The sequence below is a fragment of the Hakea prostrata genome, chromosome 9 (genome assembly GCF_041222555.1).
Source record: "Hakea prostrata isolate BN-2017 chromosome 9, UWA_Hpros_2, whole genome shotgun sequence".
Lineage (NCBI taxonomy): Eukaryota > Viridiplantae > Streptophyta > Magnoliopsida > Proteales > Proteaceae > Hakea > Hakea prostrata.
In genome coordinates, this window is record NC_142608.1 from 1,147,556 (window position 1) to 1,278,287 (window position 130,732).

Genomic DNA, 130,732 nt, shown 5'->3' on the forward strand with positions numbered 1-130,732 from the left:
GAGAGTTCTTAACAAGCTTAAGAACCCAGGAGCGCTCTTCAAATCAACGAAGAACCCAAGAGAGTTCAATGGCGTTACACTCGGGACCTCGCTCGGGTAGCCACACGGGAGTTTTCCCCACCTCTCATGAAAGTCCAAGTGAGACTCTCATGAGATGGAATTATTCAATGGCGTTACACTCGGGACCTTGCTCGGGTAGCCACTCGGGAGTTTTCCCCACCTCTTATGAAAGTCCAAGTGAGACTCTCATGAGATGGAATTATTCAATGGCGTTACACTCGGGACCTCGCTCGGGTAGCCACACGGGAGTTTTCCCCACCTCTCATGAAAGTCCAAGTGAGACTCATGAGATGGAATTATTCAATGGCGTTACACTCGGGACCTTGCTCGGGTAGCCACTCGGGAGTTTTCCCCACCTCTCATGAAATTCCAAGTGAGACTCTCATGAGATGGAATTATTCAATGGCGTTACACTCGGAACCTCGCTCGGGTAGCCACTCGGGAGTTTTCCCCACCTCTTATGAAAGTCCAAGTGAGACTCTCATGAGATGGAATTATTCAATGGCGTTACACTCGGGACCTCGCTCGGGTAGCCACTCGGGAGTTTTCCCCACCTCTTATGAAAGTCCAAGTGAGACTCTCATGAGATGGAATTATTCAATGGCGTTACACTCGGGACCTCGCTCGGGTAGCCACTCGGGAGTTTTCCCCATCTCTTATGAAAGTCCAAGTGAGACTCTCATGAGATGGAATTATTCAATGGCGTTACACTCGGGACCTCGCTCGGGTAGCCACTCGAGAGTTTTCCCCACCTCTTATGAAAGTCCAAGTGAGACTCTCATGAGATGGAATTATTCAATGGCGTTACACTCAGGACCTCGCTCGGGTAGCCACTCGGGAGTTTTCCCCACCTCTTATGAAAATCCAAGTGAGACTCTCATGAGATGGAATTTCTAAGGCGTCACACTTGGGACCTCACTCGGGTAGTCACCCTTAATAAAGGCAATGGCATCTCTCGGAGAACCAGGCTGGGGGCTTCTCGACTCGACAAGACTTTAGAGAAATGATGGCTATCATTCAAGACGACGCATTGGAATTTCTTCAAAAGAAAAAACCTTCAAAGAGGTATGAGAAAAGCATTCCATACACTCGAGAAACCGATCGCACGGAATGGGGGGCTCTGTTGTGGGGAGCTAGAGTCCCGAGTCCCCATCTCGGGAGAGAAAGGCACCCCCATGGGCGGGTGCATCTCATCCTTGAAGAAGGTCCCGAGGGCCTCATTCGGGAGAGATACCTCCCTCTTGGGCAGGCTCGTTTCTTCGTTGGAGAAGTGCCACACTTGGGAAAAATATCCAACTCTAGCATTTCTCAGAAGACTCTCTTGACTAAGTCAAGAAGAGTTAGTTACTCATAAACACTCAGCATATCTATTCCGAGAATTGGGGAGGTGAGTCATCATAACGGCGATATCAGGTGCGACAAAGAAGGAGCCGTTATTCCACTACTCCACTCACTCCTCAACTATCGATCCGGAATCTAAGGAATCGCCGCCTCCAGGTAACTTCTATATAAACCTACCTCCAACATGGAGAAAGGTAACGAGAACTTTCATCTGAGTACTTACTCATTACGTTCTTGAGAACTCTCTCACTCTCAAGAACCATTATTGTTACCTAGGCTGATTTGAGCGTCGGAGGCGGTTCCCCGGCCAAAACTAGGCCGGACCGTTCTTGCTTTCTTTGTGTGTGCAGGCATCTCAGTTATTCCAACTTGGTTGGAGAGCTCTTAAGGTGGTCATCTCAATATCCGACTCTCGAAGAAGTTCTAGACGCAACACTTATCAACCCTTTTTTTTGTTGATTAAGCGAGTCACCGCCGGCCATGTTCTCTTCATGTAAAAACATTTATTTAGGGCCTGTTTGGTTACATGAATCCAGAGATTTCAAATCTTTGGATTCATGAATCTGAGAATTATACCCGTTTGGTTGTAAAAATCTCTAGATTCATGAAATCTAGAGATTCACCTTTTTAAACTAAAAACGTGAATCTATAGATTTTTGGGTAAGCGGTGAAATCCAGAGATTTCAAAAAAGCTATACATTTGCACATTCACAAAAATCACGTCGATCAAATAATTTTTTAGGATGAATCCATAGATCTCATTCTACAACCAAACATCTAATTTTATGAATTATAACTTCATAAATTTGAAATCTATAGATTTGAAATCTCCAGACTCATGTAACCATACAGGCCCTTAGGCGATTAGCGAGAGATTTCTTTGTAAAATTTGTAAATTATTAAATACTTAAATGTTAAAAAAATAGTTATATTACATACGTATCCTCTAGTTTATTTAACACCGTTGGATCACTTACTTTGCACGTAGCGTAATCACGTGCGCTGGAGGCAGCCAGCCGCTGCAAATAAAAACCCCTCAACAACGCCTTTTAGGGTTAACATACGTTCAGTGTTGTTTGCGTGAGACTCCATCCAATTTGAGATCATTGAGATGGCTTCTGGTAAAGGTGGCCAGTGAAGGATTTGCGAGTGTCTTCACCCCTGAAGATAGAGCAAATCAATAAGCTTCAGGGGTGAAGACACTAGCAAATCCTTCGCTGTGCCCTGAAGATAGGTGTCTTTATAGATTACCACAAGCTGTGGGAAGGAGAAGATATTGAAACAAAACTTCTCAACGCAATCCAACATTCCAAGATCTCTATCCCTATCTTCTCCAAAGGGTATGCCGATAGCAAGTGATGCCTGATGGAAATTGTCAAGGTCCAACAGCTTCTTCTCCCAATATTCTTCGATGTTGATCCTTATGATGTTCGACATCAGATCGGAAGCTTCACTAAAGCGATTCGCATGCATGTGGGGAAATATGGGCTACCTGTAGTGCAAGCTTGGAGGGATTCTTTGACAGAGATAGGGAAATTGAAGGGATCAGGGATGGGTTCTCGGTGAAGTCCAAAATGGGTAAGTCTCAGTTTCGTATCCTTTTTTTAAAACCTTTATTAAGGCGATCTGTATTTATTTTCTAACGTTCTGCTCTCTGAGTGTCTATTTTGTATTTTTAGGGCTAATATTCCTTCTGATTTTAAGGCCCTAGGATAATTTATATGTGGGGTTCTAGCTGTTGACGTAGCAGTGTAAGTCTCTCTTTGATATGATTCAGAGTATGGAAGTGGAACTGAGTCTGATCTGCTCTGCTCTCATCCAGCAAGCTCTTTAGAACTATTTGTTTTAGCGGTTGCTGTCTATCGTGATGAGCGGAGTTTTTGTTTTTTTTGTATTTTTCCCTCATTTTCAATTTTCAATTTTCAATTTCCTTATTGGCCTTTTGAAGTTCTAGCTTTATGTTAAATACAACCTAAGGCAGCACATTAAAGAGAGGGTCTATGTTTTCCCTGTTGATTGTGATTGAAGAGTCCTAATGAAACAATGAAATGTAGTGAATCTTGGAACTTGAATGGAGTGGAAGATTTATATTTAGATAATATACTCTACGAAAAGAATCACTGAACTTATTTGTAATTGTACAAATAGTAAGCAAATGGATTTAGTTTGTATAACATAATTTATTGTCACAAATGACTTTTAAAAAATAAGGTATATGCACAAATACAAATCATACCAAAGACAGCCTGCCTAACCCTATTTGTATTTTGTTTTATTTTTGAACCTATATATAAGAAAAACAAAACCTGACCTGCCAATGTACAACAACATACTGATAAAATCCTATTAAGCCTACCTCATAAAAGTCCCAATAGAATTTGGTGCAAGTTCAGAAGATGAAAACTACCTTATTGATTGCTTGTCACCCAATTCCCTCCCCCCCCCCCCCCCTCCCCACCCTTTTCTGTTTAAAAAAAATTCTTTTGGAGGTGGAGAGAATAGAGATGAGCTAAGAGGGAAGCGTGGGGGATTGATCCAGTCGAACATGGAATAGGAACCATCCATATGCTGTGGAACCCATATCCCATGGACAGCTAGAATTGATTCCCTCAATATCGCAAGTGGAGAGTAGAGTTAAACTCTATTTTTTCCTTGGGGGGGGGGGTGGAATTGTTCGGTCAGTGAAACTACAACTTATAGAAACAGTCACAGGTTGTACCTGCAGAAGGCAATTCTACTATACAAAAAGTAAAGAAGTATGATGAGGGGCATATGATTTCAATGAATAAATAGTATAAAGAACACTTTTTAATTTCTTCTGAGTAGTGTTCTTGTAATCGGATCTTTTTTAGCTACCACTTGCACGCTACTCACATCATGTATGAGTTTTACATGTATACCAAATATATTTTTCCAAAAAGGAAATGAGTGATTTCTCATTTCAATTAATTTTACATGTATGAGTTTGCCACTTAGAATAGTTTTGTTGAGCGATGCATGTCCCAAATTTCTGTTCATATTAACTTATCTGTTTTATTCATAATTAATAACTGTTTTCCATCCAATTGAGAACCAATTCTCTGTATACTGAATGATTGCAGTGATGAGAGCTTGTTGTTGAGAGAATTTGAAGAGAAACAAGCAGCAGTCTCTTGAGTAATGTTAAATACACCATTGGAGTAGAATCTCAAGTAAAAGATATAATTTTTTTACTAAATATCGGTTCCAAAGATGTTCAATTTATTGGGATTATTGTCTTAGATTTCTTTCACTGGTACATTAATGTGAATGATGTCAGTGGTAATGGAGTGCTGGATTATCTTTTCTCAGGGTCATGATGTTGGTCACGACTTAGTTCTGTTCCTTGACAATTAGAAGATGCAGAGGTAATGTTTGAGGATACTATTAACTGCAAGGGAGCCTGTGTTGATTCCGAGAATAACGAGAGTAGTGGAATCACTCTCTAAGTCCTCTTCTGTCATGGTTCAGTGCAGCATGGTTCCCAAAAGAGTGGTGGAATGAAGTGAAAGTGAAATCACTCTTCCTTCATGTGTGCAGGTTGGAGAAATGCAATGATGTTCCTCAAAGGGTGGCGGAAAAAGATGAGGTGGCCGACGCAACAGTAAGCATTTATTTGTAACATAAAAATTTTCATACTTCGTTTTGGGTTCATTTAGGATGAGTCTGATGGAAATGTTCTCACTATTGTAGGTAACAGACAAAGGAGCAACATCCATGGCCATGGCTTCTTTGTTGGCCGAGGCCTAAAGTCGAAGATTTTTCACTTGAAGCACCGGATATCTTTGATCGGTCCTTTGCGGCTTCCTAATTGTTTACGTCCGTTTGGTAGTTCAAAAGGTTCTTCCTCTGAAAATTACGAGTATGCAAAACACTTACAAGTTACAACCACCAGAATGATATTCACATTCTGTGAAAAGCATGCATCAATCTTGTTCTATTTTAAGAGAGGTTATCACACTACTCATGTAGAAGTTGGATACTATTTGTATGTGTTTTTAAGGATGCACATTGAATCTGGTTTGTCTACCAGATGGAACATCTTGTTTCTATGATGCCATTTGAAATAATTAAAGTTGAAAATTGAAAGATAATGCACTAAGATGGTTCAGACTTCAGATGGAATACCCGTTTTTGGGATTATCTACCAAGCAATTTTCGTCATATGAGACTGATTGATCTAAATCTATCATTTAGCATGATTAAACAAACTTGGATTTCCAATCCTGAGGAGAACATTGGGTTTATAGCATTTGGCCTTTTCGTTTTTCATCGGTCGATTGTGAAGCTCTGTGTATTGTACTGATATTTTTCTATTTTTTGACAATAGTTCCAGAATTTGAGCTTTGAGGGTTACAAATCTTAGTATTTGTGATATCCATAACTATTCCCTTTTTAAAAATTAGACCTTGGATATTGCAGAGACTTGTAGATGTTAGGTAAATTCATGGGAGAATTGATTCAGCTCAAAGCCTCCTGCAACTCATTAATGGAGATGCTTGCTACCATTGGCAATCTAAAGTTTTGGTCGAGCTCAAATTGAGAAATGTTCCAAAAATTATTAAATTGCCTGATGGTGTTGTGTTAGTAGAAAACTTGAGGAATTAAATGCTTTCCGTTGCAGAGCTCTAAGTGAGGCTTCTAGTTATGTCAAGGCTGAAAATTTTGAGGAGATTATATATTAACAAATGCAATAGTCTTCAACAAAGTCCAGGTATTGAGAGACCAAAATTCATTGAAATTTTGGATCCAATAGATTGCTATCGATTAACACAATAGTTTAAGTATCCCATGATACCATTGAATATTAGCTGATACATCCATATTTGACCCAAACAATATGATACATCTAGATATGTTTCTTTATTGAACTATGCTAAATTAGCCAGAGTAATATAATACTCGACATGGGATAATATGTCTTTTAAAATTACCTAATCGATACGATAATGATACTCGATAATGATACTGTAAACCTTACTTAACACTTCATGCAAGGAAGATATTTGGGCTATGTTGGTTTTCATTTTCTTGTTTGGATTTCACTCCAACAATTATATTGCAACTATTTATTCAGAAATTACTTGAGTACTAACTTTGACGATGATAATGTTTATGATAGTGGCTTCTTTTGATTGATCTCTTCTGATTTGCAGGTTCACTTTTAATGGGGAGGCTTGATGAATTTAGTTATTCCTTGACAGCTAATGCTGGGATGAGTCATAAGGAATTGATTCTGTACATTGTTTTTGACTTCAAACCTAACTTGTTCAATGGTCAAAAATTACAACAGAGTCCAGGAGTCATTTGTTTTGAAATTCCTTTGCATGAAAAAGATGCTATTGTATTCGTGGATCCGATCCTTACCAGCCCAGTTTGAGATTAAAATTTTGGAAGCTCTTATATATTCAGAAACCTGGGCAGCAAAAACCCAATGTAGCAGAATTCTTCAGTTGGTTAGATGGGGAACCAGATCTACTGAATTGGCCAGAGAATTGGAGTCAGAATTGGAATCAGATGAAGACATGTATGGAGAAGTATGTACAAGAATAGAAGATGAAGAGGTTTACCCAAAAAAAAATAAAAAAATACAAGATGAAGAGATACCAAGGCCTCCTAAGTTACAACGCCAAACATACGATGATGATGGGGAATTTTTTTATTGCGGCGCTTGCGCCTGCGCCGCGGTATTTGGCCGTATTCAAAATTAATTGGTTGTTGGCTTGTCGGGGACTGTAAATATGAAATTTTATTTTTACATCTAAAAATAAAAAATTTTGAAATTTACAAAATGAAGTACCTAAGTTTTTATGTCCTCCTCCGGCCATCATTCTCCACCATGGCCACCTGCAAATGGACATGTGATTCGAATCCCTTGTAAATCTCCTAGATTCTCGACTTCCCGTTCTCTTGGTTTGATCAATCTTCTTAAAACCGCTTACCCAAGGAAAAAAAAACGAAAAAAAGAAAAACCTTCTCTAAACTTATGGTTGGAACTCTTATAAATTTGTTGCAGTTGTTTGAAACAATTTTCTCCTTTTTCTCTCGTTTGGATGAATTTTCTACTTATATATTTGTGCGTTTCATGAGGCCTTGGCATTGATGCTCTTAAGCCATTCGTCGATCCTGTCTGTGATCTCCGCCTCAGGGTGTTTGATCTTAAAACACTAAACCTTGACTCTAATTCCTTGTACCCAATCGACTAAGCACCAAATTAAAGATATTGAAAGAGAAAAAGAACGCAATGGACCGTTTACAGTTGCTCATCTTCCGGACGAGTGCCTAACCAAAATATTTGGGTTGTTCCATTCTATCGATCGGAACAACACGAGGGCTCCAACTCTGGTATCAGAGTCAAATAGAGTGAGAAACTCTGGTATGAGTTATAGAGTGAGAGACTCATTTTGTAAATTTGTAAACTTTTGAAACCCTTAAATATAAAAATAGAAAATCATATTTACAATTAAACTCCAGTCTTTTTATCGCATCGGATTGTTTTTTAAACACGTGGCAAAATCTCTACCGTCTATAGGTGGCAGCAGCCGCAGCCGCAAATATAAATCCAGAGGGGAAGACTCCATCCAAGCATTAGCATTAGGGTTAAAAGATTCAGTATTTCTGGCGGAAGACTCCATCCAAGCAAGAGCCGATTTGAGATCATTGAGATGGCTTCTGGTAAACGTGGCCAGTGAAGGATTTGCGAGTGTCTTCACCCCTGAAGATAAAGATAGAGCAAATCAATAAGCTTCAGGGGTGAAGACGCTAGCAAATCCTTCACTGTTCCCTGAAGAGAGATGTCTTTATGAATAGCTACAAGCTGTGGGAAGGAGAAGAGATTGGAACAACAGTTCTCAACGCAATCCAACATTCCAAAATCTCTATTCCTCTCTTCTCCAAAGGGTATGCTGATACCAAGTGGTGCCTGATGGAACTTGTCAAGATCCAACAGTCAGCTTGTTCGCCCAATATTCTTCGATGTTGATCCTTATGATGTTCGACATCAGATCGGAAGCTTCCGTAAAGCGATTCGTATGCATGCGGGGAAATATGGGCTCCCTGTAGTGCAAGGTTGGGGGATTCTTTGACAGAGGTGGGGAAATTGAAATGATGGGTTCTCAGTGAGGTCCAAAAGAGGTAAATCTCAGTTCGCACAGTTTTTTAAATCCTTTATTAAGGCGATCTGTATTTAACTTTCTAACGTTCTGCTCTGTGTGTGTGTAGTTTCGTTTTTTTGGGGGGTAATTTTCCTTCTGATTTTAATGCCCAACCATAATTTATATGTTGGGTTCTAGCTGAATGATTTATTTGTTTAAATATGTTGATCTAGTAGTGTAAGTCTCTCTTGGATATGATTCAGAGTATGGAAGTGAAACTGAGTCTAATCTGCTCTGCTTTCATCCAGCAAGCTCTCTAAAACTATTTGCTGTCTTTCATGATCAGGGCTTTGAGGTTTTGTTGTTAGCACACTTCTCACATCATGTCATCAGGTCTGAGAAAAGGATATACAAATATATCTTTCCAAAAATGGAAATGAGTGATTTCTCATTTCGAATAATTTTACATGTATGAGTTTGCCACTTTGAATAGTTTTGTTGAGGGATGCATGTCCCAAATATCTGTTCATAATAACTTATCTGTTTTATTCATAATTAATAACTGTTTTTCATCCACTTGAGAACTACTCTTCATGTATACTGGATGGTTGCAGTGATGAGTCAAAGTTATTGAGCTTGTTGTTGAGAGAACTTGTAGCAGTCTCTTGAGTAATGTTAAATACCCCATTGGAGTAAAATCACTTGTAAAAGATATAATATCTTTACTAAATGTCGATTCCAAAGACGTTCATTTATTGGGATATGTGCATAGGTGGTATTGGTAAAACTACTATTGCTAAGGCTGGTCATACTTACATCATTGAAAGCTTTCATCAGAATTGCTTTCTCGCAAGCATTAGAAAAGCATCTAAACCTAATGGGTTTAGTTGCTTTACAAGAGAAGCTTATCCATTGTATTTCCAAAAAAATGTTCACGGTGATATACCGAGTATTGACAGGGGAAAAGAAGCAAATGTTATTCTTATTCTTGATGACATGGATCATCATTCCCAATATATGGGTTCCACATTTACTCTGCTTTTTTTTTTTCCTTCAAATTTTGGTTTGTTTGGTATCTATGCTCAATTCACTTTGGTTTCTTTTGTAGGGAACTAACCTTCTGAACTATCTAGTGATCGAGATGGTAAACACTTGAAAGCAATGTCCAATCTAAGATTTCTTGACATTAGTTCCACAAACTTCAAAGGAAAGCTTTTGTGCCTACCATTTGTTTTATGATGGCTCAGATGGAAGAATTGCCTTGGGGATATTTTACCAACCAATTTTTGTCACGAGATATTAGTTTATCTTGATCTTTCAGGCAGCAACATTAAACAAGCTTGGAATGCTGAGCTTCGTGATAAAAATAATGTATTTGTAATATTTGAGATTTTCCTTTCTGATTTTATTGTTAATTCTTATAGACAGTATCATAATGTATATTGTATTTTCTTTGCATGTTTGAAGCAGTTCCAAAACTTGAAAACTCTCAACTTGAATAGTTAACAAATCTTTCAAAGTCACCAGACTTTTCATGGTTTCCTTACTTTAAGCAATTAACATTGGAAGGCTGCAGATCCTTGAAAAATATAGATGACTCCTTCGGAATGTTGAGTTGGCTCAAAAGTCTATATAGTTACCGGTGTTCATCAATCATTGGTGATTTAAATCTTTGGCTGAGCTGAATTAAATCATTTAAACAATGTGACCTTGCCTGATGGTGTTGGAGTATTGGATAAGCTTGAGGTATTAGATGTTGAGAATTGCAATCAACTAGTGAGGCTACCTAAGTCAATGCAAAGAATGCAGTGTGTGCATACGATTAACCTAAGAACACTTGTGTTTTAAACTTCCTGAACTTTTCAATGCTTCAGAATTTATTGGCGTTAAACATTTCACTAGAGAGCCTGTGAAGTCGGTATTAAGACCTGGATAATTTTTTTTTTCAATCAACGTGAGAGGCCTGACAATATTCTCTTTATCAAGAAACGAAGGAAATAAGTTCAAGATCGAGTATTTGGCACGTTAATATTCTGGTGATGTTGTGCTATTTGAATCCATTTCGTTAGTTGAATTATTTTTTCTTTTTGGATGAACAAAATTCACAAACAGAAGAGAAAAGTGACCATTATTGTTATCCAATATTTTGTGAGACTCTTAGTTCAGTTTAAAGATCTGTATTTCTATTATTATCACAATAGAGATATTTCAGGGCTAGAGCCTCATGGTTTTTCCCCTCATGTATACCTCTCCCAAAGACTAGTGGAGATGGATGAATCTGAGCTCTATAGTCCCTGGCATTTTCGTTGAATCCTCACCCTAGTGTCCCACTCGAAGGTCGGTTTTCACAGGGTGTCATGATTTCATTTTTGTGGTTTTAAAAACTATAATACCCTCTGATCAGTGCCGGTGCCGGTGCCCTAGCATCCATGGGCATTCATCCAGTTCTGTCAAGGGATCTCATCGTCACCTGAGTGAGACGTGATGGTGTTGCCTCCATGTTTACTCAAAGTGACAAGGATGCATCGTTTCTAAATGTGAACATTGATTAACCTTGGTTGCACTTTTGTCTACTGCAACAGCAGCTTATGTAGGTCAAGTGGAAGTGGGATACAATTACAAGGTATACCATGACTAGTGGAGCTTGCATTAGTTGATAATAGAATGACTTCCTATATTGTGGGCATTGGCTTCTTGGCTCTTTGCTCTGAACCGATTCTCTCATCCAACCTGCAGACAGTGGAGAGGCACACTACGTTAAAGATTCATTGAGACATCCTGGGTATCATTTGAAGGAGGAACAGAGTCACAAAATGTTTTCGCCAAGCCATGATTTATGTGAATAAATAACCATGCATCAGGGAAGCAATTTTGTGAATCTGGGAATATGCTTTCGTTGCAGTATTTTGTTTCAACGCATAAATATACTCACAATTTGCTGGGTGATCACACTCTGGACCAATGTCAACTGATGGTCATGGCATATAAACAGAATCTGGAGACATTGAGATCATCTGCAGAAGACTGGAATTGGAGAATGTTTCCTCCAGTCTAGGTCCTCTGTGATTGTTGTTATCATCTAAATTCTCTTTTGTAATGTGTACCAACTCACTAGCAACATCCATCATAACCAACTTACCATCCCCACCAAACAACAAGCACCGTGTCGCTAAATCTGCAACTCTCTCGATCTGTTCTCGACAAAATGATGGTTGCTCATGATAATAGAGTTGTGGGTCGATGATTTCCTCTAGCTTTCCATTCCTTATCTTTGTGAGAGCCATTGTTGGAAGGTCTACATGCTTTGATCCTGTAATTATTTCCAGCAGAACCACTCCCAGGTCATGCACATCACCTCTATAGAAATGCAAACCTTCTAAATTGTGGCCTAAGCAGGACCCATCTCTTATGCTGGAGTTCTGCAGCCCAAACCCAGCCACTTTGACCGTATAGTCCCGGTCGAAAAATATACAACTGGATTTGAGACAACAGTGGTCAATGGGAGGAGATATCTCACACTGCATGTATGCAAGGGCACTAGCGACTTCTGCAGCAATTTTCAAACGCCTGTACCAGCCTAAAGAAAAATTTTGCCCTCCATTTTGATGCAGGTGTTCCTCCAGGTTACCATTTGCGGAGATCTCGTAGACAACCAGTGCTGTGTAGGAGTCGATACAGCATCCTAGGAGACGAGCCACATTTCTGTGTGTAACTGTAGACAAGATCTCTACCCGAGACAAAACTAACATGAGGTCCTGCTCGTTTTCACACTGCATCTTCTGGACAGCCACATGTGATCCATCACCAAGAACCCCAGCATGAATTGTTCCATTCATGCCATCTACAAGTTGCTGGCTGTCTTCAAATCCTTTTGTGGCTTCCTCTAATTCCCTGTTTGTGAACAACCTCATATTCCTACAGACCTTACTGAATGAGATTGTGCCCAGAGTACCAGCCGAATCAGGATCCAATGCACTGGACCTGATTCTCCGCTTGACTAAAGCATAAAGTGAAACTGATGAGGCAATAATGAATGCCAAAGCTAGGCAACCTGCTCATGAGAGATGGAAAAAGCAGTCAAAAAAAGCAACAGCTACAACCAAAGAAAACCTAAGAGGCACTGGACAATTGTAGTTTTGCAGAAACTAATGGAAAACAGGTTGGTTTTCTTCATGGTTACCAGATAGGATTATTGCTTTCTTTTTGCTATGTCTTTTGGCGTAACAGTCCTCCCCATATACTTGTTGATCACCCTTCATGCAGGCTGTTGAAAACAAACAATATGAGCCAACTTTCTTTATCTGGTAAGAGAACCAGTTTTACAAGTGTGGAACGAAAAAGAAAAAAGAAACTGTGAGGCCAGAACAAATACAGACAGGTAGGAGGCAATAAGGATTTGCTAGCATGTGATAGAATCATGTTAACACTTTAGATTCTTCCTTCTCATCCTTTGGGTAGGGGGTTAGACCCCAATAATATATGATGCAATTTTAGAGTTCCTTGGCAATGTGAAAAGGAATTGTTTACATATGTGTTGGTGTGAATTTTGTCTGGTTCTGTAAACCATAATCTTGCATCGAACTATCAGATCTGGATTGATCTGGCTTGATCTTACCTTCTTCCTGTAAAATGAATAGATTGTTAGAAACGGTGCCGATCGGTGGGATCGGCGTTCCGTCTCCGACAGTCTAGTCAGTGATAGGTTTGAGATGATCTTTTGAGCTCAATGAGAGCTTCTGCAGAACTTTAATGGAAAAAGCGGGAAGAAAGTGAGAGATTTTGAGAATTTGAATATCCTACTTACCTGCACATGCCTCACTTCTATTTATAGCTATCTCACTTGACTCTTCCGTTTCTAACCACCATCGGATTCTCGATTCAGATTGAATGGATATGATCTGCTCTTTATGCTGTTTTCGGGTGAACCTATAGTTGATCTTTATGATTTCGGTTTAACCTGGTTGGACCAGTATAAACCGGAAGGGGATGTTTTATTTACAACACGAGCCCCCAAGACTGCTGATTAGGTTGAAATCAAATTGAAACTCTGATCATGAGGTTTCAGCTTTTCTTCTGATCAACCAACTTGATTGTTTTTTGTTATCTTCGATTCATTTCTTGGCTTGACATAGGTTGTGAGAATTCTTCAGTGCTTGAGCTCATCTCCAGTTATGAAGGATTATTTGGGCGCTAAGTTCATCCTTCAGTTGAAAGAGTTCATCAGAAATTCTGAGATCAATCTAAGGCTTCGTAGAGCTCATCAGAATTCTGAGCTCATCTGTCAACCTTGGAGCTCATCAGTAACTTCCGAGCTCATCCTTCGATCAAACGAGTTCATTAGAGATCCTGAGATCAATCTATAGCTTCGTAGAGCTCATCATTTGATCTTGGGAGACTGGGAGTTCATCGGGAATCATCCAATTCAACTCAGCTGGAGAGATCAATCAATGGATACTGGATTCAATCAGAACCGCTCTTTTTTCTTTGGAATTAAGCTTAAGTTCATCTTTGAATTTTTCACCAAGTACACGGCTGAATTTGGGCCCTTTGACACTTGACATGTGTAGAAAATTGCCTTTTTATCTAATCTTGATCTTCTCTTACGTTTGGAAAATATTCAGCCCCCAAATCATTTTAGAAAGAAAAAATGTGCGAAGGAAAAGAATCTTGGGGGTGAAAGGAATACAGAGGGGGCAGCAATCTCTGACCTACTACACATCTGACCACATACCACACCTCTGACCACTTGTTGTATCTCTCATCAGTTGCTGTATCTTTGATCAGCTGCTTCTTTTTTCCCCTAAGATACAACTTTTGATCCAATCATCTTCCGTTCACATGCTTGCTGTTGATATTGACCTTGAAGAAATTGTATAATTGCATAACCTTTTCTTTGCTAAGCAGCTGATTAGAAATTTTATGCAAAAGTTGTTGATGAAGTATTCTTAGGAAAGAGTGGCTGATGAAGCCTTTTGAGAAAACAGCTAACGAAAGCCTTAATAGCTAATCAAATGCCTTTAGAGAAAACGGTTGACGAAAGCCTTAATAGCTGATCAGAAGCCTTTTGAGAAAACATATGACCATAATTTTAATGACTGATCAAACTTCCTTTTTAGGAAGTAGCTGACCAGAGCCTTAGTGGTTGATCAGAAACCTTTATGCCGCTTGACTTGAAAGAAATCCTTGATCAGCTTTGAAAAGTATGATCAGCCTCGGAAGGCTTGGCTTACTGAAAGCCTGACTTACGGAAAGTCTGGATCATCCTCGGAAGGCATGATCCTTTGATCAGCTTCGGAAAGCATGATCAAGCCTCGAAAGGCTGGGCTTACTGAAAGCTTGACTTATGAAAAGTCTGATCATCCTTGGAAGGTACGACCCTTTGATCAGCTTCGGAAAGCATGATCAGGCCTCGGAAGGCTGGGCTTACTGAAAGCCTGACTTACAGAAAGTTTGATCATCCTCGGAAGGTATGACCCTTTGACCAGCTTCGGAAAGCATGATCAGGCCTCGGAAGGCTGGTTTACCGAAAGCCCGACTTACGGAAAGTCAAGATCGTCCTCGGAAGGCATGATCCTTGATTAGCTTCGGAAAGCGTGACCAGGCCTCAGAAGGCTAGCTTACTAAAAGTCTGACTTACGGAAAGTCGGGATCGTCCTCGGAAGGCATGATCCTTGATCAGCTTCGGAAAGCATGATCAGGCCTCGGAAGGCTTAATCTTTGATCAGCTTCTAAAAGCGTGATTAGGCCTCGGAAGGCTTAATCTTTGATCAGCTTCGGAAAGCGTGATCAGGCCTCGTAAGGCTGGATTGATGAAGAACCCCTTTTGCGCGGTTGAAGAAGAATCTTTAAGTGATAACAGTTGATAGAAATAAGTCTTCAAGAATAATAGGAACCTCTGCTTTTGCTATTGAAAATATCTTTTGAGATGGATTACATTCCATGGTCGCCTTAAACAGCTTCCATGTAAATCTTTGGTGGTCCTCCGCTATATAGAAAATGGCTGATCAGAAGCCTTCATAGATGAGAAAAACCTTTTTTGTGGCTGAGAGAAGCCTTTAGAGAACGGCTGACGAGAAAAAAGGTGTGCAGAGGAAGAGAATCTTGGGGGTGAAAGGAATACAGAGGGGGCAGCTGAGTCAGTCTAGCCCTCTGGACAAAATGTCTCACCTTTGCCTTCCCTAGTTCATCTTCCACCTGCTGCACATTTGATCACCTCAGACTGACTCAAGCAGTCAACGTGGAGAATCCATCTACCGGGATTTCCTCCATCCACGGGTGGCGATACATTCTCAGGTTAGTCATCTCTTTAATTCTTTACAAGATATTTGGTATTCTGTCCATCTGAATTCATTCTAAGCATTCAAGTTCTTCAATGCTTTAAAGAAAGTTGCACAATGATCAATGCTTTAATGTTCAATCTGTTAAAATTGAGCAGAGTGAAAGATTAAATGATAATATGAAGTTTGCAATAAAGTGCAAGATCAAATAATAAAATGATAATATGACGTTTGTAACAAAGTACAAGATCAAATAATAAAATGATAATATGAAGTTTGCAACTCCTCAAGAAAAATTTAATTTATGTAGTTCTGGACTGATGAATTCCCTTGTCCAAGAATTTTCTAACTTTTTTTTTTTTTTTAAACCAGTGCATTCTATGCCATAACCATGGTAGTAGAAAACCAGGACCCTTGGTGACGCTAAAGTAAGTAACCATCTGCAAGTAAAGAGCTGCACTCATCTGGAATTTTTCATATATTCCTTTTGATATTCCACATTCATCTCTAGGTTGTATGTGGCAAACACTCCTGATCAATTATCAAATGTAGAAAGAATCTTTGTAAATCGAAGATTTCAAATATTGTTAGAAAAACAAATGATGACCAGGAATCTCTAATATACTTATCTTTTTTATTGCAATGGATTTCTTGCCCCATGATCTCTTTCTGTACTCAAATTCTTCAAGAATCTTTGAAATGCTTCATTGAGGAGTTGATGTTTGAGTACAAGAGCTATTGGAAAGTAAGATTCCCATAGAGTTTGCATTTTCTTCACATTCCTAGAGGAGAGTGATTCCCTGCTCTCCATTTTGAAAGTAAGAATATTGGGGATGTAGCATTGATTGCTTCTGCTACTGCTTCTCAAGCTCCCATCATCCGTGGTTGTTACGCTTGATGCTTTCGTTTTAGAGATCTAAGAAATTAACCTCAAATTGAGATACTAGCTGGCAATCTCCTTTGATTGCTTTTATCAGAATTAAATTAAATTCTGAAAGCTTTGGTGAAGTCATGCATTCTCATTTCTCAATCATCCAAACGATGGCCTTCCTCTCTAACCCCAACAGCTGTTGCTGCTGCTACTTCTGCTTCTTCTTCTCATTAACATTTAATTCATTTCTCGCCTGCTCATAGTTTGCAGCTTCCTTGCTCACCTCATAGCCCAAGCTGAAACTTCTTCATTCCCTCTTTTGTTCTTCTGAGACAGCAATTGCTTCTTGATGCCTTTACTCTCAAGAGTTGTGGACTTCAAATTGGTTTGTGTGTTTAACGAGCATCAGCTTTTGATCTCACCAGTAGACATCCTGAGCCATTTTGATGCATCCACAACAGCATAATAGTGGTGCAAGAAACAAACTCAAATTTCGTTTCAAAGTAGATCTTCCAATTACATTCTCCTCTAGATGCCAAGCTTTCTTGAATGACATCAGAGATAGCCTAATGCATTTGATGAAATGTCAGGGACTTTCTCAGGCTCAGAAGATCAGTGTGCCTTTGGAAGAACGTATGTGAAGAGAAGCTTCCTTTGCTGCGTCCAGAGTTGCGTCCTCTGGTGGAAGCAACTTACACAAAGCCAGAGCCTCCTCAAAATCACCAGACGCTGTTAATTGCACTATATGCAGTAAGGTTTCTTGAGTTTTCTTCCCTGTCAACTGTAAAGCACCTGCCCCTTTAAGAATTTCTTCCTTTGGATCAAACCAACAGCATTGCCTCTGGATTCAAATCCTCGCTGCTGCTGCTGACTTCAGCTATTTTCTATGTTGAGATTTGCCAATTAAACAGATGTTGACCCAATTCAAGAAGAATAACAGGTTCAAAAATAATTTGATGAATACAACTTGTAGAAAACAGTGAAAAGTGATACTTAGATCTGAGAAAATAGTAATGGAGATCTGAGAGAACAGCCATAGAGATCTAAGATTTGAGAGAATAAAGACACTTAGATCCGGGAGAACGGAGATCAGCACGTGGAAAAACAAGAAAGATTGATGACGAGCTAAAGGTCTGAAGAATCAAATCAACAGATTGAATAGATCAAAGGCTAGGAGAATAACATATCATCAGATAAGTATTTCCTCATTCATATCGATCCACGATTCTTCTCTTCGAAGTGGAGGAGAATCTCATCTCACGATCTCTAAATTCAGAATTTGTCTTTTACCAGTTGATAGAGAAGGAAGAGCTTGAGTCATTGCCAACACTTGTCCCATTTTCTAACTTGGTCACAAATATCAGGCTCACAATTTGCTCTCACTTGAATTCTCATTTTTCAGTTGCTTAGAATTGACTCCAATGGAAAGAAACGATAAAATCACAAATCAGATAAATGGGGAAATGGTTGAACTAAATTGAAACATGACTGAACCTAGAAATCTCGTAAATTTGTTGCAGATGAAGAAGCTCGCTGAAAATTCTATAATAAACTGTTAATGCACTCTGATCTGTAAATGGAGAGTTGCAATTCGATCTTCAAGAAGAGGTACTGGTGAGGGAAGATTTTAAGAAATTTACAGAGAACAACTAGTATTCAAGGTATTGAGGATTACATATGGCTTCGCCTCTAATCTTAAATCCATAAACTAATCCTAAGAGATCTAGAGAATCGAAAAAGAAGTGAAAGAAAAAACAAGCGAATCTGATCCAGAGCTGCAATCAAACCAGATGAGATGGAGATCTGTAACCAAACAACATAATTACTCTTCCACCTCGATCAAGATACCGATCAGAATAATAGGGATTTACTGCTGGCAGGAGAAGCACAAAGCTACTGATCAAAGATCTAGAGATCTCAAGATAGATCGAAGCAATAACTAATATAAAGAAGAACGCTCCTTGTTCGACTGAAAAATCAGATCTAGCTTGGAGTACACGAAACTTCGTCGAAAAAAGCGCGTAAAGCATCTGGATGCTTCTCCAAAACCTGACAAAACTAAAAGATTTTTATTAGAAAACAACAAATTCAAAGATCTAACGAAGACTTAGAGACTTCGGGAAACCACTTCCGACGAGGAACGATGTCTCTTCTCTTCTTTTTCTTAAACGAATCACCGCAAGAAATTGTAGATTTCAACAAAACTTCACAGTAACCGTTCAAGAATCCAGAAAACGAAACAGATCTTAGAAGAAAAACTTGATCGCTGAGCAAAAGATCTCCGAAAAAAGATTGCATAAGAGTGATCGGTGAATCATCATGCTCTTCCAGTAACTGAGCTATAGCTTCTTGCTCAGGTTCCCATAGACAGCGCCAAATGTTGGTGCGAATTTCGTTGGGTTCTGTAAACCATAATCTTGCACTGAACTATCAGATCTGGATTGATCTGGCTTGATCTTACCTTCTTCCGGTAAAATGAATAGATTGTTAGAAACGGTGCCGATCGGTGGGATCGGCGTTCTGTCCGATGGTCTAGTCAGTGATAGGTTTGAGATGATCTTTTGAGCTCAATGAGAGCTTCTGCAGAATTTTAACGGAAAAACGAGAGATTTTGAGAATTTGAATATCCTACTTACCTGAGCACGCCTGACTTCTATTTATAGCTATCTCACTTGACTCTTCCGTTGCTAACCACCGTCGGATTCTCGATTCAGATTGAATGGATATGATTTTCTCTTTATGCTGTTTTCGGGTGAACCTATAGTTGATCTTTATGATTTCGGTTTTACCTAGTTGGACCAGTATAAACCGAAAGGGGATATTTTATTCACAACACGAGGGGGCTCGTGTTGTGAATAAATTACCCTGACTTTGGTTCATACCGGTTCAACCAGATTCAACTGATGAGACGAATGAATTTACAGGTCCGCCCAAAGGTTAAACAAAGGCTTAATCATAGCCATCCAATCTATACTTTCCATACGACGGTTGTCAGTGATAAAGGACAATGTAAAAAGCCAATAAATAGGGCCAAGATGCTCATGAGAGGTAAGTCATTCGAATATTCACAAAAGTTCACTCTTCTCGCATGTTTTCCATTAAAGCTCCTCAGAAGCTCTCAGAGAGCTCTGAAAACCCTACTTCTTGCCAACTACTGACTTGATCGTCGGAGACGGAACGCCAATCCAGCTGATCGGCTCCGTTTCTTACGGTTCTCTTCAAATTGTTTGCAGGCAGGAAGGATTCAACTAGTTCAAATCAAGCTTGGTGCGATTGGGGCAAAATTTGCACCAACATTTGGCGCCGTCTGTGGGAACCTTAGCAAGAAGCTATAGCTCAGTTACCGGAAGAGCATGATGATTCACCGATCACTTTTATGCAATCTTTTTTCGGAGATCTTTTGCTCAGCGATCAAGTTTTTCTAAGATCTGTTTCGTTTTTTTGGATTCTTGAACGATTACTGTGAAGTTTTGTTGAAATCTACAATTTCTTACAGTGATTTGCTAAAGAAAAAGAAGAGAAGAGACATTGTTCCTCGTTGGAAGTAGCTTCCCAAAGTCTCTAAGTCTTCGTTAGATCTTTGAATTTGTTGTTTTCTAATAAAAATCTTTTAGTTTTGTCAGGTTTTGGAGAAGCATCCAGATGCTTTACGCGCTTTTCTTGACGAAGTTTCGTGTACTCCAAGCTAGATCTGATTTTTCAGTCGAACAAGGAGCGTTCTTCTTTATCTTAGTTATTGCTTCGATCTATCTCGAGATCTCTAGATCTTTGATCAACATCTTTGTGCGTCTCCTGCCAGCAGTAAATCCCTGTTATTTTGATCTGTATCTTGATCGAGGTGGAAGAGTAATTATGTTGTTTGGTTACAGATCTCCATCTCATCTGGTTTGATTGCAGCTCTGGATCAGATTCGCTTGTTTTTTCTTTCACTTCTTTTTCGATTCTCTAGATCTCTTAGGATTAGTTTATGGATTTAAGATTAGAGGCGAAGCCATATGTAATCCTCAATACCTTGAATACTAGTTGTTCTCTGTAAATTTCTTAAATCTTCCCTCACCAGTACCTCTTCTTGAAGATCGAATTGCAACTCTCCATTTACAGATCAGAGTGCATTAACAGTTTATTATAGAATTTTCAGCGAGCTTCTTCATCTGCAACAAATTTACGAGATTTCTAGGTTCAGTCATGTTTCAATTTAGTTCAACCATTTCCCCATTTATCTGATTTGTGATTTTATCGTTTCTTTCCATTGGAGTCAATTCTAAGCAACTGAAAAATGAGACAAGCAAGTGAGAGCAAATTGTGAGCCTGACATTTGTGACCAAGTTAGACAAAAAAGGGACAAGTGTTGGCAATGACTCAAGCTCTTCCTTCTTTATCAACTGGTAAAAGACAAATTCTGAATTTAGAGATTGTGAGATGAGATTCTCCTCCACTTCGAAGAGAGGAATTGTGGATCGATATGAACGAGGAAACACTCATCTGATGATATGTTATTCTCCCGGCCTTTGATCTATTCAATATGTTGATTTGATTCTTCAGACCTTTAGCTCGTCATCAATCTTTTTTGTTTTTCCATGTGCTGATCTCCGTTCTCCCAGATCTAAGTGTCTTTATTCTCTCAGATCTTAGATCTCTATGGCTATTCTCTCAGATCTCCATCACTATTTTCTCAGATCTAAGTATCACTTTTCACGGTTTTCTACAAGTTGTATTCATCGAATTATTTTTGAACCTGTATTTCTTCTCGAACTGGGTCAACATCTGTTTAATTGGCAAATCTCAGTCGAGTACCTTTTTTTCTTTGCATTTGTAAGCTTCTCACTGAAAAATGCGACTGGTCGTCCTTCTTGACCCAATTTTGAAACTTCGAGGTCGAACTTTCACTTTCTTGTCATAAGCTCATAAGCCTGTACATAGAAAAATAGCTGAAGTCAGCAGCAGCAGCGAGGATTTGAATCCAAAGGTAATGTTATTGGTTTGATCCAAAGGAAGAAATTCTAAAAGGGGTAGGTGCTTTACAGTTGACAGGGAAGAAAACTCAAGAAACCTTACTGCATATAGTGCAATTAACAGCGTCTGGTGATTTTGAGGAGGCTCTGCCTTTGTGTAAGTTGCTTCCACTAGAGGACGCAACTCTGTGAGCAGCAAAGGAAGCTTCTCTTCACATACGTTCTTCCAAAGGCACACTCATCTTCTGAGCCTGAGAAAGTCCCTGACATTTCATTAAATGCAATAGGCTGTCTCAGATGTCATTCAAGAAAGCTTGGCATCTAGAGGAGAATGTAATTGGAAGATCTACTTTGAAACGAAATTTGAGTTCGTTTCTTGCACCACTATTATGCTGTTGTGGATGCATCAAAATGGCTCAGGATGTCTACTGGTGAGATCAAAAGCTGATGCCCGTTAAACACACAAACCAATTTGAAGTCCACAACTCTTGAGAGTCAAGGCATCAAGAAGCAATTGCTGTCTCAGAAGAACAAAAGAGGGAATGAAGAAGTTTCAGCTTGGGCTATGAGGTGAGCAAGGAAGCTGCAGACTATGAGCAGGCGAGGAATGAAATAAATGTTAATGAGAAGAAGAAGCAGAAGTAGCAGCAACAGCAACAGCTGCTGAGGTTAGAGAGGAAGGCCATCCCTTGGATGATTGAGAAATGAGAATGCATGACTTCACCAAAGCTTTCGAATATAATTTAATTCCAGATAAAAGCAATCAAAGGAGATTGCCAGCTAGTATCTCGATCTGAGGTTAATTTCTTAGATCTCTGAAATTGCAAACGAAAGCATCAAGCGTAACAGCCACGGATGATGGGAGCTTGAGACGCAGCAGCAACAATCGATGCTACATCCCCAATATTCTTACTTTCAAAATGGAGAGCAGGGAATCACTCTCCTCTAAGAATGTGAAGAAAATGCAAACTCCATGGGAATCTTACTTTCCGATAGCTCTTGTACTCAAACAACTACTCCTCAAAGAAGCATTTCAAAGATTCTTGAAGAATTCGAGTACAGAAAGAGATCATGGAGCAAGAAATCTATTGCAATAAAAAAGATAAGTATATTAGAGATTCCTGGCCATCATTTATTTTTCAAACAATATTTGATTTACAAATTCCTGGTCATCATTTTTTTTTCTAACAATATTTGAAATCTTCGATTTACAAAGATTCTTTCTACATTTGATAGTTGATCAAGAGTGTTCGCCACATACAACCTAAAGATGAATGTGGAATATCAAAAGGAATATATCAAAAATTCCAGATGAGTGCAGCTCTTTACTTGCAGATGGTTACTTACTTCAGCTTCACCAAGGGCCCTGGTTTTCTACTACCATGGTTATGGCATAGAATGCAGTGGTTTCAAAAAAAAAAAAGTTAGAAAATTCTTGGACAAGGGAATTCATCAATCCAGAACTACATAAATTAAATTTTTCTTGAGGAGTTGCAATTATTGCAAACTTCATATTATCATTTTATTATTTGATATTGTACTTTGTTACAAACGTCATATTATCATTTTATTATTTGATCTTGCACTTTATTGCAAACTTCATATTATCATTTGGATCTTTCACTCTGCTCAATTTTAACAGGTTGAACATTAAAGCATTGATCATTGTGCAACTTTCTTTAAAGCATTGAAGAACTTGAATGCTTAGAATGAATTCAGATGGACAGAGGAATACCAAATATCTTGTAAAGAATTAAAGAGATGACTAAGCTGAGAATGTATCGCCACCCGTGGATGGAGGAAATCCCGGTTTGATTTCCGGTAGATGGATTCTCCACGTTGACGGCTTGAGTCAGTCTGAGGTGATCAAATGTGCAGCAAGTGGAAGATGATCTGGGGAAGGCAAAGGTGACACATTATGTCCAGAGGGCTGGACTGACTTAGCTGCCCCCTTTGTATTCCTTTCACCCCCAAGATTCTCTTCCTCTGCACACATTTTTTCTCGTCAGCCGTTCTCTAAAGGCTTCTCTTAGCCACATAAAAGGTTTTTCTCAGCTATGAAGGCTTCTGATCAACCATTTTTTATATAGCGGAGGACCACCAAAGATTTGCATGGAAGCTATTTAAGGCGACCATGGAATGTAATTCATCTCAAAAGATATGATCAATAGCAAGAGCAGAGGATCCTATTATTCTTGAAGACTTATTTCTATCAACTGTTATCACTTAAAGATTCTTCTTCAGCCGCGCAAAAGGGGTTCTTCATCAATCCAGCATCCGAGGCCTGATCACGCTTTCCGAAGCTGATCAAAGATTAAGCCTTCTAAGGCTTGATCATGCTTTCCGAAACTGATCAATGATCATGGCTTCCGAGGACGATCCCAACTTTCCGTAAGTCAGGCTTTTAGTAAGCCAACCTTCTGAGGCCTGATCACGCTTTCCGAAGCTGATCAAGGATCATGCCTTCCGAGGATGATCCCGACTTTCCGAGGATGAACTTAGCGTCCAAATAATCCCTCAAAACTGGAGATGAGCTCAAGTACTGAAGAATTCTCACAACCAATACAAAATACAGAGTGATTCAAAGCCATTTCGGAGAAAGATTCAAACCTCCTGACCAGAGTTTCATACAAGTTCAACTTGATCAGCAGGCTTGGGGGCTCGTGTTGTGAATAAATTACCCTGACTCCGTTCATACTGGTTCAACCAGATTCAACTGATGAGACGAATAAATTTACGGGTTCACTTGAAGGCTAAACAAAAGCTTAATCATAGCCATCCGATCTATACTTTCCATCCGACGGTCGTCAGTGATAAAGGACAATGTAAAAAGCCTATAAATAGGGCCAAGATGCTCATGAAAGGTAAGTCATTCAAATATTCACAAAAGTTCACTCTTCTCGCCTGTTTTCCATTAAAGCTCCTCAGAAGCTTTGAAAACCCTACTTCTTGCCAACTACTGACTTGATTGTCGGAGACGGAACGCCGATCCAGCTGATTAGCTCCGTTTCTAACGGTCCTCTTCAAATTGTTTGCATGCAGGAAGGATTCAACTAGTTCAAATCAAGCTTGGTGCGATCAGGGCAAAATTTGCACCAACAATATGTAACTTCACCCAAATGAGTGGATTATGTGATTAATCTAAGGACTAACATCATTCGGTCCCTTCACCGAATTGTGACTATTTTCACCTATCTTCCATCTTCAAGAAATAAGGACACCGAACACCATAAGCTGCTGGAAAAGATACCTACAATGCCTACTCCATGAAACATCTTAATTATTTGGATGAGAAACTCCAGTGAATCTATCACCAACATCTCTGAGATGCCTATTTTTGCCATTCAATTTTCAGCTTGTGAAAGGAACATATATGATAGAATGTAGATGGTAAATGATTGCATTCAATAATAATAAACGGATAACTGTACTATTCATAGACCATGATAAACAAAACGGGAAGCTTCTATGAACAACCTAACTAGCATGTACCCGGATTCACATCCTCTATAATCCACTTTCTTACAATTCCCTGTAATACACTGCTAGGATTGTGAAACCTGGCATTTTATTGTCCAGAGATAGCTTTTGATAGGGTTTTAATTGTGATCGTTGGATAATAAAATGTCAGGTGTTACAATCTTAGCAGTGTATTACAGTGAATTGTAGTGAATTACAAAGACCATTTACAGGTTTGGTCAGTTGGTAATGAGTAATGAACGACACCTCTTCGTGAATGGTATATGTAATATCCCTCCCCTATATATAAAAAAAACTTCCTTGTACCAAAAAAAAAAAAAAAAAAAAAAAAAAAATTTACATTATACCCAGGGTTCACGGAAAGGCTGTTTCTAGAGTCTTAAAACAATGACCTTCTTGGTCATGGTGGAGCAACTTTTACGCTGCATCAGATACAACCAGAATTCATATTCTGGAATGAATTTTATAAATTCAAACTCTAGGTATAATGTTGCTGGTGCTAGCTGGTTCAGCTTGAGTTCTTAGAACAGATAGATGCTCCATGATATTGGTTTTTCGTTATCTTTTGAATTCATTATGGAATCAAAGAAGACACAACATTATACTGGGGGCGACCATAGTAACTTACAGTTTAGGCATCCAACTCCCGCTGCAAATCCATCTCCGGCGAACCCGTTTTGGCACATACATCTAATTCCACCTCCAACCGTCGTAGCATTGACAGGGAATGCGTTGCTTGAGCAGAGTTGCTCAGAAGAATTCATAGGGATAGCCCATTCCAATTTGATCCCACGCTTCCCCAAATTCACCCCACGAGAAACAGCCCAACTGGAAAAACCCCTGCAACCAAACTCTGAAAACACAGAGAATCCATCCCCGATTTCCCAGACGCTGTGATCAGAGAGTGGGTAGCAGCAAGACGAAGGACTACTGGTGGTGCTGTTAACTTTGCCGTCCTGGTCACACCCTGGCAACGAAATTTTTTCACAATCAGCTCTGCACACCGAGGAATCGTCACAATCGTATAAACCAATCACATTATCAACCGATAAGCCGTAGAACGCATTTCCCTGGAAATCAAAGGAGTTCAAATCGGAGTAGCGACGACAAGAGGAATCGGTGGGAAGATCTATGAGAAGACCGTCAGAGAAAAAATCGAGGACCAGGTAGGTCTTAGAAGCTATAGTGAGGAACAGGGAAGTGGAATTGAAGCAGGAGAGACGGAAGGGGTCGAAGTTTGTGCCCAGAGAGATGTTCAAGTGGAAGGGGAATGGAAGTTGCTGAAACTGGCCGCAACTATCGTTAAATCTGGCTCTGCTACTCGGGATGGAAATGGGTTGGAGTTGTGGAAGAGAATCGGAGATGGGTAGGGTTGCAACTCCAAGGAGGAGGAGAATGGAGTGGAATCGGAAAGAGGAAAGGAAGACGGACATGGTTGGGCTTTGTTGGTCGTAAAACAGAGAGAGGCGAGGAAAGAAAGAGGAAGCGTTGGAGGAAAGGACTTTGCTGAATTATCATCATCTGCCATTGTTAATTCTTCAAAGCACACAGAGAGAGAGAGTGAGAGGAAGATTGGTCTGTGGAATGCCCTACAAGGGTACATAGAAGGGCGAGCTATGGCGACTGGGGAGGAGGGAAATGGGAGATGGAAGGCGATGGAAACGCATCGGCATTGGAGTTGCTGCTGATGGTTGAGAATTTCGGAATGTCACGAGGCATGAACCATGAGGTTATTGGCGCGAACCACAAAGTCATTTGGAACTTGGACAAATACATCTGATTCATCCTTGAATTTCTCCCCATTTGCAAGCTTTTTTTCTGTGTGTGTGTGTGGAAGAACGCGAGAACGTTTCCTATTTTATTTTATATATGGGTAATACACTCTTAAGACCGGAAAATTGATTTAAGGTGATCAAGGACTAATAAAGCTTTTTAATATATCAATTCGGCACTTAACCATTTAATAGAAGAAAAAATAATAATGTGAACCCCAAGGGGTGGCTCAGTTGACAAAGCCCAATGCTTCCACATAGGAGGTCAGAATTTGAATCCCCTCGAGGCCCTTCTATATTAATTATATAAAAAGAGCCTTGGGACAAGCTGGCCCGAACCTACCATTCATTCGCCATGAACTTCTACGCCGACAATGACGGAAGATTTTGTCTTATTTTATTCGGCGACGTGAGGAGGAGAAGGAGAGACAGAGAGGGAGAGGGGAGTGCAGGAAGAAGGTAAAGCACAAGGCGTCATAAACAGAGTACTCTCTTTCGTCTGTAGATTCTCCACATCGATTGTGACTAAGACCATCTCCACCGACGGCTAATCTCAAAACACTCCCCAAGAGAAACCCTCTTCTTGTTGATGGTGTTGGGTTCCTCTCTGCCGAAGAAGATTTCTTTGACTCCAAATCCTCTTTGTCCTCTTCTTTGATGGTGAATAGAAGCCTTGATTGCTTGTACAGAACATGCCATTACTAGGGTATTCTCGAGTCTCGTTCTCTGGTTCTCTGAATTTGAATTCAAGTGAGGGGACAACAAGGTTTCAGATTTTCTAGGGTTAGGAAATTTCCAGAAAATTGTTGCACGGAAGGGAGAAGAAAGGGAAAGCGACTGGGGAGGCTCTAGGGTTTGGGCATTGTTACTTGACGGAGAGCAAACAAACAATGCTACTGCAACTTTACAATCACACAGGGGCTGCCACAGGGTTTCCTCCTCTGGAAGCCTTACCTCAACCCCTTTGAACCTCCTTGGTATATCGTTGGCTATACCTCTCAGCAAATTTTATTAATGGATTATCATTTTCTTCCTGCTCGGCCATGGAAGTTGTTGGAGTTGTCGTGGGCTCAATATGGAACTGTTTTTTCCAGCAGAAGAAGTATACTTGCTCCTTATAAGAGCAGCTACTATTGGCGGCGGCTGTGGCAACGGCGGTGGTGGTCGTCGTTGTATGAGGTCCCCCTGAATCGTCAGACTCTACGGTGGGATTCTGCCGTCGAGATCTTCTCCTGCACCAGAGAACATGGAAGATGCAAATACCCCACTCTTTTGATTTTCACCGTTGGATTTAACTATAAAGCCATGATGCAAATCTTACGGGTAGAATAGACATGAGGGTATTATCGTCACAAAAATTACAATTTGTCCTTAATTGATCTTATTGGATAGCTCAGGTAAGGCAGATGCAAAATATCCATTTATTTGGACTAAAAATGACATGGACCAAACCTCATGGGGTCCAGATGAAAATTACCTTTTTATATATGTATTTAGGATGAGGTTGTTACATGTACAACCAGGGAGAATTCAATCATGAACTCTTCATTAAGAAGTGTTGGTCATTGTTAATGGATCAATTCTTTGGTTGTATAATTCCAAAATTTTCCAAACACAATTAATTTGATAACAATAGTATGGTATATAGCTCTAAACTTTTGAATCAATGCCATAGTCCATTTTCACCTTAAAAAGGAAGCTTGGCCAGGAACTAAATCTGTTTTTGTAAAAATTAAGATTGAAATACCATAAAGAGTTGCTTAGGCTCTTTTTGGCATGATTTTTTTTGAGTTGTTTTCATATTGTTCACTTAAGTTTGGCTTAAACTCTTATTTGTTCACTTAAGCGAGCAATATTTCATTTTGTCAAATTTGGTGAACTTTGAATATTACAAGTGAGTACCCACTGTTATTTTTCTTGTTAACTTTGAATTTGAAATTACCATTTTATGCATGGAGTTAAGGAAAATATTTTGCAAAACTTCATTTCATTTTTTTCAAATTTACAAAAGAACCACCTGCCCCCACTTGATTGCTCGATTGTTAGGTTTAGCCGTTCAGGTCACAGGCTTGACCATGGTTCGTCTCACCCGAGTTAGGTAATAGAAAATGATGGTGTGGTCCTCACCTTAATAACTCTTCCTCTTAGAACCCAAGATCCAATATGGGATTTCGATTTTAGGATTTTCAACTTTCGATTAGATTTCTGCAACAATTTTCTTCCATTCATAACTTAATTCTGTAATTTATTTATGCGATTGATTTCCAACATATCCTGCGAATTGAGGTTTGGTGGAGAATCAATGGATCCCAGAGCTTCTTCGTTTGAACATGAGTAAACGCTCTAGGAAACGATCCAAGTTAACATGGGATGTGCCCCCTTCAATTCCAGCTCCCAAGGTACGATCCCCTCTGGAATATCGATCAATACTGATATTTGATCATTTGTTAGAGTGGGATTTTCGTTCTGATTTCTTAAAATCTGTTAAAGGTCCACTCGAAAGTTAAACAAAGGCATAATCATAGCCATCTGATCTATACTTTCCATCCGACGGTCGTCAGTGATAAAGGGCAATGTAAAAAGCCTATAAATAGGGCCAAGATGCTCATGAGAGGTAACCCCCCACGCCCCCCCTCCCCCCCCCCCCCCCCCCCCCCTCCCGCCCCCCACCCCCCCCTCCCCAGCGCGCCGATCGCTTAGAGAGCTCTGAAAACCGCCGATCAGTTAGAGAGCTCTGAAAACCCTACTTCTTGCCTCGTCGGAGACGGAACACCGATCCAACTGATCGCTTCTTGCCTCGTCGGAGACGGAACACCGATCCAACTGATCGGCTCCATTTCCAACGGTCCTCTTCAAATTGTTTGCAAGCAGAAAGGATTCAACTAGTTCAAATCAAGTTTGTACGATCAGGGCAAAATTTGCACCAACAATATGTAACTTTACCCAAATGACTGGATTGTGTGATTAATCTAAGGACTAACATCATTCGGTCCTCCCTTCACCGAATTGTGACTATTTTCACCTATCTTCCATCTTCAAGAAATAAGGACACCGAACACCATAAGTTGCTGGAAAACATACCTACAATGCCTACTCCATGAAACATCTTAATTATTTGGATGAGAAACTCCAGTGAATCTATCACCAACATCTTTGAGATGCCTACTTTTGCCATTCAATTGTCAGCTTGTGAAAGCAACATATATGATAGAATGTAGATGGTAAATGATTGCATTCAATAATAATAAACGGATAACTGTACTATTCATAGACCATGATAAACAAAACGGGAAGCTTCTATAAACAACCTAACTAGCATGTACCCGGATTCACATCCTATATAATCCACTTTCTTACAATTCCCTGTAATACACTGCTAGGATTGTGAAACCTGGCATTTTATTGTCCAGAGATAGCTTTTGATAGGGTTTTAATTGTGATCGTTGGATAATAAAATGTCAGGTGTTACAATCTTAGCAGTGTATTACAGTGAATTGTAGTGAATTACAAAGACCATTTACAGGTTTGGTCAGTTGGTAATGAGTAATGAACGACACCTCTTCGTGAATGGTATATGTAATATCCCTCCCCTATATATAAAAAAAACTTCCTTGTACCAAAAAAAAAAAAAAAAAAAAAAAAAAAATTTACATTATACCCAGGGTTCACGGAAAGGCTGTTTCTAGAGTCTTAAACCAATGACCTTCTTGGTCATGGTGGAGCAACTTTTACGCTGCATCAGATACAACCAGAATTCATATTCTGGAATGAATTTTATAAATTCAAACTCTAGGTATAATGTTGCTGGTGCTAGCTGGTTCAGCTTGAGTTCTTAGAACAGAATAGGTGCTCCATAATATTGGTTTTTCGTTATCTTTTGAATTCATTATGGAATCAAAGAAGACACAACATTATACTGGGGGAGACCATAGTAACTTACAATTTAGGCATCCAACTCCCGCTGCAAATCCATCTCCGGCGAACCCGTTTTGGCACATACATCTAATTCCACCTCCAACCGTCGTAGCATTGACAGGGAATGCGTTGCTTGAGCAGAGTTGCTCAGAAGAATTCATAGGGATAGCCCATTCCAATTTGATCCCACGCTTCCCCAAATTCACCCCACGAGAAACAGCCCAACTGGAAAAACCCCTGCAACCAAACTCTGAAAACACAGAGAATCCATCCCCGATTTCCCAGACGCTGTGATCAGAAAGTGGGTAGCAGCAAGACGAAGGACTACTAGTGGTGCTGTTAACTTTGGCGTCCTGGTCACACCCTGGCAACGAAATTTTTTCACAATCAGCTCTGCACACCGAGGAATCGTCACAATCGTATAAACCAATCACATTATCAACCGATAAGCCGTAGAACGCATTCCCCTGGAAATCAAAGGAGTTCAAATCGGAGTAGCGACGACAAGAGGAATCAGTGGGAAGATCTATGAGAAGACCGTCAGAGAAAAAATCGAGGACCAGGTAGGTCTTAGAAGCTATAGTGAGGAACAGGGAAGTGGAATTGAAGCAGGAGAGACGGAAGGGGTCGAAGTTTGTGCCCAGAGAGATGTTCAAGTGGAAGGGGAATGGAAGTTGCTGAAACTGGCCGCAACTATCGTTAAATCTGGCTCTGCTACTCGGGATGGAAATGGGTTGGAGTTGTGGAAGAGAATCGGAGATGGGTAGGGTTGCAACTCCAAGGAGAAGGAGAATGGAGTGGAAAAGGAAAGAAGAAAGGAAAACGGACATGGTTGGGCTTTGTTGGTCGTAAAACAGAGAGAGGCGAGGAAAGAAAGCGGAAGCGTTGGGGGAAAGGACTTAGCTGAATTATCATCATCTGCCATTGTTAATTCTTCAAAGCACAGAGAGAGAGAGAGTGAGAGGAAGATTGGTCTGTGGAATGCCCTACAAGGGTACATAGAAGGGCGAGCTATGGCGACTGGGGAGGAGGGAAATGGGAGATGGAAGGCGATGGAAATGCATCGGCATTGGAGTTGCTGCTGATGGTTGAGAATTTCGGAATGTCACGAGGCATGAACCATGAGGTTATTGGCGCCAACCACAAAGTCATTTGGAACTTGGACAAATACATCTGATTCATCCTTGAATTTCTCCCCATTTGCAAGCTTTTTTCTGTGTGTGTGTGTGGAAGAACGCGAGATCGTTTCCTATTTTATTTTATATATGGGTAATACACTCTTTTGATCGGAAAATTGATTTAAGTTGATCAATGACTCGATATAAATTGCACCGAACCCGTCGGACCGGGATTATCTTATCAGGCTCGGTCGAACCATGACTAGGGCCTATCAAGACTTAATGAATTAATCATAAAGGCGCCATCTTCTAGTTAACTATCCGTTATGGTTTCCCCAAACTTTGCGGTATGAGAACTTGATCTTAAAGCTCTCTACTAGCAAAGCGGTGAAAGGATTACGGCCCCGAATATCTAAGGTAAAATCTTAAAATCGAACGGCCACCAAAAGAGATCAAAAATTCATTCAACAGTCGAAGTTAAAGGTAAAATCTATATAAACCAATAATGTACAACCTCCCAAGTATCTGAATCGTTTTCCAACTACACATTCATTATTATTTTGCTCTGCAAGTAGCCAGAGCCTTTTGTGACAGTCCAGTTACTGACTTAAGCTTTGGAGGTAGCCTTCCGACTCCACAGTCTGACCATGTCTAACTCTTTTTTGCAGGATTACATCAATCAGTCCGGCGGCTTAACAGAATTTGAACGCAATGACTAATAAAGCTTTTTAATATATCAATCAGGCACTGAACCGTTTAATAGAAGAAAAAAAACAATAATGTGGATCCAATGTCTAAAATAAATAATTCTTAAGTTTTCTTTTGTAACTAGTAATTTTATATATGTATATAGGATGAGGTTGTTACATGTACAATCAAGGAGAATTCAATCCTGAACTCTTCATTAAGAAGTGTTGGTCATTGTTAATGGATCAACTCTTTAATTGTATAATTTCAAAATTTTCCAAACACAATTAATCTGATAACAATAGTATGGCATATAGCTCTAAACTTTTGATTCATTGCCAGACCATTTTCACCTTAAAAAGGAAGCTTGGCTAGGACCTAACTTTGTTTTTATAAAAATTAAGATTGAAATACCATAAAGAGTTGTTTAGTCTCTTTTTGGCATTGATTTTTTTTTGAGTTTTTTTCATTTTGTCCACTTAAGTTGAGCTTAAACTCTTATTTGTTCACTTAAGTGATCAATATTTCATTTTGTCCAATCTGGTGAACTTCGAATATTACAAGTGAGTACCCACTGTTATTTTTCTTGTTAACTTTGAATTTGAAATTACCATTTTATGCATTGAGTGAAGGAAAATATTTTGCAAAACTTCATTTCATTTGGGCAGGCAATGATGGATCTTGAGAACCTTGATCCTAAGATTAGGCTGAGTATCCCCATCAATTAAAGAAGGATCTATTTGCGCCATTGATTAGAAAGACTGAAATGGAATCAATCCCTTTAGAAATGACTAAAACGACATTGTTGGTTTACAAAAATATGTGATTTGTCTCTATATAACGGTTGCAATTAAACCAATTCACACATCACCCGTCCGACGGTTGAATGGATAGGATGGAGGGTAGGGTATTGTCGGACAGAGAGGATCTGAATCTTTAGGAATATCCTATGGTCTCTTCACCCTCTTCTTGAGAAAGTAAAGCCTTAGACTCTAAGGCTGCGTTTGTTTGCAAAGGTGGGGTGGGAAAAAAGTGGTGGGGAAAAAAATATGTGGGTCCTATGTGTAGTGGGGTAAGGGAGAAAGAAATGAAAGGAAAAGAAAGGGTTTTGTGGAAAAGTGATAATGATGGGTCTTACTTTTTACTTTTTTCAACTTTTCCACAAAGTTCTTCCAAATATGTGAGGTTTTAAAATGGGTTGGGGTGAGAAAGTTGGGCTGCCACATCACTAGACAAGCTTCCTTGATTCAACCAAACAATCTATCATTTTGGGATTTAAGGGAAAAATGAAAAATTTACATTTTTTTCAAGAATTTTTCCACCCCTTTTTTCCCACCCCACCTTTATTCCAGCAAACAAACGCAGCCTAAGAGTAAAGTCAATAGAAATCAATCCAAATGTGAAAAAGAAATCTTTATTGATGGTGAATTGGTTGGAACACATTTCTCACCATTAAATCATTAAAGAAATAATTTAGATGATTCATTTATTACATATCATACTTGAATTTAATTATCTATATGTCATTTAATTGGTGATATTAAATACATAATTTTCATATATTTTCAGAGTAAAGGTAAGAAGATGCCTAACATGTTTCTTTCATATTAATGGAACAAAGTGAATCTCATCCTCCATTTTAATGAAGATAATCCCACTTTTGTTTTGAAGTCTCAACCTCTAACCAATTGTTTGGATTTATTTTATTTCACATAACGTGTAACCGTGTATGTACCACGAGTAGTGGAAGGCATTTCTTGGAAGTTGACTTGGTGACCAAGACTTTCCATATACTCCAGCGTGCAGAGAGGCCTCTGTACATCTTCTCTGCTACTGTGACTGCAACTTCAACTTCATGGCAGGAATGGCCAAGGATTCCTCCTCCCCCACCTTATACGACGTGTTTCTCAACTTCACGGGTGAAGACACTCGTAAAACCTTCACTGGCCACCTTCACCGTACTCTGACAAGAGAACGGATCCGTGTCTTTATTGATAGCTACAAACTGTGGGAAGGTGAAGAGATTGGGTCAACACTTCTCAGTGCAATACAAAAGTCCACAATCTCTATTCCTATTTTTTCTAAAAGCTATGCTGATAGCAAATGGTGCTTGATGGAACTGGTTAAGATATTGGAATGCCACAAATCCAACAATCAGGTTGTTCTGCCAGTGTTCTTGGATGTTGATCCTAATGATGTTCGACATCAGACCGGAAGCTTCCAAGAAGCATTTGATAATCATGCGAGGACATATGGGCGGTCTGTGGTACAAGCTTGGAGGGACGCTTTGACAGAGATAGGGAAATTGAAGGGATGGGTACTCAGTGAAGTCGAAAATGGGTAAGTCTCATTTCATTTTTTTTTTTTCCTTTTCAAAGAGAAGTCAAATAGATTTCATAATTCACATACCATATATATATTGCTGTTTCTGTGTTTTTAAGATAAAAGTCTTGCATATTTCTCTTCGATCCAAAAGAGGTGCTTTTCTATTACATAGTTGCTGGAATAGTAAATAGGAATTAAATCGATAAAATGAAAAAAAAACGTTAAATTTGGTGCTTTAATCTGCCCTCCATCTCAATTTCCATGTGGGCTACAAGCAAGCTTGTTAAGATCTAGTAGAATATCAAAGAAGTTCCTAAGAACCAGGGTATTGAGCCTGAAGACTCCAACAACTAGGTAATCAGCAAGCATGTTTTGGGATCTATGTACATAACGCAAAATGTATAGAAAATTCAAGTGTCTTGCAAAGATTCAGTATAGCTCAGCTTTCTTCACAGCAGCTCGATCACTAGAGTTGGGGAGCTTTTTTAGGATCTTGATAGCTTCTAGGCATTCAGAGAGTGGACGCACTAGGGCTTCAGTTGCAGTTTGGATGCGACAAAAATATGCTATCCCTAAAGGCCTCGAGTTCCATTGCTTTGGCTGATCAGATGTTGTTCCCTGTGTGATAAAGCATTTTACTATGACGAAATGCTCTCCCAAATCGCAGTTAATGTAGCCCTTAGTTACCAAAACATGTGGGTCTGGGTTACGTGGTGCTTCTTTGGGCTGCCAGTGTATTAGCATGCTACGGCCATGTTAAATCTATTTGCTGCAAGAGTAGCATCAAGAAAGTGATGGTTACCATTGTAGTGTACATCATTTCTTGATTTCTTTGTTTGTGATAACATATTGCCCAAGATGGTATCAATCTCCTTCCTTGGTGCAACATCTTTGTACTTTTGAATAGATAAAAACTAGCCATGTTGTATGTCTATTACTTGGATATCATCCACGTCAACCCTCATGGGAGAGTTTCCAACATAGTCTTGCATGTTCATAAAGAATTCAGAGCATGTCCTTGCCCTATCTTTCATTGTGCATAAAGCATAGAGGAGACATAGGAGAGGGAGTCACAGTTCTAGAGTGTAGGCCTTTGTTGAGGACCAGTGCCTCATGTCCAATTCTCCATAAGAAAACCTTTCAGTTTTGGTTGGATGGGCATTTGCCAAATTTCTCTCCAATATGGGTTTGGTGCTGATGATGATGGAGTAGCTACACTTAAATGATGAACCCATGGAGGATTGTGTATTAAGTACATTTTACAGTAAATTTCCCATTCTTTGAGTTGCTATAGCTACTACCTTAATGAATGTTCTCTGTCTGCAGCGGATTGAAGTTTGTCTTGCCAACCTGAGATCTTTGCCTATAATCTTTCTCTAATATAATCAAAGACCTCTCTTCTTGATCTACCAAAATTTAAGAAGACCCCTAGTAGATGCAGTGGGATTATACTTCTTTAATATTCAACAATGGGGAAATTACAACCCTGAGTGACGATGATGTGCCCTTAATGAAGAGGATTGCTGATTTTGCTATATTCATATGCATCCTAAAATTGCCTCATAAGCTTCCTATAGTTGATATATTGTGTAGTAATTTGCTTGATTTGCAGCACAAAAGACCATAACATCATCCATAAACATAAGATTGTTTATCGAGATGGGCCTGATTGCAAAGTGAGGTGCCTTTTAGAAGTCCAATTAATGCTGCAATATACGACTTTCTTGATAATGCAAGGGAAGGAATGCTCACATGGGAAGAGGAGATTGTCGAGACATAGAGTTGTAGGCTTGTATGTTACCCCCCCCCCCCCCCCAAAAAAAAAAAAAAAAAAGAAGAAAAGAAAACAAAAAGAATAAAGTCTTGTAGCAAGCATAGTTGAAAATTTCATTTCATCTCGAAGTTTTGACCACCTTAAGATGACTAAAACCTCAAAAACCTGGTGCAAGTTTGTGCTAGGGATCAATAGGTTTTTTTATATTTTTCACATGATTTTTGTTATACAACCTATTTTAAGGCAAATTAACACTTTGCCAGGGTTAGTTTACTCAAATACAACGCAAATTGGAACGTCAATGGTATAAGCAAATATTGCTTACGATCAACTAACTTACATACAATCTGAAAAATGATGAAGAAATAAGAGGACAAAAATCCTTTGGTATTTGCATGGTGTGAGGAATGAATCCCTCCACCCTTCTACCTCCAGTAGATCCTACCTTGCCAACCACCGTTGTTTGTCCCCACCCTTCCATGGACTTCCCTCTTCCCTTCTACTACTCAATCCCCCTCAAATGGATTATCCCTGAGATTGATTCCCCCCGCAATTGATTCCCCCCATCTTGGTTGATGGCAAGCCTCAACCTTCTGTCCTACAGGAACCCTTGATGATGAAGCTCATCACTAAAGCAAGTGCCTTGTGGGGCATTTCCTTAGATCCTGTCCTCCACTCCACATTGTCAGCTCCTCTCTATCCAAGCAATGGAAACCCAATGGATCAATGGAGTCTTTCTCGCTCCACCATGGATTTTCTCAAGTTCTCAAAAGATGGTGATCTACGCAGGGCTCTCAAGGATATGCCTTGGAGGGTTGGGCGTCAACCACTGTTCCTCCGACAGTGGGACCAAGAGTTTACTCTCACCATAGAAGACCACCCCTCTATCCATCTTTAAGTCTCCTTCCTAGGACTGTGTCCCCATTACTAGTGTGAAGAGGGGCTTAGCAAGGTCGGCTCCACTGTGGGAACACGTCTCTTTTCTAATGTCTGAACAATGCAAAATGATCGCTTGTCCTTTGTGAGACCATGTATGGAGGACTCTATTGAAATGCATCTTCCTTTCTCAATCCTCATCAAGGAGGAAGAATCCAGCTTCCGTTCCACACAAAGAAATCTTGTATGAATGGGAAGCCTCCCCATGGCCCCACCTACAAATTGTTTGTCCATCACTCTTTTGTGAGAAGAACATCACCCTAGCACCCTTCAAGCATATCCATGCTCCCCCTATCGATCCTCTCCAGTGTGACTCATCCCCTGTCGAAGAATCCACCTCTTACAGGCGATCGCAAAAATTCTCCCGTATCCACTCATTGGTCTCACTAGTAAACCCCTCTAATCCAACCTCCCCAAAAATCACTTTGCTCCCCTAGCCTCCTATTATGACCCTATCGGCCTTTCGGTTGATTCTGACCACAATTCATCTATACCTCCCTTGCTAACCCAATCTCTTGCACCCCTTCCTTTTCCAGCTCCTATTACTACGATTGTAGTCCCCCCTACCTCTGCAACTTGCCCAATTCATGATCCCAACTCCCCTAACACTCGAGGTTTTTCAGTACCTCAACATGAGCCCCCTACCCCTCTTCCCTCTCTATCATTGCAATCACCCCAAACGAATACTACTTCTCCTCTTATTTACTCCTCTTCCATTTTTCCCATCTTGCCCTTATGTGGGCCCCCCTCACTTCCACATGTTTAGTGTCGTATCCTCTCTCGTTTCCTTCTCTTCTCTCCCTTTTACCCCCTATCTCTTGTGGCCCACCCATTAGCCATCTCACCAACCCAAGCCCACATATCCCATTGAACTCTTTAAACCACCTAAACCCCCAACCCATCCCTCATCTTATTTCCTCTAGCCCACTTCTTGGTCTGCCCTACCTCTCTCCCTTCTATTGGTCTTAGGCCTAGCCCATCTCAGTTTTCCTCTCGTCCAAATGAGACTTTGGGGCTTTCTTCTCCTTCAATGATCATGAGAGACCTTGATTATGGGCAAGTAGGGTGATACTTTCGAATTTGAAACCCCTTCACCTCCACTTCGGGGTAGGACGAGAAGCTCCCGCTTTGATATAGCATGCAACCTTCTAAATGAAGATTTCATTGTTGAGCTCAAATCTTCGTGGAAAAAGAAGAAAATAGGAGAAATTAGATTTTTCTCTTGAGTTGAGTTGTTTTAGCGCTTTCTTCACAACCTTAATGCCTAGGAGAAATTAGATTCATTCCATTCTATTGAAAATGTGAGACGCACGACCTGCTATTGTGACCTTGATTGATTTGTGTATATATATATCTTTGACTAGCTTTTAATTAGGGATTTTTTTTTTTATTTTTTTTATCACCGTTCCTTGAGTTATCATCTAAAATTAATGCCATCCTCTGAAGTGGACCCCCTATAAGGTAAAAAAAATTTAAAAACATCCCTTGTTGTTAGGAAATTCACAGTTGAATATTGATGTAAGCAAGTTAAATATTTCAAAAGGACGGGAATAACCTCGATTTTTTTTGGGTCTCCCTCTACCGTCTGTGAATACTTATTCCCCTAATTGTAAATCCTCACAAAGTTTGGGAGATATGCATCATGAATAGTACTTTTAACTTAGGATGTGGGGGTTAATATTGAAAATAGGTAAGTATAAAACTAACTAAGACCAAGGGTGTTAGTAATAGGGGGTTTATATGATAAAGTGAATAACTCAGGGGGAGGCATTAATACTAAGGGGTAACTCAGGGGGTGACGCTGAAAATTTCCCTTTTAATTATGTAGGGATGAATGTTGCAATGTTTCTACTCATAATCTTCATTTTCTCAATAATTGCAAGAATGAATCAAAGCTAGTTGAGCTTGTTGTTGAGAGGGCTTTGAGTGAGAAAACCAACATTCCCTTCATTGATACACAATACCGTATTGGATTAGGTTCCCGAGTAAATGATCTACTATCTTTATTAAATGCTAGGAACAAAGATGTTCAATATATTGGCATATGTGGCATAGGTGGCATTGGGAAAACAACTATTGCAAAGGCATTCTATAATTGCATCTCTAAAAACTTTCATCAGAGCATCTTTCTTGCAAACGTCAGAGAAGAAGCATCGAGTGTTTGTGGATTAGTTTCCTTGCAAAAGAAACTTATTCGTAGATTTTCAAAAAAAGTTAATGATGACATATTGAGTGTTGATCATGGAAAACAAATAATAAAAAGAAGGCTCAATGGAGAGAATGTTCTTCTTATTCTTGATGATGTGGATCATGATTCCCAACTCAATGCTTTTGCTCTAGATTTGAATTGGCTTGGTCAAGGAAGTACAGTCATAATAACAACAAGAGATGAGAAGATTCTAAATGTGGCTAAAATAGATAAAGATAACATTTATTGGCCTATGGAATTGGATGATGGTCAATCACTTCAACTCTTTAGTTTGCATGCATTTCAGCATAACAAACCTTTGGAAGAGTATATGGAGTTTTCTCATATTGTGGCAAGGTATTTAGGAGGGTTGCCCCTAACTCTAGAGGTGTTGGGTTCCTGTCTATCTAATGTAAGAGACAAAAAAGATTGGGAATGTACCATAAAACAATTAAGAGAATGTGCTCTTAAAGAGATCCACGAAAAGCTGAGGATAAGCTATGATAATCTAGAAAATGAATGTCAAAAAACCATATTTCTTGATTCTGCATGCTTCTTCGTTGGTTGGGAGAAAGAAATTGTAACTTCGATTTGGGAAGCTTGTGGTTTTCATCATAAATCAGCACTAGCAAGACTAATTCAGAGGTCTCTTTTGAGGTTCGAATATGATGAGTCTGGCAAGTGCTGCTTAAGGATGCATGATCAGGTTCAATGCATGGGAAAGGAAATTGTCTCAAAAGAATATTTGAGAGAGCCAAGCAAGCGTAGCAGGTTGTGGTCTCATGATGAGATCTTGGAAGTACTAGAAGAAAAGAAGGTAAGGCCTAAGAAGTTGTGTATCTCTACCTTTCTTTTCTCTTATCATTTTTTCTTCAGCAGAGGTTTTTTTTTTTTAGTGTCCACCATTAACGTCAATTTATTTGGATTACTTCGTATTGCAGAAAACTGATGAAATTGAAGGAATCGTCCTTCCCAGTGGCTTGCCGATTACATTAACAAGTGAACATTTTGAAATGATGCACAAGCTAAGACTCCTCAACGTCAATGGTTTACCAGAAACCAGAAAAAGGGCCGATCAAGAAAGTTCCTTCGCAGACTTTTGGCGGCTTCCTAATGCACTAAGATGGTTCAAATGGACTAAATGTTCTTGGGATTTTCTGCCAACCAACTTTTTCCATAAGAGACTGATTCATCTCGACCTCTCATTTAGCATGATTAAACAAACTTGGATTACCAGTCCTAGAGGAGAAGGAAATAAGGTACATGGCATTTGGCTACTTCTTTTCTGATTCGTTGAATGTTTTAGGTTTGATTGCATGTTACTTACATTTTTCTTTGTTTGACAACAGTTCCATAATTTGAGGGTTTTAAATCTTAGCAATTGTGAAGATCTATCGCACTTCCCATCCTTTCAATGGTTTCCTTGCTTGGAGAAATTAGACCTTGGATACTGCCGGAAATTGTGTAGGTTAGATGAATCCATCGGAGAACTGAGTCGACTCAAAAGCCTTAATCTTGAATATTGTGACTCACTAGAGGAGTTACCTATCACCATTGGCAATCTAAAGGCTTTGGTCAAGCTCAAATTGAGAGATGTCACAAAAATTGAGGAATTGCCCAGCGGCCTTGGACTGCTAGGAATACTTGAAGAATTAGATGCTAGCAATTGCTATTCATTAGTAAGTTTGCCAGATTTGTCTGGGATGAAAATTTTGAGGAGACTAAATCTTAGCCACTGCTTTGAGCTTGGACCAATTCAAGGAATTGAGGGATCAAAATCCTTCGAAATTTTGGATGCAACATCATGCAACCGCTTGACACATCCTTCATGGAGGGTATTTGGCCAGGTTGGTCCTTTTCCCTATCTAATTTTCTGGATTTCCCAACTACAAGTTTGAGTATTAATTTGATGATGATAATGATGTGATGAAGAATTATGTGAGGCTCCTTTCTTCTGGTTTGCAGGGATCACTTATCGTTGAGAGGACAGAAGAATTTAGTTATTCCTTGACTGCTGATGGTGGGAGATGTTATAACGGATTAGTTCTGTGCATTGTTTTTGAGGGATTACAACCGAATTATTATTATTCATTAAACACACGTTGTGAGATTTCTGTTTCTATAAAGCAAAATGACAAAATAGCTCGGTTTCATCATTCGCTGCTCATTTGTGACTGCTTTGAGTCTCCTAAGAAAGGAGAAGTAATCTACCTTCACTATTTCGAAGGCTTTGATTGGTTTGGGTTTTCTTTGAAAGGAAAAGATGCTATTGAGAATTTGGTTATTCGACAAACTGATTTTTACAGCCACAGATGGAGATTGAAATTCTGGAAGCTCTTGTTCAGAAAACCTGGGCAGCCAAAGCCAAATGTAGCAGATTTCTTCAGTTGGTCAGATGGGGAACCGGATGGCTTAAACTGGCCAAAATTGGAGAGACATGGACATGGATGGAGAAACATGTTGGGTCCATGGCCCTTGTGCTGTGAGGTTGATGTCAAAAGTCAAAACAGCAAGGAAGAGAATACAAAATGAGTTTTGAAAACTCAATATTTGTGACACTTAAGCACTTTACATTCAACAGTCAGAATTTTATTCTATTACAGTTCACGGAAGATTTAGTTTTCTTAAATTTCCATTCTGATGTAGTATATGTGTTCCTCTAGTATAATCTAGGGACGAGATATTGATTGTATATCTTTTACTTTTTTTGGTAGTCGGCGAGTTTATATTAGGGAGGAATATTACTAATATAGGTGCCACCTGATGGGTGCGAACCTAGGACCTCTCCATGAGAGATTGGGCTTTTAACTGCTAAACTATCTCACCGTTGGCAATTGTATATCTATTATTGAATATTAGTGTAAGTTTGAGTAGACTCCGATAACACAGTATTGTGTTCAAGGGTGTGCTAAGATACAATGCGAAGCATATGCTGATACTGAGGCAACTTCTTGAGAAAAGTGTAAGATTTCTCTTCTGTAATTGAATATTTGATATGTTGCCTATGGACTTTGCTGTTGGGAATCCATCAGCTGTGGTGACTGATCTTCTTTCTAATGATTCTGGAATATTGATTCTATGGGTAGAATGTTGCCTCCTCATTCTGTTGATTCCATTTCTAAGATACAGATTTCTGATTCGCCGGATTGTTGGAGGAGTTTGCTGCTCTCCAGGAAGAGGGTTGTTTTTCTAATTTCTACCAAGAAAGCTGCCTTTTTTTTTTTTTTTTTTTTTCTTTTCAATCCATCAGGTCGCTTTGGGCCTCTTAAGTCTTAAGTAATGCTGGAAAATTTTCACGAGGCTGAATAGTCTTCCTTAATTCAAGAGTTTCCTTTGGAGACCTTTTTATGATGGTTTGCTAGTTTTGGAAACCATTGCTCAACTGAGAGGTTTTGCTTATACTGAGGTTGAATCATCTTTGGCATTTGTTTTTCTCATTCTTAGTCCTAAAGGATTTGGGTTGGCGAACTGATTCTTTATAGCCTTCACCTGGTTCCCAGTTGCTTACTGGTTTATTTTGTTCTCTCAAGGTCTCAAGGATAATCATGATGCTTCTTGGTCTGTTTGGTGTTGGCTAGCTTTCAGGGATGGCTGCTAAACACTCTCAATGATCTATTTCTCCAAACTTCAATTAATACTAATTTGATTTGAGTAGAATGTGAATTATTGTGATATGCTTACAGGTGTTTTGCATACTCAAAATTTTTTGGAGGTAGAATTTTAGAACTGTTAAATAGCCGCAAACAAATATATAAGTTACAAAGATATAAATAAAATTGAAGGGATAATTACTATTGTCCTCTTATATTATAGCTTAATAACTATATTATCATTTATACTTTTAAAATCACTATTCCAATCTTGAACTTTGCTTGTGATTACTTATGCTCCCTTTACTGTTAGGTTCCATTAGTTAAATGATGACGTGGCATTTGCCAAAAACTCCAAAACTAGCCCTTAGATTTTATGTTACTTATTCATAATTTATATTTAATTATATTACTATTCTTAGTAATTTGGAAGAAAAAAATAACCCCAATTAAAAAATTTTCTTGTCTAATCAAGATAAAGAGAGAAAAAAAAATTCATTGTATTCTCATAAAAATAAAAAAATAAAATAAAATAAGTAGAAGAGAGAAAAAGACGAAAGGGAACATCTTTCTTCATCTTCCTCTGAACGTACCTAAACCCAACACCTTCACTTCATAAAACCCAAAAATGAGAATCAAAATATAAGATAATAAAAACCGATAATTCAATAATTTTAGTTATTATTTTTTTACTTTTATTTTTTATTTTTTATTTTTTATTTTTTATTTTTTGCTATTTACTTTGTAATTTAACATTATCAATTTTAGGAAGTTGCTACTTCCTACGTCGAATAGGGATTTATTTTTTTACTTTTTAATTTCAAGTTATCAATTTTAGGAGTCTTATATGGATCTTTTTTTCTCTCTCTCTTTTTTTTTTTAATCCAAAATAATAAGAATACAAGTGTAAATTTTTTATATCATGTTATTTTTAGACAGGATAATATTGTTTTTTATTTTCTTAACTAGAAGGGCAAAATATATATTAAACATCCAAATATAACGGTTTCTTAACAATGTTAGGACTGAGAGGGGGCAACAGTAATTTCATAAAGAGTATGTTCCCTTTAATAATTAAGCTATAGTACAAGAGAAAAATAGTAATTATCCAAAAAAATTACTATCTTACTTGTCAATTCTTCTTCTCTTGAAGCTTCTTCTTTCAAAAAATTTTAGGGAAAATTCTTAGCACAACCCCTTGAGTTACCCCCTGATATTAAAGTCATCCCTTAAATTATGTAATTTATCAGACAAATCCTCTATTAGCTAACAGCCCTACTTCTACTCGTGATTGACGTCTGGATAAAAGACATGCCAAATCCGTTGCTAGCACTGCTTCTACCGAGAAGCCATATGATAATAGTTGTGTCTCACTATGATGTACGATTCTTGGGTTCTCAGCTGATATTTCCTCCGAGAAGCCCCATGACTGAGAAGCGTCAACTGAACTATATTGGACCAAACTTGAACCCTGGGTTTGGTTCAAGTGGTTTACTCTAGTCCGAGGATTCAGACCATAATGACCATAACATGACAATCAAGAATATATGATGCTTCAAGTCAAAAAACATTGACTTTATGCCTTGGACAAAGAAGGAACCATTGCCATTGCCATTGTTGCTCTCCTCCTTGTCTTTTACCTACAACATTGAAAACATTTCCATGAGTCTCATCCAAAATCAATTCACCTTGAAATATGAAATTTTTATCTCCTCTATTGTGCTACATGTTGTACTAAACTTTATTGTATAACAAAAATTTTAGATACTATTTTAACTTAATGTTTGATTTGTCATAAAAAAACAAAGTCCATCACTTGCATGATTGCATTGCTATCCTATGTAACCCATGTATATGTTCAATTAAAAATTAAAAATTAAAAACCATACGGATTAAATTATTTAGAGCTATAAAATCATATTAAAGACAACCATAAAAGGTTAATCTTTCACCTTATTGGCTACGAGTGCGAGCAGCCAGCATGCTTTTTTATTTATTTATTTTTTGAGTCAGACAACTCAGAAAAAGAACTAAAGAGAGATTAGCGTGAGGATTTCTAAAATTTTGAGACTTTTGTCCCTCTTTTCATGACATAAGATTGCTGACACACATTGGACCAAATCTTCCCCATAATATTTGAAATCATAAAGATAGGATCATAGTACATTTGGATCCTCAGCATTGAGCTATTTAACCAAGTTTCTTTTGTTATATGGAGCATTTGGTTGGCACGAAATGGGAAAACATTCAAGAATGAACATAGATCACCTATCGATGTGGCTCGAAGAGCTGCTGCAGCTTTTCAAGAGTGAGTTTTGGGTGGTGCATGGTAGGAGGAATGTGCATGGAACAGAAATGCCTATAATCAAATCTCGAGGGTAGAGGTTCGAGTTGAGGCAATTTCGGAGGTGATCGTGTTTTGTGATGCTGCTTTCAGTGAGGAAAACGGAGCAACTCGGCTGGGTTTCGCTACTTTTAAAGGGGGACATTGATCTTGGGTTGTTCGGATTGGGCGCAATCTATCTCGGTGCTGGAAGGGGAAGCTCTGTCAGTTCAGGCTACTGTGCATGGTTTGGGCTCGTGAGAATGGGATTGACGAGGTTGAGGTATGCTCCGACAACTTGGGCTTGGAGAATCTCCTTGTGGGTCATGATCTTCCCCCCTTATCAACTTGAACCAATTGTGAAGATATTAAAGTTTTAGCATCCCATTTTTCTTCTTATAAGTTTTTGTTTTGTTCTAGAGATGAAAACTTGTTTGCCCAATCTCTAGCCCAAGAGGCCGGATCTGTACCTTGCAAGACTAGTTGGCCGCTTTCCACTTCCTGAATTCAGGGTCATTGTACTCTGGATCTAGCGCGTTTTGCTTGGTCTTTTGAATGAAATTCTGCTTGAAAAAATTAATAAAAGAAAATTCTAATTATATATGGGGGCATGGATCATTCCCCCCAAGGATGACTAGATATTTTAGAATTAATAAAAGAAAATTCTACAGATTGTGAGATAGTAACTCAGCTTGGAGATACTATTTGGGAGTTCACTTATTTTGGTGCAACACAAATTAAGATTGACTAGATATTTTAGATCACCGATGGAATCATCCAACTTATCCAAGGATGTGCATTCTTGAAGATCTAATCGTTCCAAATGGTTCTCTCTTTTATGATTGACAGTTCCTCTCCTCTGATTCGCAGGGAAAACTTCTATGGTGCAGATCACCGAAATCTCATACTTATTTCTTGACTGCTGAAGATGGGATATATACTAAGCAGTTGGTCTTGTGCCTTGTTTTGGAATTCTCCTCAGAGTTGGTGGACACTGCAAAGTTAAAAGAGGGCTACCCAGTATCCATTGATTTAGATGTAGAATCTTACATAAATTCCACCCAAATTTCTAAAACAACAAAGTGTCATCATACGCTGAGAATTGAGGATGTTGAGTATGCCAATGAACGAGATATGATCTACATTCACCAATTCAAAGGCTTTGACTGGTTTGGGATTCCGTTGCAAGGGAAAGATGATATTTTCATTTCATCTATCTCACAATCTGTAGAATTTTATGATCCTGAAGGGGTTAGGTGTCTGCTAAAATGTCGAGTAAAACTCAGGAAGCTTTTCTTCAAGAATGAGAAACCTCACCACTCGGAGTCCGATCAACATTCGAGTGTCACAATGGTGGCAGATTTCTTCAAATGGTCTCATTCCAATGATGATGATGATGATGACAAAGACGACAACCACATCGATGGTGATGGTGGTGGTGGGTTACTTTCCCTTAGACTGGGGTCAACTTGTTGGTCACAAGATGGGGCTGAAGGATCAAATTCTACCCCCATGGAAAAGCAGGGGAAGAGAACATTGGTGATGGCCAATAAATACAAGGAAACTTCTCTAGATAATGACAACAATGAGGCATCTCGGCCCTTCCCCCTTGGCCTGGCTTTAACAGTGCCATGTTTGGAGCTGACATCAGATGATGGTTCCAACCAGCAGAAGCTAGACCAATCATCATATCTTCAGGAAAATGGAAACAATTCTCCTTCAGATGCTACTGAAGCAGATTTGTTGAGTTGCTTTGGATCTGACTCTGTTTCTGATGTAATGGAGCATGATAGACCCAGCAAGAAAGCTCGTCTTCAAGACAATAATGACGAGGCAGCAAGAACTTCTCTTAACCTGACTCTTAACTCCCTTTGAATTGGAATCAAATGCAACTAGGCTAATCAACCTGCAACAATTGCTGATGATGTGGGGGGAGAGGGAAGAAGCTGTGGACTAATAGAGCAACTGACTTCTTCATATGATGGGGTTAAAGGATGCAGAAATTTTCATAAAGAGGTATGTAGGAGGAAAAAGATGAAGCAGCTTATTCATGGGTTTGCAACTGCTCTTGGTCCCATTTCAACTTTAATTTGTTACTGTCACCCCCAGAAGAAAAATTGTAACTTTTTATATGTTGTTGTGATCAGCTTGGTCAGTGTGTGATGAATGCAGAAATGCTACTTAATGAACACCAGGCCATCCAATTAGAGAGAGGTTGCAGAATTGAGTCTTTGCTGCACATGCCACTTCCTTTTTTAGTCTGAAATACTGTTTGCCACACAGGTATGATTCAATTCTAATTTGCTTTTAAGCTAATCAACTCAGATATGCAAGTTAATTTCCTTTATGTTCCCCTAATGTAGATCGGATAGTCATGCCATATATAGGTTGTTTGCACTAAAATCTAGTTTATTGGTTTCACATGGTATGTATATGTTGACTTAGTTGCAATATGCAAAGGAAGAGGCTAGATCAGTATACTCAACTGCCAGAAGAATTACAAGGAGAAAAATCACTTTATTAAGGCTTCTTCACCAAGGTAATTTGTAATGATACCCATTACCTCATCAGAAAATATGGCTTATATTTCTGGTTGCGTTAATATATTTTTGATGAATGTTGCTAACTCAAGAGTACAATTATGTGTAGAGAAAGATGGACGATGGGTTGACTCATCTGTCAGAAGAAATGATGAGATGAAGGACTCCATGAAGGCATCTTCACTGAGGTATTAGGCAATCTCAATATCCATGGCTGAGTGTGCCTTCTCAGACTTGGGAAAGCCAAAGGTTCCTGGATTGACAAAAATAAATGCCCAAATTCTGCAAAAGAACAAGAAGTTGTTGAAAAAGTAAAGGAGACAAAAGAATTAACAAGAAGCTGGAAGAAATGGATCAAAAATTAAAGAAAATGCTGGAAAAGATGGACAAGAAAACCAAGAAGATGAATGAAAAGATTGAAGAAATAGCAAAGAAGGTGAAGGAGATGTGGAAGCATGGCAGTTAGCAATCTCAAATGGATAAATAAAAATCTGGATGAACAAAAGCTTGCTGGATTTGGCTCATTTAGGTAAGGATGCTACTATAATGCTGATGTTAGTTGAGGAAGTGTTGTTGTTTTTCCCCCTTTTGGTGATTTATTTTTCTCATTCTGTTTACAGAACCGGGAATTAATGGATAGAGTGTTGTCATGCCTTTGTTTCAAATCTATGTGACCTCATAAGAGGTTACACTAATGCATCCATATCTTTGGATACCGTATAACAGTTTTTTTTGTATTCTATAACCAGAGAGCTACTGGTTTGGATTCATGATCTATCAGTCTGCACCCACTTGGGTTTTTTATTATCAGGACCACCTTGCCACTATAACTGAATCACTACTGGAAATGTTGACATGAACTCGTTAACTCTAGTAGCTTCTCCAATTCAAGATGAAGCATCTCCTTGGAAAAACAAGATCTTCTCCCAAATGTGTATTAATTTTTATGTGATTATTTGAAGAAAGAGGGAGAAATGGTCAAGGTTACCAACAGTTTGTTTTTTTTTTTTTAATCAAAATTGTTTTGATTAATATGATTTTTAATATTATTTTGAGTAAATTGCACCAGCACCTCAAAATAGAGGTCTCTCATTTTATATTTGAAAAATATAGACACCCCAAAATTGAATTTTTTGTTGGACACATTAGTACAATTTGTCGTTAAAACTATCCTTAAATCACTGTTGGTAACCATTAATTTGTCCTTCCACATCTCCATTCCCTATTCCTTGTCCGAGATTCCCTATAAGGTTTCCTTGAGAGCGTTCGGGACGTCGCCACAAAAATCTGTGGCGCCCACGGTGCAAGATGCTTTGAAAAAAAAGGTAATTCACCCGTTTTTGTGGTCAAGAAGCCATGGAGACGTCCTTGGGGGAGATAATCCGGATTCTATATATCCATCCACCACAACCACTACCTCCATGCAATGCAATCGTCCCAGGTGCTACAACTCATTTGCCTTCACCCACTTAGGTTGGGTAGAGTATGAGAAAGAAAGACATTTTAATAATTTAATATAAGATAATATTTTAATCATTTCAAAGTAGGAATTAATTGAAAATTAAAGGATACTGTCCGGGCCTATTTAGTTACATGAATACAAGGATTTGAAATGAATTGAAATTTCAAATTTCATGAATTCATGAGTATGTACAACCAAAGAGAGATAAAATTATAATTCATGAATAGAGGGATTTGAAATCCTTAGATTCTGATAACCAAACAGGCCCTTAAAAGTTGTGAGTTAAAACGGATTTTAGGCCAGCTGAGACGAGTTTGGCCCAACTTGAACCAAAATGCAGGGATTGACTTCGTTGTCTCGACCTCTTGCGCGGAGGTTCTGCACATCATCAAATACTGATAAGATCGTCGCTGCTGTCTTGTTCGAGAGGTTGCCGGTGGTCATTCCTAAGATCGACCCTGTCGTCTACGCATTTCAGGAGTTCTCGTGAGTCTATTTTGGTTCTTTCATGTTTCTCTTTCGAGAGTTGATGGCGTTTCTCTACTTCAGATTATTCTACTCTTCTACTTTCATCAAATTAAAGGGCCATTAAATTAGTTTCTCTTAATCTTAAATGCTGTTGTATATAGGTTCAGGTGGGGGCAACAATATCGACGGCAATATTCGGATGACGTCCTAACAAAGTCTGATTCTAGGTTAGTAATGTCGTTGATTAATCTCTTTGTTTAATCACACTTGGTGTCTATCAGTTTTGTTCAATTTGTCACTTTTCCTTTTTTGTGGGTGGGGTTCTGGTATGTTTATTTGAGTTGAGCAAAAGCATCCAATTCTTATTTTGTGATTAACCCAATCAAGAAATAAGAAACCAATCACTGATTCATTGGGCAAGATTTCTTGGAGTGGTAATTATGCTTTGGAAGAATGAGGGAATTGAAGAACTGAGTTCATCGTGGTTGGGTAACGTGGTGAAGAGTTGGTGCATTATGGGAAGTCCATTCTCTATTGTATTTCCACCATCCATTGTTTTTCTTACTCTTTTTCTTTTCCCCTTTTTCAAGATTCAATCTTTAGATACCATTGCTTCTGGATGGATTGCAAGGTTGCAACTTTCAGATAACAATGAAGATTGTTTTGGGGGCAAACTGGGTATTTTTACCCTTCCTAGGAAATCAATCCTGCTTTGTAGTGTTTTTTCCCCCTGAAATTGAATGCATATGAACTTGGGAATTTGGTCTGACCATGACATAGCGGTTAAGATGCTCTATGTTTGTAGACTGAGCGGTGTTCAACTTCTAACCAAGAAATGTAAAGCATCCATTAAGATGTTGTAGCCTTGTAGGTGTGATGTTTGGTATGGTGACCTGGTCTCCTGGATCCCTTAAACTTCTGAGTTGCTTTATCTTTCCAAATTCTATTATGTAGCTGATATGCATGTTTCAGGTAAAACTAGATACTTATTTGTTCTGTTTACCAAAATTTAGTTATAATTTCTGATGGCACTGACCTTCAGCATTTCAGTAAACTCTCTTTCTAATGTGCTTCCACAAATTGGAAATATTTTTAAATCAGGGGGAAAGGTGACTACCAGATTGATTATGTTCCAGCTCCACGGGTCACTGATGATGACAAGACAAACAACAGAAAGTAAGGAATGGATTTATATATTACATTATATTATTGTTCAGTTCAGATAGGAATTGATACTTTTTTTTTGGGGGGGGGGGGTTTGGTGTAACACTATCACAATGTTCATTGAAGCAATCACTACATTGGTTTTCTGTGAATGTTGCAACTTGTATAAAGAGGTTTTTAGGTTTCATCAACACTTGTCTGAGTGCTTTCCTCTCTGGTATTTCTCATATGGTTGTTAATTATGACATTCATTGGAGATCTCTTCTAATACTTTCTGATTCATATGCTGAATTATTTTGTTGGTTCCAAAGTAACATAAATGTCAATTTAGCTAAGAAACATGCTAGAGTAGGACTGATGATAGCTAATACTGTAAGTTCCATTAATTGATGCATACCTTTAAGCTATCATTTCCTAATGGTTCAAGCTTTTAATTGAAATGTTATGGAATTTTCCCCAATTATTTTCCCTTAGTGTGATGTGTGGGCAGCCATATGTGTCACAGGCAAGGACTAAGAAGGATTGCATGTTTTGCCTAGAGGGGGTGGGGTTTGGAGGAAGAGTGTCGATGTGTGTATCTTTGAACTGCCTTTCCCTAATAGTACAAAACTTTTAGGTGAAACAGTGATGTAACTAGCCAAGGACTGCCCAAGAAGGACCGAAAGAGGGCCCAAGCCCACTTGAGTTCTGAAAGCAGGCCCCCCGGGGGAGGGGACAGACCAACACAAGGGCAATTTGGCCATCTTCCACCCTTGGATCGAGTTCTAATAAGCTGGAATAAACCCAGTTAAATTTTTTGAGTCCTTTTGTATTTTTCTTTTGCTATTTAGAGTCCCAATTTGAAAGTTACGTGAGAGTTTTAGTTTGAGTAGGAGGAGTTAGTTTTGTTTGGCTTGGTCAAGCTAGTTGGTTGAGTCCTTATTTACTTTAATTAGCAAGCCCTTTATTACTTAAGAGTCCAAGTCTTAAGTAGTTGGATCCTTATTAGTTAAGGAATCCCAGCTCAAGTCTAGTTCTGTTTGAAGGCTATAAAAAGCATTAAAGTCGATGTTGTTTGGCAGTTTTTGATGAATGAAAATTATCAGTTGAGAAAATAGACTTGAGAGAAGTTGTGGGATCCCAAGGGGTGACCTACGGCTGGATTTGTGCCTGTGTTTCTGCAATTTGAACAATCTTCTTCTCCTTCAAGAAGCAGCAGCAACATTAATTCAAGTCTTCCAAGTAAGTAGAGCCCCTTCCCCTGTAGTTCAGCCAGACCCTCCCCCATAACCACCATAGACTTCCCCCTTCCCTTTCCTCCTCTCCTTGTGATAGCAGGACCTCCCTGCCCTCTGTTAGGCCCGCCTCCCCAGCCCCCTTGAACCTGTTCCACCTCCCCTAGGATCGCCCAAAGCTTTAAAACATTCCTGCTGCAATTACTTTCCCCAGACAGCCCTATTTCCCTAACCCAGAAAATTTCTACACTTCTTCTTCTTCCTTGGAAAAATTCTGCAGAATTTTTAGAACCTCTGAAACCCGTTTTAGTTGAACCAGACCTCCTTAAACTCTCGAAAAACCTTGAACCCAGTTCTGAACTTGCAGAACCAGCAGTACAGACCCACATCCACCTTGGAAACCTACCCCAACCCTACTTTGAGTTCCAATTTAAATTTCAAATCTGGAAATTCAAATTACAGCAACTTTCAGACATAATTCTCTGGTACAGGTGGGTTATCTAAGCCCTAGGAGACCCTACAATCTCTGAAACATCCTTCCCCTTTTGCTGAAAATCCTGGGCAACCCTGAGAATCCAGGGAAATTACCAAACTACCCTAGCCCTAGATTTGGGGTTACATCAAATAGGAACTAGCATAACTATTTTTACTCATTCTAGTGCTGAAGCAAAGTATTGAACCATAGCTCACATCGCTGCTGAACATTTTAGCTTTGATTGTTTTGCTCAGAAACTTGGTTATTCTATAATAGTCAGACAGCTATTTACATTGCTAGTAATCCTGTACTTGTTTCTTTCATGAGCAGACTAAGCATATTGATATTGATTGTTATTTTATTTGAGCAGCAATGATGAAGAAGTCTGTCTCTACTCTGTGTGTCAACTCTCATTGTCAGCCTGGAGAATTGTTTACCAGGCTGCTGTTTCCAAATGTTTTTCACAACTCAGCACAGTGACCATGGTCTAGCTCGAGTGTGAATGGTAAGAATTAAATCTTAGGGTTAGTCTTAATTGGAGGTTATATTGGGTTACTCAGATTTAGGGAGGGGTATTTTGGGGATCAGAATCTATAAACTTAAGTTGGTGATAATTTTTCTTGTCACTAATATAATTATCCTCCTACGCCTGCAGTTAGTGTATTCAATTCACAACACCACCATGGACAGTGGTCTTAGCTCCTCTTGCTTTCTCTTCTTTCTACTGCCTCTCCTCCTTATTTACTGCTGGCCTTGGTGCTCCTGTATTTGTTATATGGCCAATACAAATTTACGGATACTTACCTGAGTGACGAAATCCTGTACCAAAATTTATAATATTAGAAGTGAGCATTTGCCCTTCCAGACACTGCTGCACTGAGATGCTATTTTTAGCTGTAAGTGATCTGCTCAGGTGAGAGATCATGGCCCCACTTTTAAGATTCATACTCAATACCCATTATCAAAAGTACCCACTGATGGACATGATGGACATAAGTGCTGGAGAAATTTATTCATTCATGGGGCTCATGGATCATGATTTCTATGTCCTGTACATCTAAAATTTGAATTAGTGATCCTTTTAATAACTATAAATGTTATTTTTGCCATTTTCCCATTGTTTTTCCTAGTTCTTAATTCTGATACCCTTCTTTCAGTTTTTGGGTTCAGATGAGTGTTTCATTCCATGGTGCCTTACCTTCTGTGGTGAAACTGTTAACTGGAAAATAAAAATAAAATATAACCTGTTCTGGTTAGTTTCAAATTTGAGTTCCACCAATAATTATCTCTAGGTCAATACTATAATTTTAAGCTAACTGTTGTATGGAAAATTAGACTTCATGTAGACTGGTAGAAGGTTTTCCAGGGTAAGGACTTGGTAGAACCCTGCTTGTGCACAAAGTTTTAGATTCAGCATATGCTCATCATATGCGAAGGAGCTTTATTATGTGGCATATTAAAGTCACTTATATTAAGAAAGTCAAATACAAGTTCAGAGGAGTTATTCTCATGCAAAACCAGACATATACTAGTGAAAACTTGTCTGATTTGTGCTCAGAAAAAATGTCTTTGGATACTACATGCTTATCCTGTAAATATCTAATTTTCTTCAATGTTGTATGTTTAAGGTCATTACAGAGGGCACTGGACAGACGACTTTATCTTCTCCTCTGTGGTAGTACTATATGCGGCTCCTGGAGGAAAACCTGTCTGGCATTTTCCTGAAAAGGTTTATGAGTCCGAAGAGACATTGCGCACGGTAGTACTACAGTGCCCTTTTTATTGCTTTATTTATTTTTTTTTAAATTATCTGGGTAAGGAGTTGTGCAGTGTTGACTTGGTTATTTACACCTTACAATTTGCAGTGTGCCGAATCAGCATTAAAATCTGTTATTGGAGATCTTTCCCACACTTATTTTGTTGGGAATGCTCCTTTTGCACATATGGCTGTGCAGCCAACAGAAGACATGCCAGACCTTCCGTCATTCAAGGTAACTGTTTTGGAGTTATCTATGCCTACATATTTCTTGGCTACAGAAGTGATTATTATTATTTTTCCTTTATTTTAGACCTTGGTCTCAACGAGCAATGCTCTCATCTGTATACATTTTTATATTCCGTCTATCCTAAGAAGTTTTTCTTCTTTGGGGGGGGGGGGAATGGTTTGGGAGTGGGTCCAACATGATAAGCTACGAGAAAGTTGTTTCAGGTGCTGTGCCGAGGTCAACAGAGACCTTTGGATTCTACAGTATTGATGAGGGATTTAATTCACAGAGAGTGCACAAAAAGAGCTGGGGCCATATCTAAAATGATTTCAGGAGAAAAGGCATGTATAACTTATGCCTTTTGTCTAGTATGACCTTAAATAGAGCTGATTGGAGGTGCGGACCCTTGTAGCCGACACCATTTAGTGGGATGAGGCTGAGTAGTTGTTGGTCGTCATTGTATTAAAAGTCATGCTTGAAGTCTGGTGTGTTGGTTTGGTTCCATGGCTTGTATTTTTTTTTTTTCCTTAAGAGTAATGCTAAATTGGCACTGTCTTTGCCGTCTGAAGAACTGGAGTGCAGTTTGTTCTGCTACACCATGGCCAATCTTCAGGGGGGGGATCATAACTACTATCAAATCCTCAAGTAAGGTGAAGTAATAAACAGAGGACTGTGAGAGTCCTGAGAAATAACTGTGACTAGTAGATGGTATGAGGCTTGATGGATGGGAGCCTGCCTGAAATATTTCTGGATCAGTTCCCTAATTTTGCCATGTGGAAGGCTGAGGTTATTGTGAGAAAGGTCTGGATTGGCCACATGCCAAATTTCAGACTGGCTCTCTCATTCATGGACCTTCTTGTTTGCTTTAGCATTATCTTACCTACAAGATGGCAAGGGATTAGGTCTCTGCACAGTAGTCTGTCTCCTGTTTTGGAAATGGCTGTGGTGATTCTTTTTTGAAAATTCAGCTTCAACCAACATGGCTAATAAACCTCATACAATTAGGTGTGCAAGATGTTAAGCAGTGAGTTGTACATGCTTTTCAAATACCAAGTACGAAGCTGAGAAGCGAAGGGGCATGCGGCCATGCAATTTATGAGGAAAATAAACTTTCCTGTTTGAGGAGTCACTTAGAATCTAGTTAAGGATGGATTTTGGGTCGCATTTTTTGCCCTTTGAACTGTGGTACTGTTATCTGTTAATGGGCTCTTATTAGTAGCTGATTTGACACCTGATAATTGCTAATGAGTCATTTGATCTATGTCCATCTAGTATTGTTTCTCTTCTGTTCTTGGGTTTTAAAGTCTGGGTTCTTGTGATCCTGTTGGCCTATTGTCAGTGCTCTTTAGGTGCATGTGGTCCTTGTTAATTTCCTCTTTTAAGTGGGTTTCATTCCATTACAGCCAACTTTGAGTCACTGAATAGGTTTCTCTTTCTTGCCATATAATTCCCTTCTTGTTGTATGAGCTTAATTTTATCTGGTGCAGCGTTTCTTTTTCAAATCACAAGTAATTGCTACCAACAAGTTCCAGATTGGGAAGTGTGAGGATCACGTATGGGTTACCAAGGATGAACTGATGGAGTATTTTCCAGAGCAAGCTGCCTTCCTTAACCAAATGATCATCAGTTGAGGGGGCCCTGTTTCCAACTTCAAGCTCTTATCAGAATTCCCTGAATCCATTCTCAAGTGTTTGTGAACATCTGGAAAGCTTTAATCATATGTTGAAACTATCAACATGGATTTCTTGTGCTGGACAAGTATTGGATTTTTGGATCATGAGGATGGAACAGTATGTTCAGCATGTTCAAGTTATTTCTCTGACTATCCAATTCATTGTTGTCATTAAATGTACACTCGTTCCCTAATCAAGTAAAAAGAAATTTTGCTAAATAAGAAGGGTTTAAGGTGACATTCATCTGCAAGATTGTTTGCTATGCACTACTGAAGCTTGCAAATTATTTTTCAGGTTTCATATTTCGGGTGAAATTTAACTATGAATCTGCTGTCACTATGTTGGATGTGTATTTTTGGCCTTTGGCAACCTCTTCTCTGTTGGAATGAGCCCTGCCCATTGGATATCCACCTTGCCAAGTTTTAGCCTTCTGGCTGGCCTCAAGGGTATGACCCTTGTGTCAATTTTGGTTGAACTTATGGTTGGTGAGACCTGGAATTGGGTACGTTGCTCGAGCAATAACATGTCCATCCATTGTTCATTTCTCTGAACCTCAGAAGCATGGAAGTAGATCTCGATTTTTCCTAGGTTAATGGTAAGAAAATAAAAAGATTTGAATAACTATGGCACCCCTTGAGTTGCACCTAAATATTAATGCTACTCCCTGAATTACCCAATTTATCAATTCGACTCTCTATTATTAATACTATTAGTGTGAGTTAGTTTTCATTTACCCATTCTAACATCATTTCACATCTTAAATTTAAAATACTATAGATCATATCTTTCAAACTTTTTTTTTTTGCTACCCACTCCAAAGCGGTGAGGATCTTTCAAACTTTATGAATTTATGTTTGGGACCATAAGTCTAACATATATATTATTAAAATGAACTAAGGTTTTTTTTCTATTCAAAGTATTTATATTTTTTTAAATAATAATTGATTTCCTTACATCAACAGTTACCTGTGATTTCTTAATGGCAAGAGGTGTCTTTGATATATTTACAAGGGATCTATCTAATTGATAATATGGATAACTATAGATATGACATTAATTTTTCTAAAAAAAACATTAATTTTTAGGATTAACTCAGGGGTGGAGCTTAAAATAGTCTGGTGGAATCTCAATTAATATTTTAGATATTTATCTAGTACTGACATCATTTCTTAACTTCGACTGAATTTTGAAAAAGAAAAGAAAAGAAAGCAGTAAGAAAGCATTTGTTATTGAATTAAGTTTTTATATTTTCTTATTTTAAAAATAAAAATAGAATAAAACTAGAATTAGAATGCAGTGTGAATTATAATTCTGTTTGAAATTACAATCCAAACACCACCATAAGTCCGTATTAACTTCGCGGAGGAGAGAGGTGGCTATATCTTCATTCTCAGGGACTCGTCGAAGAAAAAAGGCCTATTACACATTTATACGTTCAGCCACCCCCAACGTTTAACACTTTCTCCACTCGTTTGAGATTCGCGAGAGAGAGAGAGGGAGAGAGATGACGGCGGAGACGGTGAACGGAACTACGGAAGCCCTTGGGCATTCCAATGGCTTAGCCGAGTTTCATAACCAAAACGCTGCCGGAGGAATTTCCGGTAAGAAATCTAAGGAGATCGATAGGCGAAGACGCCGTAGGAAGCAGAAGAAAGCCAACAAAGCATCCCAAGCCGCCACAAATGGTTCCGTCACCGCCGATGATGAGGCAGAAGATGCCGATGAAGCTAAAGAGAACAACGATCCACAGCAGGTACTTTCAACTACAATGTCTCGTTAACTCTCTTAGCTTCCCATTTAGGTCTAGTTTTATTTTTCACGAATTGAAAAGGGAAAAAAAGAAATAAATCCTCTTGTCACTAGCCGCTCAAGATCTGTTATTATTACTAAGTAATTTCAATTTTCGAAATTTTCATTTCTGCACCTGCAACTTGCAACTTCTAATTGCGTAATTTACCCTGGGAAAATCGTTAGGTTTTAGATGGGCAAATTGAAGTGGAGTATGTTCCTGAGAAGGCTGAAATAGAGGATGAACTGCTGGAAGATTTTAAAAGGGTTTTTGAGAAATTCACCTTTGGTGATGCTGCTGCCGGCGCTGAGGTACGGAATTTAGGTTTTGACGTTTTTTTCATGAACGTTCTAGTTGGGTTGGGATTATTGGTGAGATGATCAATTTTTTGAGCAGGACGATGCCAAGAAGGATGAAGCGGCTGCTAATGCGGCAGCTGATAAGAAAGCAAATTCTGACTCCGATGAAGAAGATCAGGACACACAACAGAAAGAGAAGGGTGGGCTTTCGAATAAGAAGAAAAAGGTTCCCTGTTTTGACGCCCTGCTTCCACATAAATCCTCTCCTATGTCTCATATAAACTGGCTTTACTGATTTTGCATATTTCTTTTTTGTCCCTTTTTGGGCTTTGTAGCTCCAACGGCGGATGAAGATTGCTGAGTTAAAACAGATTTGCCAAAGGCCGGATGTTGTCGAGGTATTGTCCAAATGCCACTCCCGTCATGCCCCATGGTTTCTTTTTAACCTTCCGTTTATAAGTGTTGGGTGCTCATTTACTCCATTGGATTTCTTGACTAGAAAAAGGGGTCTAGTTCCTTTGGTCTCCAGTGTACCGCAACAACTGTTTTTACGTGCTTTTCTTTCAGCTATTCATTACAAAACTTCAATACCTTTTCTTGACAGATATGGGACGTGACAGCTGCTGACCCCAAACTTCTTGTGTATCTAAAATCATACCGCAATACTGTTCCTGTCCCAAGGCATTGGAGTCAAAAGAGGAAATTTTTGCAGGTGAGTAATTAAAAGTAGACATGAACTTAGCATGTTGTTATGTGCATGTATGATTATGGGTGCATTATGCATTGGGGTTCACACAAGTGGGGGGAAGGTAAGTAGAGACGATAAAGTTTCACCCCTCTTATGTGTATATCTGGTTCTTGCAGGGGACCGGCTATAACAATCATGGAGGAGACATGTCGGCTACAGGGGCCACTTGAATCGTTTTATTTTAAGATATCGATAGGGTGGGTGGGGTTGTGTTTGGTTGTGTATAATGCTTTGCTTTTGCAATCATTGTCTCTCTAGGTTAGATGCCTTGGTAGTATGCCAGAGAATCATTGTCCTCTAGTCAGTGTTCCAATGAGTTTCTTTGGTATCCAGTATCATGCTAGGTTCACGAAAGTTGTTCATTACGTTTGGTGATTGAACTGAATCCATTCCTTTGATATTGCAGATGATGTGGGCTGTTACAGTGCTTTGAATTCTATGTTCTCCATATGACTGATTAGGATTGAAGGAGATAAACCAAATTTTCGATTTCTACTTTTTTTAATAACTTTTCCCTCATCTGTTCCTTTGATGTATTTTGCAGGGGAAACGAGGTATTGAGAAACAGCCTTTTCAACTTCCTGATTTCATTGCTGCCACTGGAATTGAAAAACTGAGACAGGTGAGCAGCCATGAGCATATGCAATGAAATTGCTCATTAGAATGTTGCAATTTGTGTTTAGATGTTCTTCCCAAATTAAAGTTTCTGAGTGATTTAGAGTTTAACTCTGGATTTTTTATTTTTTCTTCTTCTTCTAGGTTTCTACATTTTAAGTGCTTTTGAATTAATTTTTCAGCTTTAAAAGCGACCCAATCAACATCTGAATGGACTTAGTTTAAATCACAAAAGTCTAAACTAACTGAATTATTTTGGGTTTTTGGCTGTTATTTACCTCAGGATAAGGCTTAGCTTGGTTTTCCATAAATGGGTTAATTCTATCTACTAATCTTGTAGTCCTATATCTAATATCCTACCCAATGAAGTGATTGAAGTTCAATGAAATTCAATTGGACCAAATGCTCAACATTTGGTACCCAATCCCAAGGTTCATCTCAACAAAAGTAAGCCCGTTTCCGTGAATTTCTTTTGCATCATTGAAACCTTATCTCTGAATTTTCTGCACCATGAAAGAATTGAGTGTAAGCTTGTCACTGTTTGTGTAACCAATCAAGGCATTGTTCACATTACATCTCTTTTCTGGAACCTAATATCACGCAGATACACTAAAAAATGTACATTTTAAGATTGTAATCCATGTTCTCCTTTCCAGTTTTCTCAAAATGCACCTTTTTGTGGCCATAGATTTCTTTCTCCTACTACTAGTTAATTGTATGCATGGGTGAGATTCCTTCAATTCTATGCTATCCAGGTCTGTTCTTTTCAGAAATGAACTCATGGGTTCTTTTCAGTAATGAACTCATGGATTTCATTGGCTTCTTTTTCCTGCATGGCTGACCAGAATCCTTTTGGATTTCAAAATAGCTAGATATATAACGTACTCTATTTTTTCCTCCACCTAATTGTTGAAGCTGTTGAAGTCTGATGTAATCCCTGTTTTCCATTATATTCTATGTAGGCGTACATTGAAAAGGAGGACAACAAGAAATTGAAGCAGAAGCAGCGTGAACGGATGCAACCCAAGATGGGAAAGATGGATATTGATTACCAGGTCTTTTGATTCCTCTGTTTCGTTTCATTTCTTATATTTAGATTTTGCTTTTCAAGTTGTTTCTGAGGTGAAGGTTTCAGAAACTGCGCACAAGATTTTTGTGCTAAAACCTATAATGTACGTTTGCAAGTAAGGCAGTTTAATTGGTCTAGTTCGAAATTTCAATTTAAGCTGAACGCTTTTTGATCTTGATAGTAAGGCTATGCCTTAGCTCTTTTAGCATAGGATTGAGCCAAAACAAATGTTCTTCATATGTTCATACTTTTAGGAGGCATAGGATTGAGCAAAAACAAAGACGTTTACCACAGCTTTTTAAGATTTTCAATACCCATGTTTCCCGAAGCACACTTCGTTCCACTCCTTGCATTTATACTCCAAGTGCAATTGCTATAATATATACTCCCTCGACCACTTCAAGACAGATCAATCTTAAGAAGATCATTGCCCACTCCATAGTAGCCCATATGAATCTGGTGACTCGAACTCCCCTAGTGCTCTTCAACTTGTTGGAGAGGATGGATGGCACTTGATGATGAGTCAAGTCCAAATTACATGTGGTACACCTACCACAGATAACTGGTGAGGAAATCACCACTATATCATAGTAGAGCCGGGTAGTCACTAGGATACTATCACCAGTGATGATGCCTCTTAATAAATTGTGTGGCTCTGTTAAAATTGTTAACTTGAATACCTATATTAAAATTGATAATTTGGATAGCTATGTTATACTGATATGAGTACCTCATTTTGAATACCTTTATTGATAGCTATATTATCATGATACGAATACCTCATTCTAACTTATCAAAGATACAGCATAGTATTAGTGTTGTATATTTGTTGACTTCACCAGATCTTTCACTCTCTTTTTTTCCCTGGTTAATTTGTGGACTGGTTCCACTGCCACAAAAGGGGCACAACCACCGTATGAAGTATATTTCTTGTCACATATTATGTGGTTATCATTTTAGACTTGTATATTTACAACAGTTGAATTAACATAAAATACTATGATTTTTGAGTCCTCCATTTGTGATGCTAAGTGCCTAAGTCTTTTGCTGCATTCTTTTTTTGCTAGGTGTTCCATTCTCAAGATATCAGTATTAGATACATTTAATCCATGAAAGATGAGATGATTGTGTACATGAATCTGATAGAGGATAATGCATTATCATTTTCTTCTATCTTTAAGTTTGAGAGTCAGATCTGTCCCCATGAATTTTTCATATGTCAAACATCTATTCAAACCCAACTGAGTCCGATACAATCTGTATTATATGCCTGCCTTAATTATAGAAAAGTTATTATAGTAAAATAAATAAATAAAAGAAGGAAGAGGCTGATTGGCCTGTTACCTAAATTTGTTCGTAGAATGAAACAAAAAGGAAACAGTGACTTCTCTTTTCAGCATTATAATCTTCTAAAAATATGAGGGATGGTTGCAGCACAGCCACAATATTGTTCTTCTTTTATCACAGTGGGCAGCTATTGCTGCAACATGAATCAGAATAGGGTGGATAATGTACTACACATGTTATATTGCCTTGTTCCCAAAATATTATGAAGCAAGTTCCTTCCTTCCCTTTTTTTTTTCTTCACTCAATGAAGCTTATCTGGTGGTTCAAATTGTTCATGATCCCTTTAATGGATTATATACTTATGTGCCTTAACTTACGTAATCTCTTTAATTTATGCAAGTAAGCTGTTTGCATGCTGCAGGTTCTTCATGATGCCTTCTTTAAATACCAAACTAAGCCAAAACTGACATCATTTGGTGACCTTTATCATGAAGGGAAAGAATTCGAGGTATGGTTTCTGCTCTACTATTTTATATAGCTGAACTCATGGTTTTCATGTAACTCAAGTCTTGGTTTTGGGGAATTTATAATGCTTGGATGGAGTTTGCAATAACACAAAAAATAGACATTAATATCACCTGGTTGAAGATCTTGTGATGCTACCTGAAGACATAAATGAATAGCCATCATTGTTAAGAAAAACCGAGATCCAATAAGAATTTGTGCGTACTATTATCTGCAGAAGAATTCCGCTTATAGCATAAGTATCTATCCACTGGATTCTGTTACCTTTTGAAGGTGCTATGCTTTGTCAGTATACAGAAATACAATTATTTAGGTTAACCTGATTCCATTGTTTTATTTTTAGAGGTGAATAATATTTCTTAACTTGCAGTTCATGTTACTAGCTTGTAATTGCTGATTTTTTGCCGCATCAACAATAAATACTCTAGCCATTCATCTTAAATTAGAGAGAGAGGAATGCCTTTATTTGATATTGAAACTGAATATTGATGTGAAACATTTCAAACATGCAAACAGTTGTTTGTCCATAACATTCCCGATATAGTAAAGGGGGAAACTGAAGTGGAAGGAAAGCATGGCCTTAATGAAATTTGATTTGTAGAGACTTATGTATTTGATTAGTATAAATGTCTGATCAATATGAAATTGCTAACCTGGCACGTATTAGAGAACAGTGTCCTTCAATTAGAAATTTGGATATTTTTTTCCTTCAAATACTTCCTTGTAACCCAACACTTCCTTGTAACCCAACAATATAGATGGTGAATATAATTTTCCTTCAAATACTTCCTTGTAACGCAACAATATAGATGGTGAATTGAATGGTTCTTGGAATGTTCTACTTGAATGTAACCTTATGGCTAGCTCTTTCCCCTGCTTCTGCAACTATTCCTTCCTTCCCTTCCAGCCCTATCACTTCGTGAAACATTTCAACTCATACAGAGGATATTAATAATGAAGTGATGTAAATCATTTTCCAGGTTCAGCATAGGGCCTAGGGTTTCTCCTGCAAACCCTAGGGCTCCTAATTTTACTAGGGGTTTGATAACTTTTGTGGAGTCCAAATTGTAGTCTCATTGGGTCCACCTTGTCATGAGGACCCTATATTTACATTTTTTTATTTTTTTTTTTTAATTTGAGTCATTATTTTGTGAGTTATTGAAGAGCCCTTGTCTGAGTATGATTCTTAAGTTGTGAAGAAATCCCCTAGTTCCAGTCTGTTTCTCGTGAGGATTCTATATCTACTCTTAGAATCCAAATTGAATCTTTTCAGAGTGAGATGTGATGGGAGTTCGAGTCCTTGTGTGCTTTCTTTTAGGAAGTCTGTCCTTTTATGTTTTCCTTCATATAAGTTATAAATAAGCCACAATAGACTGTAACTGGCAGACTTGATTAATTGAATGCAAACTGACTGAAGGAAGGATTAAGAGTCATGGGTTCCAAGGGGAACCCCACGGCTGAGTTGTTTTGAGTTTTCTGCAATTTTCTGGCGTCTCTCCGTTTCTCCGACCCTGTGGCAGCCCTACTTCTCAAGATTTTCTGCAGTTCAAGTCTTCAACAGCAGTAAGTTCAATCCCAATTCTATCCCAAGCCTTTCCTCTTCTTCCCCCCTCCATCGCACCCTTCTTTTTTTATTTTCTTGAATTTTTGTACTTTTCTAGAGACCCATTTTAAAGTAAGATCTGTGCCAATCTAGCCATTAGATTTGTCACAAACTTTAGGAACCTCATCCCTCAAGCCCCATTCTGACTGTCCAATTTCAAGATATAATTATTTTCTTGATTTTATTTTTTTATTTTTATCTCTCAAGACCTTAAAAACAAGAACCTTAATATCTTTTAATTTAGTTATCCAACCCCCCCCCCCCCACCAAACTTCCTCAATTTCCTCACAGTTTCAGCCTATTCTGACACATTTAGACCCAAGCTTCCATCTCGAGGAATTAATATCCCATGTCTCTTGTGGGATGGGTTTCGTATCTCTGAGATCCATAAAAACATATCTAACCACAAAGCATCAACCTAACCCCTTAGGAAATGGTCCCTTCATAACCCATATCTCAAAGGAACCCCATAGCCCCCAAAACCCTAGAACCCTATAACCAGCCCATTCTCCTCAACTGTCGGGTATTCTAAACCATATTTTACTGCTGATTCTAGTGAGCCTAAATCTAGGGCATTACCTTAAGCAACTAAACCTTTATCCTGGTTCACATCATGAAGCCTTACCTCCAGTTAAAGTTCCCATTCATAGGTTCAAGATCAATGTCTTTGAATTGAAAGGCCCAAAATAAACACTGCAGTCAGATGTTACAATCAACAGGTCTTTGAATCATCCATTAGAATAACTTGAAACCTTTCTTATTGTTTGATCGTGATCTAATTCTCAAAAATCATATCGCTTGATTAACGGGGGAACAATGTCACCATTGCCGTTTTATAAGATACTGAGCAGAGCAGCAGGCTCAGCAGCACAATTGTTGAGCTTAGCGGTAGACGGTTAGCTGGGCTGCATTCAGTCCAGGCTTGTCTTGTTCATTTGAGTTCCTTACATTTTACCTTCTTGTGTTTTCACTTTTCACTTTTACAATAGGTGCCCCTTTCAGTCTATATTTCCCCCTGTGATCAAAAGGTAGTTCTCATAAGTATTGTATGTTGGCCAAAATTGGCCTTCAAGTTTTACAATTAAAGCCTGCATGGAAAAAGTCCCGTTTCGGGTTTTTTCTGGGGAGGAGACTTCTGTATTGGAGAAGAAGCTTTAACAAATTCAGAAAATAATACTATCTATTAAATTTCCTTCTTATGGACATCCAGGTGAAGCTAAGGGAGATGAAGCCTGGAATGCTGTCTCACGAGCTAAAGGAAGCTCTTGGAATGCCAGAGGGTGCTCCACCTCCATGGCTTATCAATATGCAGGTTGCTGCTCTCTCTTTCTCTCACTTTGGTGCTAGAATTTTCAATTATTCATTAGTTTCCCAGCCTGTTTGTGTTTTGTGCTGGGCACTGCAATCTATTGCAGTGTTGGTGGGATTTTTCTGTGTTTATTAACAAATCATTGATGTGTTTTTTGTTTTCTTATTTTGACATGTTCGGTGTTTAACAGAGGTATGGTCCTCCACCATCTTATCCGCATCTTAAGATTCCTGGCTTAAATGCTCCCATTCCTCCCGGTGCTAGCTTTGGGTATCATCCTGGAGGCTGGGGTAAACCTCCCGTTGACGAAGTAAGTATTTCAACTCTGCATCTTCCTCTTTACCTAGCTAAAGCTGAAACCGTTGTGTTAAACGCTGAAAATTGTGATGTTTCATTGACTAGTATGGGTGTCCTTTATATGGAGATGTCTTCGGAGTCCAACAACAAGAACAGCCTAACTATGAGGTATTTTCTCTTGACCTTTTCATCTTATTTTCGTATTATGTTGGTTTTATGGAACACAGATTATAGTGAATTTAAGTTGAAATTTGAGCATTGCGAACTGGAGGTCTAGCATTAAATTACAATGACTTGATCTGAATTGCTTTTCAAATTTTCGAACTAAAAAAAAAAATTGGGGGGGGGGCAGAGTGTGGTGAAGAAGTTCTAGTTGCTGTGCTTTCTCTATCTTCAGCCCAGAAGTGGAAAATAAAACATTTTGGATGGTAGAAAAAACTTTTTTCCATTAATGTATTGATTACGTAATATAGGTCAGGATTTGACAGTTAACCAGTCCCAAAATCAGGAGCTGGGAACATGGAAGTGTTTGGCTTTATAGGATACAGAAGGGGTGGTTTGATAGGTTTAGGTTCATAATGAAGGAAATCTGGTGAGCAGGGGTCAAAGAGGGTTATGTAAAGAAAGACACAGTAGTTTATAATTCAACTGATTGAGTTGCAGGCTAAGAAAACTGGGTTTAGATTGTTTGGGTTAGATGGGGCTAATGATAGGATCAAGTGATCAACTGGGGGCCTGGGGAAAGTGATCCTGAGGATGGGAGAATGGTGGTGGCTGGATTTGAGAGGGGAGATGTGATGGAATTTGGAAGTGGTAAAATTATCACAAACAAGTCACAGTACCAAGGGAGCAATAGCAGTGAGTTTCGGCTCAGCAGATGGGTCTTTTAAGGATTTGAAAGCCTGTAATGGATGACAACAACAATAGAGAACCTCCTGTGTCTCCCATCAGAGGAGCAAGCTGGATCCAATACAGCTCCTCCCAAGGGGCTGGACACCAAGAAAAAGCTACTGAAACCAAATTGCATAGCAGGGGCAGTGGATTAATGGGTTGCATTTATAGACTGCGCTAATAGAACTAGCAGTGAATCAAAATTTGAAGGCCTCAAAAATAGAAATTATCAATCTTGATCTCTTGTTTGGGTACAAATAGTGTCAGCTTCTAAACTGAGGTTACTAATTCTCACCAAAATTTCCATTTCTTCTCGAATATTTTTTTTTTCCATTTCCTTCTTCCTTCCACTTTTTTCTTGTTTTTTTTTTCTTCCCTTTTCACCTATTTTCCTCTTTGCCTTCACCCCTTTTGCTCTTTTTACACCTCCTGCCCCCTCAGGACTCCCCTGTTGGCTGGCCCCCCCTTCCACTTCCCCTTTTTTTATTTTTGTTTTGTTCTGCCTTTGTCTTGTATTGCCTTGAAATTAATATATGTTTAGCCTAGGACTATGATCTATAATTGTGTTTTGTTAAACTTATCTTTTTATTATTTGCTACCATTTTTTCATTTTTTTATTTTAATAATTATTTTCTAAAATTATGTATTTTTATTTTATGTATATATGATATATAGGCTTTAGCTTTATATATTTGAGACACCATCACTTGATCTAGTCGGTCATTTTATTTTGTTGACTTGTTGTATATGTAACCATTCTACCAAACAATTCATGTATGTTGTTGATTCTATGCATGTATGCAATACAGTTTGCACTTGTCGGAACTAGTCATTTGTTAGTATACTTGAATGATAAATTTTCAATAGTTTTATTTTTTACAAAATACTAGTTCCATTGTGTTTATTATGCTTGAAATATGTAGTATACAAGAATCCAAATCATTTTGAGTCCATATGAGGCCCGAAATTGAAGCTCCAATTTTCAGAAAAAGTGTCCAGTTTCGATCGAAATTTCGACCGAAACGTCGAAATTTCGGCCTTTTGTAAGGTCGAAATTCCTGTTTCGGTCGAAATTTCTTCCTTGATTCTCACACCTACTAATTACTAAAATAGAAAGTTCTTAATGGTCCAAATATGACAGAAGACTAAAATGGCTGGGATTATAACATTTGTGGCTACTGATGCCTCTCTTCTTTAATGTATATAGTTGCCGATCAGCTGTGGTACTGGTTGTATCTACTGTCCTGGTCTTGGTGTTGTAGTAGTTACATATATTGTAACTTACAATGCTGTACAATAATGATATACTATAAGACATCATTTTATTGAGCAACAACTGAAAAATTCAACTATGAGATGCTAGTATAGGAAGATATTATACGTGTAAGCTCATTAAGCCTTGTGATCACTACTTGGGGTTAGCTCTAGTTGAATCTTATTGCATAGTTCCTCTGTTTCTGAGGATGTACTTGATATTGGCTCCCCACTCTCTCTCTCTCTCCAGGAAGAACCTGTTGATAGGAGCAAACACTGGGGTGATTTAGAAGAAGAGGAAGAAGAAGAGGAGGAAGAGGAAGAACAAATAGAGGAGGAGGAACTAGAGGCAGGCATTCAATCAGTGGACAGCCTGTCAAGGTACTGGACCTTTATCTTTGCTCAGTTGTTATTTTATTATGGTTGTGATACTGATTAGTTTATCTTTGTTCAGCACTCCAACTGGTGTTGAGACACCTGATGTTATTGACCTCCGGAAGCAGCAAAGGAAGGAGCCTGAGAGACCCCTTTATCAAGTAATTTTATTGTTTTTATTTTGGCACTATTATTCCTCTTGAACTCGCATTTATGAAACTCAAATTAATTGTTTGTTTTTTCTTGTTTCTGTTATATGGAAGGTTCTCGAGGAAAAAGAGGAAAAAATTGCTCCAGGAACTTTGCTTGGAACAACCCACACGTAAGATTTCATTTTAATTTTTGTTTTTCAAATTGAAGCTCTGTGGTTATATGGTTGTACTTATTAGAATGCATGTTAAAGAGTTACACTTCTGACAATCTCAAATCTCTGTTGGATACAGTTATGTACTGGGTAGTGGCACGCAAGACAAAACAGCTGCAAAGAGGGTATGATATTAATGGACATATTTCTTTGTTATTAGTCTTACTATGTGGCTCATTTCTGAATATTAAAATAGTCTGGAAAGGTTTGGGGTGCAAAGTGGTGTTTCTGGGCAAACTAGGAGAGAGACTACAACAGCACAAATTCTTTTGTTGCTTTTATATTGTTATTGGCTGTCCACTGAGATTTTTTACCATTGGAACTGGGCTTTTTTTGGTTTTTTTTTTAATATTTCTATTGGGGGGGGGGGGGGGGTAGGGAGGAATTATTTCACGGCTTCCATAGTTGAACATAATCATGTTTATTACTCAATTGATGGATTTCTTTTGATGCTATTTGCACAGGTCGATTTGCTTCGTGGTCAAAAATCAGATAAAGTGGATGTCACACTGCAGCCTGAAGAACTGGAAGTCTTGGACAACGTTGTCGCGGCTAAGTAAGAAGAATTACATAGTACTTTGTTCTAGTTCTTAACTGCATTTATTGTCACTTTCTAATTATTAAATTTCACTTACAGGTATGAGGAAGCAAGGGAAGAGGAGAAGTTGCGAAGCCAGCGGGAGGATTTCAGTGATATGGTTGCAGAGGTCAGTTTTGGGGATCTCATTTGTTTTTACATGCGTCTTAAAAGGAAATTAATTAATTTCTCTTGTGCTTGTTTCAGAATGAGAAGAAGAGAAAGCGGAAGATGCAGGAAAAGGACGGGAAGTCAAAGAAGAAGGACTTCAAATTTTAGTGTATTCGATAATGCTATTTTGTGGTCCTTGGAGATTCCCAACTGTGTACCAATAGCTTACTGTTGTAGAAGGAATTCTAGACTCGTAATAGGCTTGTAGAAACTGTTACTGGAAGAAAGGAGCTATTTTTCGTCCACTGTTGTGTTGCATCTTAGGTGATGTGTGTATAAGCAGCAGCTCTTATGGAAGTTGATTATTGCATATATCAAGAGATTTCTGTATGATGATTGTCTCATGGGCCCTTCTCTGAAGTCCTTAATTCAGGTGTAGGAGTCGGTAGATGTTTCCTCTAACACAAAGGGCTTTAAGAACAAGTTGAGTTTTGCTCGAAGTGTCCCTTGGGGGGTTTTTGAGGGTAGAAGTGGATCAGCTTTTTGTCATGCAAGGGTATGTGCTCTCCTGATGTTTTTTGAGAAAATTACATGATTAGCTGCTTTTAGGTATTCCTTTACAAAAATAGCTGATCAACATTTTACAAAATTAGGCAAAACTAAATTTGCATTTACAAAATTTGTCAAAATATTGATTTTTCACCTTTTTGGACATTTTTACCTCTAAATCTGATCACATCGAGCGGAAAAATCATTATTTTGTCCAAAAGGAAAAAGTTAGTATTTTTTTCACTTCCTTTGAACATTTTTACCCCTATGCCCGTATGGTCAATTTTAGGGGTAAACATGTTCAAAGAAGTGAAAAAGTACTATTTTGACTAATTTTGTAAATGCGAACTTAGTTTTAGCCATGGTACCTTATGTCGGCGATTTAGGGCGGTATTTCGAGGTGTCGCTGGGGGGTGACACGATACCCTCCAGCGACACCGATATTGCATTTTGTTGGCGATATATCGCCAACGGTCAAGATTTTGACCGTTTGCAATATTATCGCGGAGAAGTTGGCGATATAGGAGATAAAAAAGGGGGATTCGGGCGAATTTCGCCCGAATTTCCCATATGATTTTTTTAAATTTTCTCTCTCCTATCTCACTTCTCCGAAGCTTCTCTCCCATTTTCGCATTTTTCACCATATTTTGGTCCGATCTTTGACATCTACAAGTACTTCGTATCATGGGCACTTGCAAGTCGATAGTCGCAATAATTACTTTGACCATGGTATCAAGAGGAGGCCATTGTCTGACTCTATTCATGAGTCCATGTTTTCACGTTTAGAGACCATGGCACCAATAGTAACATCACCAGGCATGAATTACCTTCCACAACCATATTCTCACTTCCCTCAAATTAGCGTTCTCTTGGGGGCGGATGATCACCGCTATAGAGGTGTAGTTGATGATTATCTGCAACACTATCAGTATTGTATGACATGGGATCATTATGTGAAATTCTTGGGGGGAGCATCACTGGAGGCAGTATGAGTCACAGGAGTTCGATCCACCTAAGCACTGTACTTGTTATTGAGAGTTCAAGATTTTATATAGTTGGATGACTTTATTTATTTGTGCAATGAATTGTAGACTTTAAATGATTTGGTTTTTATGAGTTATTAGATTTTTTGTTTCGGGGTTTTCGTCCGCATACAATAGGACATGGGTCAATTAAGAACATTAGTTTATGTGATGTTTTGGGTCAAAATAACACTCCCAATGTGTTTATTAGTCTCAAATTAGGCTACACGACAAATTTCAAGTCAAAATGACCTAAAATACCCTTCAAAAAAGGGGTTCGATTTTTCATCGAACACATGCCAAAAGTCGGCCGACATCAAGCGATATGTCGCCGTGTCGCCATGGTCCGACACGAACCAACATGTCGGACCATGGTTTTAGCTAGTTTTTTAAAGTGAAACATTGAGTGGTTATTTTTGTTAAAGAAAACTTAAAAGAGTAATTTTCACATATTTTTTCATTATATAATAAAAATGAGTGTTTATTTTTAAGTTTTTTTTTTTTATAGAAAGGGTTTGTTTTTAAGTTGTTGACAAAACAAACGTAGGCCTTGTTTTATTATATAGCAGAGGAGCATTTATATCTTTCCTGATGTGGAGGTGACCTAGACTCTGGACATTAACGTGTCAGATCTGAGCATTTATATCTTTCCTGATGTAGTATTATCGTGTCAGATCCTGAGCATTTATATCTTTCCTGATGTAGTATTATCGTTAGGGGTGACCTAGACTCCTGAAATTTTAGATCTGACACGTTAATGTCCAGGACTGAAGCAACTTTTAAAGAATTGAAGGTGAAAAACATTGAATTGATGACCGTAAAGGTAATCCTCCTGAGGGACAATCCGGGACTTTACGCAGATGCAGAGGACATCTACGGAAAGCAGCAATTTCATTCGTGTTCGTTTTTCAGCAACGTGGCATCCTCTGATTTCTGATTTCTGATTTTTGATTTCACCCCTCTGTAGACTTTTAGTCTTGAAGGGATCACCAGGAATCCTCCTGTCCTGCGCTTGTCATTTCTATCGTTTCCAACTTTTTTTATACAGTGGTTTGCAGGACTAATGAAGCTATGCAGCCCAGCGGAACTGCGGATCATGTCCCATGATGTATATGCTCCCTCTCGATTGTATCACAATTTACAACCACATATTATGTGCGAATTCATAACTAAAAAATGAATTTCATCACCTTAATCTTATGGGCTATCGTATAATTCTTCAACAACAGCAGTCGGGAGAGCACAGAGAAGATGATTTGGGATCCCTCTTCTTTGCTTGGGGCGATGCATGCAATTTTGTGTGTCATGGGTGGGTTGTGTATGCTGAAGAAATCACTTGGGTTTATGATAACAAGGAAGCCCTTCAACAAAGAAGATACCTTATTCGAGGATGCTTGACAAGGTGATTATTGCTGCAAATCTGAATGATGGGCAGGTCCCAGACTTCAAATACATGAGGTTCTTGGAGTTTGGATTGTGAGTGGGGCCAAAAGTCTATGCTGCTTTTATATTTTTCCACCACACAATAGGAATATAGTTCTCATCGTTCTCATCTAAGTGTTTTAAAAATGAAGCAAAGGTAGAATCTCATTCACGGGTGCCCTTCTAAAGTATAATGGAGAGGTATGAGAAAGTTCAAATCTCTATCCTTAAGTAAACCTCACACTATTCTCACATCTCACAAAGCATTACCCTTAGGAAAACTTAGAAGGATTGATTCTAATAGATTATCTACATAGACTATTGATAAGAAAACTTAAAATTTAAATATAATTAATAATTTTAATATATTACTAGTAATTAACTTAAACATGTTTCAGTTATAAATATAATCCAATTATAATTATATAGACCCACAGAATAGGAGAGACCCTAACCCTACACTCCCCTAATACTTCTCTACCATAATGTAATGGTGAGATCTACGTGGAATCTATTGTGGTATCACCTCTGATTATTTTATCAATATGAAAAGTATCAAGATGCCACTTACGAGGAGGTGATCTGGATTCCAATTGAACCCCTACCAGTGCTGCTTTTACTGATTGTTCTGTGATGTTGGTTTTTTAATTTTCTTTCTTGTGCGGATTGGGATTGGTGGTCAGTGATCACTCCTGTTTCAATATAAGAACCACACTCTCCAGAAGACTGGAAATCTGTAAGGCTGAGCAGGGTGTGGGGATGCATTTCAGGTGTAGCACTGGAGAGAACATAAATACATATAGGTTTTGAGTTACTTTAGCCATGACCATGATCAGTTTCTACTTCCAATAGATTAGGAACACTAGCTAGGGTCTTTGGTTAGTTGCAGACCATTTAAGATAACTTAACTATGTTTTGGTATAATTTGACCACCTTCAACTCGTTAATTTCTATCAGTAATAACGGATTGTCCAGTGGGATCCTTTAAAATAAGGCCCCATTAGCAATAAAATTTTTAAGTTTTCCAGGCTGCATCAACCACTTAGAATTCCCTGTTCATATCTTGCCAATAGTGTGAACCAAAAATGGGTTACCTGATCAGTAAAGAATTCAGAGCAGTAACTGAACAATGTGGACGTACCTTTCAACAGTGACAAGTTGTTTAATATCAAACAAAAAGTGGAGAACATATAATGAAAATTAAAAGAGTAATAAATGAAAATTAAAAGAGTAATAAATTTCTTTATAGTACTTACCTAAACTCCAAAGACCATCAAGCATCGGGGCAGAAGATGAGTTGTATAATAATGATTTCTTATGTGTATAATACTTTAGTGGAGATCCTTTCACCTAGTCTGACTAATAGATCATCCTTCCACTTAGGGTGCAAGTTCGGCTCGACCCCCGCCTAAGCCTTTCCTAAGGCTGAATAGGGCTTGGGCTCAAGATTTTAGCCTTGAGAGCAGGTTAGGGCCAAGGGAGGGTCTGTCTAAATCTGTTCCTAATTTTGGCCATAATCCTAGCCCTAATTTTATTTATGATGTTTGATCTCAATGAATTAGGAACAGGGACAGAGATATGGTCAATTAGGGTCACGGCTAGGGATAGGGTCAAAGACATGGCCAATCAGGGCTAGGGATAAGGCCAAGTATAGGGCCAATCAGGGCGGGAATGGACTTGACTTGGCCCTATAGAGCTTAGGGTCAAGGACAATAATCATTGACCCTGAATTAGGGTTAGGACGGGAATGTCCTTAAATTAGAATATATAGGGCTGGGCTTGCGATTGCAAAAGTCTGGCCCAACCCGGCCCTATTCCAGCCCTACACATTTACATGAGTTTAGGTTTGACACTATTAATTCTACTTGACAAGGGCAGACCCTATGAGTTGTTGTACCTCATTACCTCATGTGAGAGTGAAACATGATCTAACAAACAAGTCAAGTGGAGAGGATTTGGACTCGTACAATTTTCAAATACTATTACGATTTTGGATTTTCTATTTGTAAGTGTAGAGGTTTGTACTTTCTTTACACTTTTTTACGATAGTCTACTTTTGAGAATTCATAAAATGAATCAAAGGCGAGACCCTAGTAAATCCCACAATGGTCTATCACCTAACATATAGGAGAGAGGTAATGAGGGAAGCACAAACCTTACTTGTCCAAAGTCTCCAGATTCTGCCATTACATCCCGAGTCCGGATCCTTTACTCGTTAGGGTAGATGTTTGGCGCTCGACTTCAGTGATGCGTAATTAATGCTCAACACCCAAGCAATTTTCAGATATTTATACTTCTCTCACGCTTTTCCATCTATAATAAGAGTGTGGTACACATAAGACCCATTGAGATCTCACACCTAGTTTACTTTACCAACATTTAAATGTAGGTTTCACCGAGTCCGGATCACCGACCCCGACGGGGAGCACAAAGTACTCCCCAACGCTTCCTGACCACATATATCAGTGGGGCCCACAGTGAAAAATACTTTTTGGAAAAAAATTAAAAAAAAAAAACTTTTTCAACACCAGGGGCCCCCACTAATATATGTGGTCAGGAAGCCATGGGAGAGCACTCTGTGCTCCCCAGACGGGGAGAAGATCCGGATTCGGCTTCACCCCCCCCCCCCTTCTGTACAATAAAGAAACCTGAATATGGTAGAAACCTATTCCGTGACGGGCAGATGATCCAGACTCTAAGCCTAATCCTTAAAAAAAAAATTAAAAAAAAATGCATGCTGTACAGTACTATATCACAGGTCATGTCTTGTGTAATCCGTCTTTATTGAGCTGGAGACTACTAACTTTTTTTGGGCATACCTGGGAAGGGGACCATCTGGGTTGAACTATCATGCCTGAGGACCGACCAACAGATCAACCACAGCCATAGTTTTGCAAAATCTGGAAATAAAAATGGAAGCCCTCTTCCTCTTTTGTTCATAAAAATTATTCCTCAGGATCCTGCTGGTAACTCCCAACCCTTTTCTCCACCTACCACAAGTTTACACTCTCACAGAATGCTAAAATTCCAACAGAAAAAAGAAAGAAGAAAAGGTAAAGAATGATCAATGATTAAGCTCCATGTTAATTTATCTATTGATTCCTTGAAAATCCCTGCATCTTGTATGGTGTTTAGTAGGTAAAGAATGATTAATGATTAAGCTCCATGTTTATCTATGGATTCCTTGAAAATCCCTGCATCTTGTATGGTGACCGATGGACCACCCATGAATACATTTTCAATCCAATTTGCCGGTCCAAACCTGCACATGAAAATCAATCCTTTTCCCTTTCCTTTTGTTGGCTTTTTAATTGGATCTTCACACCTGTAACACATTTTATAACCTTGATTAGTGAGAAGAAAAAAATCTTGAGTCCAAGCTGGTCTACCTGGAGAACCCAGATTTCAGTATATTTATTTATTGCCGACTTTATCAACTAACATGAATGATGAAGTGCCACCTTTCACCTTGTCTTTATGTTTTTATTACTGTTTTCTTGCATCGTTACATTCATCTCCACCTCACATTTTGCTTGCTTTCTGGAGCCTTCTTGTTTCTCATCTTCCCTACTAATTAGTCAAAGTAGAATTTGGGTTTAGCAATCTTCGACTCCAGGCAACTCTATATATAACTGTGTTATGTTCTCCTACTTCACTTATACTTCTCTTCTCCACTTGAGCCTACTTGAGCCTTTTAATCTTTCTGATTTTCTATTCCAATCTCCTCAAGAGGGGTTTGTCAATAATATTTTGGTGAATGGTGAAGCCTTTGTAGTTTATGGATCCTGAGAATGCCCCCTTCCTCCAACTTGTTCTTATGAGGTGATTCCAGTTTCATATTTCTATCTGTTGTCAAATTATTTAACTTCAGTGATGATTTCTATCTTGAGAAAGATGAGTTCCATTAGTAGTTTTAGGGAAGTGACCTGCTTCTTTATTTGTTTATGAAAATGGGTTTTGTTTTTATGAAGAAGAACCCCCCCCCCCTTCTTCAGTTAGGACTTAGTGCATGACAGTGGTGTCATCAAGATTTAACAAATAGTCTACATTCTTTCCCTATATGTTCTGCAACTTGTGGAGATGGAAACGATGGCATATTGGATTGGTCATCGATCTGCCTGGCTCCCTGCATGCCATCTATGAAGCTTTTGTCAAAATTCGATTGACTCAGTTCCTAGTTGGCATCTGGGGAGCCATGCAGATATTAGAAACCAATCGCTGGATAAGACATTTCACGGGTTCAGCTCAGGTGAACTACACTGATTGCTTGCTGACACAAAGATTTCTTTCGTTTTTCTATTGACCCCTTTCCCTTCCTTCCAGTTCTACTTCTTGGGTAATCAAAACACAGAAATCGAGGTGTGTCTCTTATATCAAGAACCAAGTATGTCATCTAATAAATACAGTTTCAGATTTTCTGTCCCTGCAGGCAAGTAGGCAATTCTAATAAAGTTACCTTGAAAAGAAATACATGCACGGAAGCTCTTTCTTCATTGAGGTATCTACAGAATCCCAGATAGAGTAGCTGACAGAGAATCAGGTGTGTTGATTAACATTCAAGAATTTGCTCTATTTTTCTTTATTTTCTAATGAAGGTGGTCCTTGGGAGTTTGTGTCTGGTTTTCTCAAACAGCGAAGGCTGATGGCAAGCACTTGAATCCCAGAGGGAATCGTGGGTGCCTGAGAATTGAGTGTATGACCAGGACTATCAGTAGTGTGAAGGACATCAGAGTACAGGGACATTGGGAAGGACGGAGTTCAGATCATCTCCCCTGATGGCTGTTGACCACGAATTACAGCAAGGTCCATAGGGTTAGGGTGATGGGGTTTATTTCACTCTGTGCTGCCTTATAATCACAAATTAATGTGGGACCTACAACTAAAAATAATGTCAGGGGAGATGATCCAGACTCTCAGTAGTGTGAAGGACGCACTTGGAATGGTAAACTAAGCTCTAGGCAGTCCACTACAAGGCATGAGGTAAATTAATTGCTCCAAACGTCTGTTACATTTTTAAGTTTCAACCGAATTATTGTACCCAACTTCAAAGATGGACCCACATCAATATATTTTAATGATTGATTCAAATGACCTGAATTGAGAAATCTGTAATTAGATCTGTTGGGATATAACCACATGTCTATTGTGGTATACTCAAATAGTTTGCACTGTACCATGTCATATACAAAATGAATATTTCCTCTATGTCAACATGGCATCTGACTTAACCTGGAACTGATTTCTCGCTTACTAAGTTTCTAAGTCCAATTTTTCCTGTTTTCCCCCAAGCTTTCTTCTGTGACTTTCATGGCAAATTTGCCTTCTTTCATTATCCCAGCACTCTCAATGTGTCAAATTTCGTCACCCTTCCTCTCAATCCAGATAACTTCCTTTTATAAGAGACTCAAGGTCTTGCACTTGTGAAAAGCCAAGATCTGTAACTAGTAAGAGTCCAACCTATGAGTATGTAACCAATTGTTATGCCAAACTGTTTTTGAGACTTCCAAACTTAGTATGAACCACATGAACCAAGGTCAACTAGGTTCGGCTTATTAAATTGTCACGCATAGGAACTCTTTGGAAAACAATCTTCGAACTAGCCGCTTGGCACTCCCTGGAGAATGGTTACAAGCCCACCCACGTGGCGACAATTTCATTCCGAAGACACTACTCGACGATTCCTCTATTTTTACTAGTCGGCAAGATCACAACCGGATACGAATGTATACTTATACAGCTATACTAAGCGTGCTAGGGTATTAAATTCAACATTTTATGCACCGTACCTATGCATTTAATGATCTATGCTTATTAAGAGATAAGTTAATAGACCAAAGTCCCTCGGGGTATTACTTCTTGCCAACTTATTGAAAGTTTAAGACAAAACACATCACATCACTTTTCACAGGGACATCTACAAACCTCGTAAAGAGTGCCTCAAACTAATTGCTTCATATACAAGCCTAACATTTGCTTTGGTTTTCCTCTTGGTTACCAGATCAAGCCATCCAACGGCTGTCATCCATCTTCTCCAAGGTATCTTCTTGAACTATATGAACGATCATATAAGCCTTTGTTTGGTAAGGCAATTAACCCAACATTAACTTCTGCAACTACCCAAAAGAGCATCTCTTTTAGCATTTACTCCTCCATGTGAGAAACTATGTTATCCAAAGTCTTGACTTTACTACTAGAAGTAGCTTCTAGTCCATAGAGGCGGGTCTCTCACGTATTTCATTTTTTACAAATTCTTGGTTTGGCACGCTTCTTAGCTGAACCAAAGTTGGAAGATTTTAAAACATCTTTGTTCACCTATGAGGTCATTTTGAAATTTAGAATTTTTACCTTTAAAATTTTGGATGAGAATTCTTGTAATGTCATTCTGGCAATTGGGTAGGAATCTCCAATTTTATTTTTTTTTAATATGAAAATTTCTTCTTCTTCCACTGTGTCGACGTAGCATACTAAATTGATGAATGAATCACATTAAATCTTTGTTTATTTTAGTTTTATTTTTATTTCAATTCGTTCATTCCAACAGCATCTCTATGTTTCTGTTTCTTTTTTTATGCAGTAGTTACTGTTTGGTGTTCTTTTGATATTTTTATGGGTAACTTTTCTTACCATTACCATGCATGCCTGCGGTAGACCAATCTGTGTTTCAAAATCTCTGAAACAATAATCGAGTTTTCAGGGCAGAGATAGACTAAGATGCTGTTTCATACTACTGTTGCATGGATTCTGGACGTTGGACAACTATAGAAAACCTCAGTTGCTTCTATATTATTTATATGGGTTATGCTATTCGAGGCAAAGGGAAGGGAAGGGAAGGGTCCAGTGATCCACATCCCTACAGCGAGTCTGGCTCGGTTTTTACTGCCCTTTCCATTTTGCCACCATTGGGGCCATCTCTGATTGTGGACAAATCAACAAGAGATGCCCCCAACCACAACCCCCAACCCCAAGTGGGTCGGCTGTGCAAATATTCATCTGCACAAACACAATATTATGACAAATGAACAAGAGATGCCCCCAAACCCCCAAGTTGGTCGTATGTGCAACTATTCATCGCCGCTGTGGCATGATATTCGACAAATGAACAAGAGATACCCCCCCCCCCCCCCCCCCCCTATTCATCTATGCAAACATGATATTATGACAAATGAACAAGAGATGCCCCCAACCCCCAAGTTGGTCGTATGTGCAACTATTCATCGCTCGTCTGTGCAAAGATTCGTCTACGTAAGCATGGTATTACGACAAATGAACAAGAGACACCCCCCAACCGACCAAGTGGGTCGTCTGTGCAAATATTCGTCTGCACAGACATGATATTATGACAAATGAACAAGAGATGCCCCCAACCCCCCAAGTTGGTCGTATGTGCAACTATTCATCGCTCGTCTGTGCAAAGATTCGTCTGCGTAAGCATGATATTGCGCCAAATGAACAAGAGATGCCCCTCAACCGACCAAGTGGGTCGTCTGTGCAAATATTCGCACAGACATGATATTGTGACAAATGAACAAGAATGCCCCCCAACCAACTAAGTGGGTCGTCTGTGCAAATATTCGTCTGCACAGACATGATATTGTGACAAATGAACAAGAATGCCCCCCAACCCCCCCCCCCAAGTGGGTCGCCTATGTAGATATTCGTCTGCATAGGCATGATCTTGTGACAAATGAACAAGAGATGCCCCCAACCCCCCAAGTGGCTCGTCTGTGCAAAGATTTGTCTGCGTAAGCGTGATATTGTGACAAATGAACTAGAGATGCCCCCCAAGTGGGTCGTTTGTGCATATATTTGTCTGTGCAGGCATGTATTGCGACACATGTAATTTTACATGATACACTAACAAACTTTCATAAGTTACAAAAATATACCCATTATTTAATCAAATTTACAAATAAGGGCTTTTTCACAATTTTGGGGGAAGAAATGAAATTCAACAAACCCTAACCCTAGCTCTTCTTTCACAGCTTTGAAAGAAAACTCTAACCCAAAAAAAAAAGATGTCACCCGTTTCGAAATCTTGTTGTGGCTGATCTATCAATTCCATTAGCTCATGTTAGATTTATTTCAAAAAGTTTCCTGAAAAGTGAACCAGCAGTATTTATTCAATGGAAAAGAAAAAGGAACTCCCTTCAAACTTAAAATGACCATCAACTGTAGCAACGAATTGAACTCAGTGTAGCATCCACAATTCAATTTTTGCCATACATTGACATAACAAATCGAGAAGAAACTGGAGTTGAAAACCCACAAAATGCAGCTTTAGTGTTGATCGTTTTATTCAAATAGAGCAAGAGAGAGAGGCAAAAATAAGATAGAGATAGATTATATATATTAAGTGTTGGAGCATGTCCATATCATTAGTTTTTGCTCGATGGATTCTCAGACTGATGAAATTGTGAAACATGGGGGCTGGGTTAGGGTTTGCTTGATGGTTCTGCAACTAAGAAGATGAGTCTACTCGCTAGGGATGATTAAAGAATAGAGGCTGGGGTTAAGGTATTCGTTCAATCTCTTTTTTTCCCAAAAAAAACTGTGAAAGAAGTCCTTATTTTATAAATTAAATTAAATTTTGGGTAAATTTTTATAATTTATAAAAGTTTGTAGCGTATCATGTGTAATTACTGGAATACCCCTAAAAAGATCACCATTAGATATCATTCAATGACACACGTCGTAATATTACGCCGATGCGGAGGGATATCCACACAAAGGTGAACAAAAGTCCCAATGGGTCCTATGTGGGCCCCACTCTTGAGAGAGGGAAGAAGCACATATCTCTAACTTAAGATTTAGAATTTTCGCCACTTAAGAGTTCTTTTAATGTCATTCTACACTCTAATTTTTTTATGTTTATTTTTAATATAGTGAAAAAAAATCTTCTCCTTCAATTGTGTGGATATAGCATTTACTAAATTAGTGAGTAAATCACATTAAATCTCTATGTACCTAAATTTTTATTTTTATTTCATTCGTTTGTTCCAAACAACTTGACAATGGAATCAAAAAAATCATGGTGTATACATACTCTATGGGATTAGTGGCAATCATTGAAGGAGAAGATACAGATCCGACAATGGAAGTTGAGACAATAGCTTATGATATTATTATTTTATCTGTTGAGTCTGTGGAATGTAATATTAAGTTTGTTTTCAAAGAGGGGAATACGTTGGCTCACTCTTTAGTTAGGAAGGACATGTCCAGTATCAATAGGACATATTGGCCGAAGTCCATGCCTTGGAATCCTGAGCTTAGTGCTCAAGACTCCTTGTGTTTTTTTGGTTCATCTCAATTAAATTTAATTTACCAAAATAGTTAGGGTGCGTTTGATAACGTTCTTAAAAAACGTTTTTGGCGTTCTTCTGTTCTTTGGGAATGGAAGAACGGGTTGAAAGCGTTTGATAAAACGGTTCGTTCTTCTGTTCTTTAAGAACGAACTGGTCAAAAAAGTATTATAAAGAACGCTTTTTGCAGAACATAAAAAAGATGTTTTTTACCAAAGAACAGAAACGAACGTAATAAAATTGGTTCAAATTGAAGCTTTAAAACAAGTTTATCAAACACCAACTTTATTTCTTCAACTCAAAAAAGAAAGAAAAAAAAAAAAAACAACTTATTCCATTATTAGTGTTTTGAAAATATTTTTAGAACGGATTTATCAAATGTCATTTTCAAGCAAAGAACAGTCTTTTAGCACAGAAACATTAAAAAACGGTTTTGCATAAGAACTAGTTTCTCGGAACAGAAACGTTACCAAACGCATACTTATTATCTGTATTCTTTTGTTCTTTTTTCATGGGTAACTTTTCCATGCATGTCAGGCAGCTAGCGTGAGCAGATAGCGATTCATGGCGACCAAAGCCTAAATGTGGTGGATATCGAAATTTTACCAAGTCAATTTTCAAGTGATCATCCATTTTCTTCTAGATGATTTATTAGTCACATCTAAAGGTTTAGATTAAATTAATATATATACACTTGATAAAATTTGAGATGATTTAAATGAGGCTCTAAATCTCCCAGGACATTTATGTGGGCCAATCTATGTTTCAAAATCTCAGAAAAGAAGGTACTGATCGAAAAGAAGACATGAAATGATCTTTGACTGCATAAGATGTTGTATCAAAAAGTACTGTTGCATGAACTTTTGACAGCTCTAGAAAACCTTTAAGGGAAGGGTGGGATCCACATCACAGCAGAGTATGAGTTGGTATTTGACTTCCGTTTCCATTTTCCCACTGTTGGGGGCACCTCCAAAGTGTAGCCAAATGAACATGTTGGGGGCATTTCAGTAATTGCACATGATGCTTCATAAATTCAAGGTATGAAATCTTGTCGGTTCGGTACCAGGCGAACCAGGCAAACTGGCGAAAATTTTCAGTTGAAAACATTATATACAACACGTCAGTCGGTGTGTAAAATTTTAAAAATATAAAATAATCTTAATCTGACATTTCTCTGCAAAACATCTGTATAAAATTTGAAAAATAACAAAACAATTCAAGTAGTGCAAAATGTCAAGTATAAAATTTAAAAAAATAATAAACGTTTTTTTTCTTTTCTTCACAATTATGTGGTTTAACAAGAGCCACACGTATGTGGCTCAAATGCCAAACATAACTCATTCACAAAAATAAAAAGCGTGATAAATAGCGATAAATAACAAGATATTGTCGATATCACCGGTTGGCATATCAACCCTGGTTTCGGTTCGCCTTGAACCGAAATTCGGCAATTTTGCGCACCCTGCATAAATTACAAAAGTTTACCCATTATTTAATCAAAATTACAAAATAAGGGCTTTTTCCACTATTTTTTTTGGGGGGGGGGGGGGGGGGAAGAAATGAAATTTAACAAGCCCTAACCCTAGCCCTTCTTTCACAGTTTTGGAAAGAAAACTTTGTCACTGTATTTCATGATCTCACCGTTTCGAGATCTTGTCGTGGCTAGTCTATCAATTCCATTAAGCCTTACATGTTAGATTTACTTCCAAAAACTTTCTGAAAAGTAAACCAACTAGCGCCCCGCTACGCAATGTTTGGATTTTTTATTGAGTGCGACCTATGCAAGCATTAACCCTGTGCCCTACCAGCGTAAGCACTTGCCCCGTCAGCAAAGTCCCACCGGAGGCCTAGTATAGTCCACAAAAGCCGGTATGACTCATGCCCAAGCCAAAGAGCACACAACTGTCCAATGCTAGAAACAGAGGAGCAGAGGGGATTGAAACCTGGGACATGAGGTTTACCAAACCACTTGGGAGTGAGCTTGGGACCACTAGACCACCACCCCCGATGGTAACCAACAGTGTTAATTCAATGGAAAAGAAAAAAGAACTCCCTTCAAACATAAAATGCACTATCAACTGTAGCAACTAACCATTTACCCAAATTAACGAATTGAACCTAGCATAGCATCCACAATTCAATTTTTCCCATATATTGACATAACAAATCAAGAAGAAACTATAGTTTGAAACCCACAAAACACAATTTTAGTTTTGATCTTTTATTGAAATACAGTAAGAGAGAGAGGTAGAAGTAAGATCGAAAGAGACTATATTAGGTGTTGTACCATGTCCAGATCATTAGTCTTCTCTCAATGGATTCTCAGCCTGATGAAATTGTGAAATTGGAGCAAGGTTAGGGTTTGCTCGATGGTTCCGCAACTAAAAAGTTGAGTCTATTCACTAGAGATGATGAAAGAATAGAGGTTAGAGTTAGGGTTCATTCAATCACGAGTTAGGGTTCATTCAATCACTTTCTTCCCCCTCCCCCACCAAAAAAAAACTGTGGAAGAAGTCCTTATTTTTTCAATTTAATTGAATTATGGGTAAACTTTTGTAATTTATAAAAGTTTGTAAGTGTATCGTGTAATCACTAAAATACCCCAAAATGTTCACCGTTAGATTTTTCAATGACACGTGTCATAATATTATGTTTGTGCGGACGTTCCATGAACAAAACTCCCAATGGATCCCATGTGGACCCTACTCCTGTTATATGGTGAAGAGTTGGAAGCACATATCTCTATCTTAATGGTAAAAGATCCGGAGTCTCTATAACCACAAGGATATCAATCATAAATCAGGTCTTAAAGAGAGTCTGTCATGTGGATATTGACAAATTAAGTAGTGGAACATGTCCCTTCAAAACAAGACAGTAATACTCTTTTGAAATATTGCATTTATCCTTATCATTGTCTTGTCTTTAGAAAACATGTTTCATCGTTGAATTTATCAATATTTGTACTATAAACTCTCCTTAAGGAGTTGATAGATGACTGACGTTCCTGTGATTACAAAAGATGTGAATCCGAAAGATGTTCCTAAACTCAGAAAATATTCCTTAAGTAAAATTTTCTTTTTCTTTCTTGTTGACATAAATGTAAGTGAACGGTTGTGAAATAAATCCTACCATTAAATTTACTGAATTAAATCTGAACCGTTTATAATGAACATTTCAGATTTAATCCTACAAAATTTAATGATAGGATTTCTATAAGCGTTCAATCAAGCACTTTGCAAGGCTGTTCAGCAACAATTTTCTCTTTCTTTTTTCTCAGTAACAATAATATATACACAAATGCACTACCAGATGAGACAATATGCAAACGTGGCATTCTTCTCATTCAAGCTGGAACTTCTAGCGACAAGCGTGCGAAAAACATACGACTAAGTGTGTGCACCAAAAGTGCCTAAACAACCCATGCCCATGCCCATGCCGCAAGAGCGCACCCGGACAGTATACCGTCCTCGCTTGTACACTGCACACGCATTGACCTATATTATTATTATTAATCAAAGTTAATAGGCGGCAACACTTATTAATTAACTTGGATTCCAACTTTTCTATTTCCAACGTAGGAACCAAGGTCCGACATGTCGCTCCATGTCGCCATGTCGGACCGTGGCGATATGGTCGACACGGGCGACATGGGCGACATGTCGCCCGATTTTTGTAACTCGTTTGTCGACTTTAGGGCTCATACTTTTCCGATTACCTTAAAATGAAAATCGAGAAGCTCAGAGCAAATCGAGAGGATCTTTGATTCGCCTTTTTCTTTCGGTTCTTGATTTCCATCGCGTAGCTCCTCAAAAACCAAAAAGCCGAGGAAGGAACAAAGGAAGGCGGGGCGATTGTTTTCCTTGTTTCTTCTTCTTCTTCGTTTATCTTGTTGAGCACTTGCGCGGAAATGGAACTCGATCGCATCAGCCACGGCGTGACGAGAGAGCATGTGGTGGCACTCGAAGATCGTTATGCTCCACAAATCACCGGCCTCGCTATAGCCTTCGTCACGGCGTTTCTCGTGCCGATTTTGGGTTCGAGCACTTCGCACTTGAGCGCGTGTGTGAATGACAGGAACAATCCTTTTATTCTGTCTTGTGCTGACAGCCTGACTGCTATGCGATTATCTCCGATTTCATTCCAACCGTTGCTCCAGGCGACTCATTGCTTGCGGGTTTACTTTGGATCTTGTTCTCATCTTAACGAACTCAAACTCCGCCGACAACCATTCGAACTTCCAACTTACGCGATTGTCGGCAGCCCGGGCGGCTATATTCACGGCGTAGTGCTCACACGCATTTCACTTCAATTGTATTTGTATCTCCTCCAATGTCTGCCATGGAAGCGTTACTTGCCCCATTTGCAGAGCTCATTGCCCCACGCAACCTCAACCCACCTCCTTTCCATACTCCTCTCCCTTGCACAACCCAATCCGATCCTCGTGTTTTCGACGTCGGCGATATGTGCCGGAAATCGGCGTATATCGTCGTTAATGGTCTTGGATTCGCACTTTCGTGTCGGCGATATATCGGCAGGGAACCCCCGGTAGGACTAAATAAAAATTACTTTCCTAAAATAAATAAAGGAAAATTTTACACACTTATAAATTCAATGAAATGAAACATTTATTATTTTATTTTATTAAAAATAATACAATAGTCTTCTCTCTCAGCAAGTTTGTATTCCTTTCTGATCCATCATTCAATCCCAAACCCTCTTGAATCTCGCCATGTCTGATCCCAATGCCATTAACGCTTTTTCCCAGTTGGTTAAGGCTTTAAGGGGGAGGTAAGAAAATACTAAGTTGATGTTCTTAACATCAGTGTAGGCTATCTATAACTAGATTGAAGAAAATTTGAAGACAACAGCTTTGGGATTGTCTTGGTGAGTTTACAACTTGGAATGGGACGAAAGAGGCTTTAAAATAAGTTCGAGTTCTTCCTTATAATAGAAAATGATATGATGCCAAACTCTATAGCCATGTAGCATGTCGTGTGAAGTCTCAGCAATCTATTAATTACTGGGGTGCAATGATTCAGATGAAGAATGAAGTTGAATTTTAGGCAGGGATTGGAGCCAACAACAGTCAGTAGCAACCTGATTCTAGTAAGAGGGAGTGAAATTTTGAAAGTTGATATCCAGATTATTGAATACAACAATTCTTGTTTGAATGTTGTGTTGGTAGAAGCAAAAGTGTACATAAGAGAAAATTGCAGCCAGAAGTTTGCATCTTATGCCTGGTTCTTCTTTTACATTCAGGGGTTAAAACCTATTTGTTCCATCAAGAAGCAGACTCGTTTGTTTTGCCATTTTACATTACGCAGACCATACCGGCGATGTATCTGTGGGAGGCTGTTTTGGGCAGTCAGAGAACTCAGTTGGAAAGGTTAACTGAGGTTAGGGGGATGTGTGTGTGTGTGTCTAGACTCTAGAGATGGTAATCAATACTGTTCTGCAATTAAGGATGGTGTGTTCAGGTAATGGCTTTGTTCTTTCAAGCGAGAATAGTCATCTCTTTCAAAGGGAGATGAAAGAGATTCCCCTAATCTTAGACAGCAATTGAGATGAAAATATCAGATTCAATAAAAAATAAATAAAATAAAAACTGAAAAATATTTGCTAGGCTTGTGGTGTCTCTGCATCCCAAAACTGAACTAAATAGAATACAAAAACGATGACCCTCAAGGGCTTATCTGGAGGTAAATTTAGGTGTCCTAGTTTCAACATCAGTTAGACGGGGCACAAAGTTCGCAAAGTAATGCAAGACAAGGTGGTTCCACTATAAAACTAAAATAGGACCTATCAATTGGGCTATTATGACTTCTACTTCACCTTCTCAATAAGGGGTTTCAGCTGTTTATTTTCCTCAAGGATCTTGAGGAAGTTGAACAAAAAGGGTATATAATTCTACTTTCACCTGATACTTCTTAAATTTCTCTTCATCAACGTCTTCTCAGCAGCACTCTCAATTCCAGAATCTATTTCTTGATTGAGGGAGTCAATATTTGCATTATTAAGCTCCAGCAAAATGTGTCCTCTTTTCCCCCTGAAGTACCTTCAGTTCGGTAGTATAAATCTGTAAGCAACTGAAGCGTTGGCACCAGTCAGCCTAACAACAATTGTTCATCTAACAGAATTAATAATATTGTTCAAAGTTTAACTTCCCATATCATTGGTCCTCGTCACCTTCTAACAGGGCACTAAGGTTGTTGTCAGTGCTACTGATGTTTTCCTCTGCTTCGTTGGGCTACATTTCCTATCCATTTGTTGGGTTCAGTTGTTCTAGCAGCAGGATAGCTAAAAATGGCTCATGTAGACAGCAGCTTCACTAGATAATCAAGAAGGTTAACCACTCTTTGACAGACATTTTACTTCTTGTAAAAGTCTGATCATGAACTTCGAGTAACATAAAAGAATAGAAAGCAAACCAGTGAAGAAAAATAAGGCGCAGCTGCCACGCATATCAGTAAGGGAACAGGGAACAAGCACACAGTAGCATCTACAGATCGATTCTTACTAACCATAAATTCTGATAAAAAAACACAGAGAAGCTTGAATCAAACTGTATGACCGTCCATTAGATTTTGTATTTTTCATCTGTTCTATAGAATCTATACACTAGGTTACTTGAATTCTCATCTGTCCATGAATATCATCAATTGAATATACCCAGAAGTTCATCCTCAAGCCTCAAATTTATTTTGGTTTCTTTATTGTAGACCTGTACATCAAGGAATTTATGGCCTCCTGAATCTTAGAGCCATTTGATTGCCTGACGGCCTCGGATGCCTGATGCAAACTTTGCAGTCCACGTCCCAAGCTGGCAATAGATGGGGCCGCTGGAAGAGACTCAACAGCAAATTCAATCCCATCTCCATACATGAGCAACCCTGCGCATGTGGCAACACTACCCATAAAAGTGGCCCATGGCATCACCCGAACTGGTTGGACTCTTCGACTTCTCATTATTTCATAAAATGCCGTCCGCATAGCAGAAAAACTGGTTCGCTCAGCAGACGCTATAAGACTATGGGTCACTGTACGGATTTTCTCTGCAGATGTAGCTGCCTTCATCGCAGAGGTGGTCTTGGCCCCAGAAGTTGCGAATCCAGGCAGTACTATTTTTGATGAACCTACAGTTTTGCCTAAAGCAGCTGCAACCGCCTTCTGGGACTGGGCTATAAGGAGTTTAAGTGAGGCAGGCACTTTGTATGTAAACAACTTCACAACCGTCGAGGCAGGGACAACTTTGGAGAGAGATGAGGCTCCCAAAACAGCTGTTGCTCCTGCACCAATTGCCACAACTGGTTTGTTTGCCAGTAGTTTCCTCCTTTCCATATTTCCAGCAGTAGACATTTCCTCGTCACTTTCATCTTCTGTTAAAATCTGTTCAACTAAATCCTCAACATCCTGAGACACTGAAGTATTCCAGTGTTGCCTAAGTGCAGCTAACCTCCTTGCATCAACCACTGCCACAACAGATCTGAATTTCTTAGCCTGGCTTCGAAGCGCTTGGGCAAAGAGGACATCAGATTTCTCATCAGAAGAAAGCTCTGCAAACCGACTTTGATCCTTACCATTGTTCCGCATCTCATTAATGGGGCGCCGACCCATACTGTTAAAAGCAATCCTCAACCCCTCAACTGCAACTCGGAAGTTGTGAATCTCAGAAAGAAGCTTTGCGTCAACAGTTTTTCCTTCCTCCACAGCAGAGAGCATCTTTTGTGAATGAGCCAAAGCCCTCCCAATTGATGGGATATCGGTGAAGATTTTATGTAGATCAGTCAATAATGGATAAATGGATTGGGCAAAAGTGGGTGCCTGGTAGTTGGACAAGGGCTGACAATCACCATACTCTGCCTCTGAAACAGAGTTAGAGGTGGGTGCATCCGAGGTTGAAAGATATTGAGCTGAAACTAAGGATTTCAGGATCCCTAATTGAAGATCATCGGTTATAAAGAACCTTTTTGAACTAGAGGAAACCAAAGAACCCACTCTCTGAGGAACCAACTTGCTGGGTTGCAGACCTAGAGCTTGAAATTTGTTTCCTACTTCAGTTTCACCAGTTGATTCCCCACAAGCATTCAGGTGTGGAGATTCCAACAATAAAACAGAGGATCCAACCTCGTTTGCAGCCTCTGTGGCTGCCAAGACATGTCCGTCAAAACCAATCCCAAAAATCTCTCTTAGAACCACACCACTGGCCAGCTGTTCATACTTATCTTTGTTGATCTTATTAACAAAACAATCCTTGAGGACCCCAAAAGCAGAAGTTGGTACTGTGTTTTCCACGTGGTTCGTCAAAATACTCTCCTCATCCTGATTCTCAGTTAGAGCAGATGGAGGAGCCTGAATAATGACAACATCAGGCTGAACGTTCTTAATAAGACACTCCGCATCCGCAGCTGATCTTTCAGACAAGTTCTGTGAGGCCAAGATATAAATCACAGAGTCTGTTTCAGGCACACGAATAGCAAACACAAATTGTTTTGTCTGCTCAGGCAGCGAAAGCCGACGAACCAACCCATCTGATACTTTCAAATCATCCAGCTTTTGCAGGGGAAATGGCCACAAACTTCGCAGAAGCGAGAGCCACACAGATCCCATGAGACTAACATCAGATGCAGGTCCAATGCTACAACAACAAAAATTATATAACATGTAAACAAAAGCCTTGTTATTATCAAATCCCTCCTCAATCCCTAATCCCCAAACCAAAGCAATTCCAACTCCGTAAGAACCTCATAAAATCAACAAAACCTTCCTAGGGGAAAAAATGACAGACGACCTAATACCCTAGTTTCAACACAACCTTATTCCACAACCACACACAAAAGAAAGCAACCCTTAGACTCTGTTTAGTGATGCTTCTGGTGTTACTACTTCAACAAACACCAAAAACACTTTTTGATGTTTCTGCCTAAGAAATGGTTTTAAGAATGATTGACAAACTTGCTTCTGCAAACATATTCAGCATCAGCAAGTGTTCAGTAAAATCAGTTTCTGGAAACACAACTCTAAAACATTATAAGTTTACGAAATTATCATTACGAAAAATTTTATACTTAAATTGTCATTACATTTCATATAGAAATCCAATTTCATAGGAGTCCATTACACTTTGATGTAGCATGAGTCAGGGTTCCACCTTTGACAGTGGATACACCTAAAATTAATTTTCAACAATTGAAACCAATTAATGGAATTGTATGAGATCATGATTACTCCTGAATACACCTATACTCCTCAACTGAAAATCAGCAGGTATCATCTTCCAGTCATGCCCTCTCAGAGCTCTGATGGTAAATTGAGCATAGAGCAACATTAAGTTGTCTTGACCTAAAATCAAGGCAATACCTGCATGGGGTTGATTGGAGCACATCAAAGATAGATTAACTAAAATTGAACTTAATTTGAATAGTCTTGAGGGGGATTTGAAGCAGTAGAGTCAAGTATATATGATTAGTTACCAACCATCCATCACTCTTATTGATCTGAGAGGACCTAAATGAGTTACCCACAAGAGGATAAACCAAGAAAATGAAAGAAGAAGAAAGAAGACAAAAACCCAAAGATATTTTGAAATTACTAAAGCCCAGCCTTAATGTGAGTTTCATGATGTCTATGTGTGCCTCTAAGATCTGATCTTGGCCCACAAATTCCCAAAACCCAAGTAATAGGGTAACTACCAGTCTGAGTAGAAGAAACACGTGGAGGAAATGCCTTAGCCACAAACTTTTCGTCCTGTGTTTATCCTGAAATGAAAACTTGGAAAGGAAACCCATAAAAGTACACATAAAATCAAGGCAATAACCAAATTGCGGGGCAAGGGGTGATTATGGAGTTCCAAAAAGCTACCACTGTCATTTGATAAACAACAACTTCGGATTCAAAGACGAAGCATTTGATGAAAACAAGTCTGGCTCCCAGCTACAATCAGTGTTTGAACTCAGCAATAAAGAAAAAGTAACATACATTACCCAGAGAGACAATGGTCAAAGATGAGTGGAATGTTGCTGAAAACCTTGGAAATAAAAAATTAATGGAAGATTTAAGCAAGAACCAAATTGATCGATTACCCTGATCTTATAGGTTTTGTCGATAGGTAAGGAAAAACTGGTCTCATCTTCTAGAGATGGGTAAGGAAAACTGATGCAACCCAAGGTTTAGGGTTGGATTTCAAGATCTTCTAAAGTAGAACCAGCACACAATTAGGGCCTCTAGATGTTTCGGCCAAGGGATATTGGAGCCAATAAACCTACTGGGAATGTCAATTCAGGTCTGAAATTGAATAGGATTTCCAACTCAAATTCAAATTTTCAAATCCTACTTGAACTAGGATTTGGCAAGGGTTAGGGTTTGGGGAATTGGGCTGTTGTTCTGCAGTTTAGCACCAGAGAATGCCTATTCAGCAGTTCAGAAACAGGTTTAGGCATGTAGGGAAGGAGTCTCGGATGATTTAGAAATTTTCTGGAATTTCTTAAAATTCTACAACTTCAATTGAAGAAGATGAAGTGCAAAAATTTCAGAACTCAGAAAATAGGACTGATTTGGGGAAACAGAGGTTAGGAGTTGGTTCTATAGGCTTAGGCGACTCTAGGAAGGGTATAACAAAGGGTTTTAGGGCAGGAATGAGGGAGTCCTAGTTGGGGTGGAAACTGAAAACGTGGGAAGGAGAACGGGAAGGTTTCTAAGGTTTGGGAAAGGGGCTGGAATTGCAGGAACTTGAAGGGGAAGGGGCTGCAATAATGGGAAAGGGGCTGTACTTAATTGTATGTTGAGAAAGACAGCTGTGAATGTTGCTTGAGTGCTGGGAGTACAAGAAACAACTTGAAATTTGCAGAAACAATAGCTCAAAACCCAACCGCAGGTCTCCCTCCCAAGGATCGCACGACTTCTCTCAAGCCTTTCTTCAATTTATAATTTCATCAACTCAAAACAGAGAAATAACATTAAAGACTACGTTATTTATAGCCTTTACAATTGAACTGGTCTCAGAAAAGGATTGGGATTCAACACTTCTTAATTAGAACCTGACTAAAACAAGACCACTGCTTAAGATAAGGTTTCTAATTTTAGAGAACCCTATCCTAAACAAATCATTCCCAAACAAATACCAACTTAGATCAACTATTCAGACTCTAAATTAGGAAATAATTAAAAATAGAACTACTTTAAGATAAAATTCCCAAAATTCGGGAACCCTATCCCACTAACTTAAATGGACTATACTCTTAAACTACTGATTCAAACAGAAAAATAAAGATAGATCGGATCAAGCGGATTCTATTAGGACCCATATCCAAACCCAAAAGGTGACCTTGGAAAATGAGGGGGGGCGACCCAGGGTACATCAAGAACTCTTCAGCCTTAGTTGTTACAGCTCAGATTCCACAAATTCCTCTTACACACACCTTCACATAGAATTTATTTTCTGCGATCCCAATTCCTCAATCCACAAACTATAAAGAAAGATAAATTTTTTTCACCCAACAATGAAATAAAATGAGGAAAGCAAAAAGCTTTCAAGAAAATTATCTTTAGCTCGTTCATTGATTTTTTTAACCCTAGCAGTAAACCCAGAGGAACCCATTGAGATTCAAAGAACAACAATAGAAAACCATTGGTGTAGATTAATTAAAGATTTTCTCTTATCTAGGAAGGATCAAGGATCAGAACATGAACTTGCTAAAATAACTCTGATCAACAGGCTAGGGAAACCGAAATTTCCCCCCTTAAAAGTAGAGAATGTTCATGTAGCAAAAAGTAGAACCGTTCAGTGAACAGGATTGGATGGGATTGACTGATCCAACCAATTTCAACCACTTTTAGAAATAGTTACAGTTGTTTTTCTCATGCTCATGGTCGTATAGTACTCTCATGATCCAGAAGACACTGAATAGAACCCCCCCAGTTAGAAAAGAAGAAGCATATTAGAATCGCAAACAAGGCATCCCTTTACAGGGATTAAAGCTAGGGTTAGCTCTTGGAAACCTAATTTTATCTACAGATATAAGTCTCAAATAAATCAATCACTTCAATATTACAAGTCTGCAACAACTATTCTCGATTGAAATGACCAAAGGTAAAAAGGAAGAAGATGATAATCAAAGTACCTTCAGAGACAACAACAGATTTCTACAAATTTCGGATGAACCAAATCTCCTTTGAGCTTGCAGAGAACTATTTACATCTGAAAGTAGAGAAGAGAAGTTATGGCCTTATGGGAACCTATTTTCGATCTACGAGCTCCAGCTGATTCTCCTTCTCTCTCTTCTTTCCAGATAAAATGAGGCAGCCCTTTACAAGATTCGTAATGTGTCTATGCTTGGGGAGTTGGTATTGTAATTTATAATTTACCTTTAGCAAAAGGTCATTTTCATATTGACATCTTAATGTTTGGTCCAAGTCATTTTTAGTCTAAAGTTTTTGACATCCATTTTAATTTGCCGTCCTTGTGGTATCCAAAAAAATCAATTAAGAACATATAATCATCAAAATAAACTTATAATTTTTCGATTTCTTTATTCAACTAGTAGCCTTTTCAGTATGAAGCTAAGGGGTTGTATGGCAATTTTTGTTCTTGTTTCTTGTGCTCCTTTTGTATTTTTAGAACAGAAATAGCCTGAATCAAGTGTTTGTACTCCAGTATGTATCTGGTGTTCTTTTTTCCCCATTTTTAGAACGAACGAATACTTTGGTACAGTTATAAGCCCACTTTGAGAAATTCTCCCCCCCCCCCCCAAAAAAAAAAAAAAAGAAGGGCCTATCTTCAAAAGGCAAGGAGGCATTCTTATCTCTTTGAAATCAAAACGAAACTCTATTTTGAAACTCTAAAAACAAACTCGAAGTTTTCTTCCTTGTTTTCACTCTTTTTTTTTTTCCTTCTTCCTACAAAACCTCCCCCCCCCCCCCCCCAAAAAAAATGTAACCAATAACCATACATGATTTTAGCACCAAAAAATGGTGAGAAACAATGAAAATACATAGAAACAGGAAAAGAAGCCCCTGCCTCTAAAGGTTGAGAAAAATACTTGCAAAATGGATCTTTTGCTTGTGGATCCACTAATTAATTTGAACCTGTTAATTTCGGGGTAAACTGAAATATAATAAACCCTAACCGTCTTTTCCTTTTCCAATCTCATTCTCTTGATTAAGGTCTGATCACCTAAATCAAGAGAAAGACATGAAATTTATAATAATCCTGAAAATGAGAAAGAGGGAAAACCCTAGAGATTTAATGGAAACCCTTCTCTCTAGTAGCAATCCCTCCCACATCTAATCTTTTTCCATGGAAATCATGATCAGCCTTAACCAGCCACCAGTCTTGCAGACAAACCTAAAGACAATGAAGAATAAAACCAACGCCAAAGTAAGAATTGGAAGAAAGGATGAGTCGAAGTTACATCTACGAAATTTTTTTGGAGAACAAAAAAAGGAAGACAAACTCCTGTTTTGAAGAATGTGTGAGAGATCAGCATAGTGGTGGCAGTGAGGAAGAGGAAGATTTTGGATCAGTAGCAAGAGAAGTCGCCATGGGAATTGCAGTGACGAAGCTCACATCTCTATTTCTCCATTTGTTTTGGGGCTTGGTGGGAAAATGACAATGGATGGAGTAGCCAGACATATCCAGTTACGCGTTTAGATTTTTATTTGGGGTAATTTTCATTTGAATCCCCTGAGTTTTGGCTCAAGGCATTTCTAATTCAAAGAAAATGATATTTTGCATTTTTCATACCTATAGTATTCAAAAAAATCAATTAAGGACACACCATTATTTTTATGGTCATATTTTTTGACATCCCTTTGATTTTCTTTCTTCAACTTACCCGAATCTTTGACATAATTTAGTATTCGAGTAAGGGGTTGTATGATAACGTTCTTGTTCCATTCCCCTATTTTTAGGCAAGAAATGGTTTTCCCAGTTCATATGGATTTTCATTATTTCTCATGGTTTTTGGATGTTGAAATCATGTATGGTTACATTAAAAAATAAAAATAAAAAACTAAAAAAACCAACATTTCTGTGACAGAACAAGAAAGAATCAAAGAAGAAACTTTGAGTTTTTACGGTCTCAAAAAGGAGGTTATGGTTTGATGTCAATCAGACAAGCATGCCCCTCTACCTTTTCAAGAAATGCTCCCCTTTTTCTTGGGAGGTGTTTATCAAAGTGGACTCAAAACTGTGCCAAAGCACAGTTCGTTTTAAAAATGGGGAAAAGAACATCAATACAAGCTGTATAACACACATACATGATTTGGGTTATGTTTGTTCCAAAATAAAGCACAAGAAACAGGAGTTCCCACACAACCCCTAAGCTTCTAACTTTTTTTAAGACAGATTTTTCTTTTCTTTTTTGGACAGACTATGCTTCTAACCAAATAGGCTACCTGCTGAACTATCGTCTTCTAGGTTTTGAACTCAAAGAAAACCTCAAGGAGGCGATGCAGAGATTCAAGGGATAGAAGATTCAATTCGATAGATGCAATCACTGCTCACAGTCGATGCTAACAAAAGATTTATCTCCAAAAAATGAAATCGATTCTACTCAGATACTCAAATCTCCAAAAAGGGCAGTCGGATCTTACCTCAACGCAACTGTGCCACCGTTCTCCAACCAAAACAAAGCTTTAAGAGCTTCTTTTACTCCATCGATCCTTCCACAAACAGAAAATCACAGCGTTAGGTGGTGCTGCCCTTGCAGTCGTGACCTAAAGGCCTCTCAATTTGCAGCGACGGATCACCAAGATGTGCAGGTATGTGTATGAACCTCAATCGCGACAATCTTCAAGATCACCTGATTACCTGATTTATGGCGTAGGATTCAGTTTAGAGACGATTCTGGAGAACGAAATTAGGTAATTAATGGCGATAAATGGCGAAGAAAGCCAGAAAGAACTCAAAAAGAGAAAAGAGGAAGGTTCCAGTGAGGAAACTAAGGCCTCCTTACTCTCTCATCTCCTTTCTTTGTCTGTAAACATAAAAACTAGGGTTCTGACACTGCATTCAACCCTGGGATTATAGCCAGGAGTACCTGGGCGGTTTCGGCACCAGTAGAATGCTCTTCCGGCAATGCGCAGAGCAATGTTGTTCAGTATTGGGGAAGATTTCAGCAGCGCAACCTTCGAATCCGATTGCCAGGCACTTGTGGAGTCAATCAACAACCCTCAGTACTGATGTGCTCGGAAATTGCAACGATCGTGGAGTATTAGCGGTGTGTTAACCATATTCGAATCTTGTATTGTAGGCTTTGTTCCTAAGGAGATGAACAGCGCCGCCGACTCCTTAGCCCGGAAAGGACCTTCTGAGGCGAGTGCGAACGTCTGTTCTCCTTCCAATCCCTGGATATTCCAGTGGCTAAATGGCTAATGCTCGCTCTGTTTCGTCACTTTCGTGTGTTTCCGAATTAAAGCCTAATTTACCCCCAAAATTAATAATAATAATATATACGAAAGTCTAAGCCCAGCCCAGCCCAGCAGAGGAATCACCTTGCTCCGAGCGAAATTATCCACTCAAGCCGGGTCGGAGATACACTACAGCGGTGGTAAGTCAACGGTTTAGATTTTGATCTGATGATATTAAATCAAATAGGGCAGATTAGTAGAAAGGCTATGGGTTCAACGCTTGACCACTACATATGTAATATCCTCATCTCCAATTGCTTTATATGTAAAAAAAAATACATTTACATCAAAACAGAATAATGACATTTTACTTTTACATTTAAAAAATTATATATTTTATAAAATGAAACCCTGTTACTCGATCCCAAGCCCCTTAACACAAAGCCCTTGTTGGAGGAATTAAATTACGTGAGGTGAAGGCAGCACAATAGGAGTGATTCAGGTGGTGCAAAGCCAAGTGGAGCATCTTCGGCTTCCAACGTCTCTCTGCCTTTAGTGGTGTCTAATCTTAGACTTTACCTGTAATTAATGTTGTCCCTATTGTTAAACTCTATTAGTTAAGTGTCGACGTGATAGGATTCTTCCTCAAGGGAGATTTTATATAAGCTTTGAAAAATTCTGTGCATTTACATGCAAGCAGGATCATCAAGGATCCAAAATTTTTGTCGATATTTCGATCTCGACCGTTGAATTTAGATGGTCGGGATCAAATTTCGACCAAAATTCCGATCCCCCCACCCAAAATGCATGGTTTGATGGTCCTGCGCATTTATTGGGCATGAACCAAGCAAGTTCGTAGATTTTATTTATTTAAAAATTTCAAAATAATCTTAAATATTATAATACTTATTTATATTTTATATTAAATTATATTACTATTTCTTTCTCTCTTTTTTTTGTAGAATTACATTATTACTTCTTCTTTTTTTTTTTGTTATCATACATTATTATTTTAGTAATTAGAAAAAAATTAACTCTAATTCACATTTATTTAAAAATTTCAAAATAATCTTAAATATTATAATACTAATTTATATTTTATATTAAATTATATTACTATTTCTTTCTCTCTTTTTTTGTAGAATTACATTATTACTTCTTTCTTCTTTTTTTTTATCATACATTATTACTTTAGTAATTAGAAAAAAATTAACTCTAATTCACTAGCTTCTTTTTTTTTTAGGTTTTTCCCATACATTGCGCGCACCCCCATTTACTTCCTTAGGAAGTGAGCTTTTATATTAATGCCCCCGAGTGGGTGCGTATCCAAGACCTCCCCTATGGAAGTTGGGTCTTTAACCACTTTAATATACTACCTTTGGCCCATACACTTTTCAATTTGATGTTATTTTTTAGTATTTGTTATTTATTTTTTAATTTGATATTATCAATTTAGGAAGTTTTTACTTCTATTAGGTTTTCATTATTTTACTATGTAATTTGGCCTTATCAATTTTAAAAAGATCTTTTTCTTAGAAAAAATAATTATTTAAGTATCTATTTTTAGAATTAAAAATAATAAAAAATGAGAATGGAATGGGAATTCATTAAATTTCAATCAAGGATATAAATTTGTAAATTTGAAATTTTAAGACTCTTGAATATAAAATAAAAAAAAATCATTAAATCGAAATGGCATAAAGGGGAATGATGGATATTGCACATCCATATCTTGCGAGTTTTCACAGGAAATAAGACAAAAAATGACCTTTGTGACCGCTTGAGCATTGAATGCATAAGGTGTTTCATTAAGGTACTATTGTATGGAATCTGGACATTCGACGACCAAAACTAAGTTGCTTCCATAAATGGAATTAATGTGGGCTATATGTGGCACATCCCCTACAGCGAGTCTGCGTCCGTATTAACTCCTCCTTACATTTTCCCACCTAACAATTGGTTAGGGCTCACCTTGAGTACTGAAAAATGAACTAGAGGTCAATTTCTATAGTGGGTCTTATGGGGTTCAATTTTTGTAGTGGATCACATTAAATGCGCAGTACTGAACTGCGTATGGCCACTATCGAACTGAATAGTCGTGATCGAGGTTAAGGTTGAAATCCCGGTCACTCACTTTACACTTATATATATATATATATATATATATATATATAGATAGATGAAAAAGTAGTCAAAAAAAACCAAACTAGTTGTCAAGATATCGACCTCTTCCACTCATTTAATCTTCACAGCATGCAACTCGCTACCATGCATTAATTGCACAATATTGAAGCTCTATCCGGTCTCATAAGGCTCCACTCCTATTATATGGTAGAGAGAAAGGAGGACATACCTCTACCTTAAAATATTCTCTATAGTCACAAAGGTATCAATCGACAATCTCCCATCAGTCTTTTAAGGAGGGTCGTCATATGAATATTAATAGATCTAGTGGGGGGAGCAAGTTTCCTCAAACCAAGGCAATAATACTCTTTTAAAGTATTGCACTTTTTCCTTATTATGTCTTGTTTTTAGGATTGTTATGGGTAAACAACCAATTATCGGTTTGTACTGAATCATCGGTCTAAGTACGGAATGAGGTCGAACCATGTATCACATTGAAAACTAATCGTGATCGTCAATTGAGAGATAGACATCTAACGGTCAAAATGAGACTTGGATAGGAAGTAAAGTCTATAAAAAGGAAGAACGTGAAGACGAAAGGTACAAGATTTCATTTTTACATAAAACCTACTTGCAACTTTCCCGCTCTCTAGTCTTTTGAACTTAGGGTTCTCAGGAGCTCTAATTTTCATTCATTCAATATCCAATTGACTTGATCGTCGAAAATGGATTGTTGATCAAGCTAATCGGCCCCATCCCTAACGATCTTCTTCAGATTATTGGCGGGCCAGCGAATATCCAACCAGTTTGGATCAGAACGATCTTGCTTGGTGAGATAACTATCTCGAGAAATTTGACATCAACAATGATGTTCCACCATTTAATTCATCAATATCTACATGACTGAGCTCTTCTTAGGGCCTGTTTGGTTACATGAGTTTGGAGATTTCAAATATCTAGAGATTTTAAATCTATAGATTTCAAATATCTAGAGATTTTAAATCTATAGATTTCAAATATCTAGAGATTTTAAATCTATAGATTTCAAATCTATGGAGTTATAATTTATAAAATTAGATGTTTGGTTGTGGAATGAAATCTATGGATTTATTCTAAAAAACTATTTAATCGACATGATTTTTGTGAATGTGCAAATTTATAGCTTTTTTGAAATCTTTGGATTTCACCCCTTACCCATAAATATACAGATTCATGTTTTTAATGTAAAAGGTGAATCTCTAGATTTCATAAATCTAGAGATTTTTACAACCAAACGGGTATAAGATTCATGAATCCAGAGATTTGAAATCTCTAAGGGCACTGAGAATTATACCCGTCTTGGTTTCAAAATCTCTAGATTCATCAAATCTATAGATTCAAATCTATGGAGTTATAATGTATAAAATTAAGTGTTTGGTTGTGGAATGAAATCTTTGAATTCATCCTAAAAAGTTATTTGATCGACATGATTTTGTAAATGCACAATTTTATAGCTTGTCTCAAATAAATTTCCCTTAGGATGAATTCACAGATTTCCTTCTTACAACCAAACACTTAATTTTATAAATTATAACTCCACGGGTACGATTCTGAAGTCTATAGATTTGAAATCTCTAGATTCATTTGACCAAATCTCAGGCCCTAAATTCATGTAACCAAACAGGCCCTTAAGGAATTGATAGAAGGTTGATGCCCTTGTGGCTTAAGATGATAATCAGGAAAGAAATAGCTCCAGCTTCAACTCCAAAGAGAATTGAACATCTTCGGCTATGTCAAGGCTTGAGTTCTAAGGCCCATCATTGTGTGGATTTTGATGGGCTCTTTAGTTTAAGGCTTCAACCATGGTTCATGGATAAATTTGGCCTGCCCAAGGCTTAAAGAACATCACTTTTTTTTTTTTTTTGCGGCAAAACCGCGAAAGCACAATTTTTTTTTTTTGGTAGCATCAAAATTCAAAATCACAAAATATCATGTGAAAGTAACAGGTGTCTCTTTGATTTTAGCGTATTCCACCTGAATTCAAATTTCAAAATTTGGAATTCGTTTCTAGAGTTAACTCCCGATGCTCGGTGTGTCACGGCGCTGCTAAGTTTTGACAATTCTGTCGGTTTTCCAATTTTCAAAGTCGTTTTCTAAATTAATTAAATGGATAATTATTATTATCTCTTCGTTAGTATGTAGTATACATTTACCAATCCAACCTTATTCCTTATTATATTATTATTATTCTTTTTACTTATAACGGTGTTACGGGATCGTTAAGAGTTAAAATATATAATGCCAATTTTGCCCTTTGTAATAATTATTAATAGGGTAATTTTCATCTGGACCCACCCCTGAGGTTTGGTCCATGTCATTTTTATTCCAAATAAATGAAAACTTTGCATTTGCCTCCCCTAAAGTATCCAATAAGATCAATTAAGGACAAAATGTAATTTTTATAACTAAATTACCCACATATTTATTTTAAGGTAAGATTTGAAAATAAAAAAGTAGGATATTTATTACTCTAAACACGAAACCTCCAAATCCATAGCTATGGCCGCTTTGAAAAATAGCCTATTGCTACTCATCCCACCGCCGGCAATCACACCGTAATTGGTTCTCTCTCCTCTGCTGCCGCGGCGGCGTCTTCCTCAGCACGAAGCGACGTCGTCGGCCATTACTCCAATTTTCCAATTTTCTCCATCTCTTCGTCTTTCACTCTTAATTTCTTCGAAATCCTTTCTTCTTCTCGAATGTCGTTTCAGCTTTCTGCAAGTTCTAATCCAACCATGGATTGAGTATTACTTACATATTGGACAATGAGTCGATCGATCTCTAATTGTTATTGTTGGATCTGAAACGTAATGTCTGCGCCGCCAAGGAAGGACAAAGAAGCAACCCTGCTGCAACTATTGTGGCTATTGTTGATGATGTTGTCTTTCATGACAACCATGGATAAATCTCTGGAGCATTTTCTTGGGACGGTGTTGGGGAGATTGTTGTAAGTGAGTCCACTATCAACTTTCAAGGTGGTGGTTGTCGCAGGAACTAGATCAGCCGTAACAGAGGAGATGTAGAAAGGAATAATAAGCATTTTTGGAGTTGTGTTGGCTGTAGAGAGTGGAATACTACCAAAACCCATCTGAGTATTGTAAAGACTAGAGTTGTTTCCAATGGCGTTCATCAATTTTTTGTAAATTCAATCAAATGGAGAAATCAAAAAGTGAAAAAAAAATAAAAAGAAACAGAGAGAAAATAAGAGGATAGCACTTAGAAGATGTATTACCTATTCTCGATTAGTTGGGAAGGGAAGAGATTGAGATACTACGCTTCAACAGCCATGAAAATGATTTCTCTTATCTTTGTGTGCTCTATATTATCAGTTTTAGTTGCAGAGGGAAACAGAAACTCTAAAACAAACATAGACGATACAAAGTTTTAGTTGTAGAGGGAAACAGAAACTCCAAAACTAAGATTGACGATACAAAGAGAGAGGCAGAGGGAAAAGATGAAACGGAAAGAGAGACGGAGGGAAAAGATGAAACGGACATGCAACGGGGCTGTGTTTAATCGAGTAAATATTCCACTCTTTTTATTTTCACCTTTGGATTTAATAGTGAAGATATGATGCAAATCTTACAGTAAAATAGATGTAAGGGTATTTTGGTCATAAAAGTCATAATTTGTCCTTAATTGATCTTATTGGATACCTCAGGGGAGGTAGATGCAATGTTTCCATTTGTTTGGACTAAAAATGACATGCCAAACCTCAAGGGGTCCAAATGAAAATTACCCATATTAATATCTCTTGTATTATAGCTTAATTACTGTTTTATCTTCTATATATTTTTTTACGTTAATTACTTAATCTTAGACTTTGCCTCATATTTAGATATATAATGTCAATTTTGTCCTTTGTAATAATTACTTATGCACTTTGTATTATAGTCTAATTCGGTAATTCCTGCTTTTATCTTTTATGTATTTTTTACGTTAATAACTCAATCTTAGATTGTACCTCAAATTACTGAGATGTTCTTACCGTTAAGTTCTATTAGTTAATTGATAATGCAACATCATTATATTATTTGATTGTTATTACTTATTTAGACTTTATATCATTTCATTCAAATCCAAAAGCAATCAAAATAAAACAACAAAATTAATATTTTTTTATTTTATTTAGTTATAATAAAGGACAAAATGGACATTGCACATCCAAATAACAGTTTTTAAACATTGTTAAAGGTAAGAGGGGCAATATCAATCTCACATTCATTTGATAATTAAGTTTTACAGAATAATGGTATATAAATAATTATTCTTAAATAGTAATAAATCTTAGGGGTTTTCTGAAAAATACAAAAATGCCACATCATCAATTAACGTAGGAAGACATTAGTAATTTCAGGCAAAGTCTAAGGTTGTATTGGTAATTTTAAATGCATAAGGGAGAGTAAATAAAAATTAAGGAATAATTATCTCTTAATTAAAACATTTGTTTTTTCTTCTTTCGGCTGAAATAGGGTTAATTAGTAGATTAGCGTCGATAGTATGCAAGCTCACTACCAGTTTAGACAGTATGCAAACGTGGCACCGTTAGCACTCTCCAAGTGGCATTTCTTGAATTTCTCGTTCAACGGTTTTCGCAAGCGGAGTGACACAGCCCAATTTATCATAGGCCCAATGGAAATTCGCCCCCGCCCACGAATACCTATGCCCTACCCCTTCGGGGGTGGTCCCTCTTGTCTCTGTTCCCTGATTCTCCCCTGTTTCCTCCTTGTTCTGCCTTGTCATCCCCTTCTTGTTCCTCCTCCCTTGGGGGGCTCTTTGTCCTCCGTGCTCTTCTCTCTTCTCTTTGGCTCTGCTTTCTCCTCTCTCGTGGTTTTGGGCTTGTGGTGCTGTCCCGTTGGCTTGTCTCTGCGTCTTTGTGGTTCGCCTCGTTTGTGTCCGTGTGGGCCTGCGGCTCCCGTTCTGTCCGGGGCTCCTGGGGGGCCCCCCCCGGTGCGGGGCGGTCCTTGGTTGTCCTTGCCCGTCTCGGGTGGGTTGCGTGGGGGCCTTGCTTGGGGGGGCCTGGCTCGTGGGTGGCGGCTCGGGTTCCTTTGGGTGCTCTCCCCTGGGCCCCCCCTTGTGCTCTTCCCCGTGTGTCCCCGTGGGCTCGTGTGTGGTTGGTGGGTCCGTGCCCTTGGGGCTGTGCTGGGCCCGGGTGGGTGCCGCCTGGCTTTGGGGCGGTGCTCGGGGGTTGCTTCCTTGGCACTGGGCGTTTTGAGGCTCGTCGTGGGGCGGTCTCCGTGCCTCCTCTCCTCCGCCGCGCTCTTGGTGGGGGTCCGCTGCGGTCTGCCCTGCCTGGGGCTTTGGGCTTGCTTTTTCCGGATCGCTTCTTGGCCCGGCTCGGGCTCCCGGTGTTCGGACTCGTGGGTTCTCCCTCTGTTGGGGTCCCGGTTGCCGGGCTTCTCTTCGCTTCTGGTGGGCTCTTGGGCCTCCGGCTCCGTCGGGTGTCGTCTTGCTCGGCTTGCGGGTGCCTTTGGTTTGGGGCGGTCTGGCCGGAGCTTGGCGGTGGGGGGGGGGTCGGCCGCCCCGGGGGCCCGTTCTCTTCCGGGGGTGGTGCGGGGTTCCCCGCGTGCTTCCTTTGTGTGGCCACTTGGGCTGGGTTGCCCCGGCCCTGTGCCTCTCGGTTGGTGGGGGCGCCGTGGGTCTTGCCGCTTGGTGCCTTGGCCGGGGCGCTTCTCATCGCCGGGGTTGTGTCGTGGGCCGTTCCGCGGTGGTGGGCCTGGTTGTCGGGCCCCCTTTGTCTCGCGGAGGGGCGCGTTTGGGGCTCCAGCGGGGGGGCCTTGCGTCCTCGGGCCGCCCTCGGGGGGTTGCCGGGAGTCGGTGACATTGGGGCTTGGGGCCGTGGCTTGTCGGTCGTGCTGGCGCTTCGCTTGGTGCTTGGCTGGTTCTTGCCGGTCGGTCGTCCCTGCCTTCTTAAACAGGTGTGCATTTGGGGGGGCACCTTGTTGGTCCCCGTCGGGCTGGGGGCGTTTCTTTCGGCCATGCCCGGGGGAGCCGGGGGCGTCCCTTTGGCGCCTCTTGGAGCAGGAGGTGTCCCCGGCCCGCCGGGGTCGAGATCTGGGGTTCAGGCGTGATGCCCCGGTTGTCCGCCTCCCGGCGGGGTTGGTGTGGCTGTCTCTTAGACAAAGCCACGAGATGGGTGGGCCGACGGATGCGCCCGCCTTCGGGGTATGGTCATGGTGGTTACTACCCCAACAATTCAGTCCTTGCGGGTGCCGGCGGTAGGCCCGTTCAAATCGTGGGTGGGTGGTTTCCTCCCTGCCTCCCACCAGCTCGTCCTCCGCTTCCGGGCGTTGTTGGCCTTCCGGGATGCGGGGTCCTGTCGTGGGCTTCCAGGGCCCTCAAGCATAACAACATCCTTTGCAGGAGGCGGACTATTGGCGGTCGGTTGCGCCGTGGGGTGCCTCCGGTCGGGTTTTGGTGGTGGGGGTTGCTCGAGGCGGCGTTGGGACCGCTTGTGGCGTCCGCTATGGGGTTCCCGTGCCCGGGCGTCGCGTGGTGGGGAGATGCCGCCCTTTTCTGCGGTTATTTCTGCCCGTTGCCTTAGAATACCTTGGCCCCATTCGGGAGGAGTTCTGGGCTCTCTTAAGTCTGTCTCGATATCCCTGTTCTGCCCCTGATTTCCTACTTTCTGCCTGTCTCCCCTTCATGTTCCTCCTCCCTTTGGGGACTCTTGTCGTCCGTGGCTCGTTCTCTCGCTCTGCTTTCTTCTCTCTCTCTGGTTTGCGCTGTGGTGCTGGGCCAGCGTTGGCTTGTCTCTGGCCGTGCGGGAGGCTCTGTTAGTCTTCCCTCAATCACTCTGTCAACAAAGTTTATATTTCCTTTCTGATCTATCTTTCAATCCCAAACCCTTTTCAAGCTCGCCATGGCTGATTCCAATGCCATTAACGCTCTACCCACTTTGGGCGATGGAAAATCAGAGAACAAACCTCTGCTGCAAATTCCTCTTCAACTTGAACTTCAGAGGTTACCTCACCTCACAGATTATCTACAAAACCTTCCAACCTTCACAAACCCTTTAGAGAATAACCAGTTCTATAACCACTTCGAGGAGTTCTACATCTCTTCCACCGATGTCGTTCTTAATAGCGTCGTCTTCGATGTCTCCTCCTCCGCTTTCTCCCCTCCCCTGGCTTACTACCGTGCTGGCCCTCGTAAGCAGATCTTCTTCGATCCTTCCACCGTTCGAGCGGCGATCGTCACCTGCGGTGGTCTCTGCCCTGGCCTTAATACCGTCATAAGGGAACTGGTGGTGGGTTTGTGGGAAATTTACGGTGTTCGTGAGATTTTCGGTATTATGGCCGGTTACCGGGGATTCTACTCCATGGAACCTGTTCGCCTTAATCCGAAGCTTGTTCACGGTTTGCATATGAAGGGTGGTACCCTCCTTGAGACTTCTAGAGGTGGTTTCGATCTCAAAAAGATTGTCGATTCAATCGAAACTCGCGGTTATAATCAGGTTGTTCTTTTTTCATCTTCAATCATAATTAACTTGCATTTTTCTGCATTTGATTCCTTGCATTAGTTAGGAGATAGGAAATATCACAGAAACTTTTTGGAAGAAACACGCTAGGAAATCAGAGAAACTTTTTAGATGAAACACGCTACTTGATACTTTGCTGTAGTAGCACGGCTGCTCTGTCTTCTCAAAACCCTAGCACTAAAGACGAATTTCGCTTTTTACAACAAGTTGTTTAAAGAATATAGATGCTCCTCCATGGGGTCGACCTATTGCTTTCGTCACAGATCTGAGGGTAGAAGGAACACACACACGCAAAAAAAAAAGTTAGAAGAAGAAGGTTGGGGGGGGGGGGGGGAGAGAGAGAGAGAGAGAGGAGAGAGAGAGAGAGAGAATCAATCCCATTCAGGTTCCCACCAAAATGTGGAGTACTGGGATATTCTTCCAGATAGGTGCTAGAATTTTAGTTAGATTAGTACAGATAAATAGACAGACAGACAGAAGCTTTTTGGAGGCCAAGGTTGATATTGAAACTGTGGAATGGTATTCAACATGTTGAGCTTTTCTCAATTATTGGAACAACATGGGTGTTAGGGTATATAAATTTAGGAGTGGAGGGTTGTGTTTTGAATGCAAGATCTTGGTTGATAAGATTGGTGTAGCATAGAAAAAGATTTCCCAGTTGGTTAGGGCTTTTAGGGGGCAGAAAAATACAAGTTGATATTCTTAAAATCAATGTAGGCTAGCTATAATTAGGTTGAAGGAAATTGAAGACAACAACTTCGGGATTGTCTTGGGTGGAGTTCTACCATATAATAGCATATGATGATGCCAGACTCTATAATCATGAAGCATGTGGTGGGATGTCACAGCGATCTGTGAATTAGTTGAAGAATAAAGTTGAATGTTAGGCAGGGGTCAAAGCCAACAACAGCCAGTAGCGACCTGATTCTAGTAATAGGGAATGAAATTTTGACAGTTGATATCCAGATTATTTAATACAACAATTCTTGTTTGAATATTGTGTTGGTAGAAACAAGAGAGTATATAGAAGAAAATTGCAGCCATTAGAAGTGTTCAACTCTACTTTTAACATGATGAGCACTTCTTCCATGAAAGTAGCAGACTATAAACTTTGGCTGTCTATGCTACCACAACCTAGACCCTTTCTTATGAGTGGGTTTGACAGTCTGTTAGTTGTATTAAGTGGAAATTTTCTGACTAGGAATGCTGTTGAATCTGTGAATAGATGTCAGGATGGAGTCAACATCAATTTTAAAAAGATAGATGCATAGCCCAAGAAAATTGGTGATGCTGCAATTAATTTTCTTAGGAATTTGATACAAGGCACAGTGGCAAACTTGTTGATGTTTTGTGGTAATGGCTTACGAAAGAGAAGCTTCATTTGGTTGTGGTTTAAGGATTATTTTCTCTATTCGCTGGAGCTTTTATAGCTTTGTTGTGTTGTCCTTTTGCTAATTTTTTATCTAAACTTGGATAACCTATGAATTTTGTTGGACGGTTTGCCACAAGTACATGGAGATTACTATAAGTTGCTGCTGATTTGTTGCTCTGTTAACAAACTATTTATTATAACAGGTATACATAATAGGTGGAGATGGCACTATGCGAGGTGCGGTTGCAATCTTTGATGAGATACGTCGCCAGAAATTGAATATAGCAGTTGCAGGGATCCCCAAGACTGTCGATAATGATGTTGGAATCATAGACAGATCATTCGGGTTTGCAACGGCTGTTGAAACTGCCCAGCAAGCAATACACGCAGCTCATGTGGAGGCCGAGAGTGCCGTTAATGGTATTGGGTTGGTGAAGTTGATGGGACGAAGTGCAGGTCACATTGCCATCCATGCTACACTAAGCAGCCGTGATGTGGATTGCTGTTTGCTTCCAGAGGCTGATTTTTACTTGGAAGGGAAGGGGGGCCTCTTTGAATTCCTTGAGAAGAGACTTAAAGAGAATGGACATGCTGTAATAGTAGTAGCTGAGGGGGCTGGGCAGGATTTGATACCCAGGACAGGTGGTCAGAAGGAAGAGAAGGACGAGTCTGGAAATCCAGTGTTCTTGGATGTTGGAGTTTGGTTGAAGTCTGAGCTGAAACGGTGGTGGGACAGAGACCACGCAGGGGAGTTATTCACGGTTAAATACATAGATCCCACTTATATGATACGAGCAGTCCCAGCGAACGCTACAGATAACTTATATTGCACTCTCCTTGCACACTCTGCAATACATGGGTCCATGGCAGGCTACACAGGGTTTGTTGCTGGACCCATCAATGGCGTTTATGCATATATCCCAGTGGTCGATGTGGCAAAAGCAAAGAATTTAGTTGATTTGAAGGATCATAAGTGGGCGTGGGTTAGATCAGTGACTAACCAGCCAGACTTTATGAAAGCCTAGAGAGCTTGTTCTACATGTTGATCTCAGGGTTTTTTTTTCCTTCAGATACATAATTGTGCTGTACTAGTAAGATCAAACATTTTTATCTTATAAATTCAGAAAACCCCATATGGTTATTGACTGGTTATAACAGGATATCATTAAAAGCATAAGCATTCTTTTTCTTGCTTTGGATTATAACATGGTACCAATAAAAGCATAAGCATTGTTTTCTTGCTCTGGATGCACGAGTTCCTAGCTGCATTCGGTTTGAATTCTAGGTTTAAGAATGCATACCAAACGCTGCCTCAAGTATCTTGTCTTGGTCTGTGGAACTTTTTAAGGGGCGATCTTCTTAACAGTAGACTCTGTTTCCTTCAGGGTTCTCTTCAAACCATGACGAAACAGGGTTTTTGAAACTTTTGCTTCTCCTTTCATTTTCCTTCCCTTTATCTTCTTTTCTTTTTTCAAAATGTTTTATAGACTAAAGAGAATGATCCTATCAATAATAGCTTTTGTTCTGATAATGTTTCCTTCCTAAAATTGGCTGAAGTATCTGTGTATGCAGACTTGTGTAGTGTTAAATCCTACTGTGTATACCATAGTCGCGCTATGAAATCTTTCACCTTATATTCAAGTGGGAAAAGATCTTCCAAGCCTCAACAAGAAAATTTCTAAAAAGAGAGTTTCTTTTGGGGCAAAACGAATCCAATTTGATCAACCCCACATCGTCTTTTATGGTTATGATTCATATTTCCCCTGTTCTTTCATTAGATCTGTTCTTTGTTTCTCGTTCCAAGATTTCATTCCTTGTTTGACGGCTCTCAATTCCATTCCCCTCACTTTCAGGGTCATTGAAAAAAACAAAAAGATAAGAAGGAAGCAAAAGAGGACTTGGTGGTCTGTTGGGACGTGTTGGGTTTTTACTGGTAACTCTACGCTTTAAGCTTCCTTTCTCAAGCTTTATAAAAAGAAGTAAAGAAAGCAAATTGAATCGAATCATCTACCTTGATCTACTGCAACTTTATTATCTATTTGGGTGAGATTTCCCATTCCCATGAGCAAGACAGGCCTATGGGAACGTTCCAAGTCTGTGTATGAGAATTGAGAAACCATCGTTATATATATATATGATTGTCTGGTGTTAAACTCCTAGTTCTGTGAATTATATGCTGGATCAGTAGTGAATAACCTAAACATCTTGCAAGATTTCTGATTGAGCTGTTCTGTAGAAAGTGCTTGTCGGGCCCAGCACGAGTGGGATCTCCCACCTACCGAATACAATCTCCTGCCATCACATTTGTTCTCTCTCGTCTTCATTCCTTTTATTGGTATCTTATTGGTGGTATTAATTAATTCATGTCGGTATCAATGATTAAATGTTGCTCAAGAACAAAGTATTTTTTTTTTTTTGGTAGAAAAGGGTCTATATATTAACGCGTGACCCACGCAAGGCATCCAGATTACAAAAATCAAGAAACCAAGGATCAACAATAGGCCAAAGGTCCGGCCGCCGGCCGCCTCCCAGCAGGGTCCATTACCTCCCTATTCATGGAGAAGCCCTTGTACCGGGAGGCCAGGGCAAATATCCCAAACAAGGTTTTGGATGTCCACTGGAATCAAGAACAAAGTATTTATTACTACGAAAAAAGAAAAACAGAGTATTGATAATGTTGGAGATCAACCATATCTCATCTCATACACCGACTAGAAGACAAGAAAGAAGAGAAAGTGTATCTATCTATATTAGAAAAGGAATATGTTTCGGGAACCTTTACATCACTTTGCTATGTGAAACGGTTACTGTACACTTCTAAGTTCCTGAACTTGCAGGCTTGCATTCATTTCTCACTCCACACTTCAAGGCAACTAGGCAAGTGCCCACTGCCCACTGCCCACTGCCCAACAAGGCTCCACACTGAGGTTTCTTCAAATCTACTTTCCAAAATATTTTTTGGGTTGAGCCCTAGACTAGTGCTTTGTTTAATAGTTTCGCCACTCCTCATGGTCCCCTGATGTTCTTGTGCGTTTTGAATCTATAATATCATATAGTATTTCAAAAGAGGGGAAAAAACAATTTTGCCTGTAAAAATGGCGAAAACAAACTACTGGGTAGCTCCGCTCATCTTTCTACTCCTTTCGACCTCCTCTGTGATGGTGATGGTGGAGTCCGCCATTGGTGTAAACTGGGGAACCGTTTCATTTCACCGCCTCACTCCTTCCATTATCGTTCAGCTCCTCCAGGACAACAAGATATCGAAAGTGAAATTCTTTGGTGCAGACCCAGATATTCTTTCAGCTCTTATGGGTACTCGAATTGAAGTTATGGTGGGCATTCCAAACGAAATGTTGTCCATCTTAAGCTCCTCCCCTAATGTTGCAGATTTGTGGGTTCGCCAGAATATATCCAGATATTTGGTTAGAGGTGGTGTTAATATAAGGTACGTTAATTGTTTCTTTATTTACTTTGCTCGAACATTTGCTGTGTCTGGTACTTAATGAAATTTTCTTTTCGGGCCTGATAACTGTGCTATGTTCCTCATCAACTTTGAATATTAGTAAGAAAAACTAAATTCAGGCAACTTTGGGTTTTTTTTTTTTTTTGGGGGGGGGGGTTTGGTTCTCTGCTGAAACAATTCACATGGAAGACTTTCCTGGGATCTGGGGAGGGATTGATCATTGATGACTAATCGTCCCTGAATTTAAATCTTACCCACCCCAAGAATTAAACCATATGAAGATACTTCAAAAGATTTGGTTTTCTTAGGTGCTTTCCCATGTTTCAGGAATTCAGTTACCATCAGAGGATTGACGCATGTAATCTGATCTCAAATAAAATTACATGAATGGAAAAAAGGACGAATTATCCCTGCTTGCGGACCATCCTTGAGCTTGGGTGAAATGGCTAATTTATGTGTCTTATGAATCTTATTTTGCTTACTGGGTTGATATCATTATAATCAAATTCTATTGCAGCTGTTGTGAAATAATCACATACTTGTGGCGAGGGTTGGGGTGGGTAGAAAACAAATTTTCTAAAAGAGACACCTAAATGCCTATTGAGAATTCAGCCTCGGGAATGCATTTTTAATGCGTGATTCTGCTGGATGGCTGTTATCTAGGCTTAGTGGTTCTGTTGCACATCAAATTCTTGTTTTTCTTAATTCCGTCCTCTAAAGTTTATGTACTTTCCTCTGGTATTTAATGCATACTGTCTTGGCAGGTACATTGCTGTTGGGAATGAACCATTCCTCACCAGCTATTCAGGTCAATTCCAATCGTATGTTGTCCCTGCCCTGCTCAATCTACAACAGTCCCTAGTAAAAGCAAATGCAGGAAATTTCGTAAAGCTAGTAGTCCCTTGCAATGCTGATGCATATGAGTCTACTGTTCCTTCTGAAGGAGCCTTCCGCCCTGAACTGACCCAGATCATGACTGAACTTGTTTCCTTCCTCAACTCAAATGGATCCCCTTTTGTTGTCAACATCTATCCTTTTCTGAGTCTCTATGGGAACTCAGATTTCCCACAAGATTATGCATTCTTTGATGGCACAACTCATGCTGTGACAGATGGGCAAAATGTTTATTCCAACGCTTTTGACGGCAATTTTGACACACTAGTAGCTGCTCTTAACAGAATCGGATATGGTCAGATGCCCATAATCATTGGTGAGATTGGCTGGCCCACAGATGGAGTTCTTGGTGCAAATCTCTCTGCTGCAAGGGCCTTCAACCAGGGTCTCATAAATCATGTCCTCAGTAACAAAGGAACCCCTCTTAGGCCAGGTGTCCCACCTCAAGATGTTTATCTTTTCAGCCTTCTTGATGAAGGTGCAAAGAGCGTACTTCCTGGTAACTTCGAGAGGCACTGGGGGATATTTTCTTTTGATGGTCAGGCGAAGTACCCACTAAACCTTGGCCTGGGCAATGGGTTACTGAAGGATGCAAAGGACGTTCAGTACCTTCCATCAAAGTGGTGTGTCGCAAACCCATCAACGGATCTCTCTGGTGTGGTCAACCATTTCAGACTTGCTTGCAGTCTTGCGGACTGCACAACACTCAACTATGGGGGATCTTGCAATGGTATTGGAGCAAAGGGGAACATCTCATATGCCTTCAACAGTTATTATCAGCTGCAAAAGCAGGATGCACGTAGTTGTGATTTTGATGGGCTTGGTATGGTCACTTTCCTTGATCCTTCCATTGGCGATTGCAGATTTCTTGTTGGGATCAATGACAAGAGTTCTCACAAGAGTTCTGTCAAGAGTTCTGGTATCCGGATATATCATGAATATTTTGCTGCCTGGGGTTTTCTATTGTGGGTTTTCATGTTTCTAAGACTTAACTGATGTTTTGTGATGTTAAATGGTTTCATAAGTGTGGTTTTTCACAGTCCTTTCTTCTGAAACCGATATGAGTTATGCTACATTATAGATATAGATAAGGAGAAATAGATGTGCATCATAGTTTTTTCGGTAGTTATCAGAACTCAAAATGTAGTTCAGCTTTGTAACTCTTTTTAGCACACTTAGTAGTTCGACATCATTTTGTAATTGCCATGATTTATTTATGAAACTTATCACTTGGGACTCTTAAGTTGTTATTTTTGTTTTCTTTTTCAATTGAATGTTTGCAACATTGAGTATGGTGCTTGTATTTTTTGCCTAAAGCTGAAGGGAGACCTGACGTCCCAAATTGGTGACGTACAGTATCATAAGCACCAACTTCTGAGCATATAGAAGTGCGGGAATTAGCAGTAATGAAGGGTGAAAGAATAAGCAAAGGGGGTGAGTGGTGATGGCTGAGGGGTGAGTGTATCACCCTATCCTTCATATTTCATACCCTCACTATAGAAAAGAAGCAATTTTTCTCTCTAGTTAGGACCCGTCCAAGATTTTGCTTCCTTGAGAATACATTACTGGAAGATGTCAAGTATATTTGTTTAAGAAATTCTACAAATTCTACAAGAATAGTATACAATGATGAAAATCTGCAGCTTCAAATGCCATTCCTTGCAGAAACATGAAGCTGAAGTGCTATAATACATCGTATATTGGTATTTGGATCCAAATTTAATTACTTTGCTGGGAGTGCATAACTGAGGCCTGTACGAAAATGAAGATCATGTGGCAAGCAAGTATAGCCATGACACAGGTAAAGTGAGAGAGCGTGGAGATGGATTGCTTCATCTTTTGTGGAATTGGTGCAACCAATATGAGCCACCTGTCTTTTGTGTCAATCTCATCATCCACAACTTCCCTCTGGTTCTCCTTCACTTATGAAATAAGAAGCTGTCTCTGTTTCTCATTAACGCATCAGGACTTATGAATACGAATGTTCAATCTTCTGAGCCAAATGGAGTGGGTGGTCATGTGGAAGACATCGAACCTCTTTGGTGGTACATTCACAAGGAAATGTCTTTGCACTTGCTTTACTTTCCTCTGCATTCTTATATACTGTGATGCTGAAATATTCGTTAAAATGTTCTTGATGTTGGGAATATCCCGCACTGGTATTTGAACAGAGGAGTACCTCCAATCAAGAACATCACTGAAAGGCGGGATGTAATGGTCGGAAATTAACACTGGAACACATTCAGCGTAGATGGCTTCAACGATTCTTGGGCTTGCAACCTCAAAGCCACTTGGGCATAGACAAAACTTGCTCTTCTTCATCATGTCACTGTAAGACAAGTCATCTGGTAAGACACTATAGACTTGCACGTCTTTGTCTTTGCCTTTCCACTGCTTCATGAGCAACACCCTTATGTCACCATGTTGCTGGCCAGCAAAGAATGCAAGAATGGACCGGCTAGAAGGAGAGAGACCGCCGATCATACCTGGTGTGATCTCACCTGTCTTGAGGATGATCTCTGGAAGTGTTGCATCTTTAGAAGGTTTGAATCCTTCAGAGGTATTAGCATTGCACAGAACCCTTATGGAATTATGGAACAATTGATGAACGTATTTAGATGTAGCCGGGGCCTGAAATGATCAGCTTCAAGGATTCAATTGAGGGATGGAAGATGGAAAAATATAAAGAGAAGCTAATTAAGAAACTAATGTTTACCCAATCATGGCAAGACAGCATGAAATGATCAGCTCCAAGACTTCTATTCCAATAGGGATACTTGGAAGCAATGACAGAGACATAGTCCATGATAGTGTGTCCCATGGGATCCATAGTATGAGCACCTGGGTCACGTTTGTACAGAAACTCAACCATATTCACCACACTGTAAGGGAGGAAATAAACATGAGCTTCGTTAGGATCACTGGTAAGATAATTGCTGTGATCATTCCTCTTCTTCTCCATCTCGTGAATGAATAGTCCTTCAGTGGAGTAGATGCTCTTGCAAGGTCCATCGTGAAACATGGGTGGATCTCCTTCTTCGTATACAAAGATCTTGAACATTTTCTCCATTTCCAGATAGCTCCTTTTAAATGAAAAATGTTTTGAGACTGATGAATTAATAACCAGTCTGCAGTTGCAAACACACAGAATGACAGAACACAACAGATTCAATTCAGAATGACATGATATACTGGATGTTTCAATTACCTGTGAAAAGCATGAGGGTTCCTATAGATTGGGCCTTGTGGTATGTAATCTGAATCTGGGTAACCAGTTGTGTTCTTTCTCCGTCTTTGAGACGCAGCTTCTTTAATGGAAGCTCGTGCTCTTGCTAGATCAGCTTCGAGTCTTTCTAATTTGCTAACATTTTTCTTCGTTGTAGATTGGGTGGGCTTGAAAACTTGTCCCAACCCTTTCTCCAAAGTGGCTAGCATCTCTGTTTTATCCTCCTACTCCAATAATAAGATTTCATGGTTGATGCAATAAGGTAATGAAGTAAATAATAATGGAGTTCTTAGTTCTTACCAACCGAGGGAGTAGTTCTGGTTGTGTCTGGGGTAGAAGAGGTGAAGAAGAACGGTTAGCCGTGGAAGAAGATGAAGAAAATGTGTGAACACCATTGCTAGATGTAGAAGACAAAGAATACCCATTAGATCTTTGCGTTGAAATAATCCCAAAAGCCATCATCGAAAGAACTGCAGCTGATGAAATTAATAGAAACAGAGGAGTGAGAGAAACAATGGAATGCGTCATTCTGCTTCTCACTTGAGGCGCTTGATGAGTTCATGGCTATAGAAATTTGAAATGAGAACAGTGAAGAAATTTAATTAGATAGGAGGAGATCCATTGCTTCATGAAGAGTTGATTCCTTGCTAAAAGCAAACGATTATTTCGGTGCTGCTTAACAATGAAGAAACATTATTTTTTACCAGAACCGAGCAAGGATGAAGCTTTCTGGACCATATTAACTTATTTAGAGTTTCACTCAACTTCCATTCTTGTGTGAAATTAGATCAGCAGTTCCAAGTTTTTGCTTTTTGTCCTTGGAAATTCAAACATTTCAAGATTATTCTGCCTTTGCACAGGGGTAACGGTTACCTTCAAGGTCCAACACGACCAGGTGGCTTCCTACTTTTCCCTTTTTTTAGTATCTGTTGGGCTCTGTAAGGTGCCTGCACCAAGTCTTTCTGTACAAACCGACTGATGGTATATAGAAAAGAGCCTTCATCCTCTACTAATGGCACCAAGGTTTCCCCCTCCCTCCGAGTTTGGATCTTCTACCCATGATTGTAACCTCTTCACCATAGATCGGGGATGGGACCCACTGGGGGTTCCACCTCTAGTTCATTTTGTTAGCACTCAGCGGTGGTCTCACCCATAATGTGTGGTAGAAAAATGCAAAGGTAGTATATGTCTCTACCATGACAGGTACAAGATCCAGACTCCCACCCCTCTTGGTTGGGAGTGGCTGTAGACTGAGACCATCAAGTTCATGGAAGGCTAGAAGCCATAGCCTAAAATCATAACATATAATGGATAGCTATAGTGGGTCGAGTAGAAATGAACTTTAGTCTTCGTATCTTTGATCTCTATTGAGAAATTACTAAGGAATTTCCACGAACACTTGAAAGATTGTTGTCAAAACTTCGTCAGAGCTGAAAGTATTTAGACACTTGAAAAAAATTATTAAGGTATTTCGACACTCCGATTTGTGCAATATGGGTACCAAATGTATCTTTGATCTCTGTTGAGAAATTACTAAGGAATTTCCACGAATACTGGAAAGATTGTTGTAATCACAAAACTTCGGTGGTGCACTGAAAAAATTATTAAGGTATTTCGACACTCCGATTTGTGCAATATGGGTACCAAATGTGTCTCCACCCTCAAGATTAGTCAGCCCAAACCTTTAATATTGTACCCTAGAAAGATTACTTTAGGTATAATCAAGTTATGTTCACTCTGCTTAACAGAAAAACAATAGGGAGAGAGAGAGAGGAGGAGGAAATTCATTGTAGAAAATGGCTCTAAAATAGGTTTATATAGAATCCTAGAAGCTATGGGTAGAAAAGTTAGGTCACCTTAATTTGTAAGGGTGTCTATTCAGCTCAATTTTCTATAGGAGGATACTTATTCAGTTGACGTCCACAGATCCACCCAACCATTGGCTTTTTGCATTAGGGCCCATGACAAAATGGGCTTTCTGGATCAAGGCCCAAGTTACACTAGGGTTCTGGTTTGGTTCATGTCCCATATGGGTTTGCACTGTGAGTAAGATCCTTAACCCCAAACATATATTAGATAGTCCTTACTATATATAAATTCAATAACTAGCTCATTTTTGCCCGATGTGGGACTAATAGAATTCGTAAGATAAAACAACATAAATAAAACATATACTTAAATTAAAATAACATACATAAGTTTTAAACATTTTCCAACAATCTCCAAATCTGGAATATAAAATTATATTAACACAGTGAATCTCAACTAATTTACTACCACGATGAGGAAGAACCAGATATATGAAAATGAGCAGACAACTCTACTTTAATTGCTCTTCGAACACTTGGGCTCTACTGAGCTCTGGTTTTAGAGGAATTATCCTGACTAATGACAATGAAACTGAATAATAGACTGAAAAAGGTCAGGCTTTCAGCAACTAGAAACCATTTAGGATAACATTTCAGATCCTTGAAATGAAGTCATGTAGCTTGCATTTTCCAAATGTATTCTTCATAGAAAATCAGAACCACAAAATGGAATGGAATGTTCAGTTTATACAAGTTATAGGATATCTAAAAGGTGGAAGCTGTGACATTGTGCAGTAGCCAGACACTAGCAAGGAGAGTGACCATAGCCTATGATTGTTACCAAAATAGGATCAACTAATAAGTGTAGCTCCAGTATTTGCACCATAGTCTTTCTTTGTGGCTTCTATGATTGAGATTCACTTGAACTTCCACTTACTGAATGATTACAATATAGACAATGAAACTCTTGTGTTGCCTTTAAAGAACCAATTGTTCCTTTTCATCAATTTGTCATGCATATAAATTCATAATGGTACTTGTTAGATGGTGCAATTATCAACATCGAGTTGCAAAACCAAGAAAAGGAATTCAGAGAAATAATGCCATCGAAGGTAACCAATAGTAATAAGCATTCCAAAGAGCAAGACATACCACTACTAGAAATGCAGCATACATCAAAGTAAAAAGGGGCAAGAAATTCAGATTAATAGAAAAAAGCAGTGACCTAGGAAAGAAGCCATTGCATGAACAAATTTTGTATTCCACTACTCAAACGAATATAAACAAATAGTGAATGCTACCCAAAAAAAAATTCTTCACATTCTATAATTGACTTGATGTACTTTGACCCTTCACATAAATAACTCTAGAATTGACACCACAGTTTCGATGCAGGATAAGTTCTTGGTGTAACTTTACATATTTAGGAATGGGTTGTTGTGTGATCTTCATAGACTTGCTCAACTTCCAACAGCACACAACAAAAAATCTTTGTTTGAGAGGAGTCTATCATGAAACACCAAGCATGATCTGAACTTTCATTTCAAGAACTAAGCATTAGTTATACAATCTAGGGTAGAATTGATGGAAATAATCCAGATAAGAAAATTACAGAGCAGTTATGATGTATAAAATTAATCACGAACAACTTCAACCGATCAAGCCAAAATTCGGGTTTACACCAGCAGCATCAAGTCAACTTTGTCCAGTGTTAAAAAAATGATTTTTCTTCCACAAATTGATGTTGAAGGAAACACAACTGCACAAGGAATTTGAATGATCTTCTGCCAGATGAAGACAGTCCATAGCAATGTAGCAAGAACTCAATGATACAAAGCTCTGCAAGAAGTTGTTCCACCCTATTTTACATGTTTTTCAGATCTTCTGGGCAACCTGAAAACCACATAAACCACTGTCTGTCCCAACCCAGCTGCACGCGGCATCTTTAGATACCCCTCTCTCCTTCATCAACTCCCGAATTTCAGTTACGCCATCCCACTTCTCAGCAGCTGCATAAGTGTTAGACAAGGCAACATAAGCTCCAGGCCTCCCATCGCTCCTCAATTTAAAAAGCTCATTGGCAGCAATAGCTGCCATATCTACATCACCATGAAGCCTACATGCACCAAGCAGGGCTCCCCACACATCAGAATTAGGCTTCACAGGCATTCCTGTAATGAAATCCCATGCAAGCTGTAGACTCCCAGCACGCCCAAGGAGGTCAACCATGCAAGCATAGTGCTCCACCCTTGGTTGTAATGAATAATCTGTCTCCATGCTGTTGAAGATTTCCTGCCCCTTATCAACAAGCCCCGCATGTCCACAAGCTGAAAGAGCACTAAGGAATGTAACGTAATTGGGGTTAATTTGGTACTCTCTTTGCATTTTGTCAAACATTTCAAGCGCTTCCGTAGGATTTCCATTCTTCCCATATCCATCAATCATAGAAGTCCATGAAAAGACATTCTTTGCTGGCATATAGTTGAAAATTTTCCGTGCCTCATCAGTTCTCCCACACTTTGAGTACATGTCTATAAGTGCACTACCCAATTTCACATCTGTGAATAACTCGGTCTTCATTAATTGTGTTTGGATTTGTTGACCGATCTCAAAAGCAGACAAGATAGAGCAGGCCCCAATCAAACTGACAAAGCTAGAGATTGTTGGGCGGAAATTGCTCCGTAGCATGTCAATATAAATTTCGATCGATTTCTTGGCTGTCTCAAGCCCTTTGCTGTATCCTTCAATCATTGCATTGAAAACTACGACATCTTTATCAATTGTGCTCTGAAATATTTCTTCTGCATCTGCAATATATCCTTGTTTCATATAACCAGTGATCATTGCCGTAGAACAGATAACATTTTTCTTCAGTGTCTTATCAAACACTCTCCTCGCATAATCAACTTCTCCACTCTTTGAATATGTGTCAACCATTGCAGTGAAGAGCACTTCATCTAATTGGACATCAGATTTTAGTATCTGGGCATGGACCTGTTTCCCAATGTCGCTGGACAAAATTACATTACAGCCAGCGGTTGTAGACAGCTTCAGAATCAAGGAAAACGTGAACCCATCTGGTTTTTCATTAGAAGAAGAGAGTCTGCGGATCAAATTCAGAGATTCTAATGCTTGTCCCTGCTTGAGATAGGCTGCAATCATCGAATTATAGGAGGAGGTAGTTGGTTTGAACATTTGGTCGAACACCTGTCGGGCATAAGACAAACAACCGGATTTTATGTGAAGGATGAGAAGCTTAATGGAGATGTTGGTGTTGGGTAAAAATCCAATTTTGAGGATGTGGGTATGAACCTTCTGGCCATGGGAAGGTGAATCTGACTGAATGTAGTGTTGCAGAGCTGCGGATAGAGAGATGGTATTTGGACGGGTTATGTAGTCGTAAGTTCGCGGGAAATCTATACATGTTGAGAATTTAAATATCCCATTTTTCATCTTCTCAAGTTTTCATTTCCTCCGGTCTGCTATTGCCTTTCAGCTAAACAGCATTCAGCAGTGTTGAGTTGTTAACGACTTCGAGGAGTTCTACATCTCTTCCACCGATGTAGTAAGGGAATTGGTGGTGGGTTTGTGGGACATTTACGGTGTTCGTGAGATTTTCGGTATTATGGCCGGTTACCGAGGATTCTACTCCATGGAACCAGTTCGCCTTTATCCCAAACTTGTTCACGGCTTGCATATGAAGGGTGGCACCATCCGTGAGACGTCAAGAGGTTGTTTCGATCTCCAAAAAGATTGTTGGTTCAATCGAATCTAGCGGTTATAATCAGGTTCTTCTTTTGTTCATCTTCAACCACAATTAATTTACACTTGTCTGCATTTGATTCCTTGGATTAGTTAGGAGATAGGAACTCAGATAAATTTATGCCAAAGGTGGTATGTTAAAGCGTTTAAAGATACAACTTTTTTCTTAGGGGAGGTCTTAGTTGGAAGATAGGAACTCAGAAAAGCTTATTAGAAGAATCACGCAAATATCAGTGGGGACCTCATGTCAAAAAAAAAAAAAAAACTTTTTGGAAGAAAAAAAGAACTGTTGTTAAAGTGGTTAAAGACCCAACTTCCCAAGGGGAGGTCTTGGGTTCGCAACCACTCGATGGCATTAATATAAAGCCGAAGTAAGGGAGCACTCTGTGCTCCGCTACGGGAGATTATGGTACCAGGATTCTTGAGTTGTATTGGGTTCGCAAAAGTATAGCTCAACAAACTACGAGCTAGCGGCACTGTAGTTCTGTCTTCTCAAAACCCTAGCACAAAAGACCAATCTCACATTTTTACAACGAGAAGCATGGGGTCCATCTGTCACTTTTGTGACAGATCCGACTAGGGTGTCAATTTGTAAGTCGAACATGTGAAAATCTTATCAAATTGGTCAATTATAACACAAATTAGTTTAAACCGAATCTTAATGAATTGGGTCTGGGCTAAGAGGGACAAAGCCCGGATGATTTGGGTTGGTTTAGGCTAACTCATGTGCAGACCTTTAGCTCGTTAATTCTACTAAAATACAGCCTTGAAGAGGTTTTAGTGGACTCGGGTAATATTGATGAAACTAGGCAATATTTGCAAGTTCGACAACTAGCAAAAGAAAAATGGGGGCGAAACATTATTTGCACTTTCAAAGATATATCGCTATTTTTCGTGATATATCAAAATTTTTGTCAATTAAAATTGGATTTTCCATTCGATTTTTCTAGTATTTTGTCTCTCCTCTCTAAAATCTTCCTAGAGTTTCTTCTTCCCTATATCTTGCATTATTGCTCTATTTTTCTTTGATCTTCAACATCTACTAGTACATCTATCACACCACCACACCTAGTAGAGTCTCTTTCGTATCCCTATTCTCATTATCTTATTGATGGGAGTAATTTTTGCTCAATGGATGACATTAGTTACAAAGCTACAATTTCACTGTATCTCTAGAACCATCAGTATGAAATGTCATGGAATTAATTACTTTAAAAACATGATGGGGGAGAGGATCATAGCAGTACACTTTGGCCCCTCTCCAATTTCCACTCTTACAACAAATGGATCTATTAAAGCATAATACTTAGTTGTATTTGTAGTTTTATATATTTGTATTATATAATTATGTTTATTGCATCTTTGCATCTTTGCATATTTATTTTGGATTCCAACAAATGTCACCATGGGCAAGTTATCTGGATCTTGATGAGGTGATGATATATTCTCTGAGGAAACAGCTTCTTTTATGGAAGTTCGGGCACTTGCAAGGCCTGCTTCAAGCTTTTTTACTTTGCTATATGTACTAGAGTGCACATCAAGCATATCTCAATCTTCTAATAATGCATCTTGCTTTCTTCTTCTATCCTGGGTTGAAAAAGGAAAGCCAGAGTGTATTGAGGATTGATTTGAAAAAGCCCAGAAAGAACAGATGAGAAACGGGACATGTTCTTACCCATGGCGAGGATAGATTTGTGCCAATACCAAACCATAGAGGTGAAGAAGAAATGTTGAAGGAAGATAGCCACTGAGATGATGAGAAGGATAACCAAGAACCCATTGTATATAAAACTGCCAGAAGCAGAAGCAGAGGAGATAAAACTAACACAAGGGTGTATAAGGAAGGAGCAGAAGATGACCAAGACGAGGATGCTTTGTTTGGATGCCTCATATCTCTGTTTGGTTGTTCTTGACTGATCTCTGAGTCCTGCATTTGCCAGGCCAGACAGTATATATGAGGCTTCTACTGGAGGGTTCCTGTATCTCTAATGAGACAGACTGTAACTGATAAGCTCTAGTTGGTATTGTGTTGCATATGGTTGAGATTTTGATTTTGACTGCTTTTGGTTTTTTAATTTTTTATATATATATTTTATATATATATTTAGTTTTTATTTTGTCTTTCATATATATTTAATATATATTTTTTTACTATTGATTTTCCTCTGTATCATACATCTTAACTCTTAAGGTTACAAGATCAATCAATTGGTCGACTAATAATCGGTCCGAAAGAGGTATTACCATATCTATATCTTATTAGTTATTGTGTTGATTATAACCCATGCTTCACATTGTGTTGTCTCCGAACCTGTAGAGTAGAGGATCCACATTTCTTGAGAGTTTGGACTTAGACTCATGAATAGCTGTGGCTTAGGGTTTCTAAGTGCATTTATATATTCTCTTGTAACAGAACATTTGATATAACTGTTTTGAGAAGAAATAGTAAAAAACCTAATGTTGGACATGGTCTCACATTGAAGTGAATTAGGGTAAAATCCGTGTCTCTTTCTTTCTTGTTTTCTATTCGATTGTGTGTGATTGATAACTTTAATCCTAACAAATTGTTGGATTCATAAAAAAAAATCTTGATTCCTTAATTAGGAAAATCTAGGGTAACATTACTGTCATATTTGCTTCCATCTCTTGGAGGGTTTAAGTATAGTGGCTGCAAGAGCCCTATCCAGTTTGAATATATCTTCTGCTTTTATTTTTTTTTTTTTTTTTTTTTTTCAGGTACTTGTGGAATGAAATTTGCCCTACTGGTTGCAGTAAGCTAGATGAGAGTAAGAAGACCCTGCAAATGCTAGCCAAAATTCGTGGATGGAATCCATTGGGACCCAAAACTTACAATCAAAGTGAAATCATCCATAGTTCCATTTCAAATTGCAACCCTCTTAAGTCCTTTTCTTGGCCATCTTGGGATCAACTAATTAATAATCACAGAGAAAATCATAGACTTTGACATTAAGTGAAGAGGCATGCCTGCATGGTCATGTAAATATCTGTTACCTTACAACATGGATTATCATGAAGTGAGAGAAAGGATAGATAACACAAATATGAATTCAGTTTAGTTAATTATTTAAGGTCCACAAAGATAGGGAAGAAGGAATGGGGAGGAGAAGAAGATACATATTTTCATGAAGGTCCATAAGGTCCATAGTAATTAATCAGTACTTGTAACCCTTGACGTACAAACTCTCAGCAGCTAATCCTCCAGCAGCACCCCCGGAGTACTTGCCAAGGGTGGCCTCAGAGTTAGCCTTGCACCTTCCCAAGAATACCTCCTGAGCTTTGCTCACATTCTCCTTCTTCCCACCCCATGTCTTGAGTGTACTTTGTTGCAGAGCTCTCCCAAAGGAGAATGACAACGTCCACGGCTTCAACAACTCCAACTTATTCATTGCGTTTAGATTTAGTGTTGCTTCCTCCTCACTCTGCCCTCCTGACAAGAACACAATCCCCGGCACCGCCGGAGGAACTGTTCGACGTAATGCCACAACCGTGTACTCTGCAATCACCTCCGGAGCCACCTGTGCAATAGTAGTAATACTTATTATGAAGCAAACCAATGCCAACCAAGTCTGAATCCTCTACCCACATTGTTGGATTCTTGACATATGTTCAAAATTGATGCAAGATTCTCTATTTAATAAATTAGCTAAAATAAAACTTAACACCATTAATCATCGTTTTAAAAGATTTACCAAAATTAGATGATTTTGCATCAATATCAGATGTCAAGAATTCAACTACGTGAGTTAGAAAATTTCCTCTCCATGTGAATAGAGGATTCAGACTAAAATTATATATATGACACAAAATGCACTGGATCACTTCCCTGGTCAGGAGAGCACATACTGCTCCTCTAATGCTTCTTCAGAATATCTGATAAAATAATTCAAAGGTAGGACCCAGTATGGCCCAAGTACGGTTGAGTAGTATGTGCTCCCCTGATGAAGGGTTGATCCAGGCTCGAAACATTCATGTACGTAGGTACCTTGGGACTATCAGAACCAGGAGTGACCATATTGGGCTTGAGGAGAGTTCCTTCAAGGAGGACATGGTGGTCGTTGAGAGCTTTGTAAACAGCGGCCAATACAGTCTCCGTGACGGCGGCGCATTTCTTGATGTCATGGCTGCCGTCGGTGAGGATCTCAGGTTCAACAATGGGGACAAGCCCATTCTCTTGGCAGATGATGGCATAACGAGCTAAACCCTGAGCGTTCTGCTGGATACACAGCTCGGATGGTTCAGTGGGACCAATCTTAAGCACAGCACGCCACTTGGCAAAACGAGCACCAGCTTTGTAATACTGCTGGCAACGACTGCCAAGTGAGTCGAAGCCTTGTGTGGTGGTCTCACCATTGGTTCCGGCGATTTCAACAGTGCCCTTATCGACTTTAATCCCAGGAATCACGTTGTTCTCTTGGAGAACCTCAACGAAGGGCTTACCATCTGTGGTTTTCTGGTAGAGTGTCTCTTCGAAGAGAATGACACCAGAGATGTAAGGGAGGGCGTTGGGAGAAGTGAAAAGAAGCTCACGAAGTGCTTGTCGGTTGGACTCAATGTTTTCAACGCTGATGCTAGAGAGTCGCTTGCCTATGGTTCCTGTGCTCTCGTCTGCTGCAAGAATTCCTTTCCCTGGAATTGCTATGTACTTGGCATTCTTTATCAACTCATCTGAGAAGATAACATAACAGAACATACCAGAAAACCCAATTAAAATGCTATAAGTTTAGTTATTATGGATGGGTCATCAATCTCAACTAGATGAAATTTTAAGAATACCTGCATATTTTCCTATGAAGGCCGACATAGCTTCGCTCTCTGCTGCTGCTGCTGCTAGTGATGTGCTTAGTAAGGAGTGGATAAGGGAGAGGATTCCGAAGACTAATAGAGGCAGCAAGTTGTATATATAGGTAGAGCAAAGCAGGGGAGGAATATGCCAAAAGGATCTAGTAGCAAGAAGAGACACTTGTCACAGGATTAGCCCATGAAGGGTTATCGTATTTGGATAGAGCAACGAGTGATCAAACTCAATGCTAGCTCTTGCACTACTGGTCCCATTACAATGAGACACAAAAAGCTTTTGAAATCCCTCAATTCATCGTAGCTAACTTAGCCGACCTCACGTCTCGCATGCATGCAAACTGTTGATTCTCCACCTCATCCACCGTCCTTGGGTCTATGTCTCATATTATTTGGCTTCAATATGCAACATTGAGCTGCCCTAACGGTCTAGATGTAAAGTGGAACATCAATTTTGTTTTTTTTTTTAGATTTCAGTGACGTAGTTAAAAAAATAATAAATAAAAACGGGCCAACATAATTGATCTAGACCATAGACCATTGGCAGCTCAGCGTAGACACTGAAGCTCAACTAGCTCTCTCTCTTTGTATTTGAATGATTGAAAATTAGCATTGCTTGGTCTTAAGTGTCACCCAAGTATGTGTTGTGTGAGGAAATTGCTTGAGTGTTGCGTAATTAATGCACAATGCCTACAGCGAACAAATCGAGATCTCGACTATCGATATCTGAAAAGTGTGTTTTCACAATTTTGAGAAATGGACGGTCGAGTTTGAAATCTTGATCGAGATCTTGATCTCAACCGTTCACAGCACAATACTACACATTAATTGCATAACCCTAAGTCAATCCCATTGTGTGAACTCATGTTAGGTACTTGTTTAGTAAATCAACAGCTTCAAGTGATGGGACAAATTAAATCAAATCTTTTAACACTCTAATGCTTATGTAACAAATTAGACCCTACTAATTGCATAACAACTCAAGAATGCCACCATGTTATTAATTTCAGGGTAAAAAATGAAAACCGCCTGCCGGTTGGGTGGATCATGCATCCAAACACTTCTAGGCTTGGCTACACAAAAGCATTGCCCTAGAAAATATTTAGGAGCTTTCACTGCGATAGCAGATATTTTGCAGTGCAACCATGTCAAAGCCTAGAGTGACATCAATCAGGATCACAGGACTGAGATATTTTGCCCTAGAATGGGTAACACAAAGGATTGCCCTAGAAGAATTCAGGACCGTTCACCAAGGCACAAGATATTTTGCACTGCCAACTATCTCAAAGCCAATCAAGATCACACAACTAGACAAGTACTACCTGGTACACAGCACCTTGCAGCCTACAGTCCAGATCAAAACTTGTGGTCAAGATTTTGTTTTGCAGATAAACTTTACTAAAAGAAAACACTTACGCAAAAATGAGTGGTCGAAATCGAAATTTCGTCATGACTGCAAGTTTCAATGTCAACCATAAGTTATGCAGTGCACAATACTGAAGCAATTCCAGACTGGATAGCATTCGAGTCTTTATCTCAAAAAAGAACATTATTATTATTATAGAAAAATACAAGGAGACAACAACACGTTCTATACCTAGGTGCAGGAACACCACCAATCACGACTGGATAGCTATGGTGATCATTGCACTCCTATCGTCAATACCTCTCAAACCATCTGCCAACAGTAATAGCTGTGGTGATCTCCTCCATGGATGTGAACCACAGAAATCAAGCAATCTAGCCCCAGTGAAAACTGAACCGTATTCATACACTTCTGATGGGTCATCAACTCAAGTTAAGATTGACAACAACTTCACTACATTAATGTCCACTGAGAAAACAGGCAATTTAACCAGCAATAGGTTTAACAACAAAGGGTGCTGAAGCAACGAGATAAACCAATTAACAGTACAAGGGTGAAGCATGTCAGAGGGGTACACTTTCTGTAAATTCATCTATCACAAATAAATATAAATATACCAGAAAATGCTTTTTCCTTGACACTACTTGTATGCTGTACAATCTATATTTTGATGAGGGGTTCAAGCTCATGTAGGATATGAAACCTGCAACTAAGTATCACTCAGCTTGTGTCCACGGCTGGAAGGAGGCAAAGATACCAAAGGTAGGTTCACTCAAAATTAAAACTACAAAATTGACTCATGATTCATGAAGAAATCCCCTGGTTTCATTGTCACAACTAGATACCTGTATAAAAGAACTAAAAGAAGGATCAAAAGAAATGGGGAGGAAAGCAGATAAGGTGTTGTTCGCATTGGTAGGTGAATTAACACCCATGCACAGTCATATACCACGGGACTTGGATTCTTGTACACCTCTCCTTTGAGCTATACTGGGGACCCAACTTGCTGATCGTCATCATCTGTGCCAAAATATCGGTCCCCAAACTCACCCATGCCAGGAATGACACGGTATTCTTCATTCAAACCCATTTCGATCTCAGATGTTACAATTTTTATCTTTGGGAAACTTTTGCAGACTACATGTACTCCTTGAGGTGCCTGTTAAAATAAACAAGTTTTGCAAAAATCAAGAACAGAACAACTATAAAACATAACCAACTCAAGCATCTTTAAAGGAATAAAAGAACTTAAGAATTTTAGCAAAAAGATTGATAAGAATCTCCCCTTCTCCACCCAATGCAGCCTCAGAAGAGAACACAAGGTGTGGTGGTGAAGAAAAGGAAAAAGATGCTACGCTACTCAGAAAAGAACACAAGGTGTGGTGGTGGAGAAAAGCGAAAGATGCTACACTACTCACAGATATAAGATTAAGAAATATGATGTTGGACTCTGGCACACCCTTCCTTATAAGCAAAGAAATAGCTTGAACAGCTGAATTCCCTGGAAGATAATAACCAAAGTAAGTTTCTGAATGTTATCAGTGAAGATCAGGCACTAAATGAAAAAGGAATATAACCTTAAGGCCTCACAATAATATAGAAAAGGACAAAATGTAGGTGAATATGAGATGGCACCATATTCATCATCCCCAATTAACTACTCCATATTCATGTCTTTATGAGTTGGTGTGCCATCTCAGCCTGGACTGTAAAAGGCTAAATTAATTGAGGATGCTGAGTAAAGGTTCATATTTTTGCAGCGGTGATCCTTGAGTAGAACACAATCATATAGAACATACTACTATGAGAAATTAAAATTATATAATTCTAAGAATGGACAAACCTGTGCCAAGGATAGGATCCAAAAGCAACACATGCCTGTCTGAGATATCATTTGGCAGTTTTTCGTAGATTAACTGTACAATATTTTAAACTTCAGAAAAGGATCCATGGTAGATAGACACCAAAAAAGAAACTTTAGATTAACTGTACAATATTTTAAACTTCAGAAAAGGATGTGAAAACAAGTTACAATTGAAACAGGGAAAAGAATATTCCAGGAGCTTCATGCAGACCTGTTGCCCATTGTCACCTTCTCTGTGAATAAGAATCTTCCCAATCTTTATGCCTTTACAACATGCTCGCAGAGCATTCTCCATACTTTCACCACTATATTCAGTTGAGAAAATAGCAAAAAGTCAATATAATTTTTCAAGTTTAGAGTATGAAGAAGGACTGAATGATTAACTTATTCCACGTTAGTCCGGAGGCTAGTTGAGCAGAGAATTCTTTGGCTAGTTCTTACAAGACACTTTTCAAATCCACTATGTACAGAACAATCATCTCTTAAGCATAAATCAAAGAGATATACCCTTAACCCTACTGAATTACTTGATTATTTAGGTCCTCTGTGGGATGTCATCAGGATTTATAGCATATACTTGGAAATTTTCTGTATAGAGGCTACTTTCCCCTTTTTTGAGACTTTTGGCTCACATGACCCAACTCCAAAATTAAATTTACGTCAAGTCCATGAGCTTAGTAGCTATTCTTAATTTAGGATGCTAGTGTTGCTCATTTCTTCCCCCCCCCCCCCCCCCCCCCCGAGAAACTCTTTTGGGTCAGGTTGGGTGGGAGGTGAGTGGAGGGGAGGGGCTGTTCTCATTTATAAAAAATAACACTATCTTTTACGCTTTTGTTTCTCTCTTTCCATTAAAATTCCTCTTACTTTTTTTGTTTTAGAAGTCAAGAACTTATCAACGGTATAAACTCCACAATACAATGCCCTTATACAGGCTACCCAAAAAAAAAAGTTATCTATATCTCAGAGAAGAGATATGTGAATCACCTTCTGAGTTAAAAGAGGGGTTAACTGGAGAAACTGGGAAACCAGTTCTTTCTCTAGGAATGCTGAATGCAAGCTGTACTGGT

The 130,732-nt window shown here is 39.1% G+C and overlaps 11 protein-coding genes, 2 long non-coding RNA genes and 2 pseudogenes across 14 annotated transcripts in view; 8 read left to right on the top strand and 7 right to left on the bottom strand.

The window, feature by feature from the left end:
• The first annotated feature begins 2,537 nt into the window (after positions 1–2,537).
• Positions 2,538–6,044, top strand: LOC149003897 (uncharacterized). The gene is made up of 3 exons (XR_016169939.1): positions 2,538–2,979; positions 4,503–5,023; positions 5,113–6,044. It is a non-coding gene; the product is annotated as an uncharacterized LOC149003897 (long non-coding RNA).
• A 4,753-nt stretch (positions 6,045–10,797) lies between these two features.
• Positions 10,798–26,900, bottom strand: LOC149003898 (Protein kinase superfamily protein). The gene is made up of 4 exons (XM_089168532.1): positions 25,722–26,900; positions 12,694–12,777; positions 11,446–12,564; positions 10,798–11,243 (listed from the first exon to the last, which is right to left on the bottom strand). The coding sequence occupies exons 1-3, from the start codon at positions 26,524–26,526 to the stop codon at positions 11,489–11,491; spliced, it is 1,965 nt and encodes a 654-aa protein (XP_089024658.1). The 5' UTR covers positions 26,527–26,900; the 3' UTR covers positions 10,798–11,243; positions 11,446–11,488.
• A 3,876-nt stretch (positions 26,901–30,776) lies between these two features.
• Positions 30,777–31,834, bottom strand: LOC149003899 (probably inactive receptor-like protein kinase At2g46850 pseudogene; annotated as a pseudogene).
• A 2,615-nt stretch (positions 31,835–34,449) lies between these two features.
• On the top strand, positions 34,450–34,929 carry LOC149003900 (toll/interleukin-1 receptor-like protein pseudogene; annotated as a pseudogene).
• A 4,476-nt stretch (positions 34,930–39,405) lies between these two features.
• On the top strand, positions 39,406–42,741 carry LOC149003901 (disease resistance protein RUN1-like). Its single transcript, XM_089169189.1, has 4 exons — positions 39,406–40,625; positions 40,750–41,067; positions 41,158–41,655; positions 41,774–42,741. The coding sequence occupies exons 1-4, from the start codon at positions 40,062–40,064 to the stop codon at positions 42,338–42,340; spliced, it is 1,947 nt and encodes a 648-aa protein (XP_089025315.1). The 5' UTR covers positions 39,406–40,061; the 3' UTR covers positions 42,341–42,741.
• A 3,854-nt stretch (positions 42,742–46,595) lies between these two features.
• On the top strand, positions 46,596–48,344 carry LOC149003902 (uncharacterized). Its single transcript, XR_016175623.1, has 3 exons — positions 46,596–47,737; positions 47,869–48,004; positions 48,182–48,344. It is a non-coding gene; the product is annotated as an uncharacterized LOC149003902 (long non-coding RNA).
• A 1,666-nt stretch (positions 48,345–50,010) lies between these two features.
• LOC149003903 (uncharacterized) lies at positions 50,011–57,223 on the top strand. Its single transcript, XM_089135608.1, is given in 7 exon segments — positions 50,011–50,209; positions 50,353–50,418; positions 51,293–51,367; positions 54,673–54,727; positions 54,729–54,803; positions 54,910–55,035; positions 56,517–57,223. Coding segments are annotated over 7 exon segments (693 nt in total). The 5' UTR covers positions 50,011–50,057; the 3' UTR covers positions 56,661–57,223.
• An 867-nt stretch (positions 57,224–58,090) lies between these two features.
• LOC149003904 (proline-rich spliceosome-associated (PSP) family protein) lies at positions 58,091–70,319 on the top strand. The gene is made up of 18 exons (XM_089168111.1): positions 58,091–58,455; positions 58,677–58,802; positions 58,888–59,016; positions 59,126–59,188; positions 59,395–59,502; positions 60,083–60,160; positions 61,116–61,208; positions 62,931–63,017; positions 65,848–65,949; positions 66,137–66,256; positions 66,349–66,411; positions 68,639–68,769; positions 68,843–68,924; positions 69,027–69,085; positions 69,207–69,252; positions 69,592–69,683; positions 69,765–69,834; positions 69,912–70,319. The coding sequence occupies exons 1-18, from the start codon at positions 58,207–58,209 to the stop codon at positions 69,981–69,983; spliced, it is 1,770 nt and encodes a 589-aa protein (XP_089024237.1). The 5' UTR covers positions 58,091–58,206; the 3' UTR covers positions 69,984–70,319.
• A 16,468-nt stretch (positions 70,320–86,787) lies between these two features.
• Positions 86,788–97,506, bottom strand: LOC149003905 (uncharacterized). 2 transcript variants are annotated; one of them, XM_089168352.1, is made up of 3 exons: positions 97,143–97,506; positions 96,697–96,913; positions 86,788–90,742 (listed from the first exon to the last, which is right to left on the bottom strand). In XM_089168352.1, the coding sequence occupies exon 3, from the start codon at positions 90,712–90,714 to the stop codon at positions 88,804–88,806; it is 1,911 nt and encodes a 636-aa protein (XP_089024478.1). In that variant the 5' UTR covers positions 90,715–90,742; positions 96,697–96,913; positions 97,143–97,506; the 3' UTR covers positions 86,788–88,803. The 2 variants fall into 2 exon arrangements, 1 of the variants encoding a protein (XP_089024478.1); XR_016175542.1 differs by lacking the exon at positions 86,788–90,742 and adding an exon at positions 90,776–91,464.
• Positions 97,507–106,387: 8,881 nt separating this feature from the next.
• On the top strand, positions 106,388–109,664 carry PFK2 (phosphofructokinase 2). The gene is made up of 2 exons (XM_089168339.1): positions 106,388–107,071; positions 108,671–109,664. The coding sequence occupies exons 1-2, from the start codon at positions 106,478–106,480 to the stop codon at positions 109,490–109,492; spliced, it is 1,416 nt and encodes a 471-aa protein (XP_089024465.1). The 5' UTR covers positions 106,388–106,477; the 3' UTR covers positions 109,493–109,664.
• Positions 109,665–111,216: 1,552 nt separating this feature from the next.
• On the top strand, positions 111,217–114,141 carry LOC149003907 (glucan endo-1,3-beta-glucosidase 5-like). The gene is made up of 2 exons (XM_089168694.1): positions 111,217–111,912; positions 112,695–114,141. The coding sequence occupies exons 1-2, from the start codon at positions 111,563–111,565 to the stop codon at positions 113,818–113,820; spliced, it is 1,476 nt and encodes a 491-aa protein (XP_089024820.1). The 5' UTR covers positions 111,217–111,562; the 3' UTR covers positions 113,821–114,141.
• Positions 114,142–114,331: 190 nt separating this feature from the next.
• LOC149003908 (putative glycosyltransferase At5g03795) lies at positions 114,332–116,745 on the bottom strand. Its single transcript, XM_089168692.1, has 4 exons — positions 116,351–116,745; positions 116,033–116,274; positions 115,541–115,907; positions 114,332–115,455 (listed from the first exon to the last, which is right to left on the bottom strand). Exons 1-4 carry the CDS (start codon positions 116,576–116,578, stop codon positions 114,787–114,789), a joined length of 1,506 nt encoding a protein of 501 aa, XP_089024818.1. The 5' UTR covers positions 116,579–116,745; the 3' UTR covers positions 114,332–114,786.
• Positions 116,746–119,192: 2,447 nt separating this feature from the next.
• On the bottom strand, positions 119,193–121,686 carry LOC149003909 (Tetratricopeptide repeat (TPR)-like superfamily protein). The gene has a single exon (XM_089168691.1). The coding sequence runs from the start codon at positions 121,309–121,311 to the stop codon at positions 119,734–119,736; it is 1,578 nt and encodes a 525-aa protein (XP_089024817.1). The 5' UTR covers positions 121,312–121,686; the 3' UTR covers positions 119,193–119,733.
• Positions 121,687–124,668: 2,982 nt separating this feature from the next.
• Positions 124,669–126,523, bottom strand: LOC149003910 (fructose-bisphosphate aldolase, cytoplasmic isozyme 1). The gene is made up of 3 exons (XM_089169080.1): positions 126,415–126,523; positions 125,624–126,306; positions 124,669–125,156 (listed from the first exon to the last, which is right to left on the bottom strand). Exons 1-3 carry the CDS (start codon positions 126,440–126,442, stop codon positions 124,794–124,796), a joined length of 1,074 nt encoding a protein of 357 aa, XP_089025206.1. The 5' UTR covers positions 126,443–126,523; the 3' UTR covers positions 124,669–124,793.
• A 1,367-nt stretch (positions 126,524–127,890) lies between these two features.
• LOC149003911 (uridine kinase-like protein 3) overlaps positions 127,891–130,732 on the bottom strand; it is a 15,105-nt gene continuing 12,263 nt past the window's right edge. The window contains exons 13-16 of the mRNA XM_089167757.1: positions 129,877–129,970; positions 129,645–129,717; positions 129,220–129,302; positions 127,891–128,960 (exon numbers count right to left, since the gene is read on the bottom strand). Coding sequence (XP_089023883.1) covers positions 128,787–128,960; positions 129,220–129,302; positions 129,645–129,717; positions 129,877–129,970 — 424 coding nt within the window. The 3' untranslated portion in view covers positions 127,891–128,786. The remainder of the gene's footprint in view (positions 128,961–129,219; positions 129,303–129,644; positions 129,718–129,876; positions 129,971–130,732) is intronic.

What these genes read in the sequence shown, in the direction of transcription:
- LOC149003898 (XM_089168532.1), bottom strand. Translation starts at nt 26,526, where the DNA reads ATGTCCGTCTTCCTTTCCTCTTTCCGATTCCACTCCATTCTCCTCCTC. An exon ending in GGGAGTTGGATGCCTAAACT is followed by an intron (nt 12,778 to 25,721) that starts GTAAGTTACTAT and finishes TGTTTTCAACAG; the next exon opens with CCTGCATGAAGGGTGATCAA. An exon ending in GAAAGCAATAATCCTATCTG is followed by an intron (nt 12,565 to 12,693) that starts GTAACCATGAAG and finishes TCTCATGAGCAG; the next exon opens with GTTGCCTAGCTTTGGCATTC.
- LOC149003901 (XM_089169189.1), top strand. Translation starts at nt 40,062, where the DNA reads ATGGAATTGGATGATGGTCAATCACTTCAACTCTTTAGTTTGCATGCA. An exon ending in AAGTACTAGAAGAAAAGAAG is followed by an intron (nt 40,626 to 40,749) that starts GTAAGGCCTAAG and finishes TTCGTATTGCAG; the next exon opens with AAAACTGATGAAATTGAAGG. An exon ending in CTAGAGGAGAAGGAAATAAG is followed by an intron (nt 41,068 to 41,157) that starts GTACATGGCATT and finishes GTTTGACAACAG; the next exon opens with TTCCATAATTTGAGGGTTTT.
- LOC149003904 (XM_089168111.1), top strand. Translation starts at nt 58,207, where the DNA reads ATGACGGCGGAGACGGTGAACGGAACTACGGAAGCCCTTGGGCATTCC. An exon ending in AAGAACAGCCTAACTATGAG is followed by an intron (nt 66,412 to 68,638) that starts GTATTTTCTCTT and finishes CTCTCTCTCCAG; the next exon opens with GAAGAACCTGTTGATAGGAG. An exon ending in CTGAGAGACCCCTTTATCAA is followed by an intron (nt 68,925 to 69,026) that starts GTAATTTTATTG and finishes GTTATATGGAAG; the next exon opens with GTTCTCGAGGAAAAAGAGGA.
- LOC149003905 (XM_089168352.1), bottom strand. Translation starts at nt 90,714, where the DNA reads ATGGGATCTGTGTGGCTCTCGCTTCTGCGAAGTTTGTGGCCATTTCCC.
- PFK2 (XM_089168339.1), top strand. Translation starts at nt 106,478, where the DNA reads ATGGCTGATTCCAATGCCATTAACGCTCTACCCACTTTGGGCGATGGA. An exon ending in AAACTCGCGGTTATAATCAG is followed by an intron (nt 107,072 to 108,670) that starts GTTGTTCTTTTT and finishes TTATTATAACAG; the next exon opens with GTATACATAATAGGTGGAGA.
- LOC149003907 (XM_089168694.1), top strand. Translation starts at nt 111,563, where the DNA reads ATGGCGAAAACAAACTACTGGGTAGCTCCGCTCATCTTTCTACTCCTT. An exon ending in AGAGGTGGTGTTAATATAAG is followed by an intron (nt 111,913 to 112,694) that starts GTACGTTAATTG and finishes CTGTCTTGGCAG; the next exon opens with GTACATTGCTGTTGGGAATG.
- LOC149003908 (XM_089168692.1), bottom strand. Translation starts at nt 116,578, where the DNA reads ATGACGCATTCCATTGTTTCTCTCACTCCTCTGTTTCTATTAATTTCA. An exon ending in AACCCTCATGCTTTTCACAG is followed by an intron (nt 115,908 to 116,032) that starts GTAATTGAAACA and finishes TTCATTTAAAAG; the next exon opens with GAGCTATCTGGAAATGGAGA. An exon ending in TGCTGTCTTGCCATGATTGG is followed by an intron (nt 115,456 to 115,540) that starts GTAAACATTAGT and finishes TGATCATTTCAG; the next exon opens with GCCCCGGCTACATCTAAATA.
- LOC149003909 (XM_089168691.1), bottom strand. Translation starts at nt 121,311, where the DNA reads ATGAAAAATGGGATATTTAAATTCTCAACATGTATAGATTTCCCGCGA.
- LOC149003910 (XM_089169080.1), bottom strand. Translation starts at nt 126,442, where the DNA reads ATGTCGGCCTTCATAGGAAAATATGCAG. An exon ending in CTTCATAGGAAAATATGCAG is followed by an intron (nt 126,307 to 126,414) that starts GTATTCTTAAAA and finishes TTATCTTCTCAG; the next exon opens with ATGAGTTGATAAAGAATGCC. An exon ending in CTGGTTCTGATAGTCCCAAG is followed by an intron (nt 125,157 to 125,623) that starts GTACCTACGTAC and finishes ACTATTGCACAG; the next exon opens with GTGGCTCCGGAGGTGATTGC.